General features: G+C 41.8%; 3 protein-coding genes across 3 annotated transcripts; 2 read left to right on the plus strand and 1 right to left on the minus strand.

Annotated features, from left to right (window-relative positions):
• Nucleotides 1–27,474: 27,474 nt before the first annotated feature.
• Nucleotides 27,475–76,405, plus strand: LOC133578401 (aldehyde oxidase 1-like). The gene is made up of 35 exons (XM_061932800.1): nt 27,475–27,590; nt 35,952–36,009; nt 36,134–36,230; nt 40,700–40,808; nt 45,049–45,175; nt 45,295–45,356; nt 45,429–45,491; nt 57,990–58,070; nt 58,917–59,061; nt 59,156–59,248; nt 59,323–59,474; nt 61,292–61,385; nt 61,452–61,561; nt 61,658–61,842; nt 61,990–62,152; nt 65,047–65,124; nt 65,197–65,366; nt 65,435–65,561; nt 65,641–65,763; nt 65,839–65,935; nt 68,256–68,380; nt 68,454–68,587; nt 68,665–68,752; nt 68,817–68,903; nt 69,910–70,101; nt 70,172–70,399; nt 70,464–70,559; nt 70,624–70,752; nt 70,835–70,909; nt 70,984–71,036; nt 73,118–73,232; nt 73,311–73,376; nt 73,475–73,663; nt 73,742–73,909; nt 75,328–76,405. The coding sequence occupies exons 1-35, from the start codon at nt 27,537–27,539 to the stop codon at nt 75,379–75,381; spliced, it is 3,987 nt and encodes a 1,328-aa protein (XP_061788784.1). The 5' UTR covers nt 27,475–27,536; the 3' UTR covers nt 75,382–76,405.
• Nucleotides 76,406–79,196: 2,791 nt separating this feature from the next.
• On the plus strand, nt 79,197–95,143 carry bzw1a (basic leucine zipper and W2 domains 1a). The gene is made up of 12 exons (XM_061932419.1): nt 79,197–79,322; nt 81,249–81,321; nt 81,398–81,574; nt 81,657–81,751; nt 81,821–81,886; nt 82,244–82,379; nt 82,448–82,557; nt 82,623–82,793; nt 90,261–90,407; nt 90,482–90,620; nt 90,710–90,832; nt 94,524–95,143. The coding sequence occupies exons 2-12, from the start codon at nt 81,258–81,260 to the stop codon at nt 94,553–94,555; spliced, it is 1,260 nt and encodes a 419-aa protein (XP_061788403.1). The 5' UTR covers nt 79,197–79,322; nt 81,249–81,257; the 3' UTR covers nt 94,556–95,143.
• A 14,443-nt stretch (nt 95,144–109,586) lies between these two features.
• LOC133578109 (transcription factor 15) lies at nt 109,587–110,069 on the minus strand. Its single transcript, XM_061932286.1, has one exon. It carries the CDS (start codon nt 110,067–110,069, stop codon nt 109,587–109,589), a length of 483 nt encoding a protein of 160 aa, XP_061788270.1.
• Nucleotides 110,070–138,335: the final 28,266 nt, after the last annotated feature.

Consider the following 138,335-nt stretch of genomic DNA (forward strand, 5'->3'; position numbering starts at 1 on the left):
AATCAATGTTCAAGTAAATTTATTTATTTTTTTATTGTAAATAATAATAAATATTTTAGCTTCTGTTTTTTCGACGAAGAATATTTGTGAAATATTTCTTCAAACTTACTATGATTAAAATTAAAAAAAATTATTCTGGCAAATCTAGAAAATCTGTAGAATCACATTTAAATCTTATTTCAAAGTATTTTGAATTTCTTTTAAAATTTTTGTTCTGGAAAATCTAGAAGAAATACTGATTTGTCTTTGTTAGAAATATAGCTTGGTCCAATTTGTTAAATATTCTAACAAAGTGCAGATTGGATTTTAACCAATTTAAAACATGTCATCAAAATTCTAAAATGTATCTTGATCTTAATCAGGAAAAATTACTAATGATGTTCCATAAATTATTTTTTTAATTTTTTCAAAAAGATTCAAATAAGCTAGTTTTTCTCTTCTTTTTGTCGGTTGAATTTTGAATTTTAAAGAGTCGAAATTGAAGATAAACTATGTTTCAAAATTTTATTTTAAATTTTTTTCGTGTTTTCTCCTCTTTTAAACCGTTCAATTAAGTGTTTTTTTCATCATTTATTCTCTACAAAAAACCTTCCGTAAAAGGAAAAAAAAATGTACGACGGAATGACAGACAGAAATACCCATTTTTTTATATATATATACATTTATTTATTTAGCTATTCTTGTTTAAATCACGCTTACGTGTAACTTACAAATGACAATATATTTATTTATTTAAGTGTGTATCAAACTGGTAGCCCTTCGCATTAATCAGTACCCAAGAAGTAGTTTTTGGTTTCAAAAAGGTTGGTGACCCCTGTACTAGAGCATAAAATCAGTGTCAGTTGAGTCGGTCCATAGGTTGCCTGTAGGGATTTTTAATGTCCAGCAGATGTCAGTATTTAGTGACACAGTATCGACACAGTATCAATACAGTTTTGCAATGTGTCGAAATGCTTCATGACGCCTCATCAACCCATCACTACTAGAAACCATTTAGTGTTGAATCAACCTATCCCCAGGTGCATGTCTTTGGAGGTGGGAGGAAGCCGGAGTACCCGGAGGGAACCCACGCAGTCACGGGAGAACATGCAAACTCCACACAGAAAGATCCAGAGCCCGGGATTGAACCCAGGACTACGCAGGACCTTCGTATTGTGAGGCAGACGCACTAACCCCTCTTCCACCGTGCTGCCAGGTATTAGACCAATACTGATATTAATCTGATACAATATCAACACGAATCATAATACATACGGGTAGTCATAGGCGCCGATCTACATTTCCGCCAGTGGGTGCTCGGACGGGCGGTAAATCTGACGCTACTTTTCTGAGCATGCGCGGTTTTTGCTTGGTGGTGAGAAAGAATTTGCCATCAATCCCACGTGGGTGCTCGGCATTGTCCGTGGGTGCTTCGGGGCGCCTGATGTGTAAGAAAAGGCTTGTGGAAGTGAAATTCCTATGAACAACAACACTAACCTCATGACAGACATGTGCTGTCTTTGAATTGGAGTGGTACTTTTGTTTTTGGCTATGTGGTGGCATTTCTGACCTTTTGTGTCTGTCGAAGTCTGGAGAGAGATCGAGGTCGAAAAGCATTAAGAATGTCTGCTCGTTTCTTTTTTTTCCTATCCTGAACCATTGAAGGAACATATGTGGGTTATAGTTGAACGAGTGGTCGGCCTGACCATTCTACAAAATGCTTTGGTTGTTTGTTATGGCTAAAGGATTCAAGGAGGTTGCAGAATAAACAGGTCCAAAACAATGGAGCCTTGAGACTTGAGGAAAACATATAAATGGCCAAGTAGACCATACTTGCCAACCTTGAGACCTCCGATTTCGGGAGGTGGGGGGTGGGGGGCGTGGTCGGGTGGCGTGGTTGGGGGCGTGGTTAAGATATATATATATAAGAAATACTTGACTTTCAGTGAATTCTAGCTATATATATATATATATTTTATTACATATATTTTTTTATTACATATATATATATATATATATATATATATATATATATATATATATATATATATATACATATATATATATATATATATATATATATATATATATATATATATATATATATATATATATATATATATATATATATATATATAAATAAATAAAAGACATACTTGAATTTCAGTGTTCATTTATTTACACATATACACACACATAACACTCATCTACTCATTGTTGAGTTAAGGGTTGAATTGTCCATCCTTGTTCTATTCTCTGTCACTATTTCAGAACACACACATTATACAAATATACATTATAAAATCAATAAGAAAACGGGAGCTCTAATTTGGGAGTCTGAATTAGGATCAGAAGTTCCTATATAAACATTGCGCACTCACTTCGCCTTTTTGTATTGATTACTGCAGCTGTGCACTGGATTCATTCACAAATACAAACTACAACTCACAAACACTTTAGAGTTAGGCTCCACCATCAGAATGTGTACTTAAACTTATACAAATCACATGGATATTATTCAGTGAGTTGATTCACCAAAACTAACCTGTTATACAGGAGGAAAAAGCACACAGGACGTTTCAATTGTTCACAGACTGGTCGCGCTCATCAGAATGACAAGACACTTCCGGTCTGCAGGTGATAGCATTCAATTGGGAAGAAACGCCCAACTGCCCCCTACTGACCAATGTGAATACTGATAAATGTGGAACGACAGCTCCAAAAACGAATTCAAACCACAAAATAAAATAAATAAATCAACACAAAAATGTGACACATTATGGGTGGGTCACATATGCATGTACAGTAGATGGCAGTAGTATTGTCCTGTTTAAAAGTGTCACAACATTGCTGTTTACGGCGTGGCCTCCAGCTCCGCCTGAATTACGGGAGATTTTCGGGAGAAAATTTGTCCCGGGAGGTTTTCGGGAGAGGCGTTGAATTTCGGGAGTCTCCCGGAAAATCCGGGAGGGTTGGCAAGTATGAAGTAGACCAAGCGTATGTATGATTCGCAGGATTCTCGATTCATCCAACGTCTCCGGAGGACGTTGTCTGTTTGCATGACAATTCAATCCAACCTTGTACCATTTGATTATGGGTAAATAAAACTTTTGTACTAAATTCATTTTTGTTGCTGTTTAAGATTCGGACCTTCCACCACAGCTACACATAGTGTTCACAGTTATTCGTTAAATCAGGCTCATGACGCAGTAAATTGAATGACGCGGACACTTTTGTCAGCAAATGCTTTCTAAGACACTTCTGCTTTGGAAACTTTGTATGTTTAAGTAATCCATCCATCCATCCATTTTCTACCGCTTGTCCCTATCTCAGCTGCATTCGGGTGGAAGGCGGGGTACACCCTGGACAAGTCGCCACCTCATCGCAGGGCCAACACAGATAGACAGACAACATTCACACTCACATTCACACAAGTTCTGAAAACATAGTTTAATGAACTGTGTTTCACATAATAAGATGAATAAGATTATTTTTAAGAATGGATGGATCAGGATTATTTTTCTTTATTTATGTTTTACAGGAGGAGTTGAGACGGCACAGACACAAGGGAGCGGTATAGCTCTATGATTTATTTTGATTGATTGATTGAAACTTTTATTAGTAGATTGCACAGTACAGTTCATATTCCGTACACTTGACCACTAAATGGTAACACCCCAATACGTTTTTCAACTTGTTTAAGTCGGGGTCCACGTTAATCAATTCATGGTACAAATATATACTATCATCATAATACACTCATCACACAAGTTAATCATCTGAGTTTATACATTGAATTAGTTACATTATTTACAATTTGGGGGGTGGGATGTGGAGGGGGTTGGGTTGCTATCAGCATACTTCAGTCATCAACAATTATATCATCTGAGAAATGGACATTGTAACAGTGTAGGTCTCACTTGGTAGGATATGTACGGCGGGCGGTGAACATAGTGAGCTCAGAAAGCATGAGAACAAATATATACATTTGATTATTTACAATCCGGGGAGGTGGGATGTGGAAGGGGGAGGGGGTTAGGCTAGGGTTGTAGTTGCCTGGAGGTGTTCTTTTAGTGCAGTTTTGAAGGAGGATTGAGATGCCCTTTCTTTTACACCTGTTGGGAGTGCATTCCATATTGATGTGGCATAGAAGGAGAATGAGTTAAGACCTTTGTTAGATCGGAATCTGGGTTTGACGTGGTTTGTGGAGCTCCCCCTGGGGTTGTGGTTACGGCGGTCGATTACGTTCTGGAAGTAGTTTGACACATACTTGCCAACCCTCCCGGGACAAATTTTCTCCCGAAAATCTCCCGAAATTCAGGCGGACTCAGGTCCATGAGGACCTGAGTCCGCTAACCCACAACATAAACAGCATACCTGCCCAATAACGTTATAACTGTAGAATGATGGAGGGCGAGTTCTTGGTTTCTTATGTGGGTTTATTGTTAGGCAGTTTCATTAACGTCCTCCCAGCACGGCAACAACACACAACAACAGCAGTCACGTTTTTGTATACCGTGAAGCAGTTCGTCTGCCGTAAACAGCAATGTTGTGACACTCTTAAACAGGACAATACTGCCATCTAGTGCATTTGATGAAAGCACTTTTGTGCGTGCCACAGAGAATGCATCATCAGAGGTGTTCAGCATGGTTCGAAAAATAGTGACAGAGAATAGAACAAGGATGGACAATTCAACCCTTAACTCAACAATGAGGAGATGAGTGTTATGTGTGTATATGTGTAAATAAATGAACACTGAAATTCAAGTATTTATTTTATTTATATATATATATATATATATATATATATATATATATATATATATATATATATATATATATATATATATATATATATATATATATATATATATATATATATATATATATATTTATATATACAAATATATATATATATATATATATATATATATATATATATAATAAAATATATATATATATATAATAAAATACATATATATATACATATATATATATATATATATATATATATATATATATATATATATATATATATATATATATATATATAGCTAGAATTCACTGAACGACAAGTATTTCTTATATATATAATCTATGAAATACTTGACTTGGTGAATTCTAGCTGTAAATATACTCCTCCCCTTTTAGCCACGCCCCCAACCACGCCCCCGTCCCACCCCCCTCCCGAAATCGGAGGTCTCAAGGTTGGCAAGTATGGTTTGACATGTACTTCGGTATCAGGGAGGTGTAGCGAATTTTATAGACAAGGCTCAGTGGGTAGGAGTGAGGTGTGATTCGGGGTGGAGGTCTAGAAGTAACCTGACTAGCTTGTTCTGGGATGTTTGGACTCTTGATTTGAGGGTTTTGGAGGTGCCAGGGTACCAGGAGGTGCATGCGTAATCGAAAAAGGGTTGAATCTTCAAGGTGCTTTTGTTGACCAGAGAGGAGATTCTGTAGAGAAATCTTGTTCGTTGGTTGACCTTTTTGATTACCTTGGTTGCCATTTTATCACAGGAAAGATTAGCCTCTAGAATGGAACCTAGGTAGGTGACCTCATCTTTCCTGGTGATAATGTCACCCACTTTATTAGTGAAGTCACTGACTTTCTTAAGGTTGATTTGGGACCCAAATAGGATGGATTCCGTTTGACCTAAGTGTATGGATAGCTTATTGTCAGCGAGCCAGGTGCAAATTCTACAGAGTTCAGCACTGAGGATTTTTTCCACCTGTGATTCGTCCTTGCCGGATACCAGCAGGGCCGAGTCATCCGCAAACAGGAACAATTCACAGTCACATGCTGATGACATGTCGTTTACGTATATCAGGAACAGTAAAGGCCCTAATATACTGCCTTGGGGGACTCCACAGCTTACTGAGAGGGGGGGGCAGGGTGCCGTTCACCTCTACCACCTGTTTCCTCCCCTCCAGTTATATATATATATATGGACAATATATATAATAATCAAACAATAATGATATAAACTAAAGAAATGGAGTGTGACTAGATCCAAGGTTTAGGGGGTTAGGGTTAGGGTTAGAGTGTATATACACTATGTACATGACTATGCACATGTTGACTCCAAAAGTGCGCAAAACAGAATGAGAAAATATATATACACTCTAACCACATATAAACCTGTTTGATGCTTCTGTCATGTCTGTGTGATCATGTTTTGTTTTAGTAATGTTCGGTTTTGTTTTTGGACTTTTTGTGCACTTTTGTTTTGTTTTGTCACCATAGTTACCCATTAGTTTCACCTGTCATGTCACGCACCTGTTTTGAGTCACGCACCTGTTGTTAATCATGTCTGTGTTATTTAAGCTTTTCATTTTCTGTTGTTCGTCCTGGTGTCATATCCTTTCTAACCCTGCTATCCTCTCGTTTCAAGCCCTGTTCACGGTCCCATGCCACAGTAAGTGTTTTGTTATTTCGTGTTCAGTTTCTGCCTTTGTGCAAGTTTTGTTTTCATTCGCCAAGTTTTTTTACCTACGCCATTGTGCGCGCTTTTCGTTTATTCCTTTTTTTGATAGTAATAAATAAATCATGTACCCACCTTCAAGCCATGTCCGATCCAAATTCTCTTGCATCTTGGGAAAACAAAAACTCCATAGTCCAAGTCTTGACAGCTTCGAAGAGTTGCTGAGGATCAATTTTGGTTCAGATCAGGTAGAGGTTGAGCTGAGGGTTAGGGTTAGGGTAACCCTATCCCTAACCCTAACCCTAACCCCTAACCCTGTTCTGTGAAGGACACGGTCCCTCTTCTTATTAGCAGGTGCATCCCTCTCTGTAAGGGGAGGCTGCCTTCTCACGATGAGAGTTAACACCTTTTGTCTTACTTTTAGACCTCTCCTGGCGATGCTATGGTTGCATTTTAAGGGCTGGTCTCCCAAAGCTTTAGTAAAACTTGGCTAACTACTTTTCTGTCTCGGTGGTCTCATTTACTCAATATATATGTCATCCAAATCCAAAAGATTGGACACTGTGTTTTATTCTCTGAGAGGAAGACTGGTCGCGCAACAGTTTCCAGCTTGGACTGTTTGGTTTCACTTGAATCGGTACCAGGCAGTATCAAAGGAATTCGGTCAGTACCTACTAAAGCACTAGATTTGGTACCTATCCCTACAGTGAACTCTGGCTGTACTCTGAAATCCTTCCCCTAAAGGTTGGTCGCCCGCCCATTACATCTTTCATAACTAACACAGGTTCACCACAGATAAGCCCAATGGCTTTCATATACAAATAAAAGTACATCCACAAATGGTTTATGAGAAAGCGAGTTAAAAAGTATTAAATCATTTTTTCACACCATAAGTAAATGTATTATTTTGTTATCACAATGAGCAACCTGTATTCACATTGATTAGAGAAGTTTAGAAAATAATCCAGTTCCTGCCTGCATAAACCTCACCCCATGTGACTGGAATTGGATTATGCAAGGGGTGTAAATCGCCACTCTGATCATTCTACAAAGTTTTGGATGTGTTTTAGGAAGAAATATGACGTTGTTCTTCAAAACCTCCCCAGAATAAAGAAGACAACATTGTCTTTAGGCTCGGCATACTTAAAGTGAGTTCATGGTTCAATTTGAGTAAAGGCGTGTAAAAGTTCCCCAGGACATAACAGCAAGTGATAGAATTAACTAGGAAAGAAAGTCAACTTTATTTAACAAAAGACAGCATTTGTTTTGATGGGTGCTCCTTTTTGAACGCCGGTTGAGTCTTGAGCTGAAATTCTGCAGTGGCTTCTGTGAATAACTGGAGGGATCATTTGGAGGATAAAACCTGCTGTAATAGAATCACATCCAAAAAGAGGCTGAAAAAAATTTGGAGCTGCTTATGTTAAACCAAAAAAATCTGTTGCATATTATTCATGCATAATATGCATGTTAGGCTGATTGAAGAGTACAAATTCTCCGTAGGTGTGATGCAAGTGTGAAAGGTTGTTTGTCGAGAAGCCCTTTTCCACCACAGGAACTTTCCCATTTACCCTGGTAAATTAAATACCCCCTGTGTTTCCACCAAAAACTACCCGTGTAAAAAAGGACAGGATAGGATACACTTTATTTATCCCACAATGGGTAAATTATGTGTTTCCAAAAGTTTGGACACACCTTCTCATTTCAATGCGTTTTCTTTCATTTCATGACTACATTGTATGTTGTCACTGAAGGCATAAAAACTATGACACCTGTGAAGTGAAAACCATTTCAGGTGACTACCTCTTGAAGCTCATGGAGAGAATGCCAAGAGTGTACAAAACAGTAATCAGAGCAAAAGGTGACTATTTTGAAGAAACTAGAATATAAAACATGTTTTCAGTTATTTCACCTTTTTTGTGAAGTACATAACTCCACATGTGTTCATTCATAGTTTTGATGCCTTCAGTGGCAATCTGCAATGTAAATAGGCATGAAAATAAAGAAAACCCATTGAATGAGAAGGTGTGTCCAAACTTTTGGCCTGTACTGTATGTGTGTATATATATCTATCATATGTGTATATACGTATGTGTATATATAGGTATATATATATATATATATATATATATATATATATATATATATATATATATATATATATATATATATATACATATATATATATATATATACATATATATATATATATATATATATATATATATATATATATATATATATATATATATATATATATATATATATATATATATATATATATATTTTTTTTTTATTTTTTTTTTTTTTTTATTATATATATATATATATATTTATACACATACGTATATACACATATGATAGATATATACACACATACAGTACAGGCCAAAAGTTTGGACACACCTTCTCATTCATATATATATATATATATATATATATATATAAGTGTGTATATATTTCAAGAAAGCGGTTATTCATCCTCTGCTCAAAAGACCTAACCTTGATCCTGACCTCATGGTAAACTACCGACCGGTGTCCCACCTTCCCTTTATTTCGAAAATCCTCGAAAAAATTGTCGCACAGCAGCTAAATGAACACTTAGTGTCTAACAATCTCTGTGAACCTTTTCAATCCGGTTTCAGGGCAAATCACTCTACGGAGACAGCCCTCGCAAAAATGACTAATGATCTACTGCTAACGATGGATTCTGATGCGTCATCTATGTTGCTGCTTCTTGATCTTAGCGCTGCTTTCGATACCGTCGATCATAATATTTTATTAGAGCGTATCAAAACACGTATTGGTATGTCAGACTTAGCCTTGTCGTGGTTTAACTCTTATCTTACTGACAGGATGCAATGCGTCTCCCATAATAATGTGACCTCTGACTATGTTAAGGTAACGTGCAGAGTTCCTCAGGGTTCGGTTCTTGGCCCTGCACTCTTTAGTATTTACATGCTGCCGCTAGGCGACATCATACGCAAATACGGTGTTAGCTTTCATTGTTATGCTGATGACACCCAACTCTACATGCCCCTAAAGCTGACCAACACGCCGGATTGTAGTCAGCTGGAGGCGTGTCTTAATGAAATTAAACATTGGATGTCCGCTAACTTCTTGCAACTCAACGCCAAGAAAACGGAAATGCTGATTATCGGTCCTGCTAAACACCGACATTTATTTAATAATACCACCTTAACATTTGACAACCAAACAATTACACAAGGCGAATCAGTAAAGAATCTGGGTATTATCTTCGACCCAACTCTCTCGTTTGAATCACACATTAAGAGTGTTACTAAAACGGCCTTCTTTCATCTCCGTAATATCGCTAAAATTCGTTCTATTTTATCCACTAGCGACGCTGAGATCATTATTCATGCGTTCGTTACATCTCGTCTCGACTACTGTAACGTATTATTTTCGGGGCTCCCTATGTCTAGCATTAAAAAATTACAGTTGGTACAAAATGCGGCTGCTAGACTTTTGACAAGAACAAGAAAGTTTGATCATATTACGCCTATACTGTATATACCTTTATATACATATATACCTATATATATACCTATACTGGCTCACCTGCACTGGCTTCCTGTGCACTTAAGAAGTGACTTTAAGGTTTTACTACTTACGTATAAAATACTACACGGTCTAGCTCCGTCCTATCTTGTCGATTGCATTGTACCATATGTCCCGGCAAGAAATCTGTGTTCAAAGAACTCCGGCTTATTAGTGATTCCCAGAGCCAAAAAAAAGTCTGCGGGCTATAGAGCGTTTTCTATTCGGGCTCCAGTACTATGGAATGCCCTCCCGGTAACAATTAGAGATGCTACCTCAGTAGAAGCATTTAAGTCCCATCTTAAAACTCATTTGTATACTCTAGCCTTTAAATAGCCCCCCTGTTAGACCAGTTGATCTGCCGTTTCTTTTCTTTTCTCCTCTGCTCCCCTTTTCCTTGAGGGGGGGGGGGGGCACAGGTCCGGTGGCCATGGATGAAGTGCTGGCTGTCCAGAGTCTCTGCACTGCAAATGGGACTCCACAACTTCGCTTTGAGCATAATTGTGAAATGGAGGAGCCAGTAAACGAGTGGAACGAAGTTACATCACATCAAATGTTCACTATTCATTTTTTTACATGCTGTCAAAGTAGTCAGTAATGACCTGTCTTTTGTGTAGTTTTTGGCATCAACACAAGTGAACTGAATGCTAAAGCTAACAGGCTAAATCTGAGTTATTCTCATGTATATGGTTTGTATATCGTTATTTACAGCTTAAATGGATCATGAGGAATCGCCTGACCCTCATAAATTCAGCATGACTTGTATCCCATTGCCATGTATTACTTTAGAATAAAACATTTTTTTTTTAAATGAATTAATTAAAAAATCAATATGATCTAACATCTAACTGATCAATTCCCCAAAGTCTTCTATTTGTATTTGTGGTGCTGCAAGAAGAGAAAAGAGAGCCTCTGCACCTTGAGATGTTGCCCCAGTACCACTGCCAGCTATTGTTGCTCAGTGCAGGCATCACATGCTGCCATTGCTGTGGTGATGATGTTCTTGGGCGGGATCTCTGCCCGAAGAGATGTAATGATGACAATAGCGTTATTATATTATTCAATAAAATATTGTTCTTCATATGAAATGCATTTCTTGACCTAATGCTAATAGTGTCTGGTCGTTTCTTAACTGTGTAGGCCTTTTTTCCAGTGCCACCCACACTGGTTTAAATGTAACTTAGATAATAGGTTTCACTATGTACAAACCCCGTTTCCATATGAGTTGGGAAATTGTGTTAGATGTAAATATAAACGGAATACAATGATTTGCAAATCATTTCCAACCCATATTCAGCTGAATATGCTACAAAGACAACATATTTGATGTTCAAACTGATAAACATTTTTTTTTTTTTTGCAAATAATCATTAACTTTAGAATTTGATGCCAGCAACATGTGACAAAGAAGTTTGGAAAGGTGGCAAAAAATACTGATAAAGTTGAGGAATGCTCATCAAACACTTATTTGCAGAGGTGGGTAGTAACGCGTTACATTTACTCCGTTACATCTACTTGAGTAACTTTTGGGATAAATTGTACTTCTAAGAGTAGTGTTAATGCAACATACTTTTACTTTTACTTAAGTATATTTATAGAGAAGGAACGCTACTTTTACTCCGCTACTTTTATCTACATTCAGCTCGCTACTCGCTACTAATTTTTATCGATCTGTTAATGCAGGCTTTGTTTGTTTCGGTCTGTCAGACAGACCTTCAAAGTGCCTGCCTTACTGGTGACGTTTCACTCCGTTCCACCAATCAGATGCAGTCACTGGTGACGTTGGACCAATCAAACAGAGCCAGGCGGTCACATGACCTGACTTAAACAAGTTGAAAAACGTATTGGGGTGTTACCATTTAGTGGTCAATTGTACGGAATATGTACTGTACTGTGCAATCTACTAATAAAAGTTTCAATCAATCAATCAAAAGTGTGAAGGAAAAAAGATACTTTTTTATTTCAACCGTACATCCCGTCAAAAGCCTAAAGACTGAACGCACATGAGGACGTTCCTGTCTTCACAATAAAAGTGCCGCTCCATCGCGCCTGCGCTTTCAAAACAAGAGTCTCCGAAAGCCAGCGCAAACAAGCTAGCAAGCTACAGAGTTTGCCGCCAATATATTTCTTGTAAAGTGTATAAAAACAAATATGGAAGCTGGACAAATAAGATGCCAAAAACCCACCACTTTCATGTGGTATTAGACAGAAAGGAGGAACTTTTCTTCTCCTCCATTTGAAAACGTGGACGTTATCAGCACTACTGTCTGATTACAATCAATGCAAGTCATCAGAATCAGGTAATACACCAACTTATATTCTAGACTTCATGAAAGAAAGGAATCTATATGTTAAACATGCATGTATATTCATTAAAACACCTTTAACATGTAAACAAAAACAGCAAAATAAATACATATAAATTATATACTGTATATATCAATGTATGTACATATATATGTGTGTGTATATATATATATATATATATATATATATATATATATATATATATATATATATATATATATATATATGTATGATATGATATGAGTGTGTATGTTACTCATCAGTTACTCAGTACTTGAGTAGTTTTTTCACAACATACTTTTTACTTTTACTCAAGTAAATATTTGGGTGACTACTCCTTACTTTTACTTGAGTAATAAATCTCTAAAGTAACAGTACTCTTACTTGAGTACAATTTCTGGCTACTCTACCCACCTTTGCTTATTTGGAACATCCCACAGGTGTGCAGGCTAATTGGGAACAGGTGGGTGCCATGATTGGGTATAAAAACAGCTTCCCAAAAAATGCTCAGTCTTTCACAAGAAAGGATGGGGCGAGGTACACCCCTTTGTCCACAACTGCGTGAGAAAATAGTCAAACAGTTTAAGAACAACGTTTCTCAAAGTGCAATTGCAAGAAATTTAGGGATTTCAACATCTACGGTCCATAATATCATCAAAAGGTTCAGAGAATCTGGAGAAATCACTCCACGTAAGCGGCATGGCCGGAAACCAACATTGAATGACCGTGACCTTCGATCCCTCAGACGGCACTGTATCAAAAACCAACATCAATCTCTAAAGGATATCACCACATGGGCTCAGGAACACTTCAGAAAACCACTGTCACTAAATACAGTTTGTCGCTACATCTGTAAGTGCAAGTTAAAGCTCTACTATGCAAAGCCAAAGCCATTTATCAACAACATCCAGAAACGCCGCCGGCTTCTCTGGGCCCGAGATCATCTAAGATGGACTGATGCAAAGTGGAAAAGTGTTCTGTGGTCTGACGAGTTCACATTTCAAATTGTTTTTGGAAACTGTGTCCTCCTGAACAAAGAGGAAAAGAACCATCCGGATTGTTATAGGCGCAAAGTGGAAAAGCCAGCATCTGTGATGGTATGGGGGTGTATTAGTGCCCAAGACATGGGTAACTTACACATCTGTGAAGGCACCATTAATGCTGAAAGGTACATACAGGTTTTGGAGCAACATGCGTTGCCATCCAAGCAACGTTATCATGGACGCCCCTGCTTATTTCAGCAAGACAATGCCAAGCCACGTGTTACATCAACGTGGCTTCATAGTAAAAGAGTGCGGGTACTAGACTGGCCTGCCTGTAGTCCAGACCTGTCTCCCATTGAAAATGTGTGGCGCATTATGAAGCCTAAAATAGCACAACGGAGACCCCCGGACTGTTGAACAACTTAAGCTGTACATCAAGCAAGAATGGGAAAGAATTCCACCTGAGAAGCTTAAAAAATGTGTCCCCTCAGTTCCAAAACGTTTACTGAGTGTTGTTAAAAGGAAAGGCCATGTAACACAGTGGTGAACATGCCCTTTCCCAACTACTTTGGCACGTGTTGCAGCCATGAAATTCTAAGTTAATTATTATTTGCAAAAAAAAAATAAAGTTTATGAGTTTGAACATCAAATATGTTGTCTTTGTAGTGCATTCAATTGAATATGGGTTGAAAATGATTTACAAATTATTGTATTCCGTTTATATTTACATCTTACACAATTTCCCAACTCATATGGAAACAGGGTTTGTACATACGTCATCAGCCTGGTTCGTCTAAGCTACCCTGAAATGTGGTGGAAACACAATTCTACAATAATCTTTAGTTCCGAACTTTTGGTGGAAACGGGCCTTATGGGCCTTGTGATTGGCTGGTGACCATTCCAAGGTACCTCGCCTCTTGTCTGAGATCAACTCGGATAGGCTTCATCCTACCCGTGACACCTAATGAGGACACGCGGTATAGATAATGGATGGATGTTATAGTATGGTTTATTTGTTTCAGATATGCTTAATAAGTTACATGAAAGAACATTGTCAGAAAAATTGTATGTAAATGATCAAAGAACGTTCCGTTCTCTGAGTTCCCAATGAACAGACAAGAGGCTGTCTTTGTTGCACCAAGCAAAGGCTTGTAGAATTCCATTGTGTACGATGGGAGGAGACGGAAGGGGGTTATCTATAGTCATCGAAGACCTGCTCAAGCTGAATCCAGGACTAGCCCAAACCCGAGGCATCTTTTTCCTTTGTGTTAATGTGACCGAAAACAATGACTGTTTACATACTCCCTTCAAAACCGCAATAAAAGTTCACCTCCAGGCAGCTACAACCCTAAACTAACACCCTCCCCGGATTGTTAATAATCAATTGTAAACAATCAAATGCAGATACTTTTTCTTATGCCTTCTGATCTCACTCTCTCTCTCTCTCTCTCTCTCTCTCTCTCTCTCTCTCTCTCTCTCTGCCCACTACTTGCTGTCCATATCCTACTAAGTCAGACCTACACTGTTCCAATATCCATTTCTCTGTTCTCAATTGTTGATGACTGATGATAACAACCAAACCTACCGGACTTAGTGTCATGTCTGTGTAATCATGTTTTGTTTTAAGTCATGTTTTGTTTAGTTTCTGGCTTTTCACTCCCTTGTCTTGTTTGCATGATTACCCATTAGTTTCACCTGTTCCACGTTTGGACTCATTGTGCACTCTTGTTTGTCACCATAGCAACCATTAGTTTTCACCTGTCACGTCACGCACCTCTTTCACGTTTTGAGTCACGCACCTGTTTTCGTTAATCATGTCTGTGTTATTTAAGCTTTTCATTTTCTGTTGTTCGTCCTGACGACATCACCACATTTATGCTCTGTCCATTCTTTCCATGTCAGCCAAGTCAAGCCTGCCAAAGAAAGCCCCATGGTCCCAGCCACCAAACCCCCCCCCCACCGCCGCTGGTAGCTGTAGACGGAGGACTTCTGTACCGGGTCAAGAAACTTTTAGCGGTACGCAAAAGAGGTCGAGGTAGACAGTTCTTGGTGGATTGGGAGGGGTACGGTCCAGAAGAGAGACAGTGGATTCCCCAACAGAACATTGATGACCCCTCCCTGATCCGGGACTTCTATAGACTCCACCCTGAGGTCCCTGGGCCGTCAGGAGTCGGCCCTAGAAGGGGGGATTCTGTCACACCTGGGTGAAGTCTTGTCTGGGTTTCGTCTGTTGTCATGTTGTCTTGCCATTTCCTGTTTTATTTTGAAAGATTAACTCTCCCTCTCGTTTCAGGTCACTTGCCCTTCCTCCTGTTTCACTGGTCTGACGACCTACTGTCATGACTTGGTCTTGGGTGTTTGCTTTTCCGGGATGCAACGGAAAGTTGGCTCGGGCGAGACGGGAATGAAGGTACATGATTTATTAATATATCAAAAAGGGGGTGAAAAGCCAGAAACTAAACAAAACATGACTTAAAACAAAACATGATTACACAGACATGACACTTAGGGCTGAATGTGTTCCGCCAATGCTCTGGTTGATGATGCCTGGTTCCATAGAACATGGCTCATGGCCTGCGGTAGAGTCCGTGTGAGTGTTGGCAGATATGAGACCTCCAGTGTGCTCTGTGCCAGAAAATGATGTGGCCAATGGTGAAATGCTGTCTTTCCTGCCACTTTCCCCATTTCCACCGCGCCAACTCGCTCCAGAGAAAGCGCCCCCTGATTCCATTTTACGTGCCAGAAGAGTCAATGAACCAGGTGTCCACCTCTGTGTGGTTCCGGACCTTCTGCCATCAATCCTCTTGAAGCATCGTCGACGGGGTTTTGTGTTGTGGAGCTGTATCGCCACTGTGACACATCTGTGTGGTCCCTTATTGTTGTCACCCTGTTTGCAACAAATGTCTTGAACCTCTTATCTTTGTTCTTTATGTACTGGTTCGTAAGCAGTTCCTCCAACCTGTTAACGATTGTGCGGTTAACAGTAACTGTGGGGCTCCCATTATGCTGGTCGTTGCCTTGTAATGGCCCATTAATTACCCACCACAGTAGGGTTCTGACAGCATACAGTCCGTCTCTGTGGCTGTTAATCACATCACATGGTTCCATTAACTTGGAGGCGTTGGTACCAATTAACAGGTCCACGTTGGCAGTTTTTCGAGGGATTTTGATACCTTGGAGGTAAGGCCACTTATCGAGCTCTGCTTCACTGATCAGATTGTTAGTACTCACAGTAGAGATGCGCGGATAGGCAATTATTTCATCCGCAACCGCATCACAAAAGTCGTCAACCATCCGCCATCCACCCGAACTAACATTTAATCAAAACCGCACCCGCCCGCCACCCGCCACCCGCACGTTGTTATATATCTAATATAGACGATGCAAGGCATTAGTGAGGTTATAAAGCTTTTGCCTGTTAAAGAAAGGAGACCGATCCAATGCAACAGAGACATTCAATGCGTGCCACGCTGTCACGGCCCAGACGCACACCAGTGCGCAATCATCTGGGAGCCGCGCTGAGCGCACCTCCAAGCGCGCTCGCGCCACTCAAACTGCTAGAGGCAGCTGCGTTCTATCTTGTTTTAACATCCTGTGGCACTCTTCTGGGATCACGGCGGACGAAACTGCTCATGCTCAGGGTGTTTGTGGAGGTTTGGGGTTTTGCACAAATGTGATGCACCATGTTAGATGTCCCGGTTTTGTGACTGTCGTAGACATAAACAGCGTCGCAGCTCTTGCAAATCACGTAGCCAGCATTACTATCATCCTGATTTACAACCTCATAAAAACGAGTCCACGCTGAACTTTTCTGGCCTTTTTTTCCCCTGGTCTTTAGTATTCCCTTTTTTAGTTTGTCGCGTACCACGTTTGCTGCCGGCGTTGCCATCTCTTTTTTTCTTCTTCTTCTGTTGTGGCATATGCTGCAGGTGCCTGCTCGTTTTTCGTATGTGGGTAACAACATTTAACTATGTATATATATTTCCGAATTGGTTTAACTGCCACCCGCCTGAATCTATTTAAAATCTAATTTTTTTTTATTTCAACCGCCCGACCCGACCCGCGGATAAAATCTAATTTTTTTTTATTTCAACTGCCCGACCCGCGGATAATCCGCGGACTCCGCGGTTGTGTCCGCAAACCGCGCATCTCTAACTCACAGGCATCTGTGAACACATCAGGAAGCTCAAAAAACTTACTGCCAGTAAGCTCAGAGATTTCCAGGCCATTTACAACACTGCTAGGGACTGCCTTACTGCGCTCCATGGTGCGCAAGTGGACTCTTGTTATTCTGCCTTCTGTGTTCAGCCTGTTCACTAGCTGTTCAGAACAGAAGGTCCCTGTGCTTCCTGGATCTAGGAAAGCGTATGTTGGAATAATTGTTTGTAAGTTATCACAAAAGAAATGTTGTATTATGAATGCTGTATTTCGAGGCCTAACAAGAGGAAGAAGGCTTGTGAAACGCCACTGTGAATTCAACACGGACAGATGGCAGGATCTGCTCAACTCCCAGAGGAACTCTCTTTGAAGTGTTAAACGAACTCTCTTTGAAGTATTTCACAAACTCTCTTCCAACTATTTGATAACTGAAGTCAACGCTATTTACGACCCGCTGCCCTCTTGAAGTCCCTGTGGTCAGGAGACGGGAGGGGTTATCCATTGTCCTCCAACACCTGCCCCAGCTGGATCCAGGAAGAGCCCAAGCCCGAGAAATCCTCTTCTTGGACTTCAAAGCGACCGAAAACAATGACTGTTTTACATACCTCCCCATTCCTGCTGAGACATGTGTTGGTGCGTGAACATTGGATATTGTAATAAAGAGGAGACGAAAACCTTCTTCGTCAGAGCGTGCTAAGACACTGTAAGAGGTTACAGGTTGACGCATGTCTCTCCTCAATTGAGTCCAAATTGAATTCTGTCTCTGTTTGATTCCTTGCCTTTTGTCCTGTTTAATAGATGTCCTGTGTTTGAACGTGACAGCGTATGTCTGGACTATCTTGCTGCCCTTTGAGCACTTCACTTGAACGGGCAGGATAGGTAAAATTCCATAGTTGCCAGCCCCTGTATGGCCACAAGTTGATGCTATCGTGCAACTTTCTGCTTTTATCTTTGGCAGTTGGCTATTTCCTTCACTTTCCAGATCCCTCCTGTCAATATGTAGAACATCCGGATGTGTCTTGTTGCAGTAAGAGCAAGTGATGCGCCTGTCACAACTCTTGCTCAGGTGCCTTGCACACAGGCAACCAAAACACAGGTCTTTTTCTTTTAAAAAGTCAAGCTTTTCCCTGTGTGCCTTCTTTCCCAGTAGAGATGCGCGGATAGGCAATTATTTCATCCGCAACCGCATCAGAAAGTCGTCAACCATCCGCAATCCACCCGATCTAACATTTGATCAGAACCGCATCCGCCCGCACCCGCCCGTTGTTATATATCTAATATAGACGATGCAAGGCATTAGTGAGGTTATAAAGCTTTTGCCTGTTAAAGAAAGGAGACTGATCCAATGCAGCACAGACATTCGCGTGCCATGCTGTCACGACCCAGACGCACACCAGTGCGCAATCATATGGGAGCCGCGCTGAGCGCACCTCCAAGCGCGTCTCGCTGCCGGCGACGGCCGGGTATATGGGCCCGACGCTCCAGCGCCATCCATTTTCAGGGCTAGTTGATTCGGCAGGTGGGTTGTTACACACTCCTTAGCGGGTTCCAACTTCCATGGCCACCGTCCTAGCTGCTGTCTATATCAACCAGGGTGAGCCCCACCCCTTTCGTGAGCGCACTGCGCGCGGAGTGACCCCTGTTACGCGCCCCCGGCAACAGGGGTGGCGGGCAGGTAAGCTGGGCAGGTAAGCTGCGCGGGCGGAGCGTGCGGAGTGACCCCTGTTACGAGCCCCCGGCCACGGGGGTGGCGGGCAGGTAAGCTGCTTACCTGCTGCGCGTGACGCCGGCCGCGGCGAAGGCGGACGAGGCGGGGTGTCGGTGCGGTGGGCGCGGTGGTGACCCTGGACGTGCGTCGAGCCCTTCTCGCGGATCGCCTCAGCTACGGCTCCCGGTGGGGCCCTATCGGGGGAAGGGGCCTCGGTCCCGGACCCCGGCGAGGCGTCCCTTCTCCGCTCCGTAAAAGTGTCCATCTCTTTTTTTTTTTTTCTTCTGTTGTGGCATATGCTGCAGGTGCCTGCTCGTTTTTCGTATGTGGGTAACAACATTTAACTATGTATATATATTTCCGAATTGGTTTAACTGCCACCCGCCTGAATTTTTTTTATTTCAACCACCCGACCCGACCCGACCCGCGGATAAAATCTAATTTTCTTTAATTTCATCCGCCCGATCCGCGGATAATCCGCGGACTCCGCGGTTGTGCCCGCAAATCGCGCATCTCTATTTCCCAGTATCGGACAGTGCTCCAATGCATGTCCACTTTTACAATAAATACAGGAAATACAGTTTGTTTTGGAGGAGGAGATGCCTCTGTTCACAAACGTATTCAGGTGTGGATCCGGTTTAGGTTCAGTGGCAACTGCCACTTGAGTTGTCACTGTGATTTGCTTTGAGGTATAGGCTTGAGTTTGGTTCTTCTCTTTTTTAAGTAATAGTGCGGGCGATAAGTGCTGCCTTATCAGTCTCTGCTGTTATGCGAGCAGAAGAAGTGGAAGACATTTTACTTTTGTTTGAGGCTGTGGATTCATTGAGCTTTGATAAGACATTAGATGGGACATTTGAAATGCTGTTGTGGCGTTGTACACTTTCATTTTCAATTCCATCAACAACAGAACCCTCATTTAACCCGTCATGAACTTGACAGACAGAAAGAGTATATGGCTCTATCACTAACATTTCTTCACACCATACTGTTTAGCAGTGACGTGCAGTCACTAGAGGCAGGTGAGGCGGGGCCTCACCTGCCATCATGGAAAGAAAAAAATTTAAAAAGAAAAAAAAATAATTAAATTGTTATATGTATCCAGTGATTATACTATAAAGTTATTTTCCATTTAACTTCACCAGTTTTAGATTATTTTTATTCAAAATCGCTGAATTTTCACATTTGCCGTTCAAATACTGAGAAGAGACGGTGCGGTGAACAGCAGCCAGTCGAGGCACGTCACTCAGTGCCTCAACATGGACGGACTCGGCTAACTGCTGGTCTGCTGTGCAGTGAGACCGTATTGCTATATGAACTATATTATACATTTCCATAGTTTAGTTAGCTGAGGTATATAATGTACAGTGTATTTTGTCAACAACTGTATGTGTGTAAAGTCTTTCTTGTGCTGAGCGATCATAAAACTGCTGCGAAGACGCACTGGCTGAGGCTCGCGTAACCCCGCCTCCTGGTGCTGGTTAAGGCACCTTCGCCGCAGACTGCACCTCCCGACGGGAGCGCCACACCAACCAAAGCCCACACCCAAACCCTCCACGTGCAAGACCGAATCCACCCAAAAAAAGTCACTTAACAAGAAGCCAAAAAGTGCAAAAACAACATTGCTCGCGCCGGAGGAGCCGTGAACGACTGCAAGGACACACCATTAGGTACACCTGCAGACTGCAGCACGGATTTCATATTTCATTCATTCACAACTCCTCCAACACGAACACCACTGTTCCCGCACTTATAAGTAAAGGTAAGACCATAATAACGTTTTTTTTATTAAATGTGCTTTTTTGTGTGCTACAGTTTGTATGTGTAAAGTTAAAGTTAAGTTAAAGCAGGGGCGTCACTAGCTTTTAAGGACAGGGGGGGCTTTGCCCCCAGGAGATGCACAGGATGCGAGCGAATGTTACGCACGAGCACAAAACTTCACAAACGGCTAACAAAGACTTAGAAATTATTCAATGTTATTATTATTTTTTTAAAATGCACGGGACGAAATGAAATGCTCCCCGGGACGATGGCTTTTAACCATATATTTTCTTTTTCTTTTTATGTCTTTATTCATTTTACATTTTATATTCAATGTCTTGGTTTTTCCTCCCTCTGAAAATCCTATTAAATGTTTAACAAGCCATCCTATAATAATAAAACAGCTATTACTGTAACAATACAACAAAACAAATATATTTAATGATGTTTTTTTCATTATTTTAACAATAGGCTTATGTATATTACTTGATATAGATTCTACAAGAAACACAAAACTTAAAAAATAAATGATTTACAATTGCACACACAAGTTTTTGTGCAGCTTCACTCATTGTAAAGGAAGATAATGTGCTTCGTACACCTGCAGGACCGCAAACAAGGTCGCAGAGAAAATGCGGGCTGGAATTTGAGTGATGTGGGCATTTTCTATATGAACAAGTGGAATGGATTGGATACCGACGCACGAAAGGGGCTCTCTACCTGGGGGCGGCATGGCGTAGTGGGTAGAGCAACCGTGCCAGAAACCTGAGGGTTGCAGGTTCGCTCCCCGCCTCTTACCATCCAAAAATTGCTGCCGTTGTGTCCTTGGGCGGGACACTTCACCCTTTGCCCCCGGTGCCACTCACACCGGTGAATTGAATGATAGGTGGTGGTCGGAGGGGCCGTTGGCGCAAATTGCAGCCACGCTTCCGTCAGTCTACCCCAGGGCAGCTGTGGCTATGAAAGTAGCTTACCACCACCAGGTGTGAATGTTTGATGGGTTCTACATGTAAAGCGACTTTGGGTACTTAGAAAAGCGCTATATAAATCCCAGTTATTATTATTATTATTATTACCTTACGCTACGAAGTGAGGGGAAACTGAGTGAATAATAACAGGTTATATGATTATTTATTTAAACTCATATTTGGGCCACTTTATAATGAATATGTCGGCATTTATTTGTAAAAGAAAAACAAAAAAACACCAAATTATTTAGGGGGGCTTAAGAATATTTTAGGGGGGCTTGAGCCCCCCTAAAATAGGCCTAACAACGCCAATGAGTTAAAGTACCAATGATTGTCACACACACTAGGTGTGGTGAAATTTGTCCTCTGCATTTGACCCATCCCCTTGATCACCCCCTGGGATGTGAGGGGAGCAGTGGGCAGCAGCGGCGCCGCGCCCGGGAATAATTGTTGGTGATTTAACCCCCAATTCCAACCCTTGATGCTGAGTGCCAAGCAGGGAAGAATGCTGGTATGAGCTTTTAAACATAACCCGTTAACTGCTGCCAATCAAATGGTGAATAAGATACTCTTTAGGGTTCATATGTTTGTAAATCTGACTGTGATGAAGTCAGTGCCTCACCAGTCATGAACCTCACCGCACGTCACTGCTGTTTAGAGAATCGAGTAGGGTAAGTTTCCTACTTCGAGCAACCTATGATGTCCTTCCCACCCCCAAAAACCTCAACCAATGGCTGGGTGAAGATCCATCACGCCCCCTGTGCTCAACACCAGCTACTCTCAGACACATCCTCACTGGGTGTAAAGTGAGCCTCTCCCAAGGACGATACACCTGGAGACACAACAAAGTACTCAAATGCTTGGCAGCAACCCTGGAAAGCAGGAGAACAACCAACAACTCCTTGTCACCCAGGACACCCAACCTGAATATGCCAGTTGCCTTTGTTAGAGAGGGGGAACAAAGGCAACGAAAGACACAACATCAAGGCTCAGGTTGGGACAGCTGGAGGTAGCCTGGGACTGCCAGATGCTGGTGGACGTGTATAAGGAACTCATCGTTCCACCAGAGATAGCAATTACTAACTTGCGGCCTGACCTAGTCCTGTGGTCCAACTCCCAGCACATCGTGTACGTTGTTGAACTCACAGTCCCTTGGGAGGATGCGGTGGAGGAAGCTTTTGAGCGGAAAAAGCTCTGGTATGCAGAGCTCGCTGCAGAGGCTGAACGACGAGGCTGAAGAACACAAGTCTGCCCTGTAGAAGTTGGATGTCGGGGCTTTGTGGCAACATCAACAATAAGGCTGATGAGGGACCTGGGAGTTGGCGGTCAAGCTCTACGTCAGGCCATAAAGGAAACATCGCGGGTGGCAGAGCGGAGCAGCCAGTGGCTCTGGCTAAAGAGGAAAGACCCCAACTTGTCTCCAAAATAAATCATTACTCATGTTGAGGCTGGGCAGATGCTGAGGGGGATACTTCTGGGACGCCAGAATGCACCGCTGAACCTACTTGAGGCGTCGTGGGCCCAGTCGGCGAAACGTCCATGAGAGTAGGAGCCCACTTGAAAACCCTAATGATGTGTCTGTCCAGCCTGCAGCAACATAGATAATAAGTCAGTGTCTTTAAGTCTTCAACACGGGAGGTAAGAGGTGGCACTCTGGATTTTAACATCTTGTCCTGTGTATTTGGAAACAGAAATTGACACTTACATTATCTTGTTTGCTTACATTTTGTCATTTCAATTTTGTTTACTTCCTGTGCAAATAAAAAAATACCAATAAGAAAATACAAGTTTCCAATTTGTGCAGTGTTAAAAAAAATGAAGACATTTTTTTTAAAGTAATACATTTATAAGTCACAAAATAAGTAATACATATTTATTAAGATTATTAAAGTAAATTGTTGATAATTAAAACAAACTAAATAACTTGCAATAAATGTATGAATTAAAATAAAGCAAAAATATTGCCAATAAACAAACACACCCACATATCCTTTATATATATATATATATATATATATATATATATATATGTATGTGTGGGAAAAAAATTACAAGACTATTTCATCTCTACAGGCCTGTTTCATGAGGGGGGGTACCCTCAATCATCAGGAGATTTTAATGGGAGCATTCGCATACCATGGTTTATATAGGGCACAGAGTGGGTGGGTACAGGCTGGCGTAGGGGCGTGGTGTAACTGTCGAAAGAAACCTGATTGCCCTCTCAACGGGGGGTGCTTACAAACATCAGTTGTCTACCAATCTAAGGTAATACGCAAGGACATTAACACATCCGACACATATGTAGGATTAACCGAGGGAGAATTCAAAACCAGATGGAACAATCACAAGGCTTCTTTCAGGAACAAAAACCTGCGAAATACCACAGAACTCAGCAAACACATTTGGGACCTCAAAGACAATAATGTTGAATATTCAATAACATGGCAAATTCTTGCATCCAGCACACCTTACAATAGTGGTAATAAAAGATGCAACCTATGCTTGAAAGAGAAACTGTTTATTATTTACCGTCCAGACCTGTCATCCCTCAACAAGCGCAGCGAAATTGTAACAACATGCCGCCATAGACGGAAACACCTCCTAGGTAACACATGAGCCAATCACCACGCCCCTACGCCAGCCTGTACCCACCCACTCTGTGCCCTATATAAACCATGGTATGCGAATGCTCCCATTAAAATCTCCTGATGATTGAGGGTACCCCCCCTCATAAAACAGGCCTGTAGAGATGAAATAGTCTTGTGATTTTTTTCCCACACATACATATATTGCGCTCTACTACGGTATCGAGCACTATTTTTTTGGATAACCTTATTAAGACATATATATATATATGGAATAAGCGGTAGAAAATGGATGGATGGATATATATATATATATATATATATATATATATATATATATATATATATATATATATATATATATATATATATATATGTGTGTGTGTGTATATATTTGTCATACACACACACACACACACACACACACACACACACACACACACACACACACACACACACACACACACACACACACACACACACTTTTATACTGTATTTATTTTGAGTATTGATTGTGCACATGTGTATACATGCAATCATACATAAAGAATATATACATACATAGAAGAGAAGACATACTACAAAAACAATACTCATTTTTGTATCTTTGGAAGAATGTAAACAAAACCCACAGGCCTGTCTGACCCACTCTCCACCACAAACCAGGGCACCAGGACAAAATAAAGATAAAGTAATATTTTTCAGTGAATCACTGAATTTGTAAGTAACTTTTGTACATACATTTAGCAAAAAGTATGTATTAGTATCATTTTGTTATTAGAGTGTCCGCCCTGAGATCGGTAGGTTGTGAGTTCAAACCCCGGCCGAGTCATACCAAAGACTATAAAAAAGGGAGCCATTACCTCCCTGCTTGGCACTAAGCATCAAGGGTTGGAATTGGGGGTTAAATCACCAAAATTATTCCCGGGCGCGGCCACCGCTGCTGCTCACTGCTCCCCTCACCTCCCAGGGGGTGATCAAGGGTGATGGGTCAAATGCAGAGAATGTGTGTGTGACAATCATTGGTACTTTAACTTTAATTATTATTGGTATTATTGAATTTACTGCTTAATAATGTTACATTTAAAACAATCTATGGTATTATTTTAGTGTTGTGATAGACATATTTTGATGATTAAAGCTATTGTTAATGTTCATAAGATAATTGCTTTGTTTGCAACCCTCCGCGACCCCGAGGGGGACAAGCGGTAGGAAATGGATGGATGCATGCATGCAGAATAGTTTTCCAAACAGTGCTTAAAATGATAACCAACTGTACTTCATACTTGCCAACCTTGAGACCTCCGAATTTGGGAGATGGGGGGGTTTGGTGGTAGCGGGGGTGTATATTATATTAGTGCTGGAAGGGATTCTGGGTATTTGTTCTGTTGTGTTTATGTTGTGGTTACGGTGCGGATGTTCTCCCGAAATGTGTTTGTCGTTCCTGTTTGGTGTGGGTTCACAGTGTGGCGCATATTTGTAACAGTGTTAAAGTTGTTTATACGGCCACCCTCAGTGTGACCTGTATGTCTGTTGATCAAGTATGAATTGCATTCACTTGTGTGTGTGTGTAAGCCGCATATACATACTTGCCAACCTTGAGACCTCCGATTTCGGGAGGTGGGGGGCGTGGTTGGGGCGGGGGTGTGGTTGGGGGCGGGGCTAAGAGGGGAGGACTATATTTACAGCTAGAATTCACCAAGTCAAGTATTTCATATATATATATATATATATATATATATATATATATATATGTATATATATATATATATATATATATATATATATATATATATAAAAGAAATATTTGAATTTCAGTGTTCATTTATTTACACATATACACACACATAACACTCATCCACTCATTGTTGAGTTAAGGGTTGAATTGTCCATCCTTGTTCTATTCTCTGTCACTATTTTTCCAACCATGCTGAACACCCTTTCGCAGGTACCCAGAAAGGTTTCGAGTACCACCAAAAAAACTGAATCTCTGAAGACAGTATAAAAATCTGTGTTAAAGATGTACAAATACTGTTTGTATAATAAGCATGTTATTTTTTTTACAAATGAGGGTTAAGAGTTCAGTACTAAAAAAAAAAGAAAAGAATGTGGCTTAAGTACAGTTTTTTTAATTGAGCTGCTGCATTTTTTGGTTGGGTTGTTTATTTCTTTTGAGTAACTTCTATACATTTCTAAAAGGGGAGGAATGTAATAGTGATCTATGTTTGTCTGTTGCCATCTTCTGGTGAATGTTGGCTATAGCGTACTGGGGTTACTTTTTGGTTGGCCAACGATTTACGTGGTGTTGCGCACCTGACGTCACTCAGGTCCGCATGGAGCTGGAGGGGGCGTGGCTTCCAGCTCCGCCTGAATTTCGGGAGATTTTCGGGAGAAAATTTGTCCCGGGAGGTTTTCGGGAGAGGCGCTGAATTTCGGGAGTTTCCCGGAAAATCCGGGAGGGTTGGCAAGTATGCGCATATATTATGTGACAGAGCCCGCACACTGTTTGTATGGAGGTAAAGCGTACGTGACGACAGGTTGTGGAGGATGCTAAAGGCAGTGCCTTTAAGGCACGCCCCCAAAATTGTTGTCCGGGTGGAAATCGGGAGAAATTCGGGATAATGGTTGCCCACTGAAATTCGGGAGTCTCCCGGGAAAATCGGGAGGGTTGGCAAGTATGCTTAAATATGAAATTAAATCGCATTTTTTACCATGAATTGATTTACGTGGACCCCGACTTAAACAAGTTGAAAAACTTATTCGGGTGTTACCATTTAGTGGCCAATTGTACGGAATATGTACTGTACTGTGCAATCTACTAATAAAAGTTTCAATCAATCAATCAAAACACATAATGCTTAACAGTGATTATCAATGTCAAAGTTGAGCGATGACAATTGATCTGATCCACTAATATTTGTACATGAACTGGTTGTTCACGCCACCTTCTATAACATGTCAGAGTATTTAAGGTGTGGTAAATAAGCTGTCACAGCTCAGCTGCTTTAAAGCGCTCCGCACTCCACTTCCGGTTGTTTTATTTTGAAAGTGTCCTCGCCTGGAAGCTCAGCATTTTCGAAGCTGCACTGGTGAAAACTATTGGCGTGAAAATGTCCGAAGCCGCAGAAAGAGACACTTTATGTTTTTTTGTCAACGGGAAAAAGGTAAGTGTGTTCATTGTGTGTTTTTAATGTTGCTGCTTTTGTAAGAAAAGCGTTCACCTGCCACGTCTTAAGACGTGCCATCCAATAAGAGCCGATGCAGAAGTCACTACAAACACTTGGCTGTAGGGTGCAGTTGTGTAACAACACAACTTATGTTACATATCTCATGACTGTCCGTCAACAGTGAGTATCTTATTATTTGTAAGTATCTTATTATTTGTAAAGGCAGGATGTTTGCAAGTCAATTAGTGTGACAGTTATGTAACACAGTTGTTACCACCATTTATCGACATGTGAATCGGCGCCAAAGAAAGAGTCACAAAAAGTAAAGATAAATACACATATAATATGATATGATATGTACCTTCCTGTTGGAAGGTACATAATTCTTTTAATGTGACCCACTTGAAAAGCATTTAATATTTTCTTACAAAATGTATTAGTTTGTTCCATTTTGATGGAAAAAAAAAATACATGGAGATCTATTAAACTGTAATATCTAATAATGCAACAAATAAGTTAAAGTTACCAATGATAGTCACTAGGGGTGTAACGGTACACAACAATTTCGGTTCGCTACGTACCTCGGTTTAGAGGTCACGGTTCGGTTCATTTTTGGTACAGTAAGAAAACAACAAAATGTAAATTTTTGGGTTATTTATTTACCAAATTTGCAAAATTCCCACCAAAAATATTTTTCATAGTGAAAAATTTGATGTGAAGTAATGGGAACCTTGGATTAGGGATGTCCCGATCCGATATTTGGATCGGATCGGCTGCCGATATTTGCCAAAAAATTGCGTATCGGCAGAGCATGGGAAAATGCCGATCCAGGTCCAGTTTAAAAAAAAACTCCGGTCCGTGTTTTCCAACGCACCGATTTAAATAATACATTCCACTTTTCTGCTGCTCCGTAATTTAAGTTCCGCATTTTCCAGCACACCTTCAACACATCCACAGGTCTGTGAATTCTCACGCAGTTGCTTTTAGCTGCTGGCATTACACGACAGGCTCTTCTCACTCTATCCTGTGTCTCCCTCTCACAGACAGCAAGCGCACCTTCTTACACATGTCACGTACTGTCACGACATACGTCACATACTGTCACGTCATACGTCACATACGTATACGTCCTCCCCGAGCAGAGAGGTAGCAGCATGGCTAACGTTAGCTGTGATGCTAGCTCAGCCGTGCGAGCAACGCTCCCTCTAAGGTGCTCGCCTGTGCAATTGCGCACTGTTTAAGCGTCCTCTGCGCATAGCAAATCCATGCCACGCACAAAATCAAATAAAAAAATAAGCGCATAACAATTTCCGACACACGGACACGACAGAGAAAACAGTTTTCGTCATCATTGTTCAAATATTGTGACGTCTGTCGAGACGCTTATCTCCATTCGGTGCCACACGTCCACATTATCAAAATGCCGAGGCAAAAATGTCCAGATCAACACCGTATGAAAAAATTAGTGATTTTTTTAGTTGTGATTTCCTTCTCTGCATGAAAGTTTAAAAGTAGCATATATTAATGCAGTATGAAGAAGAATGTTTTAATGTAGACATGCAAGCCTTGAAAGAAAATTTTGAAAATCAAGACTACATTTCTGTCATGTCTGTGTGATCATGTTTTTGTTTTGGTCATGTTCGTTTTGGTTTTTGGACTTTTTGTGCACTTTTGTTTTGTCACCATAGCAACCATTAGTTTTCACCTGTCACGTCATGCACCTGTTTCACGTTTTGAGTCACGCACCTGCTTTCACTAATCATGTCCATAGTATTTAAGTTCATTCTTTTCAGTTTGTCGTGCTGACGACCTACTGTCATGACTTGGTCTTGGGTGTTTGCTTTTCCGGGATGCAACGGAAAGTTGGCACGGGCGAGACGGGAATGAAGGTACATGATTTATTTAATTTATCAAAAAAAAGTGTAAACGAAAAGCGCGCACAGTGGCGGAGAATAAACTATGAAACCAAAAGACTATAGCAAAAAAGTACAAACGAAAAGCACGCACAATGGCGGAGAACAAACTATGAAACCAAAAAGACTATAAACATGGAACAAAAACTTACTTGGCTTGGACAAAAATAGTTGCATGAAGAATGGACATGGAAAGAATGGACAGAGCATAAATGTGGAGGTCGTCAGAACGACAAACTGAAAAGAATGAACTTAAATACTATGGACATGATTAGTGAAAGCAGGTGCGTGACTCAAAACGTGAAACAGGTGCATGACGTGACAGGTGAAAACTAATGGTTGCTATGGTGACAAAACAAAAGTGCACAAAAAGTCCAAAGCCCAAAACGAACATGACCAAAACAAAAACATGATCACACAGACATGACAATTTCCTGCAAATGGATGCATTTCTACCCTATATTTTAACTTTAGATTTATTCTCATATCAAACTCTTTTGGCTGTCTTTTTGACACTTACATCCGGCGCCCCCCTACACACCCTGGATTATAAATAATGTAAATAATTCAATATGATTATCTTGTGTGATGACTGTATTATGATGATAGTATATATCTGATGGTATATATCTGTATCATGAATCAATTTAAGCGGACCCCGACTTAAACAAGTTGAAAAACTTATTGGGGTGTTACCATTTAGTGGTCAATTGTACGGAATATGTACTTCACTGTGCAACCTACTAATAAAAGTCTCAATCAATCAATCAAAACACATAGAATCATCATACTGCTGTGATTATATGCATCAAGTGTTCATTCAAGGCTAAGGCAAAATATCGAGATATATATCGTGTATCGCAATATGGCCTTGAAATATCGCAATATTAAAAAAAGGCCATATCGCCCAGCCCTAGTTCAATGATGCCATTTCTGTTTGTCATGTATAATTTTGTCAATTTTGTCTTTATCCTTGAATAAACAGGTCAGTTTCTTGTTACCAACCATTGTGTATTATTCAAACTCCCCTAATTCAGCTGGCTAGTTGTTATCAAGAGTACTAAAACCCTTTTCAACATGATTCTGACAACTAAGTAGGCTAAATAACTTTAAACTTTAATACATGCTCGGGTAGGCCAGTATCGGTCAGTATCGGTATCGGTCGGTATCGGATCGGAAATGCAAAAACAATATCGGTATCGGATCGGAAGTGCAAAAACTTGGATCGGGACATCCCTACCTTGGATAGGTCAATAATTCATAATAACGTTGATTTTGATTCAATATTATGTTTTGAGCAATGTCAATTTGAAAGAAAAAAAAACAGCTTTGTTTTATTAGTCAACATTGCAACTTTTTCTAAATTACATTCAACCTTTAAGTTTTTTTATTTCACTTTTGTTATGTTTTTGTTTATTTTAATAGTATTTTTAGAATGTGCCGTGGGGCTTTAAAACATTAGCTGTCGGCCGCAAATGGACTCCGGGGCACACTTTTGATACCCCTAGGATAGATAATAAAAAATTAAATCTGATAAATCTATGGATAAAAAGCAGAGCCTGGCGACGCATGCGCATTTATCATAACTCTCTCTCTCTCTCTGTCTCTGCCCCTCCCTCACCAATGCTGTTGCGCGCACAATTTGTTTTGTTTTTAACCCCTTCTTAACCCTAAACGTACATTGAAAATACACGCAACCCTAACTCAAAATGCCAGACATTTGAGGCATTTAAGAAACTCCGCCCTGACAGCTCCACAAAAGAGGACATGTCCGGTGTGTTGCTAGCATGCGTGTGTTGTGCCTTACACAACGTGCGTTACGCTACTTAATATGTGGAAACTCGTTCGGTACACCTCCGAACTGAACCGGAACCCCCGTACCAAAACGGTTCAATACAAATACACGTACCGTTACACCCCTAATAGTCACACACACGCTAGGTGTGGTGAAATTACTCTATGCATTTGACCCATCCCCTTGTTTCAACCCCTGGGAGGTGAGGGGAGCAGTGAGCAGCAGCGGTGGCCGCGCTCGGGAATCATTTTTGGTGATTTAACCCCCAATTCCAACCCTTGATGCTGAGTGAAAAGAAGGGAGGTAATGGGTCCCATTTTTATAGTCTTTGGTATGGTTTGAACTCACAACCTACTCTAACCACAATATACTATCATATCAATAAAGATATCAGACACCTGAAATGTTTACACATTTTATAGAGATAATTGAAATACATCGAAAAAAACCAACAAAATGGATGAATGAATATTTGACATCACTTTTACCTTTGTTAAAGACGGGTTGGCGAAGACGGTGATGAGTGGAGAGGGAGTGGGGGAGGATGGAGCATAACGGTCAACCTCTCTGTTTTTCTTGTAATTCACAATCCTTACGCGAGACAAGAACACATTTGTCTTTTTTTTAATGCATTCTAACTCGTAAATAGGTCAGCTGACAATGGAGCCAACGGCAACCATGACGTAATTGCGTCTATTGCGTTTATTTTGACCATAAAACCCAATAAATAAACACACAAAAGCCGCCAACAATACTACGCGTATATCTTGTGACCTGAATATTACCCAAGTATTAGTGATGTTATTATACGTTAAGGACCTACATTTAGCGGCGCATTGATCACAGTGAGGCAACTTCCTTATGCTGCTGTATTGACAACCTCAGCTGGTGAGCTGCTCTCTCGCCACAGAGCTCGTGAAAGTTCATTCTAGATTTTTAAATAATGTCAGCATAAAGTGAGAAGTCGGTCAACTTTGACAGCCAACTTAGACCCAGATATGACGAGAAAAGCACGGAAAAGACGCTGGTTTTTAGAATAATATAAATCATAATATATCAACATTCTAACAGACGGCATCTCAGTGACAGCAGACATTGTACAGTAAGTGATGTTTATTATGCTTGTTTGCTCTCATGAAGTCTGCATAAGTTGTAGCCAGTGTTGTAGTTAAAGGAAAAAGTGAACATCGTGATGCGTTTGTGAAATTAATACGCAAAATACATAAATACTACATGTTATTATGAATGTGCCTGTTACTACATTACATATATAATTATAGGGTGTATATAAAACGTGGATGGAAGTGCTTGGATGTTTTTTTTAAGCGCTTTATACGCAGAATAGAGTGACTTTTGCTAGCATTTATTTTCGACCATGTCTGGAAAGAAAATTGCGCTGCACTGCAAAAAGTCAGTGTTCAAAAACAAGAAAAAAAAATACAAAAATGAGGGGTATTTTATTTGAACTAAGCAAAATTATCTGCCAATAGAACAAGAACATTTGGCTTGTCAAGACTTTCCAAAACAAGTCAAACTGGCTAACTTCAATGAACCCAAAAATACCTTAAAATAAGTATATTCTCACTAATAACAAGTGCACTTTTCTTGGTAGAAAAAAAAAAAAGAGACATTTTTGCTCAATATGTTGAAACATTTTCTTAAATGAAGTAAATGCTAGTGCCATTATCTTGACATAATGATATGACATTTCTTGAAACCAGCAAACTTATACTAAAAACTAATTTATTGTTCTTAATGGAAAGGCAACAAGGCAAGCGCTTGTTACTCTCGGGGTCTCTTAGCCGCTCAGGCAAATCATGTTGTCTAAAAATGCATTTTTCCATGGATAACATGACATCATCGCGCCAAGTGCGTGCTCTTTCAGTCAATTAGTGCGCATATATACAGCCCGGCCCCCGGCCAAAATGTTTTTAATTTTAATTTTGAAAAATTTATCTGAATGTGCATGAACTATTTCTGTTGAAAATTGTTTGAAATGTCACATGTTAAATGTTTAAATATTAACCGTCAGTTTACTGTACTGTGCCAACTGCACTACTATATGAGTACGTATTTTCTATTGTTTCATTGAAAATAAAACAGCAAAGTCCATTTGGCTGTCATCTGTTTTAATTATGAGACACAATTGTGTCAAAATCATGATTTTTTTTTTCATGCTTGAAATAAGAAATGATTACTTTAAAAAAGTAGTTTTATACTTGTGAGTGTTGATGACACAGCTTTGCAACACTTGATATTCTAGTTTCAAGCATGTTTTACTCAATATAGGTCATCAAATCTCAGCAACAAGCTGTAATATCTTACTGAGATCATTTAGGACCAAAACCCTTAAAACAAGTAAAACAATCTAACATAAAATCTGCTTGGTGAGAAGAATTATCTTATCAGACAGAAAATAAGCAAATATCACCCTTATTTGAGATATTTCATCTTACTTAGATTTCAGTTTTTGCAGTGTGGCGACTTCAAGATAAATGTTTAAACAGTGTACATTTTCAAAAGATAAAATATGATACTTTTGGAGAGGGTGGGGTTTCATTTGCATTCCGAGAATCCTCCAGAATGAAACATTTTGCAGAGAGACACAAATAACGGGTTATAAAAGTGACTGTGAAGAAACATTAATGCAAATTACACCATCAAGCATATTCAACACATATTATCTAGACGAGGTGTTCTCAAACTTTCTTCTCCAAGTGCCACCACAGACAACACCATTATGAACAACATAAAAGGGGAACATTATCACCAGACCTATGTAAGCGTCAATATATACCTTGATGTTGCAGACAAAAAGACCATATATTTTTTTAACCGATTTCCGAACTCTAAATGGGTGAATTTTGGCGAATTAAATGCCTTTCTAATATTCGCTCTCGGAGCGATGACGTCATGTTGTGACGTCACATCGGGAAGCAATCCGCCATTTTCTCAAACACCGAGTCAAATCAGCTCTGTTATTTTCCGTTTTTTCGACTGTTTTCCGTACCATGCCTCGTCGGTGTGTTGTCGGAGGGTGTAACAACACGAACAGGGACGGATTCAAGTTGCACCAGTGGCCCAAAGATGCGAAAGTGGCAAGAAATTGGACGTTTGTTCCGCACACTTTACCGACGAAAGCTATGCTACGACAGAGATGGCAAGAATGTGTGGATATCCTGCGGCACTCAAAGCAGATGCATTTCCAACGATAAAGTCAAAGAAATCTGCCGCCAGACCCCCATTGAATCTGCCGGAGTGTGTGAGCAATTCAGGGACAAAGGACCTCGGTAGCACGGCAAGCAATGGCGGCAGTTTGTTCCCGCAGACGAGCGAGTTAAACCCCCTATCGACCCTAGCTTCCCTGGCCTGCTGACATCAACTCCAAAACTGGACAGATCAGCTTTCAGGAAAAGAGCGCGGATGAGGGTATGTCTACAGAATATATTAATTGATGAAAATTGGGCTGTCTGCACTCTCAAAGTGCATGTTGTTACCAAATGTATTTCATATGCTGTAAACCTAGTTCATAGTTGTTAGTTTCCTTTAATGCCAAACAAACACATACCAATCGTTGGTTAGAAGGCGATCGCCAAATTCGTCCTCGCTTTCTCCCGTGTCGCTGGCTGTCGTGTCGTTTTCGTCGGTTTCGCTTGCATACGGTTCAAACCGATATGGCTCAATAGCTTCAGTTTCTTCTTCAATTTCATTTTCGCTACCTGCCTCCACACTACAACCATCCGTTTCAATACATTCGTTATCTGTTGAATCGCTTAAGCCGCTGAAATCCGAGTCTGAATCCGAGCTAATGTCGCTATAGCTTGCTGTTCTTTCCGCCATGTTTGTTTGTGTTGGCATCACTGTGTGACGTCACAGGAAAATGGACGGGTGTATATAACGATGGTTAAAATCAGGCACTTTGAAGCTTTTTTTAGGGATATTGCGTGATGGGTAAAATTTTGAAAAAAACTTCGACAAATATAATAAGCCACTGGGAACTGATTTTTAATGGTTTTAACCATTCTGAAATTGTGATAATGTTCCCCTTTAAAATACAGTAGCGTAGTAGGCCTACATATTCATTAAAAACAAGGCAGGTTTTATTTCACAAGTAGATTTTATATTTTGGCCACTGTAGCGTTTGAATATTTAATGAAATGATTCGTTGGCGTACCACTAAATGGAACCTACGTACCACTACAGTTTGAGAATCACTGATCTAGACCACAGAAAGGGTGTTAAATGCAAATTACAATCATCATAGCTTTTCAATAAAAAGACAAAAAGCGAGACAAAGTCACTAATGCGTGGGATTCTTTATTTGAGCACTAGATTTCGTGGAAAGATACATGAGAAAACGGACCAGTTTGTTAGGTGTAATGTGTGGCCTGAGACATCCATCCCGTCCATCCATTTTCTACCGCTTGTCCCGGGTGCTGGAGCCTATCTCAGCTGCATTCGGGCGGGAAGGCAAGTCGCCACCTCATCACAGGGCCAACACACATAGACAGACAACATTCACACTCACAGTTTATGAAAACCAGGGAAATAGGTTGTCGTAAAACCAAATTAGGGCGAAGATAACCTCGGGTTAACATTGTTTTGAGCTGATATTAATGCATGCTGGAGTTAATGTTACTTTACCAACAGGTGACTGAAGAGCACGTGGATCCTGAGACCACGCTCTTGTCCTTCCTGAGACAAAAGCGTATCCTTTCACTTCACAGCCGCAAACAGGATCATCTGATCAAATTGTTTATCTACAGTTGTATCAAAGTTCATGTGAGCGACTCACTTTTTGAAGCACGTTTTTCTCCTGACCGTGACACCAGTGAGGTTAACTGGAACCAAATATGGCTGCGGAGGGGGAGGCTGCGGTGCGTGCACCGTGATGGTGTCACGCTATCGAACTTCAAACAAAACCATTGTGTATCCTTCAAGATGACAACTGCAGTCTTTGTCCTTTCCAGTTAATATAAGGACATTCATTCATTTACTTTTGCAGGGAATATTTAGTTTGCTGCATCAATAGTTGTTCAGTTAAGCATTAACCAAATTACATTTACATTAGATGTCCGATAATATCAAACTGCCAAAATTATCGGCCGATATATGCTTTAAAATGTAATATCGGAATTTATCGGTATCTGTTTCAAAAAGTCAAATATATGACTTTTTATAATGCCGCTGCGTACACGGACGCAGGGAGCAGTACAGAGCGCCAATAAACCTTAAAGGCACTGCCTTTGCGTGCCTGCTCAATCACATAATATTTACGGCTTTTCACACACACAAGCGAATCCAATCCATACTTGTTCAACAGCCATACAGGTCACACTGAGTGTGGCCGTATAAACAACTTTAACACTGTTACAAATATGCGCCACACTGTGAACCCACACCAAACAAGAATGACAAACACATTTTGGGAGAACATCCGCACCGTAACACAACATAAACACAACAGAACAAATACCCAGAATCCCTTGCAGCCCTAACTCTTCCGGGCTACAATAAACACCCCCGCTACCACCAACCCCCCCCCATCTCCCGAATTCGGAGGTCTCAAGGTTGGCAAGTATGCCTCAGCTACTTGAAGTGACTGTAGACCATTATTTTACGAGCAAATTGTTAACTCTCTGGTGATTTACAGTAACAATGATTCTGCTTGCTTTTTAGAATAATTATGTGTAAGTTATCACACAACTCTTATGCTTAAAGGCCGTTGCTATAGTTATCATCAATTGTGCTGAAGTCGTACTTTTCTATCTGTGCAAAGGGACAACTTGCAATCCAAAGACAGAACAAATACCCAGAACCCCTTGCAGCACTAACCCTTCCGGGACGCTGCAATATCGGATATCGGCAAAAAATCCTCTCTAATTAAATATACATAACGACTTTAGAAAACAGAGCAAAGGTAATATTTGACAAACTAACTACTCCTATAGTACTGTTTTCAGCAAGTGTTTTACAAGTGTTTGCTGTAGAAAAGTGCAACTGATAACATTGTAGCTAAGCCAGAAAAACAAGTTTGGCAAAAAAAAAGAAGAAGCAGTCTTTAAAGTTAAAGTTAAAGTGCCAATGATTGTCACACACACACTAGGTGTGGCAAAATTATTCTCTGCATTTGACCCATCACCCTTGATCACCCCCTGGGAGGTGAGGGGAGCAGTGAGCAGCAGCGGTGGCCGCGCCCGGGAATCATTTTGGTGATTTAACCCCCAATTCCAACCCTTGATGCTGAGTGCCAAGCAGGGAGGTAAAGGCTCCCATTTTTATAGTCTTTGGTATGACTCGGCCGGGGTTTGAACTCACAACCTACCGATCTCAGGGCGGACACTCTAACCACTAGGCCACTGAGTAGGTTATAGGCCACCACTGCCACAAATAGATTTGTAAGATTTGCAAGTTTTCCCTCGCCCGGACGCGGGTAACCGGGGCCCCCCCACTGGAGCCAGGCCTGGAGGTGGGGCTCGATGGCGAGCGCCTGGTGGCCGGGCCTGTCCCCATGGCATAGCCCTAAGAGGCAACGTGTGTCCCCTCCAATGGGCTCACCACCCATAGGAGGGAGCATAGAAGTCGGGTGCTCTGTGAGCTGGGCGGCAGGGCCCTTGGTGGTCCGATCCTCGGGTACCGAAGCTAGCTCTTGGGACGTGGAACGTCAGCTCGCTGTAGGGGAAGGAAATTGAGCTGGTACGCGAGGTAGAGAAGTGCCGGTTGGATCTCGTCGGCCTCACTTCGACGCACAGCAAGGGCTCTGGAACCAGTCCGCTTGATAGGGGCTGGACTCTCTTTCACTCTGGCGTTGCCACCAGTGAGAAGTGACGGGCGGGGGTGGCGATACCTGTTGCCCCGTGGCTCAGAGCCTGCACGTTGAAGTTCAAAACGGTAGACGAAAGGGTAGCGTCCCTCCGCCTCCGGGTGGGGGGGACGGATCCTGTCTGTTGTTTGCAAAACAGCAGTTCAGAGTACCCGCCCTTTTTGGAGTACCTAGCAGGAGTACTGGAGAGTGCTCCCTCTGGGGATTCCTTGGTTCTACTGGGGGACTTTAATGCTCACATTGGCAACGACGGTGAGACCTGGAGAGGCGTGATTATTAATAATAATAATAATAGATTTTATTGGTAAAAGCACTTTACATTGAACAAACAATCTCATTTAAAAAACAACAACGCTAGAATCACAAATAGCTGCCCCCAACGAGTAAAATAAATAGTAAAATAAAATAAAAACTAGAACAGCCTAATAGCTAGAACGAGCACACATATATCTATCAGAATGCTTTCTTTTTTTGAAGGGTTTTTAAGCCTTTTTTAAAAGCATCCACAGTCTGTGGTGCCCTCAGGTGGTCAGGGAGAGGGTTCCACAGACTGGGAGCGGCGGAGCAGAAAGCCCGGTCTCCCATAGTTCGGAGCTTTGTCCTCGGAGGTTGGAGGAGGTTAGCCTGTCCGGAGCGGAGGTGTCGTGTGGAGGATTTGGGGGTGAGCAGTTTTTTGAGGTAGACAGGGGCATTTCCATGGAGGCACTGGTGAGTTAGTAGGGAGACTTTGTATTCAATCCTGAGTGCAACAGGAAGCCAGTGAAGGCATTTGAGAACCGGTGTGATGTGGTCGTATTTCCGCACTTTCATCAGGATCCTAGCAGCACTATTTTGTATGTACTGCAGCTTCTGGATGTTCTTGCTGGGGATCCCGACAAGAAATGACTTGCAGTAGTCGAGCCTGGAGGAGACAAAGACGTGGACGAGCCTCTCGGCATCAAAGAGAGAGAGTGAGGGGCGGAGTTTTGCAATGTTCCTGAGGTGGTAGAAAGAGGTCTTTGCACAGTTGTTTTATGTGAGCCTCAAAGGTCAGGTGAGGGAGAAACGGCCGGCCTTATCTGAACCAGAGTGGTGTTTTGTTATTGGACTTTTGTGCTCGTCACAGATAGTCCATAACAAACACCATGTTCTAACATAAGGGTGTCCATATGTACACTTGACCCCAGGACACCCTAAGACTGCAGTTCCATGATCAACTTTGTGGTTATGTCATTGGATTTGCGGTCTCATGTTTTGGACACACGGGTGAAGAGAGGGGCGGAGCTTCATACCGATCACCACCTTGGAGGTGGTTCTCCAAGTACCACCATAATGACCAACATTAAAATACAGTAGCCTAATAGGCCTACGTATTCATTAGAAACAAGGCAGAGGTTTCATTTAACAAGTGTATTTAATATTTTTAGCCACTGCAACATTACACACAGTTTGAACAGTAACATTGTGTTTGGAATATAGGAAATACTTAGTATCAATCAATCAATGTTTATTTATGTAGCTTTAAATCACAAGTGTCTCAAAGGGCTGCACAAGCCACGACGACATCCTCGGTTCAGAGCCCACAAAAGGGCAAGAAAAAACTCACAACCCAGTGGGATGTCAAGGTGAATGACTATGAGAAACCTTGGAGAGGACCGCAGATGCCCCCCCCCCCCCCCCCCCTCCCCCCTCTAGGGGAGACAGGATGCAATGGACGTCGAGTGGGTCTAGCATAATATTTTGAAAGTCCAGTCCATAGTGGATCTAACATAATAGTGAGAGTCCAGTCCATAGTGGGGCCAGCAGGAGACCATCCCGAGCGGAGACGGGTCAGCAGCGCAGAGATGTCCCCAACCGATGCACAGGCGAGCGGTCCACCCCGGGTCCCGACTCTGGACAGCCATCACTTCATCCATGGCCACCGGACCTGTGCCCCCCCCCCCCCCTCTCCCTCCACAAGGAAGAGGGGGGAAGAGCAGAAAAGAAAAGAAACGGCAGATCAACTGGTCTAAAAAGGGGGTCTATTTAAAGGCTAGAGTATACAAATGAGTTTTAAGATGGGACTTAAATGCTTCTACTGAGGTAGCATCTATAACTGTTACCGGGAGGGCATTCCATAGTACTGGAGCCCCAATAGAAAACGCTCTATAGCCCGCAGACTTTTTTTGGACTCTGGGAATCACTAATAAGCCGAAGTTCTTTGAACGCAGATTTCTTGCCGGGATATATGGTAGTGAATCAAATCTTTGGCATACCACTAGATAGAGCCCACGTACCACCACAGTTGGAGAATCACTGTTGTAGCTAATGTATATTTTGAATAGTCAATGAAAGGAAATTATGATAATAGACTGTTTTTTAAAGTTTTTCATTTGCAATATTTAGAAAAGTAAAGTTAGATTAAAGTAATGGAAAGCAAATACTTTTTTCTTACTCTGAAAAAATGTTTTCTTTTCAGTGTTATACTCTGTGAAGTTCTGATGCAGGCCGTTCCCGGGCCAACAGAAAACAAGCTGTGGGTGGCAAATGGCCGCCACATTAATGGAAGCTTGTAGAAATGATTGTTGTCTTCAATGCACCTTCACCAACATTTCAGTCATTACTCGGCCAACGCCTGCCTGATGCCACTCTGCCAGCTTCACGGAGCCGCCATTACCACCGTTGAGGGTGTTGGGAGTACCAAGACCAGGATCCACCCTGTCCAGGTAAGACCATATTACTATTGTGTGCTGATGTTGTGATTTGAATTGACTCACTATAACAAAGGTTCATCACTCATTCATTACTTAACATGCAGTCTTTACGTTTGCCAACCACAAGGCTCTCATTAGGCACCTTTAGACTGCAACTTCACTTTGCTGGCTTTTGCCTGTTTGTTGTTTGCAATTAGCACACTACTTAAGTGGTGCCTTTTGTGCTGACTGGTTGCCGGAACATTGTTTTTTCCATTTCTTGGCTGTTGCACCTCCAAAACCCTCAAATCTAGACTCCAAACATCCCAGAACAAGCTAGTCAGATTACTTCTAGACCTCCACCCCAGATCACACCTCACTCCTACCCACTTCTCCAAAGTGGGCTGGCTCAGGGTGGAGGACAGAATAAAACAACTTGCACTGAGCCTAGTCTATAAAGTCCGCTACACCTCCCTGATACCGAAGTACATGTCAAACTACTTCTTTAACGTAAATGACCGCCATAACCACAACACCAGGGGGAGCTCCACTAACCACGTTAAACCCAGATTCCAATCTAACAAAGGTCTTAACTCATTCTCTTTCTATGCCACATCAATATGGAATGCACTCCCAACAGGTGTAAAAGAAAGTGCATCTCTATCCTCCTTTAAAACCGCACTAAAAGAACACCTCCAGGCAACTTCAACCCTAAACTAACACCCTCCCTTCCTCATCATACCTCCTCGGATTGTAAGTAATCAAATGTAAACAATCAAATGTAGTCACTTTTTCTTATAATTTCTGATCTCTCCCTCTGTGTCCAATACTTGCTGTACATATGTACCAAGTCAGACCGACACTGTTCCAATGTCAATTTCTCTGATGATGCAATTGTTGATGACTGAAGTGTTGATACCAACCATACTTAACACCCCCGCCCCCTCCATATCCCACACCCCGGATTGTAAATAATGTAAATAATTCAATTTATTTACTGTGATGATTATCTTGTGTTATGAAAACAGTATGTATCTATATCATGAATCAATTTAAGTGGACCCCGACGTAAACAAGTTGAAAAACTTATTCGGGTGTTACCATTTAGTGGTCAATTGTACGGAATATGTACTTCACTGTGCAATCAACTAATAAAAGTTTCAATCAATCAATCAATGCATGTGTTTTCTCCTCTGTGTACCCTGGAATATTTCCACCAACCTCCATTGCGTTTTGGTGAGCATAGTCTCAGCAGCACCCTTGTATCTTTGGACATTAGTGACTCACCTCCTTTATGACACGAACAGTGTTGGGTTAGTTACTGAAAACCAGTGACTAGTTACAGTTACTAGTTACTTTATTTCAAAAGTAACTCAGTTACTAACTCAGTTACTTACACAAAAAGTAATGCGTTACTGTGAAAAGTAACTATTTAGTTACTTATATATATATATATTTTTTTATTATTTTTTTTTTTTTTAAGGCCCCTTTTCATGCCCTTTTAGCCTTCATTTCAGTACTGTTATTGCAGTGGAGAATAATACAATCTGTTGATCAACTTGACATGCATTTGCATCACTGACCTCTGCTAAGCAATGTGGTCTACATACAACACACAAAGACAAAGATATGTTTCAATGAGCCAATTTGTTTCAGGCCAGAACAAATTGACAAAACTATTTTAAATAGCTGCAACATAACATACATAAGTAACAAACAGCATAATAACAACATAGCTGTAAACCAAGGAAGGCACACACTACATACACAAAGCCTAACCAGGCGTTTTTTTTTTGGAAATAAAATCATGTCTGAAGCCCAGAACACTCTACACATTTCCCCAGTTGTAGTTTAGAGATAAGGAAATAATGGCCTGGCCCACTAGCATCCCTCTTTATGTTTGTTAATTTTATAGTCTATACATTTAGAGTGATGCGATAATCAAACACTCTAGAAGTCTAGAATGAAAGAGTATATAAGAGAATTGACAGAGTGTGTGTACCTTCAGTGCGCAGTGCCTCGTTAAAAATCCAGCCGCTGTTGCTTAGGAGGTGAAGTGTGTCTCTCTTTACTAGCTTAGTCGAAGCATGTTGCTTTTGTAGCTGTTTCAGCAGATTTGAATTGCTAGGATATGATCTTTGATCCAAGACAACTTACATTTAACTAAAATGTTCTTTTCTTTGTGGTCGACAAAAGAAAAATAGTGAGTATATCTCCATGTTAAGAAACTCGGCTTCGGCTCTGCCATGTCTTGTTAGTAAATACAGACACGCCCCCTTCCACACACACACACACACACACACACACACACACACACACACACACACACACACACACACACACACAGAGCAGCGCGCCTCTTCTCCGTCGCCTTTTCTGCAGCGCTCCAATAAAACACACTCAGATCCTCTCAGTTTCTAGCCAATACTACATTAAAAATAACGTAAAATAACGCAGTAACGCATCATGTAGTAACGATAACTGAGTTACTGAATATAAAAAATAACGCGTTAGATTACTATTTACCGCCGAAAGTAGCGCCGTTACAGTAACGCGTTACTTTGTAACGCGTTAGTCCCAACACTGGACACGAATAAGATTTTCTCCTTTTTTAATAAGGTTCAAGATCAGGATTCTTCCTTTTTGTACTCTGTAAACACTTTTGAGTTTGAACAGTTTCTTAAAGGCCTACTGAAATGCGATTTTCTTATTTAAATGGGGATAGCAGGTCCATTCTATGTGTCATACTTGATCATTTCGCGATATTGCCATATTTTTGCTCAAAGGATTTAGTAGAGAACATCGACGATATAGTTCGCAACTTTTGGTCACTGATAAAAAATCCTTGCCTCTACCGGAAGTAGCAGACGAGTAGGTTGTGGAGCTCCTCGCATCCGCACATTGTTTACAATCATGGCCACCAGCAGCGAGAGCGATTCGGACCGAGAAAGCGACGATTTCCCCATTAATTTGAGCGAGGATGAAAGATTTGTGGTTGAGGAAAGTGAGAGTGACGGACTAGAGGGCAGTGGGAGCGATTCAGATAGGGAAGATGCTGTGAGAGACGGGTGGGACCTGATATTCAGCTGGGAATGACTAAAACAGTAAATAAACACAAGACATTAGCCACAACACAACCAGGCTTATATTTAATATGCCACAAATGAATCCCGCATAACAAACATCTCCCTCCTCCCGTCCATATAACCCGCCAATACAACTCAAACACCTGCACAAAACACTCAATCCCACAGCCCAAAGTACCGTTCACCTCCCCAAAGTTCATACAGCACATATATTTCCCCAAAGTCCCCAAAGTTACGTATGTGAGACTTTTAGAGACTTTTATTAGTAGGTTGCACAGTGAAGTACATATTCCGTACAATTGACCACTAAATGGTAACACCCGAATAAGTTTTTCAACTTGTTTAAGTCGGGGTCCACTTAAATTGATTCATGATACAGATATATACTATCATCATAATACAGTCATCACACAAGATAATCATCAGGGTGTATACATTGAATTATTTACGTGACATGCACATAGTGGCACGCACGTACGGGCAAGCGATCAAATGTTTGGAAGCGTACTCACGGTACCGTGTCTGCGTATCCAACTCAAAGTCCTCCTGGTAAGAGTCTCTGTTGTCCCAGTTCTCCACAGGCCAATGGTAAAGATTGACTGTCATCTTTCGGGAATGTAAACAATGAAACACCGGCCGCGTTTGTGTTGCTAAAGTCGGCCGCAATACACCGCTTCCCACCTACAGCTTTCTTCTTTGCTGTCTCCATCGTTCATTGAACAAATCGCAAAAGATTCACCAACACAGATGTCCAGAATACTGTGGAATTTTGCGATGAAACAGACGACGCCATCATGCTGTCTCAAAATGTCCTCGACAATCCGCGACGTCATGCGCAGACGTCATCATACCGAGACGTTTTCAGCAGGATATGTCGCGCAAAATTTAAAATTGCACTTTAGTAAACTAACCCGGCCGTATATGGTTGTTAAGATTTCATCATTGATGTATAAACTATCAGACTGCGTGGTCGGTAGTAGTGGGTTTCAGTAGGCCTTTAAAGTGGATAATTTTAACTTGATTTCTCTGCTTAAGCCATTCCAAAATTTAGCCGTTAGCAAATAAAATTCCATAGATTAGCCGCACCTTTGTATAAACCTCAGGATTCAAAGCTTGGGGGAAAAAATAGCGGCTTACAGTCCGGAAAATACAGTAATTTTCAATAGCAGTGCGTGATGTGTTTCCAGGAGCGGATAGCGAAGGCGCATGGCTCCCAGTGCGGCTTCTGCACGCCAGGCATGGTGATGTCTATGTACACCCTTCTGCGGAACACTCCTCAGCCCAGCCTAGATGACATCACCGAGGCCATGGCTGGTACCGCTTGAATATCATGCATTTTTGTTTCAACCCTTCAGAAGCTTCGCTGCACGAATTAGGCATTGATCAAATTATATTTCAACGTACTTGACTTGACCTTGGCTTTCCTGATTCAGGGAATCTGTGCCGCTGCACTGGATATCGGCCCATTGTTGACGGCTGCAGGACCTTCTGTCAAGTGCAGTGATTTCTTCTGCAGTTTTTAGCTATGTTTTAAGTACTTCAACTAAAGTATGTTCAATCCATGCAGGAAGTCAACTGCTGCCAAGTCAACAGTGGGAAAAACTGCTGCAGCGAGGAAGAAAAATATGATGTAAGTTGAGATTTTATCCCGGGGAGTAAGGGGAGACATTTTTTTTTTATGTGCAGTACACAGATCACAGTTTTGTTTTGAATTGTATTTATTACTGTACATGTGTAACTAAGATCTTAACAAAGGTCAAACATGATATCTCTTCCTTAACGTGGATTGAATAATAACAATTTTTTTTCTCTCCAGTGTTATGGTAATACAAAACCCGAAATAAAAACAGACTACAATGATTTGCAAATCTTTTTCAACCTATATTCCATTGAATAGACTGCAAAGACAAGGTGTTTAACGTTCCAACTGGTAAACTTTGTTATTTTTTGCAAATATTTGCTCATTTGGAATTTGATGCCTGCAACACGTTTCAAAAAAAGCTGGCACAAGTGGCAAAAAAGACTGAGAAAGTTGAGGAATGCTCATCAAACACTTATTTGGAACATCCCACAGGTGAACAGGCTAATTGGGAACAGGTGGGTGCCATGATTGGGTATAAAAGCAGCTTCCATGTAATGCTCAGTCATTCACAAGCAAGGATGGGGCGAGGGTCACCACTTTGTCAACAAATGCGTGAGTAAATTGTTGAAAAGTTTAAGAACAACATTTTACCCCGGACTGTTGAACAACTTAAGCTGTACATCAAGCAAGAATGGGAAAGAATTCCACGTGAAAAGCTTAAAAAATGTGTCTCGTCAGTTCCCAAACGTTTACTGAGTGTTGTTAAAAGGAAAGGCCGTGGAACACAGTGGTAAAAATGCCCCTGTGCTAACTTTTTTGCAATGTTTTGCTGCCATTAAATTCTAAGTTAATGGTTATTTGCCAAAAAAAAAAAAATACGTTTCTCAGTTCGAACATTAAGTATCTTGTCTTTGCAGTCTATTCAATTGAATATAAGTTGAAAAGGATTTGAAAATCATTGTATTCTGTTTTTATTTACCATTTACACAAGGTCCCAACTTCACTGGTTTTGGGTTTTGTAAATAGACAGTTTGAATATAATTGGAAAAGCTTAGTATAGCAGCTCAAGTTTGCATGTTGCTTATTACAAACACCTTTAGGCCCTCAGAATGTGTACTTACTTAAAGTGCAATTACATGTCACAACATCTTGACAATTAATCTTCCTGCTGAAAAACAGAGTGAATTGACTTGAGATAGTGCCCTCTGCTGGATTTAGAGCTGCAGCACTCTCCCTGCAGGTAGAGCAATCAAACTACAAACCCTGTTTCCATATGAGTTGGGAAATTGTGTTAGATGTAAATATAAACGTAATACAATGATTTGCAAATCATTTTCAACCCATATTCAGTTGAATGCACTACAAAGACAAGATATTTGATGTTCAAACTCATAAACTTAATTTTTTTTTTTTGCAAATAATAATTAACTTAGAATTTAATGACTGCAACTCGTGCCAAAGTAGTTGGGAAAGGGCATGTTCACCACTGTGTTACATCACCTTTTCCTTTAACAACACTCAATAAACGATTGGGAACTGAGGAAACTAATTGTTGAAGCTTTGAAAGTGGAATTCTTTCCCATTCTTGTTTTATGTAGAGCTTCAGTCGTTCAACAGTCCGGGGTCTCCGCTGTTGTATTTTACGCTTCATAATGCGCCACACATTTTCGATGGGAGACAGGTCTGGACTGCAGGCGGGCCAGGAAAGTACCCATACTCTTTTTTTACGAAGCCACGCTGTTGTAACACGTGCTGAATGTGGCTTGGCATTGTCTTGCTGAAATAAGAGGGGACGTCCATGAAAAAGACAGCGCTTAGATGGCAGCATATGTTGTTCCAAAACCCTTATGTACCTTTCAGCATTAATGGCGCCTTCACAGATGTGTAAGTTACCCATGCCTTGGGCACTAATGCACCCCCATACCATCACAGATGCTGGCTTTTGAACTTTGCGTCGATAACAGTCTGGATGGTTTGCTTCCCCTTTGGTCCGGATGACACGATGTCGAATATTTCCAAAAACAATTTGAAATGTGGACTCGTCAGACCACAGAACATTTTCCACTTTGCATGAGTCCATCTTAGATGATCTCGGGCCCAGAGAAGCCGGCAGCGTTTCTGGATGTTGTTGATAAATGGCTTTCGTTTTGCATAGTAGAGCTTTAACTTGCACTTACAGATGTAGCGACAAACTGTATTTAGTGACAGTGGTTTTCTGAAGTGTTCCTGAGCCCATGTGGTGATATCCTTTAGAGATTGATGTCGGTTTTTGATATAGTGCCGTCTGAGGGATCGAAGGACACGGTCGTTCAATGTTGGTTTCCGGCCATGCCGCTTACGTGGAGTGATTTCTCCAGATTCTCTGAACCTTTTGTTGATATTATGGACCGTAGATGTTGAAATCCCTAAATTTCTTGCAATTGCACTTTGAGAAACGTTGTTCTTAAACTTTTTGACTATTAATAATAATAATAATAACACCTGGGATTTATATAGCGCTTTTCTAAATACCCAAAGTCGCTTTACATGTGTGTGTGGGGGGGGGGGACACGATAACAACAACTTTATTAGAAAAAAATAAATAAATAAGAGACACCTAGGGCAGGGTCAGTTTGGAAAGGCTAATGTGAAGAGGTGAGTTTTTAGGGTGGCTTTGAAGGTAGGGAGGGAGGGGCATCTCTGATGTGCCTGGGGAGAGCGTTCCAGAGAGAGGGGGCAGCCACGGAGAAGGCCCTGTCGCCCCAGGTTCGGCGCCTGGTCTTGGGGACCTCAAGGAGGCCGGCATCACTAGACCTGAGGGAACGGGACGGGACGTGTGGCTGGAGGAGGTCAGAGAGGTAGGGTGGTGCCAGGTTATGGAGTGCCTTGTAGGTGGTGAGGAGTATTTTAAAGGTGATTCTGTATTTGACAGGCAGCCAGTGGAGGTCATGAAGGACAGGTGTGATGTGCTCTCTGGAGCGGGTTCCGGTGAGCAGGCGGGCAGCAGAGTTCTGGACGTATTGCAGTTTGTTGAGGGTTTTGGAGGTGATGCCGTAGAGGATGCTGTTGCAGTAGTCTAGCCGGGATGAGATGAAGGCGTGGATGAGGGTTTCGGCAGCAGAGGATGTGAGGGAGGGCCGGAGACGGGCAATGTTTCTGAGGTGGAAGAATGCAGTTTTGGTGATGTGGTTTATGTGGGGGAGGAGTGAAAGGGTAGGGTCGAAAATTACACCTAGATTGCGGATGTGGGTGGAGGTAGAGACAAGGGAGCCGTCGATGTTTAATGAAAAGTCCTGAGTGGAGCGAGTGAGGGAGTCGGGTCCAATGATAATTATTTCAGATTTGTTGCAGTTGAGTTTTAGAAAGTTTTTTTGCATCCAGGTTTTTATGTCTGTGAGGCAGGTGGTGAGGGTGGAGTGGGTGGCTGTGGTGATGGTCGTGGTGGAAATGTATAGTTGTGTGTCGTCGGCATAGCAGTGAAATTGAAGGCCGTGGTGTCGGAGGATCTGACCGAGGGGTAGGAGGTAGATGGTGAAGAGTAGGGGGCCAAGTACTGAGCCCTGGGGGACGCCGTGGGTGACTGGGGCAGTGGAGGAGGTGCAGTTGTTGGTTGAGATGAATTGCTGACGGTCAGAGAGGTAGGATTTCATCCAGGAGAGGGCAGTGCCGGATAAACCAAGGGAGGAGTGGAGGCGTGTTAGGAGGATTTTCTCACGCATTTGTTGACAAAGTGGTGACCCTCACCCCATCCTTGTTTGTGAATGACTGACCATTTCATGGAATCTACTTTTATACCCAATCATGGCACCCACCTGTTCCCAATTTGCCTGTTCACCTGTGGGATGTTCCAAATAAGTGTTTGATGAGCATTCCTCAACTTTATCAGTATTTATTGCCACCTTTCCCAACTTCTTTGTCACGTGTTGCTGGCATCAAATTCTAAAGTTAATGATTATTTGCAAAAAAAAAAATGTTTATCAGTTTGAACATCAAATATGTTGTCTTTGTAGCATATTCAACTGAATATGGGTTGAAAATGATTTGCAAATCATTGTATTCCGTTTATATTTACATCTAACACAATTTCCCAACTCATATGGAAACGGGGTTTGTACATTAAATTTAAGTAACCATTAAAAAAAGGAAACAACAACAAAAAAAATGCTGGGGAGTGAATGTCAAACCACAAATAAGCAGGGGTCTACTGTAAACTAAACTCACTATCTAAATACTAGTACACCACTTGACATTTGTACACAACAAATGCCATTATAACTCCATTATGCTGATAAGTATGCAACTGGTAGTGTTTTTAAGCTTTTTTCGGAGTGTGTGTTTCCTACTACATGATTAGAATAACAATCATATTAGTGCAAGAGTAGTTTGCAATAATAAACAACTGTACTTCTGAATAATTTGGTTATATTGATTTGGTGAAAACTAACAACATCAGCAATGTAACAACATGAACAATACCACCCTAGGTTGTGACTAGGGAATGTAACAATGTAAAAATCTCATGGTACAATATTATCATGGTATTTAGACCACAGTACGATGTTATTGTAGTGTATGTCCAAAAAAAGCCCTAAATATGCCATAGTGTGTAAATTGTAGCTTCAGGAATATTTAGGATAAACACACTTACTGTAATTGAACACAAACATGATGCTCAAATGTTCTAAACATATGTGTTACTACAAACAAGTATTTTTAAGAGCAAAGAATTGTGCGGGAACATCCACTGTGTCTCTCAACTTTTACTTTCAGAGACGCAGTGTCCTTTACAGTGGACATTTTTCTATCAGTTTTGAAAATGCAGTTCCTCAGAAACGTGTCATGCCATTATTGAGAAGATTCTGAAACCGTAATACCGTGGTATTTACAAATCGTTGCATCCCGAGTAGGGTTGTACGGAATGTCATGATCCGTGGTACGGAATGTCATGATCCGTGGTCCGGATCATGTTTTTGTTATGTTCTGTTAGTTTTAGACTCCATAGTTCCTGTTTTTGTGCACCCTTGTTTGTTTTAGTTACCATGGCGACTTATTAGTTTCACCTGCCTCTGGTGTTCAGAACACGCACTTGTTTCCAATCAAGAGACATGATTTAAGCCCACCTTTGCCAGTCAGTCGTCCTGGCGTCATTATTGGTTTCATGCCACAGTTTCATGTTGTGCTATGCCATAGTTGTGTTAGTTGTTTCATGCCACAGTAAGTCTTGTTTGTTCTATGTCCATAGTTCATGCTAAGTGTTAGCGTCTATGTTTCCTGTGTTAAGTTTTTTTTGTTCTTTAGCCTCTCGTGCGAACGGCACGCTTTCCTTTTGTTTTATTTCCTGTCTTTTGTGATGTGTAGGATTAATTAATTAATACATATGTTCCTATCTTCAAGTCCTGTCCGGAATAGTCCGTTTGCATCCTGGGAGAACAAACCTCGCAGTAAGCTGCGAAAACCTCGTCGTGACACGGAATACCGGTACTAATAAAGTACCGCAGTACTCAGGAATTAAAAACGTTACTATACTGCTTCTGAAAAACACCAGTACTTTTTTTTTTTTCGAACACGACGGCACTCTGCCGTCATATTGTGACATTTTCTGGTAAAAACGAGCAGAGGCGTATGCATACCTGCCAACTACTCTGGTTTTCCCGTAATTAGTACGGTTTTCATCAACCTATTCCGGGTTACGGTTGCAGTGATAAAAAATACGGTTTTTCATTAATTAAAAAAAAAATATTTTTTTTAAGTTTTATTCACGAAATTGCGTAACAACAATGACAATCGACACTGCTTCTCGTAACTTCCTATGGAGCCATTCCGAATGCCATGCGCGAGGCTATTTATAGCACCGCTGCCAAGCACGAGGCACCAGTTGCCATTGTTTCCAAACGAGCGAACGATCATGGAATCAGCCGGAGAAAAATCGCAAACGAGTCTTAAACCGAAAAGAAAACTGCAGTCATTCCGGGAAGAATATTCAAAAGCCTATCCGGGAATAATTATCCGTTCCAAAAAGGGTGAAAACTACGCGAATTGCACCTTGTGCAGACAAGATTTTTCGATCGGACACGGAGGAATTAGCGATCTAAAAGACCACGTTGGGACAAAAAAAACACAAGTCTAATGCCGTTGCTAGCGATACAAGTGGAAAACTTTCAACGTTTTTCGGATTTTAGCCACAAAAAGGTAATGACACCAATGTTATCTATTGGAATTGTTTAGTACTGTTATACTGTTAAAAGTGTTTATACTATTTATGCTTTCAAGTCCAAGTTGAAGAAATCTTGTTAAATGTTGACAGCATAACTACCAAAATACAGAAGTATGTCCTTAATATTTTTGCAGTGCTATTTCTGTTGAAAGGTTCAAATGATTACATTAGAGATGTGATGTGCCACTTTTCAAGTGTCTGATGGCTTAAATTAATTTTCATTAATTTTTCATATTTTTAATTCTTTTGAAAGGCTTACAAAAAAACTACATTTGAATTGTAATTCCATGCTATTGACAGGACTATTAATTTTAATGAAGTTAGCTTACCATGTTTACAGTATGATAATTGTGATAGAAATGTGAATTTTAGGCACAGAATATTTTTTACAATTAAAAAGGCAGTAGATTATACAAGCTTGGACAGAAAGTTAATAATGACACCAATTTTTTTTTTAATGGAATTGTTTAGTACTGTTTTACCATTTGTTTACTGTAAAAAGTGTTTATACTGTTTATACTTTCAATTAACAAATTGAAGTCTTGTGAAAGGTTGACAGGATAACTGGCATTAACTGTCAAAATAATTTCAAACTATTGAAGTTAGCTTACAGAATAAACATGTCAATCAACCCATATGATTTTTGCTGTAATATTTTTGTTTTGAAAAGTCACTGTGACTGATAGAAAAGTGATGGTTTTAGCAACATTTTAACCTGTCTGAATGCTAATAATCATTTTGCGTCGGGGGGCAGAACCCCCCACCAGGACTTTGTCCTGGACCTACCGGGGCCTGCGGCCCCTGGACCCTGGCTACTAGGTTTTTCTGATTTCAAAAGTTGGCAGGTATGCGTATGTTAGGCAACGCACACAGAAACAGTGTGGAGCTAGAAAAGGAAGAATAGACACATTTTGGCTTAAAAACTAACGATAAGGTTGAAGCTATAAACACTGAAGCGCCATTCTGCAAGAGGTGCTAAGGTCTTGCTCTTGTTAGTCAGTAGTGTTTTAGCTACTTCTAAATCACAAATCCTCGCCTCTGTTGCGACAAATAAGGTACGTTTCTTACAAGTATCATCCCTGCAGGACGAAGAATAGCTATACATGCTTCACCACACACTAAAGGAGGATCCAATTAGCTAACCGCTGACAGCAAGCTAGCGCTACTGAATGTAAACAAATACCAAGAGTGGGTCTACAACAGGGGTGCTCATTACGTCGATCGCGAGCTACCGGTCGATCTCGGAGGGTGTGTCAGTCGATCACCAGCCAGGCATTAAAAAAATAGTCCTAAAAATGAGCGATCATAAATCTTCACTATGACGTCACTTTCGTCACTTGATTGACATTCACGGCACCCGAGGGTCTTCTGAGATGACGCTGGCTGCTGCCAGCTCATTAAAATTACCGACTGGAAGGCGAGAAACACTTTATTTCAACAGACTCTGGCGCCGTACCTGTCGTCAAAACTCCAAAGACCGACTGCACAGTTGCGCTAACAAAACAAGAGTCTCAGAAAGCTGGCGTGCACAAGCTAGCAAGCTACGGAGTTTGCCGACAATGTATTTCTTGTAAAGTGTATACAAAGGAGTACGGAAGCTGGACAAACAAGATGCCAAAAACCAACCACTTTCATGTGGTATTGGACAGAAAGGAGGACTTTTTTCTCCTCCATTCGAAAATGCGGACGTTTTTAGCACCACTGTCTGATTCCAATCAATGCAAGTCATCAGAATCAGGTAATACACCAACTTATATTCTTGTCTTCATGAAAGAAAGGAATCTATATGTTAAACATGCCTGTATTATCTTTAAACACCTTAACTTGTTAACAATATTAACTATATGTGTTAAACATGCTTGCATTATCTTTAAACACCTTTAACTTATTAACAATATTAACTATATTGCTTTTGTATTATCATTAAACACCTTTAACTTGTTAACAATATTAACTATATGTGTTAAACATGCTTGTATTATCTTTAAACACCTTTAACTTATTAATAATATTAACTATATGTATTAAACATGCTTGTATAATCATTAAACACCTTTAACTTGTTAACAATATTAACTATATGTCAGGACTTGGACTATGGCTTGGTTTGTTCTCCCGAGGTGCAAGTGAATTGGACTGGTCATGGCGTGAAGGTAAATACATTTTTAATAACACTCAAAAGAACAAAAGGCGCGCTCAAGGCGGATGTACAAACTTGACTAACGAAAACAAAAGACTTGCACGGGGGCAAAAAACTATGAACAACATAAAACACTAACTATGGCAATAATAAACAAAACTTACTTGGCATGGACAAGTGCGCAGAGGTGGACAGAGTGTGACAGGTGTATAATACGGGGATGTCGTCAGGCCGAACAACAGAAAATGAATTAACTTAAATACTATGGACATGATTAACGAAAACAGGTGCGTGACTCAAAACGTGAAACAGGTGCGTGACGTGACAGGTGAAAACTAATGGTTGCTATGGTGACCAGACAAGGGAGTGAAAAGACAGAAACTAAACAAAACATGACTTAAAACAAAACATGATAATACAGACATGACAGAGCCCCTCCCTTAAGGACAGATACTAGATGTCCAAGAAAAAACTTAACAAAAAGTCATGGGAGGGCGGGAGGGGGACATGGCGGTGGGTCGCCAGACCACGTGTCCCCGTATCCACCGGGGCAGAGTTAGGTGGCGGCGAGTGGAACGCCGCTGCAGCAGGCGAGGCGGGCGCCCAGGGAATGGCCACATTCGTGGCCGACTGGGAGGTGGGCGCACTTGGCGTGGCGGGCGACCAGGTAGCGGCCATATCCGTGGCCGACGAGGAGGCAGGCGCGTCGTCAACTTGGCAGGCGTGGCAGCTCGGCGTGGCAAGTCAGGTGGCGAAGCTCGGCGTGACGCGTCCAGCGGCGAAGCTCGGCGTGGGTCTTGGTCTTGGTGTGGGTGTGGGTCTTGGCATGGCGGGTCTTGGTCTTGGTGTGGGTCTTGGTCTTGGTCTTGGTGTGGGTCTTGGTCTTGGCATGGCGAGTCTTGGTCTTGGCATGGCGTGTCTTGGTCTTGGCATGGCGTGTCTTGGTCTTGGCATGGCGTGTCTTGGTCTTGGCATGGCGTGTCTTGGTCTTGGCATGGCGTGTCTTGGTCTTGGCATGGCGGGTCTTGGTCTTGGCATGGCGGGTCTTGGTCTTGGCATGGCGGGTCTTGGTCTTGGCATGGCGGGTCTTGGTCTTGGCATGGCGGGTCTTGGTCTTGGCATGGCGGGTCTTGGTCTTGGTCTTGGCATGGCGGGTCTTGGTCTTGGTCTTGGCATGGCGGGTCTTGGTCTTGGCATGGCGGGTCTTGGTCTTGGCATGGCGGGTCTTGGTCTTGGTCTTGGCATGGCGGGTCTTGGTCTTGGTCTTGGCATGGCGGGTCTTGGTCTTGGTCTTGGCGTCGTGGAGCTGCGACTGGCGGCACTTGGCGTCGTGGAGCTGCGACTGGCGGCACTTGGCGTCGTGGAGCTGCGACTGGCGGCACTTGGCGTCGTGGAGCTGCGACTGGCGGCACTTGGCGTCGTGGAGCTGCGACTGGCGGCACTTGGCGTCGTGGAGCTGCGACTGGCGGCACTTGGCGTCGTGGAGCTGCGACTGGCGGCACTTGGCGTCGTGGAGCTGCGACTGGCGGCACTTGGCGTCGTGGAGCTGCGACTGGCGGCACTTGGCGTCGTGGAGCTGGTACCGGAGCTTGGCGTCGTGGAGCTGGTAGCGGAGCTTGGCATGGTGGAGCTGGTGCTAGCCTCGGTGCAGGTGGAGGTGGCCTAGCTGGGGGTTGCGGCTTGGCAGGTCGGAAGACTGGTGAGGGCGGTCGTGCTGGAGGCTGTGGCTTGACAGGTCGGAAGACTGGTGGTGGCGGCCGTGCTGGAGGCTGTGGTTTGGCATGGTGATGCCGAGCCACCCCACCAACACAGCTCCCGACCCCAGCCCCCCCCTCAAGGGGCGGATACCAGACGCGCTCCCTGCGGTCTGGAACTCTCTCTAGGGGTGGGCGGAGGGAGGTCTGGAGGAGGGCTGAAATTTCCCCTTTAAGTTGTCCACAATGTTTTGTTTTTTTATCCCCCACCTGGGGTTGTGTGGGCGGAAAAAAAGAAAAAAATTGTGACGGGGGCGGGACTTGAGTCTTGGGGGGCGGGGCATGAGTCTTGGGGGGCGGGGCATGAAATTTGGGACGTGGCTTGGACTGATTAGACCTAATCTCTAAAAACATGTTTTGATAATGTTTTATCAAAGTCATGCCATTAGTGTCTTTTGTTGGAGGCGGGTGTTCAAAAGAAAAAGAGTTAAAAAAAAAATCCTGGGCTGTGATGTCATCCTGGGGAATATCAGACTGTTGCTTGCTTCCGCCCGGAGGGGGCGGGGCTTGTGAGAGCGGCGTGTCCCGCTGGCTCGCGGAAGTCCTTCCTGGCGTCCCTCGCCTTTGGCGGCGCTTCCGTGGCTGGGATGACGCGCCAACGTCCCCGGGCCAAACGGAGCTGATCGGCACCAGTTTGCCGGTCGGACCCCACATGAGATCCTTGCGCTCCTTGGGGGAATAGCGGAGCGTCTCAGCTTCCATGGCGCGCAGGACCTCCCACGTTCCTTCGTCCAATCTTGCGGGAGAACTTTTCAGCTGACGACATCTGTCAGGACTTGGACTATGGCTTGGTTTGTTCTCCCGAGGTGCAAGTGAATTGGACTGGTCATGGCGTGAAGGTAAATACATTTTTAATAACACTCAAAAGAACAAAAGGCGCGCTCAAGGCGGATGTACAAACTTGACTAACGAAAACAAAAGACTTGCACGGGGGCAAAAAACTATGAACAACATAAAACACTAACTATGGCAATAATAAACAAAACTTACTTGGCATGGACAAGTGCGCAGAGGTGGACAGAGTGTGACAGGTGTATAATACGGGGATGTCGTCAGGCCGAACAACAGAAAATGAATTAACTTAAATACTATGGACATGATTAACGAAAACAGGTGCGTGACTCAAAACGTGAAACAGGTGCGTGACGTGACAGGTGAAAACTAATGGTTGCTATGGTGACCAGACAAGGGAGTGAAAAGACAGAAACTAAACAAAACATGACTTAAAACAAAACATGATAATACAGACATGACACTATATGTATTATCTTTAAACACCTTTAACTTGTTAACAATATTAACTATATGTATTAAACATACTTGTATTATCATTAAACACCTTTAATTTATTAACAATATTAACTATATGTATTAAACATTCTTGCATTATCTTTAAACACCTTTAATTTATTAACAATATTAACTATATGTGTTAAACATGCTTCCATTATCATTAAACACCTTTAACTTATTAACAAAAACATATATTTCATAAATAAGTAAATATAAATTATATATATGAATGAGGTAGATCCCCACGACTTGATCAATTGAAAAGTAGCTCGCCTGCAGAAAAAGTGTGAGCACCCCTGGTCTACAACTACACACACAGACATTGACTATAATGATGCCAAGTACAAGAGTCATACATAGTCGAAACTACAATGATAACATCAATATTTTTTTATTATTTCAAAATCTTTTGTCTTTTTTATTGTTGACAAACCCATGAAATACGTCCTTTGCCACGGGAAAACTTTAATTATGACCAATGTATGACCCTCTAACGACTTAGTATTGGATTGATACCAAAATTTGTAGTATCACCCAAATTGTATGTTAAGCATCAAACAACAGAAGAATAAGTGATTATAACATTTAAACAGAAGTGTAGCTAGAACATGATAAAACAGAAAATAAGCAGATATTAACAGTAAATGAACAAGTAATCAATTTTCTACCGCTTGTCCCTCTTAATTTTGACAAAATAATAGAATGATAAATGACACAATATGTCCCTGCATACGTCAGCAGCCAATTAGGAGCCTTTATTTGCTTACTTACCACTAAAAGAGAAGTTGTCAAGTATATTTACTATCTTAATTAATGCCAAAATTAGTTTTTGATTGCAATAAGAAACATTTGTTAACTGTATCATATTTTTTTTTAACCTGTGAAGCACTTTGGTCCAATTTAAAAAATTGTTGTAAACGTGCTATATAAATAAAGTTGCCTTGCCTTGCCTTGCCATAAGAATTATGTTCAAATAAAACCAATAATGAAATGTTTTTGTTGTCCCCTTTATTTTGAAAAGTATCAAAGTTTTGGTATACACCGGTACCACAATATTGGTATTGGGACAACCCTGATCCCCAGTACTGACTGTATCATCGCTTAGTGACCACACATTTCTCGTTTATATTTGTATATGAATGCCTTACATTGTCTCTGCTTCCCAGGAAACTCCATTGCTGTTTGACAAGTTGGACTTTCTGCCACTGGACGCGACACAAGACCTGATCTTTCCCCCGGAACTGATTGTAAACCCACAAAGTGTTCCATTTGTTGTGTACAGAGCTAGACCACTCACTTTGCTCCCTCAGACAGTCTAACCCAGGGGTCACCAACGTGGTGCCAGGTAGCCCGTAAGGACCAGATGAGTAGCCCGCTGGCCTGTTCTAAAAATAGCTCAAATAGCAGCACTTACCAGTGAGCTGCCTCTATTTTTTAAAATGTATTTATTTACTACTAGCAAGCTGGTCTCGCTTTGCTCAACATTTTTAATTCTAAGAGAGACAAAACTCAAATAGAATTTGAAAATCCAAGAAAATATTTTAAAGACTTGGTCTTCACTAACTGACAAAGAAACAGATAATAGATTTGGTGTCCAGTTCAAAGTGTGACATGATTTATTTAAACATTTGAGAGTTGACTTTTGTATTTTACATGAGTTATTATTTGTACAAACATGGTGCAAAGTAATTAATGATTTGTTAAAAAATGTTAGTGGCTAGCTAGTTAAAATGGGATATTGTGATTTCACAAGACTGTCTTAGAAGTGATCATTTGCAAATGTTCAATTTGAAAAATGTGCACTTAAAGAAAATATAAAAATAAAGTGTTGCATATTGATATTTATCTGTTTCTATATATATTTATTGTGAGAAATCATTAAAATGATCAGTGTTTCCACAAAGATAAATATCATGAATTATTAATAATAACATAGAGTTAAGGTAAATTGAGCAAATTGGCTATTTCTGGCAATTTATTTACGTGTGTATCAAACTGGTAGCCTTTCGCATTAATCAGTACCCAAGAAGTAGCTCTTGGTTTCAAAAAGGTTGGTGACCCCTGGTCTAACCCGTCTGTGTTCTTACCCCCAGCTGATGGCGGAAACTGACAGGCCACAGACACTCACATTTTGTGGGGAGAGGATGACCTGGAAGTCCCCTGTTCTGCTAGAGGAGCTGGTCCAGCTCAAGACCAGCAACCCAAAGGCTCCGTTGATCATGGGGAATACTAATTTAGGTCCAAATCAATATGTCATTTGAGGATTAATTCTGATAAGAAAAAAACCAGGATGCAGGGTGCAATTTGCTGATCCTTGTGCTTGGTGTCAAAGGTCCGGATATGAAATTCAAGGGCGTTACGCATCCATTGGTGATATCTTCCATTCGAGTAGTGGAGCTCTTTGAGGTGACTGAGACGCCACATGGTGGGTAAAATCTATCAGGCTGTGCTTTGATAATCTGATTATGGTCAATGTCACTAGTTATTGGTTCTCTGTAGGTGTTTGGGTGGGAGCGGGCTACACCCTCTCTGAGACCCGGGCTATTTTGAATAAGTTTTGCTGCCAGTTTCCAGAGGAGAAGACAGAGCTGTTCAGAGCGCTCATCAAGCAGCTAGGGAATTTGGGAAGCCAACAGATTCGCAATGTTGCTGTGAGTAGACTACCCAAAGGCATTGTTTTTGTTTTCAACCTTTATTATGATTTGATAGTGCACTAATTATTATACTATTGTGTATTCCAAACATTTTTGTTGGAATTATCTACCTGTCACATTGACTTGGATCAGATCAGATAAATGATAAATGGGTTATACTTGTATAGCGCTTTTCTACCTTCAAGGTACTCAAAGCGCTTTGACACTATTTCCACATTCACCCATTCACACACACATTCACACACTGTTGCCATGCAAGGCCCTAACCACGACCCATCAGGAGCAAGGACGAAGTGTCTTGCTCAAGGACACAACGGATGTGACGAGGTTGGTAGAAGGTGGGGATTGAACCAGGAACCCTCAGGTTGCTGGCACGGCCACTCTCACAGCCGCGCCACACCGTCCCCTGATCTGATCAGATCAGATAGGTCTTTATTGTCATTGCACAAGTACAACAAAACTTTGTTTTCAGCACAAACCCGTTCAAGATTAGTCAAACAAACAGTGTACAGGGTTACAGAAAAGGAACGCTGATGGGTCACCACAAGGTGCCCCGTAAAAGATGAGAAAAATGTAAAACGCTGGGGAAAAAGATGAGTAAAAAAATACAATCTAGACTGGGCTGCTAAGGGGGCCTAGTCTGGAGTGGGAAGAAATCTCCATGCAATGCACACATAAACACGTTACATTTAATCACGACAAACTCACAACAGAGGGGCGGGGAGTTGGGGCCCTGGAAGGTGACCGCTGCTATGAAGCGCTGCCATCCGACCATCATCCCGAGAGGAAACAAGTGGTGGTGAAGGCGTGGGGTGGGGGAGGGGGGTGTGCGTGTGTGCCCAATTGTCTTGGGTGTGATGATGTAATGTTTTTATAGACTGAGGCCGATCTGCAAAAGTTCCACTCCAGGTGTCGTTGAGGAGGGAGGGAGGTCAAAAGCGTCCATCATTGAGGTGTTCTCGGGGGTGTTTTTCAGAACAGCCTGGTCCTGTTTTCACAGTGTCAAGGCCATTCGAGGGAGTCAAATCGTAGATTAGGATGTTTGTTTTCTGCGAGCAGACAAAACAATTACTTGTCTTTTCTATTCGTCCATGCTGGGTGCTCTCAAATTCAATAAAATTTTCCTTTTTAGCAAGCTTCTCCATGATGTGATCCATCTTGCGATTCAGTTCAGAAATCACCACAGTCTGTGTTCCCACAGCCCTGCCCAAACCATCCATTGCGAAGAACAGCCTTTGGGCTCCTTGAGTGGCTGCCATCGTCTTACGAATTTGACGATACACCAGAGCAATGCCCAGCCTAATCAGCAGGTGCCCCGCGATCACGGTTCCAAATAGGTAGATGTCTTCCACGTCCTCGATGGAAAGAACTGAGAGGCACATGATTCTCCATTTATCCTAGGAATCTCTCACGTAACCCGCAGCAATGGTTCCATCAGGGCAGCCAGGCTCCCCCGAACCTCTTTTCCTCGTCGAAAAGATTTTGTCAATTGCGTCGAGAGTCCAGCTGATCATTTCCATGTCTGATGTTTAGATTTGAGGACAGCGCAAAGAAAGAGGCTTCAAAAAAGTTCAGACAAGACAAAAACAAAGAGAGCAAGCTGGGAGAAAAAATGTGACCGCCCTCAACAGAGGCAAGACAGAAAAAAAAAAAAAAAAAGATTTCAAAGCAAGTTATCCATCAGTTTGTTCATAAAAAAATATAATAAATCAAACGCGTAGGTTATTGTATAATATTATCATGAAGTGATTATACATTTATATTTCTGTGTCATGAAGGCTGTGAATTGTGTGTCACATGTTTTCATTTTTCAGACTCTTGGAGGAAACATTATGAGTGCATATCCAAACTCTGACCTAAACCCAGTTTTTGCTGCCGGTAACTGCAGCGTGAGCGTCATCAACAGTGGTAAGATACTGACAAACAGGAACTTTCACCACTTCTGCAAATCACACGTTTATTCTGCATCACCAGAAGGAAAACGGGAGGTTCCACTCAATCAGGACTTCTTTGTGAGCCTTGGGAAAACCATCTTGAAGCCAGAGGAGATTGTTGTCTCTGTGCGAATCCCTTTTTCCAGAAAGGTGAAAATGTTGCTTTTGGAAATACAAAAACAATACACACATAAAGATATTAAAATCAGTATAAATATATGGTGCCATGTCATGTTTGTACTGCAGGGAGAGTTTGTTCGAGCATTCCGTCAGGCTCCAAGAAAGGAGAGCGCATTTGCTACTGTGACCACTGGGATGCGAGTGATGTTCTCTAAAGGGTCCAGAATAGTAGAAGATATCAGTATCTACTATGGAGGTGTAGGCGCAACCACAGCCAGCGCCGCCAAAACCTGTGCTGCTATCATTGCACGGTCAGCCATGTTTTATGTAGTATTCTTATTATTGTTTCTGTTAGTTTTGGCAATCCATCTTCATGACAATCCATGTAGAATGAATCCAAAGCAGGGATTAGTGATTGTTGATGTTTCACCATTAATTTATAACAACATCTTATCCAGACCGTGGAATGATGAAACCCTCAGCCAGGCTTACGACGTCCTCATCAAAGAATTTGACCTCCCACCTTCGATTCCAGGAGGAAAAGCAGAGTTCCGTCGCTCTCTGACTCTCAGTTTCCTTTTCAAATTCAATCTAGAGATCCTTCAGACCCTCAGAAAGATGGTAAGCACCTGCTGCATGGTCCAGCCTACATCGTTTATAATGGAAACGTTGGTCAAGTATTCTCAGTGTATTGAATGGATAGCAACTGCATCAGAGGCTAAATTTACGCCCTGGGCAAACCATCCCTTGTTTACTGACTGCATCCGAAGTAAGCAGGCTACAGCATCACCTTAGTTACATAAATCACATCACGAAAAACATTTGTAACTGTCAAAAAGCTGAGTACTCAAAGGGGAACTGCACTTTCTTTGGAATTTTGCCTATCGTTCACAATCATTATGACAGAAATAACGATGGATGTTTTTGTTTTTTCCATCCATCTATCCATCTTCTTCCGCTTATCCGAGGTCGGGTTGTTGTGGGTTTTTTTTTACATTTTAAATATTAAATAAATGCGATCAAAAGTTTGCTTACAATGGAACCTATGGCAGCCGGTGCAGCGCAATTCGGTCTACAAAGGACAGGATAAGATAGGTCTTTATTGTCATTGCACAAGTACAACAAAACTTTGTTTTCAGCAGAAACCCGTTCAAGATTAGACAAACAAACAGTGTACAGGGTTACAGAACAGGAACGCTGATAGGTCGCCACAAGGCGCCCCGTAAAATATGGGAAAAATGTAAACGCTGGGGAAGGATGAGTAAAAAAATACAATCTACACTGGGCTCCTAAGGGGACCCAGTCTGGAGTGGGAAAAAACCTCCATAACAAAGCACATATACATATTACAACGTACATCTCGAGATATCTAGCAACAGAGGGAAGGGAGTGCGGGGTCATGGTGGCAGGCCGCAGCTCTCAGGCGCTGACCATTCTTCCATCACCCCTATGGGATTTGCGTCAATGGCGTTGGATTGGGGTTGGGGTATGTGTGTGTGGCGTATATTTTTGTGGATGCACGTGTGTGTGTAAGCCTGCAGTGTATCTCTGTTCCGCGGCCTTGATGTCGTGCAGCCAATAAGTCCAAAGTCAACAACAGGTGTGTGTCCATGAGAGACAAGAAGGGAGTTTGTTGTGTCTTCGCCGCACTGACCTTCGGGAGAGTCTCCAAGCCAGGGAATCAATCCAAGTTAGAATGTTTTGTATGCAAGTGAAAATAAAATGTGCCTTTCACTCCTGCGGGGAAGACAGTCCGATGTGATTCAAAAACACAAGAGTGTCCACAGTTCTTCCCGCATCCTCCAATCATTAGTGGCAGCTTTGGGGTACTTTGTCGACAAACCAGAGCAACGCTTACTCCAATCAGCAGATGTCCTGTTGTCATAATTCCGAATAGGTAGATATCTTCACGTCCTCGACTGAAAAGAGTTGCCAGGCACGCGGCACTCCTTCTTCTCCAAGAGTCCGTCGCGTGTCCAGCAACAACCGCTCCGTCACGACAAGCAGGTTCCCCCAAACCCAAGATTTTGTCAATTTTGTTGAGGCCAGTTAAATAGTTACAATGTTTAGATTTGGAAAGCAGTGCAAAAAGAGGCAACAAAAAAAGTTAAGACAAGACAAGACAAAGAAGCAAGCAGGAGAGATAAGGGAGAGGAAAGGGGAGCGTCCGCCCTCGATGAGTGCCAGTGAGAAAGAGCGATCAAAAGTTGGCTTACAATGGAGCCTATGGCAGCCGGTGCCATGCAATTCCGCCTATAAAGCCCTTGAAAAAACATTCATACACCTCTATTGAGGTTTTACATGATGTACATATGATACTGTAGTAACGGCACATTTATAATAACATTTAATATTGACGTATTTTGATAATTTTAAGCATTGCGTTTGCTTTTTATTTTACTTCATCACTGATTATTACTCAATGCAGACTTCAATCAATCATATACTTAATGATGAGTGCCAACAAAAAATAAAACATCACTTACTGTGCAAGGTCTGTTGTCATTAAGATGCTGACTGCTGGGATGTACATACAGTATATTCCCATTTAGATGAAGAATGACCATAATCCTCACAAAGAAACAGGGTGGGAGACCTTGGTGGGACAAAGCGTCTTTTCGTGTCGTAACTTGTTAGAATACGTCCTCAAACTTCTTCTGTCCAGGTGAGATGCATGATTCATGATCTCCAATTAACTTTCCGGGGGCAAGGAAGTGAGAAAGCAGCAGACCACTCGATGATATAAACATAGCGACACACGGTAGTGATCACGGCGCGGCTATAAAAAGTCTGTCTGTGTTAGCGCTTATAATAACAATATCACTAATACTTGGTTAATATTCAAGTCACGAATTACAAATTGAGTATTGTTGGCAGTTTTTGAATGGTTGTTTATTGGATTGTATGGACGCAATAGAGGACCTCCCATTGTCTTCACTGTTAGTTTGCTTGCAAGTTAGAATGCATTAAAAAATCCGCCATCATGTCTTTTATAATGATTGTGAACAATAGGCAAAATTTCAAAAAAAGTGCAGTTCCCCTCTAAAGGATTGCCTTGAGGAACACCTCAGTTATGTAAATCACAACTTTTGAACACAGTGTTCTATGTTTGCTAGCAAGCTTCAAATGTCAGTGCAAGTCTCTGTGCATACAATGGTCCAAGTTCTTTCATACATAAGGAGCACTCTAGTGTTTTTAGGAATTTGTAGCAAAAATGTTTGTCTCCCAAATTTTGAACTGAACTTGGGAGCCTGTATGGTCTCATTCCCGGGCTGCATTTGGGAATAGCCCTGCTTTAAATCATTTGGATCCTGCACTATGAACTCAAACTAGAGCTGTCTAACTAAAGTCTGTGAGTATGGACTGATGAAGTTTGCTAGCTGAGGAGAAACGTCTTCTAAGAATATCTGAACAGTCCACTTGTGGTCATTTCTCAGAATGAATGCCTTGAGAATACAATGCCCTTTGGATGAATGAGAACTTTCACTGGCACGGTAAATTATTGTCTTTTGAAGAACGTGATTGAAGAAGAAGTCACGGAGAAGATTGAACCACTGCCCAGAGAGATCCAGCGGAGCCAACAGGAGTTCCATGTCAGTATAGGTCACCATTTTCTCCTTCAAACGCACACATTTGTCAAATAAACCTGGCTGCCTCTTCTTCAGAATGTCTCTGAGGGCCAGAGCGAACATGACCCGGTGGGCAGACCCGTCATGCATCGATCCGCCATCAGCCAGGCCACTGGAGAGGCAGTTTACTGCGATGATCTCCCGACAATTGATGGCGAACATTTCCTGGCTCTGGTCACCAGCTCAAAAGCACATGCCAAGATCATGTGAGGAAAAATGATTCTGGACACATTCAACATGTTCTGCATGACTCATGTTTTTATTTTTTTAACAGAAGCGTGGATGTGAGCAATGCCCTACTACTTCCTGGTGTCATTGACGTCATCACGGCCAAAGATATTCCTGGGAAGAAAACCCGCATCCTTTGTGGTTATGATGAAGAAGTGCTTGCTAGGACACAGGTCAGTCATTTGTTAATCTTGGATGTAATTGTCAGCAGGGTCAGCAGAAGATGTGCATGCGCTAGTTCCGTGTGTCCAGGTGTCATGCATCGGTCAAATAGTGTGTGCTGTCTTGGCGGACTCCAGAGTTCATGCCAAAAGAGGTGCATCAGCAGTGAATATCAGCTATGAAGACTTGCCAGACCCGATTTTTACTATCGAGGTGAAGAAAAAACACCAATCGGGTTGTACATCGTTGTCGGGTTCGGGATAAGTGGTCTTACTCTCACTGTAACAGGACGCCATTAAGCAGTCATCCTTCTATGAGCCACGGAGGAAGATTGAGAGAGGAAATGTGACAGAGGCCTTCAAGGGTGTCGATCTGGTTCATGAAGGTAAATAGCCTTTCAACTCTGTGGAGTTAAACGGCTCCATTCCACCCCTAACAGTAATCTAATGCTGTTGTGTTGTTTGTAGAGATGTCCGATAATGGCTTTTTTGCCGATATCCGATATGCCGATATTGTCCAACTCTTAATTACCGATTCCGATATCAACCGATACCGATATATACAGTCGTGGAATTAACACATTGTTATGCCTAATTTTGTTGTGATGCCCCGCTGGATGCATTAAACAATGTAACAAGGTTTTCCAAAATAAATCAACTCAAGTTATGGAAAAAAATGGCAACATGGCACTGCCATATTTATTATTGAAGTCACAAAGTGCTTTTTTTTTTTAACATGCCTCAAAACAGCAGCTTGGAATTTGGGACATGCTGAGGTTGAGGTGGGCAGGGTTGGGGGTGGGGGGGGGGGGGGGGTAGCGGGAGGTGTATATTGTAGCGTCCCGGAAAAGTTAGTGCTGCAAGGGGTTCTGGGTATTTGTTCTGTTGCTTTAAATGCCCCCGAATCACAGAAGTACTGCCATTAAAAGCAAGGTCTGATTTGATGTTTAGGGAGAAATGTTACCATACTTTTCGTGTTTTCCCCACGTTTCCGTCCAGAAAAACACGAGTAACAACGTCAACAACAACATTGTTTGATTGAATTGATTGATTGAAACTTTTATTATTAGATTGCACAGTACAGTACATATTCCGTACAATTGACCACTAAATGGTAACACCCCAATAAGTTTTTCAACTTGTTTAAGTCGGGGTCCACGTTAATCAATTCATGGTAACAAACAACAAACTGTATTGTCCATTGCACACTTAATTTGGGTTGAAAGTTGCTTTATTATCCTCATTGGTGTGGGAAGTCTTTTCAGTGGCCTCACTGAGAAATTTTAGGAGTGAAATTTGTTCCTTCATTTTTCATTCTGCAGGCGCCCAATTTTGTGATGTCAGAGTATTTTTTTTAAACAAGAGTGTCCTCAGCCTTCCTGGTAAGGTCTATTCAGGTGTACTGGAGAGGAGGCTACGCCGGATAGTCGAACCTCGGATTCAAGAGGAACAGTGTGGTTTTCGTCCTGGTCGTGGAACTGTGGATCAGCTTTATACTCTCGGCAGGGTCCTTGAGGGTGCATGGGAGTTTGCCCAACCAGTCTACATGTGCTTTGTGGACTTGGAGAAGGCATTCGACCGTGTACCCCGGGAAGTCCTGTGGGGAGTGCTTAGAGAGTATGGGGTAACGGACTGTCTTATTGTGGCGGTTCGCTCCCTGTATGATCAGTGTCAGAGCTTGGTCCGCATTGCCGGCAGTAAGTCGGACACGTTTCCAGTGAGGGTTGGACTCCGCCAAGGCTGCCCTTTGTCACCCATTCTGTTCATAACTTTTATGGACAGAATTTCTAGGCGCAGTCAAGGCGTTGAGGGTATCTGGTTTGGTGGCTGCAGGATTAGGTCTCTGCTATTTGCAGATGATGTGGTCCTGATGGCTTCATCTGGCCAAGATCTTCAGCTCTCACTGGATCGGTTCACAGCCGAGTGTGAAGCGACTGGGATGAGAATCAGCACCTCCAAGTCCGAGTCCATGGTTCTCGCCCGGAAAAGGGTGGAGTGCCATCTCCGGGTTGGGGAGGAGATCTTGCCCCAAGTGGAGGAGTTCAAGTACCTCAGAGTCTTGTTCACGAGTGAGGGAAGAGTGGATCGTGAGATCGACAGGCGGATCGGTGCGGTGTCTTCAGTAATGCGGACGCTGTATCGATCCGTTGTGGTGAAGAAGGAGCAGAGCCGGAAGGCAGGGCTCTCGATTTACCGGTCGATCTACGTTCCCATCCTCACCTATGGTCATGACCGAAAGGACAAGATCACGGGTACAATTGGCCGAAATGAGTTTCCTCCGCCGGGTGGCGGGGCTCTCTCTTAGAGATAGGGTGAGAACCTCTGTCATCCGGGAGGAGCTCAAAGTAAAGCCGCTGCTCCTCCACATGGAGAGGAGCCAGATGAGGTGGTTCGGGCATCTGGTCAGGATGCCACCTGAACGCCTCCCAAGGGAGGTGTTTCGGGCACGTTGGGAAGACTTATCGAGATCCCCCGGGAGGAGCTGGACGAAGTGGCTGGGGGAGAGGGAAGTCTGGGCTTCCCTGCTTAGACTGCTGCCCCCGCGACCCGACCTCGGATAAGCGGAAGAAGATGGATGGATGGATGGAGTGTCCATTTTTTAAAATTGCCTCAGAAAGATTTCTACGCCCAGCTTGGGCTAGTCCGATACTGATCTGAGGACCACATGCTCTATTCTCTTTGAAAACCTTTGGATATTTTCTCCAGGAGAGATTCGTATAGGCGGCCAGGAACATTTCTACATGGAGACCCAGAGCATGTTGGTCGTACCAGTGGGAGAGGAAAGGGAGTTGAACGTTTATGCGTCTTCTCAGTGGCCAACAGCACTTCAGGTACTTCAAGGCCATCTGTTATGTATTTCCTCCCTTGTGACATCAGGTGTGCTGCCATATGTTCTGCCTCTAGATAGCTGTTGCTGAAACGTTGGCCGTCCCGTCCAACCGAGTGATCTGTCACGTCAAAAGATTGGGCGGGGCATTTGGAGGGAAGGTCGTAAAAACCAACATACTTGCTTGTATCACGTCTCTGGCTGCGTGGAAGTAAGTGTTCCCAAAAACCTAACTGATTTTCTTCATCACTTCAAAAGACAGTCTGATTTGTTGTTGCTTTGTTTCAGGAACAACTGTCCAGTCCGCTGTGTTTTGGAACGAGGTGAGGACATGCTGATCACTGGCGGACGTCATCCTGTGCTGGGCAAATACAAAGTATTGGACACATTTGTACAAATCAGCAGACTCTTCAGTTAACAACAACCGTGTTTGTTTTTAGGTTGGCTTCCAGAAAGATGGAAGGATCCTGGCGGCAGATTTCCAGATCTACACCAATGCTGGCAATGCAGTCGATGAATCAGTCTTTGTGCGTGACATAGGTTCACTCTTTCTTAGTCTTATTTTTCCACCAAGCAGTTCAGTTCTCATAGCAATCAATTGATCGCAACAGATTGTCAGGTTCTGGTTGTTTTAGTCTAGAGCTGTCCTAACTAGTCTTTTGAGCATGAACTGATGAAGCCTGCTTGGATGATGAGGCTCTTTTTAAGTTTGTCCAGTTTAGGGTAGGAAATTGATTCTCAATATTATCAATGGCAGATTCTCTGAAACTTTTGATGATGTTACAGACCGTAGATGGTGAAATCCCTAAATTCCTTGCAATAGCTCGTTGAGAAATGTTGTTCTTAAACTGTTCGACAATTTGCTCACACATTTGTTGACAAAGTGGTGACCCTCGCCCCATCCTTGTTTGTGAATGACTGAGCATTTCATGGAAGCTGCTTTTATATCAAATCATGGCACCCACCCGTTACCAATTAGCCTGTTCACCTGTGGGATGTTCCAAATAAGTGTTTGATGAGCATTCCTCAACGTTCTCAGTCTTTTTTGCCACTTGTACCAGCTTTTTTGAAACATGTTGCAGGCATCAAATTCCAAATGATAATATTTGCAAAAAAATAACAAAGTGTAGCAGTTTGAACGTTAAATATCTTGTCTTTGCAGTCCATTCAATTGAATATAGGTTGAAAAGGATTTGCAAATCATTGTATTGTATTTTTATATATTTTTATTTTATTTTTTTAAATATTTTTATTTTTTATTTTTTATTTTTTTTATTTTTTATTTATTTATTTATTTATTTATTTTTTATTTATTTTTATTTTTTTTATTTACCATTTACACAACGTGCCAACATTTTGGGTTTTGTAGTTGATCTGAATGTCTCAGCCTATATCAGGGTTTGATTTGGCAGGCAACCCTGATATGCACATCAAGTGGTGACCTATACTGAACTTTGTGGAAACATGTTTTAGTTAACCATATGACTGCTTCTTCTTCAAATACCCAAGACCCAAGTGATATTGATCTTGCAGGTAGTAGAGAAGATACTGCTTCACCTGGACAACTCCTACAACATTCCAAATCTGTGTGGCCGAGCTGCCGCCTGCAGAACCAACCTGCCCTCCAACACATCCTTCAGAGGCTTCGGGGTGCCTCAAGGTGCTTGTATTGTGGAGAACATGATACATGATGTGGGAATGGCGCTACAGTTTCCTGTGGATAAGGTCAAATCTAAAGCACAATCCAATTATTTACATTTTATATGAAATGTCTGAATAACGAATGATTGATCAGATTCAAGAGATCAATATGTACAGAGGACCATCACTCACCCACTACAAGATGGAGTTCAGCCCAGAGAACTTACTGCGCTGCTGGGACAAATGTAAAGTCAAGTCTGACTATAATGGCCGCTGCGATGCTGTAGACAAGTTTAACCAGCAGAACCGCTGGAAGAAGAGAGGAATAGCCATTACCCCGATTAAATATGGCATCGGCTTTGCAGAAGGCTTCATGAATCAAGTAGGTTGTTTGTGTAGCTCCTTTCTGGCTTACAAAATGAGGTGAAATAAGTTTGTTTGTCTAGGGCGCCGCTCTGGTGAACATCTATGTAGATGGCTCGGTTCTGGTGACTCATGCTGGGACAGAGATGGGTCAAGGAGTCCACACAAAAATGCAACAGGTGCGCATGTGATGGCTGACACCCGTCTGATATTTCAGAGCATCAAAATCTCGTATGCGGACAGGTGGCCAGTCGTGAGCTTCACATCCCCCCCTCAAAAGTCTACATCAGTGAAACCAACACCAGCACTGTTCCTAACACCTTCCCCTCCGCCGCCTCCTATGGCACAGACGCCAACGGCATTGCCGTAAAGGTATACGTCTTTTTTCCTGCTATTTGTTCCCCTGTCATTTGAAGTACAAGTACACTGCTAAATATTACTGTCATGTTTTTAGAATGCTTGCCAGACTCTCTATCAGCGACTGGAGCCAGTCCGGCTGAAGAACCCCAAAGGAACATGGGAGAATTGGGTACGAAGGGATGATACATTTAATTGCAGCTATGTCACACACAAAAGTTATTTATTACATTACTTTATTTGCAGGTCTCTGAAGCCATTATGGAGAAGATCAGTTTATCTGCCACTGGATACCACAGGTGAGACTTAAACATTGTGTCAGATGTCATACCTTAGACCAGTGCTTCCCAAGTACAAATATATTTACCCCAGTAATATCATCAAAACTTACCTGACTGGATGAAGTCCTTGGGCTAAGCTAATCATCATGCTGCAAGATTTAGCATGTTGCATTCAATGTTTATTCATACTTGCCAACCTTGAGACCTGGGGGGGGGGTTATATTTATAGCTAGAATTCACTGAAAGTCAAGTATTTATTTTTTATATATATATATATATATATATATATATACATATATATATATATATATATATATATATATATATATATATGTATATATGTGTATATATATATATATATATATATATATATATATATATATATATGTATGTATATATATATATATATATATATATATATATATATAAAATAAATACTTGACTTTCAGTGAATTCTAGCTATATATATTTTTTATTATATACATATATATATATATATATATATATATATATATATATTGTCATGTCTGTGTAATCATGTTTTGTTTTAAGTCATGTTTTCTTTAGTTTCTGTCTTTTCACTCCCTTGTCTTGTTTCCATGATTACCCCATTAGTTTCACCTGTTCCACGTTTGGACTCATTGTGCACTCTTGTTTGTCACCATAGCAACCATTAGTTTTCACCTGTCACGTCACGCACCTGTTTTCGTTAATCATGTCTGTGTTATTTAAGCTTTTCATTTTCTGTTGTTCGTCCTGACGACATCCCCGCATTTATGCCCCCTGTCACACTCTGTCCACGTCTGCGCACAACCACGCCACAGTCCAAGTCTTGACAGATGTCGTCAGGATGAACAACAGAAAATGAAAAGCTTAAATAACACAGACATGATTAACGAAAACAGGTGCGTGACTCAAAACGTGAAACAGGTGCGTGACGTGACAGGTGAAAACTAATGGTTGCTATGGTGACAAACAAGAGTGCACAATGAGTCCAAACGTGGAACAGGTGAAACTAATGGGGTAATCATGGAAACAAGACAAGGGAGTGAAAAGACAGAAACTAAAGAAAACATGACTTAAAACAAAACATGATTACACAGACATGACATATATATGTATGTGTGGGAAAAAATCACAAGACTACTTCATCTCTACAGGCCTGTTTCATGAGGGGTTCCCTCAATCATCAGGAGATTTCCTGATGATTGAGGGAACCCCTCATGAAACAGGCCTGTAGAGATGAAGTAGTCTTGTGATTTTTTCCCTCACATACATATATTGCGCTCTACTACGGTATCGAATATATATATATATATATATATATATATATATATATATATATATATATATATATATATAAAAATAAAATAAATACGTGAATTTCAGTGTTCATTTATTTACACATATACACACATAACACTCCCCACTACTCATTGTTGTATTTGAAAGTGCAATTCTTTGCAGCCAGTAGCACAGCCTTTGAAGGAGCATAGGTATGGGCAGTGTAATATTCTGGGTTGGAGTCAATAACCAGGCGAGGTGACGAAATTATGTCTCTTTACTTCATACTTCAGAACCGACTCCCACACTTGCCGTCAGGGTGCGCAATACAACGTGAACTGTTGGCCAACCAAAAAGTAACCACAGAACACTAGTGTTCTGTGGTTACTTTTTGGTTGGCCAAGCGGACGTGACGAAAGGCTATCCTCACTCAGGTCCGCACGGACCTGGAGGGGGTGTGCCTTAAGTCCAGCTGGAAATCGGGAGAATGGTTGTCCCGGGAGATTTTCGGGAGAGGCACTAAAATTCGGGAGTCTCCCGGAAAATTCGGGAGGGTTGGCAAGTATGTGTTTATTCCCATTAATTTCCCATTAGTTCCCGTTAATTCCCATATATTCCCATGGAAAGTTTCCAACTTTGAATATTCCCGGAATTTTGCAATCCTAATGATCAATGCAATATTTTTTTTGCGATTAATCACATGAGTTAACTTGTTATTTTTGACAGTTCTGGTATAATTATATTCCCATTTCATACAAGAATTATGATAACACTAAGAGTGCTTATGAACATACTGCTTGCTGCATTCCCCTTAGGGGTGCAGACTCTCACATGGACTGGGACAAGATGGAGGGCCGCCCCTACCCTTATTTCACATTCGGGGTCTGCTGTAGTGAGGTGGAGCTAGACTGCCTCACCGGTGACTACATGGTACGTTAAAGCTTGGCACATCTCCGGTCAGTTGCTGTGTGGCAGACATTTTTAGGTGTTGCTTTGTGGATCTTGTAGACGGTGAGGACAGACATTGTAGTGGACATTGGCCAGAGTTTGAACCCGTCAGTGGACGTCGGCCAGGTGAGTCTGACAGAGACCGGAATGAATTATTGTTAACAGAGAGAAATTAAAAAGTAATAATAATATAATTTTTTTTGGTCATCAATTGCCTGGAGCAGATTGAAGGTGCCTTCACGCAGGGTTTGGGTCTGTACACGCTGGAGGAGTTGAAGTTTTCTCCTTCTGGGCTTCTGTACACCCGAGGTCCATCACAGTATAAAATACCCGCTGTTTGCGACATGCCCCTCAGCTTCAATGTCTATCTCCTCTCGGACTCCTACAATCCCCATGCCGTCTACTCTTCCAAGGTCAGAAGTCGTGGTGGGCGAGTAACTGTTTTTTTAGGTCAACTCTGCGGTGTCATTACTCTTTTGTTTTCTCTTTAGGGTATCGGGGAACCCGCCCTCTTCTTGGGCAGCTCAGTGTTCTTCGCCATCAAACATGCTATTGCAGCGGCACGCAAAGAGGTCGGCCTAACGGGCGTTTTTTCTCTCAGCAGCCCTGCCACTGCAGAGAGAATTTGCCTCGCCTGTGCAGCCCCCTTCACCCAAAAGGTGTGAAGCCATCTTTTATGGCGTCACATTAGTGCCAAAAATCCGAGCGCATAAAAACTGTTATCGCGCGACACCCTTTTGCGCGCGCGTGGTGCCTTTTTGCGCGCGCGTGGTGCCTTTTTGCGCGCGCGGTGCCTTTCTGCGCGCGCGCGACACCTTTCTGCACGCTCTCTGTGTACTCCTGGCATCTCTCCTCGCGCTGTCATGTTTCTTTTTGGCACTTTGGGGGCGGGTATGCTTAGACGGCCCCTCCTTTCTGATTGGCTGTGAGCATTTTGCATATGACCAATCATTCTCCAGCGTAGCAACGTTGTAGCCATCTTACCTCGGACATCTAGCCTCAATCATACATTGATGTCAATGGTACATGTACTAATTAAATTACCATAACTTGCTCGATTTTCGACCAATTTACAAACGGTTTGCCTTGTTACAAATCTTATTACATGTAGATATGACATAGGATGCTGTACCTGTTGAAATTACCTCTTTTGCTTTAAAAAAAAATGACTTAATTGTGCAACATAGTTGTGTAGGGTCAGTGTTAGTCAGTTCTCTGATTATTTTAAACTGTTTCAGAATACATTATTAAAAGCTATTTTTAACATTTTAAAAACAAAATTCAAAGATTATTTCATTAATTTTATGGCTGAATCAAAAGAAATTCCATAAATTAGAAAACAAATGTTCAAGAAGAAGTGAAAATATAAAATAATGTTATGGTTGGATGTTATTGCTGGTGGAGCAGTTCTGGCTGAAAGATGTGATTATGGTGTTTGTTGTCTTATTTATTTGGGTCACATTTTGTATTACCCTGTATTGTGTTTATGTGGTATGAAATAACCTTCATCAGCGCGCGACATTTTTTTATCCACTTCTTCCTCCGTAAATCTTGATACATATTGACGATGACCCGCCCTGCTATACTTCTGATTGGCTCTGAGCATTTTTCAGCATTTTTCGCCTGACCAATCAGAAAGAAGGGGCCGTCTAAGCGTACCCGCCCCCAAAGTGCCAAAAAGAAACATGACAGCGCGAGGAGAGATGCCAGGAGTACACAGAGAGCGCGCAGAAAAGCGTCGCGCGGGCGCAGAAAGGCACCGCGCGCGCACAGAAAGGCGCGCGACACCCTTTTGCGCGCGCGTGGTGCCTTTTTGCGCGCGCGCACGAAGTGGAGAATCAGTGCGCGATAACAGTTTTTATGCGCTCTGATTTTTGGCACTAATGTGACGCCATAATCTTTTTACTCTATTGATAGCATCGTCTTTTGTTGAAATGCTACAAATGAAGGCAGTAAAATGTTATTAAAACTAGTTTGAATCAAAATAAAGCTTACAAAAAGAACATGAATAAGTAAATATTGAACAGTCATCCCAATGAAATCTTATTGAACTTGGTTTTTTGGTTTTTATTTGCAGATTCAAGCGAGCAAAACAGGATCCGTCCAACAACCCTGGGCCCTAAACATTTAAAACCCTCAGCTCATACTTGCCAACCCTCCCGATTTTTCCGGGAGACTCACGAATTTCAGTGCCCCTCCCGAAAATCTCCCAGGGCAACCCTTCTCCCGAATTTCTCCCCGACAACAATATTGAGGGCGTGCCGTGATGGCACTGCCTTTAGCGTCCGCTTTTTCTCCATACAAACAGCGTGCCGGCCCAGTCAAATGTTGTATGCGGCTTCTACAGACACACGTAAGTGACTGCAAGAGATACTTTATCAACAGCCATACAGGTCACACTGAGGGAGGCCGTATAAACAACTTTAACATTGTTACAAATATGCGCCACACTGTGAACCCATACCAAACAAGAATGACAAACACATTTCGGGAGAACATCCACACCGTAACACAACATAAACACAACAGAACAAATACCCAGAATCCCTTGCAGCCCTAACTCTTCCGGGCTACAATATACACCCCCGCTACCACCAACCCCCCCCCATCTCCCGAATTCGGAGGTCTCAAGGTTGGCAAGTATGCCTCAGCTACTTGAAGTGACTGTAGACCATTATTTTACGAGCAAATTTTTAACTCTCTGGTGATTTACAGTAACAATGATTCTGCTTGCTTTTTAGAATAATTATGTGTAAGTTATCACACAACTCTTATGCTTAAAGGCCGTTGCTATAGTTATCATCAATTGTGCTGAAGTCGTACTTTTCTATCTGTGCAAAGGGACAACTTGCAATCCAAAGATTGCGAGTCGTCTCGTATCAGTGTTTGTGTCCAGAACACCGAGTACCGTGACGCAGACAAAGCAGAGACAGGGCGATATCACGAGTGTCAGCACATTTGCATTTCTGAGTAATCATATATTGTGTCCAACTGGGGCTGCTGAAATTACCCCCCCTTCCTTCAGAAGCAGCCTCAGTGATGTAACCAGGGACCTCCCAAATAAATAAAGGAGCATGTGGGACTGGACCTTAGAGCGTGGTGGGAGATTGTAACTTGAGTGTGCAGCCCCAAACGTCTCTCCTCATTGAGCCAAATTGAACTTTGTCTCTGCATGATTCCTTGCTTCTTGTCTGTTTAATAGATGTCATCAGTGTTTGAACCTGACATTATTTTACGAGCAAATTGTTAACTCTCTGGTGATTTACAGTAACATTGATTCTGCTTGCTTTTTAGAAATGTGACCCCTTGAAACCCTACTCTTAATACAGAATCAGTACTGAATGGGTTAACGTTCATCTTTTCATAAAAATTACAAAACATGTGTTGCGGTTTCATGTGGGGAGCAGCAGTGAGGCTTTAGAAGTTAATATGACACTAAAGGGTGTCCCGATGCAACTCTTTTATTTCTGATACCACACCGATATTGGGGCCTTTAGGTATTAGACCGATACTGATATTAATCTGATACAATATCAACACAAATCGTAATACATACCGGTAGTTTTATTATTTTGTTGTGTGGAATGTTAGAGAAAAGGCTTGTTCAAGTGAAATTACTAAGAACAATACTAACCTTATGACGGACTCGTGCTGTCTTTGAATTGGACACCGTTGATAAAATCCACAAACACGTGTGCAAGAGCTATAGTGATGCATGCTTGGTTATGGTTTAAAGTCATATCCAACAATTGTGACTTTTTACTGTCAACTGAGTTTAGTTTTTTAATGATTTCTGCTGGTGGTGTGCCTCTTTGAGTTTTTTTCAACGCAAAAAATGTGCCTTGGCTCAAAAAAGGTTGAAAAACACTGGTCTAGAGCTCGGCAGAGTAACCGTGTAATACTCTTCCATATCAGTAGGTGGCAGCCGGTAGCTAATTGCTTTGTAGATGTCGGAAACAGCGGGAGGCAGTGTGCAGGTAAAAATATGTCTAATGCTTAAACCAAAAATAAACAAAAGGTGAGTGCTCTTAAGAAACGGCATTGAAGCTTAGGGAAGGCTATGCAGAACGAAACTAAAACTGAACTGGCTATAAAGTCAACAAAAACAGAATGCTGGACGACAGCAAAGACTTACTGTGTACATCCGAACATGACATGACAATCAACAATGTCCCCACAAAGAAGGATTAAAAACAACTGAAATATTCTTGATTGCTAAAACAAAGTAGATGCGGGAAATATCGCTCAAAGGAAGACATGAAACTGCTACAGGAAAATACCAAAAAAAGAGGAAAAAGACACCAAAATAGGAGCGCAAGATAAGAACTAAAACACTACACGGGAAAACATCAAAAAACACAAAATAAGTCAGGGTGTGATGTGACAGGTGGTGACAGTACACCTACTTTGAGACAAGAGCTATATTGATGCATGCTTGGTTATGCTTTAAAGTCATATCCAACAATTGCGACAACGACTTTTTACTGTTAACTGAATTCAGTTTTTTAATGATTTCTGCTGGTGGTGTGCCTCCGGATTTTTTTCAACGCAAAAAAATGTGCCTTGGCTCATAAAAGGTTGAAAAACACTGGTCTACAGCTCGGCAGAGTAACCGTGTAATACTCTTCCATATCAGTAGGTGGCAGTTGGTAGCTAATTGCTTTGTAGATGTCGGAAACAGCGGGAGGCAGCGTGCAGGTAAAATTGTGTCTAATGCTTAAACCAAAATTAAACAAAAGGTGAGTGCCCCTAAGAAACGACATTGAAGCTTAGGGAAGGCTGTGCAGAACGAAACTAAAACTGATCTGGCTACGTCAACAAAAACAGAATGCTGGACGACAGCAAAGACTTACTGTGTACATCCGAACATGACATGACAATCAACAATGTCCCCACAAAGAAGGATTAAAAACAACAGAAATATTCTTGATTGCTAAAGCAAAGTAGATGCGGGAAATGTCGTTCAAAGGAAAACATGAAACTGCTACAGGAAAATACCAAAAAAAAGAGAAAAAGCCACCAAAATAGGAGCGCAAGACAAGAAATAAAATACAGGAAAACAACAAAAAAAAACTCCAAATAAGTCAGGGTGTGATGTGACAGGTGGTGACAGTACACCTACTTTGAGACAAGAGCTATAGTGATGTGTGTCAAGACTTGGTCCGGGGTGTGTGCTTTTCCAGGATGCAACGGAAAGTTGGCACGGGCGAGACGGGAATTAAGGTACATGATTTATTTATTAACTATAAATACAAAAAAAAGGATCAAACAAAAGGCGCGCACAGTGGCGGAGAATAAACTATGAACAATTAAACAAAACTTGCAAATTATGGCTTGAATAAAGAAAACTTACTTGGCATGGACAAAAAAGGAGCAGCGTGAACATGGACATGAAACAATGGACAGAGCATAAATGTGGTGTGAGGTCGTCAGGACGAACAACAGAAAATGAATGAACTTAAATACTATGGACATGATTAGTGAAAGCAGGTGCGTGACTCAAAAAGTGAAATAGGTGCGTGACGTGACAGGTGAAAACTAATGGTTGCTATGGTGACCAGACAAGGGAGTGAAAAGACAGAAACTAAACAAAACATGACTTAAAACAAAACATGATAATACAGACATGACAATGTGTGGTTGGTTATGCTTTAAGTCATATCCAACAATTGCGACAACAACTTTTTACTGTCAACTGAGTTTCGTTTTTTAATCATTTCTGCTGGTGGTGTGCCTCTGGATTTTTATCAACGGCGAACGCAAAAAAATGTGCTCAAAAAAGGTTGAAAAACACTGGAGTAGGGTTTCACCTTCGCTCCACACTCCATTTCAGTAGGTGGCGAACACGCACACCAGATGGTCGCTTGCCAACCGCCATTAAACAAAAGAAGAAGAAGGAAGAACGTATTGTTCTTTCGTCAAACGGAAGTTATACCCTTATAAGGAGCGCGCGCAGAGGGCGGAGCCTGCGCAAGTACTGACGGGAAGGTCTTTTTGTTTGGGCCGCACACACTCGCGACACTGCGTTCGATTCCTCTGGTCCATAACCGTTTTTTATCTGCATTCATATCGGTGAGTATTCGCCTCTCTGATGACCTTGTCTATGTCCTACCACATCACCCCATTAAAGACGATTCAAACATGTGGCCGGGTGGCGTCAAAAGATCGTTAATACTGTTTGCCGTCATGGGCGACGTTCGAGGGGCTGGCGAGCTAAATTAGCCCAACTTCTGGACGTCCCCGGTGGGCTGTTGTTAGATGACACGTCGCCGGTGTTTTCCACCGAAAAATCCCCCTCTTCCCCCGCCGCGTTACACTCATTAACGAGTCTTTCTATATCGAATATTAAGCAGTTTGTTGGAGGGCCCGGCTAACCCGTGCTAGCCCAGCGCATGGTGAGGGCCTCGGGGAGCTAATGCTAGCAGGCGTTTAGTCGGCTAAAGCCTGAAATCTGTGACGTGCAATAATCTAAACACCAGGTGAGGAATATATACTTTAGAAGGTTTTATTCTGTATTCTTTTTTTTTTTTACAAACCCCGTTTCCATATGAGTTGGGCAATTGTGTTAGATGTAAATATAAACGGAATACAATGATTTGCAAATCATTTTCAACCCATATTCAGTTGAATATGCTACAAAGACAACCTACTTATAAACTGATAAACGTTTTTTTTTTGCAAATCATTTACTTTAGAATTTGATGCCAGCAACTCGTGACAAAGAAGTTGGGAAAGGTGGCAAAAAATACTGATAACGTTGAGGAATGCTCATCAAACACTTACCGTATTTTCCGCACCATAAGCCGCCCCGTGTTATAAGCCGCGCCTTCAATGAACGGCATATTTCAAAACTTTGTCCACCTATAAGCCGCCCCGTGTTATAAGCCGCATCTAACTGCGCTAAAGGGAATGTCAAAAAAACAGTCAGATAGGTCAGTCAAACTTTAATAATATATTAAAAACCAGCGTTCTAACAACTCTGTTCACTCCCAAAATGTACGGTTAATGTGCAAATGTGCAATCACAAACATAGTAAAATTCAAAATAGTGCAGAGCAATAACATCAATAACTTAATGTTGCTCGAACGTTAATGTCACAACACACAAAATAAACATAACGCTCACTTTCTGAAGTTATTCTTCATTCATAAATCCCTCGAATTCTTCTCCTTCGGTGTCCGAATTAAAAAGTTGGGCGAAAACGGGATCCAAAATGGCCGGCTCCGTCTCGTCGAAGTCATCGGAGTCAGTGTCGCTGTTGTTGTCCAGCAGTTCTGTGAATCCTGCCTTCCGGAAAGCTCGGACCACAGTTGAGACCGATATATCCGCCCAGGCATTTACAATCCACTGGCAGATGTTGGCGTATGTCGTCCGGCGCTGTCTCCCTGTCTTAGTGGCGCAGGTCATCTTGTTGCTTCCTCTACCTACGCACCATTTATGTTCAATTCTCTTGCTGCTGCTCTATTTCCGTGTTCTACTGCGTGACTTATTGCCTTGAGTTTGAATTCTGCGTTGTACGCCTGTCTCTTAATAGGAGCCATTTTGTGGTCTTTACAGATGTAAACACACAAATGAAATGAAACGTAATATCCGCGCGCTTCTTCTTCTACGGGGGCGGGTGCTTACCTTGGCGGTTGCTTACCGTAGAAGAAGAAGCGCTTCCTCTTCTACGGGGAAAAAAGATGGCGGCTGTTTACCGTAGTTGCGAGACCTAAACTTTATGAAAATGAATCTTAATATTAATCCATATATAAAGCGCACCGGGTTATAAGCCGCACTGTCAGCTTTTGAGTAAATTTGTGGTTTTTAGGTGCGGCTAATAGTGCGGAAAATACGGTATGTACAATCGGAGTGTAATCAACAACACACTTGTAGCCGCTTGAATTGCCTTGTCTTTGTTAACTATTGTTTATTGAGGTTAGTTTGTTCCCAGTTAAGCTGGTTTGTTTCTAGGTCATGTGTACTCATCCTTCTTTAAACCATTAAATCTGCTTCTAGGTGTCTTTTATGAATAATCAGAAGCAGCAAAAGCCAACGCTAACAGGCCAGCGTTTCAAAACTAGAAAAAGAGGTTGGTGCTGGATTTACTTTGGATGATGGTATTTTTGTCGCTCTAATGTCCTAACAAATGCACACGTTTGCAACAGATGAAAAGGAGAGATTTGACCCTACTCAGTTTCAAGAAAGTATCGTACAAGGCTTGAATCAAACTGGCACTGACTTGGAGGCAGTTGCGAAGTTCCTTGATGCCTCTGGCGCCAAGCTTGACTACCGCCGCTATGCAGAGACACTCTTTGACATCCTGGTGGCCGGTGGAATGTTGGGTAAATTGTGTTTTCTTTCTTTCGTGAAACTATTTAACTAATCATTGTGTCTTAATTTCTAATACTTGCTTTTTCGATGCAGCCCCAGGTGGGACTCTTTCAGATGACATGACCCGCACAGAGTTTTGCCTCTTTACGGCACAAGAAGACCTGGAGACAATGCAAGCTTATGCTCAGGTAGACTGGAAGTGCATTAACTCCTGTCCATCGTCCCTTACTGGAAATGATCTCTGAATGTCTCGTCAGGTTTTTAACAAGCTGATCAGGCGTTACAAGTACCTGGAGAAGGGATTTGAAGAGGAGATCAAGAAGGTGAGCGCCCTTTGGACTGGGTGACTGACATCTACATTTCAACATAACCGGAACTAGCATTTGCTTGCACATATACTTGTGACTTTTGCCAGACATAACAATAATGGGCGATAATTAAGGTATTACGTTTTGTTCCATTCATGCATTTTTTAAGTGTCTTTTAGATGAGTAAACAGAACTTTGATTAAATCTGTTAAAATGTGAGGGACAAACTCGTTTTCAATTTTCGCTTCCTGTAGGTTCAGTGACTGTGACGAATGTGTTCTCTATTTTGCGTTGAGTGAGGTGCCACAACCAAGGAAATGAGTTGTTTTTTTACAATCAGTACGACTGTCATTTTTATTCTTTTATGTATAGTTGCTGCTGTTCCTAAAAGGGTTCACTGAGTCTGAGCGCAACAAGCTGGCCATGCTTACCGGTATTCTGTTAGCCAACGGGAACATATCGGCCTCCATCCTCAGCAGCCTCTTCAATGAGAATCTTGTCAAAGAGGGTGAGGGTGAATGAGCTGTTTTTGATCAGACTGTTTGAAATCACACTTAAAACATATCTCTCGCCCAGGAGTGTCTTCAGCTTTTGCTGTCAAGCTGTTCAAGTCTTGGATCAATGAGAAAGACATCAACTCAGTAGCTGGAAGTCTCCGCAAAGTGGGCATGGACAACCGGCTGATGGTATGAAAAACGTTAGTGAGGCATAGTTTTCTTTCTGCTTTTGCTGACGCTGCTGTACTTGGCAGGAACTCTTTCCTGCCAACAAGCGGAGCTGCGAGCATTTTTCTAAGTACTTCACTGACGCTGGGCTGAAGGAGCTGTCCGACTTTGCTCGCAACCAGCAGTCCATTGGCGCCCGCAAAGAGCTGCAGAAGGAGCTCCAAGAGCAGATGTCCCGCGGAGACCCGCTCAAGGAGGTGAGGCAATGGATATTGGAGAAAAAAAGCTGTCTCAATTGGCACACTTTCATACTTGTCCTTAGCATTTTTAGTGTGTTGACAGAGAATTACGTCAAAATGTAGTGTAGGAGTGTTTTACTATTTACCGTATTTTTCCGACTATAAGTCGCACCGGCCGAAAATGCATAATAAAGAAGGAAAAAAACATAAGTCGCATACTGGAGCATTTTTGGGGGAAATTTATTTGCTAAAACCCAACACCAAGAATAGACATTTGAAAGGCAATTTAAAATAAATAAAGAATAGTGAATAAGTGTATGTTATATGAGGCATAAATAACCAACTGAGAAGGTGCCTGGTATGTTAACATAACATATTATGGTAAGAGTCATTCAAATAACTATAACATAGAACATGCTATATGTTTACCAAACAGTCTGTCACTCCTAATCGCTAAATCCCATGAAATCTTATACGTCTAGTCTCTTACGTGAATGAGCTAAATAATATTATTTGATATTTTACGCTAATGTGTTAATTTCACACAAGTCGCTCCTGAGTATAAGTCGCACCCCCGGCCAAACTATGGAAAAAAACTGCCACTTATAGTCCGAAAAATACGGTACTACTATTCTGACGCTTCGATTCAGAGGAGTCTGATTCGACTATCACCCTCAGTCGAATCACAGAAGCCGACCGAACCAACGTCCCTAACTAAAATATGCAATAATTGCCATGTTTGTTTCTTCCAGTAATGTTCCTTTTTTGAAATGGAAAGTCACAAATCGGATCGTTTTTTTTTTTTTTTTGTGATTCTCATTAGCTGTGATGGGTAAATATTGCCTCAGTTTGTTAATGGAAGACTCACTACCCGTATAGACAGTACACCAAACTAATTGTTTCGTAGTGGTTTCACCATCTACTGCAGGGGTGCTCATTACGTCGATCGCGAGCTACCAGTCGATCTCGGAGGGTGTGTCAGTCGATCACCAGCCAGGCATTAAAAAAATAGTCCTAAAAATGAGCGATCATAAATCTTCACTATGACGTCACTTTCGTCACTTGATTGACATTCACGGCACCCGAGGGTCTTCTGAGATGACACTGGCTGCTGCCAGCTCATTAAAATTACCGACTGGAAGGCGAGAAACACTTTATTTCAACAGACTCTGGCGCCGTACCTGTCGTCAAAACTCCAAAGACCGACTGCACAGTTGCGCTAACAAAATAGGAGTCTCAGAAAGCTGGCGTGCACAAGCTAGCAAGCTACGGAGTTTGCCGACAATGTATTTCTTGTAAAGTGTATACAGAGGAGTACGGAAGCTGGACAAATAAGATGCCAAAAAGCAACCACTTTCATGTGGTATTGGACAGAAAGGAGGACTTTTTTTCTCCTCCATTCGAAAATGCGGACCTTATCAGCACCACTGTCTGATTCCTATCAATGCAAGTCATCAGAATCAGGTAATACACCAACTTATATTCTTGTCTTCATGAAAGAAAGGAATCTATATGTTAAACATGCTTGTATTATCATTAAACACTTTTTACTTGTTAACAATATTAACTATATGTGTTAAACATGCTTGTATTATCTTTAAACACCTTTAACTTATTAACTATATGTATTAAACATTCTTGTATTATCATTAAACACCTTTAATTTTTTAACAATATTAACTATGTGTTAAACATGCTTGTATTATCATTAAACACCTTTAACTTGTTAACAATTATAACTATATGTATTAAACATGCTTGTATTATCATTAAACACCTTTTAATTTTTTAACAATATTAACTATATGAGTTAAACATGCTTTCATTATCTTTAAACACCTTTTACTTGTTAACAATATTAACTATATGTATTAAACATACTTGTATTATCATTAAACACCTTTAATTTATTAACTATATGTGTTAAACATGCTTGCATTATCATTAAACACCTTTTAACTTGTTAACAAAAACATATATTTCATAAATAAGTAAATATAAATTATATATATGAATGAGGTAGATCCCCACGACTTGATCAATTGAAAAGTAGCTCGCCTGCAGAAAAGTGTGAGCATCCCTGATCTACTGGATAAGTTCATTACATTTGACCTGCAAATAAAATTCATAAAATTTGGTATTGGGTATGTTTTTAACCAGTAACTGCAGAAAGGAATATAAAGGGCGAAACTCTGGTCAATGAGCCCTATTGTAAACAGAAAAGATGAACATTTAATGGTTTTGGGTGCCTTATCAAAATGATGCCACACTTCGGAATTTTTTACTTTTTTGTCACTTATGAGCCGAAAGTGCTTCCTGATACAGTTTGGCGCTTCAGTCAATTGACACAGCAGCTGTATCAGTCACTACGTTTCCATGCACTAAAGTAGTCTTGATTTCTTAAATATTTTGTATTTTTACACCTATGTGTGAAGTCCCAGTGTCCATACAGACTCTATTATGCAACTCTTGGTCATACCTCTACCGTACACTGGGGGGCGCTTATTTCCTTTTAGCCCAGATTATTGCTTTTCTGGTTGATCTATGAGGTCACACCAGGCATCTGTGGCTCATTACAAATCAACAGTTTAGCTCTGCTGTAATGTTGGCACATATTAGAAAAATTACGTCTCTAATGGCTATGCTGATGTTAAATAGCAGACAGCATGAATAAATGATCGTATATTGCGCTACAAACATGACGCTACTACCAAGAAGGTCTCAGACCGAATACAGGTCCGAAGCAAAGAAAGACCAGCAGTAGAGGGTTTTTTGGATTAATTTTTGGACGGAGAATCATGGAAACAAAACTTCCGAATGTCTCACCGTTCATTCATAATGCTCCTGTGGATTGATAGTTTCAAATCCAAAGGAAAAGATTGTTCTTGCCCTGGCCGATACTGTTCCAGATGAAGGTTGCTATTGTTCTGGACTATCTTGCCAGTTTGTGCAACACGGTTATTGTTCATCAGTTTGGAGTGCACAAATGCAGCGTGAAGAGGTTTGTAAGTTGTATAATTTGCCTTTATTATACTTGCTTCATTCTCTTTTCTCTCGTTTGTATTTGGTTCGGGAGTCCAAATCAAGTCCCCATTTTACATTTTCTTAGCTACCTTCTTAAATCTGTGTCTTCCCCAACCCCCCCCTCATTGATTCACTTCAAAATGTTCTGTTTTTAATTTGAGAATCAAATAACCAGTCTCGGGCAGCACGGTGGAAGAGGGGTTAGTGCGTCTGCCTCACAATACGAAGGTCCTGAGTAGTCTTGGGTTCAATCCCGGGCTCGGGATCTTTCTGTGTGGAGTTTGCATGTCTTCCTTGTGACTGCGTGGGTTCCCTCCGGGTACTCCGGCTTCCTCCCACTTCCAAAGACATGCACCTGGGGATAGGTTGATTGGCAACACTAAATTGGCCCTAGTGTGTGAATGTGAATGTTGTCTATCTGTGTTGGCCCTGCGATGAGGTGGCGACTTGTCCAGGGTGTACCCCGCCTTCCGCCCGATTGTAGCTGAGATAGGCTCCAGCGCCCCCCCGCGACCCCAAAGGGAATAAGCGGTCGAAAATGGATGGATGGAAATAACCAGTCTCCTCTTCATTACAAATGTTATGTTTTTATTAAACGGTATATCCTTCCGGGTTATATTCCGCGCTTTGAGACTGGCGCATGCATGATCCCCTCCGGTGGCAGGCACCCACTCGAGAGATCTGGATTTCAATCGCATAATTCAGGCGTGTAGGTCCGACTTTGTAAAAACCGAACGCGGTCAGATTATGGTGTTTCCACAGGTTGTAGGATGTTTATTTAGAGCCAAACTATTTGATAAATCGGACAAACGTATCAGAAGTTCCAGTATTGTTTGACTCATCACTGTTGTCAACTATTGGCAAAATACAACAAATCAGATTTGACGATGAAAGTCCTTCGTCGAAGAAGCCCTAATGCAGTGGATTGTTTGTATCTGGATGTTGTACTCGCATGTTCCAAGTGATGTGTGCAGAAATTGATCCTAACTGCCCTCAATCATGGCCATTTTGACTACATAGCAGAAGGGGAGGGACTTACCCTATTTTTCGGAGTATAAGCCGCACCGGCCGAAAATGCATAATAAAGAAGGAAAAAAACATAAGTTGCACTGGAGTATAAGTCGCATTTTTGGGGGAAATGTATTTGATAAAAGCTAACACCAAGAATAGACATTTGAAAGGCAATTTAAAATAAATAAAGAATAGTGAACAGGCTGAATAAGTGTATGTTATATGAGGCATAAATAACCAACTGGTATGTTAATGTAACATATTATGGTAGGAGTCATTCAAATAACTAACTTATAGAACATGCTATACGTTTACCAAACAATCTGTCACTCCTAATCGCTAAATCCCATGAAATCTTATACGTCTAGTCTCTTACGTGAATGAGATAAATAATACTATTTGATATTTTACGCTAATGTGTTAATAATTTCACACATAAGTCGCTCCTGAGTATAAGTCGCACCCCCGGCCAAACTATGGAAAAAAAACTGCGACTTACAGTCCGAAAAATACGGTATATTGTAAGTGGTTGCAATTCACAATTAAAAAGGGGAGAAGGAGCGGATCCGGCAAGTGTATGACAGTAATCGATACATGACAGTAGAAGTGGGAGAAATAATCGATTTTTAGATGCATCACAATTCGGACATGGACTATTATAACATCGATTAGTACACATCAATAATCGATGTATTTATTGTAAATTAAGTCATGCAGACAGTTCTAAAATTTGGCTGACTGCAGCAAGACACCTCACTAAGAGATTCCACCAGCTCCTTTTATTTTAGGGCGCTTATCTTCCAGTTTTGCACATTTCCATCAGTTTAGTAAATGCGATGGGAATTTAAAATGTTTATTACAAATGCACTGTATTTAAAAGTCGCAAGTGCTAAACGCTTATTTAGTGAAACGAAATGTATAAATGCCTCAATATACATCCATTAAAGAAGCATCGATTTATTTTTAATCGAATCGTGAGGCGCTCAAAGATTTCCACCTCTACATGTCAGTACTACACTGTTAAAATGTGTTCCTTCAGGGACTAAATATGCGTGTGTGCAGTAAAAATAAAAGTTAAAGTACCAATGATTGTCACACACTCACACACGAGGTGTGGCGAAATTATTCTCTGCATTTGACCCATCACTCTTGATCACCCCCTGGGAGGTGAGGGGAGCAGTGGACAGCAGTGGTGGCTGCGCTCCGGGAATCATCTTTGGTGATAGGACGGCGTGGCGAAGTTGGTAGAGTGGCCGTGCCAGCAATCGGAGGGTTGCTGGTTACTGGGGTTCAATCCCCACCTTCTACCATTCTAGTCACGTCCGTTGTGTCCTTGAGCAAGACACTTCACCCCTTGCTCCTGATGGCTGCTGGTTAGCGCCTTGCATGGCAGCTCCCGCCATCAGTGTGTGAATGTGGAAATAGTGTCAAAGCGCTTTGAGTACCTTGAAGGTAGAAAAGCGCTATACAAGTATAACCCATTTATCATTTATTTATTATTTAACCCCCAATTCCATATTCTTGGTGATGAGTGCCAAGCAGGGAGGTAATAGCTCCCATTTTTATAGTCTTTGGTTTGAACTCATAACCTACCGATCTCAGGGCGGACACTCTAACCCAGACCTGGACAAATTAAGGCCCGGGGGCCACATGCGGCCCGTTGAGCTTTTCAGTCTGGCCCGCCGGACATTCCCAAATAATTGTTTTAGATGTTTAAGATGTAAAGTGTAGCTGCCATTATGAGTGCAGTCATGTTTTCTAATGACCGTAAGTCTTCAACTATACTACCGTATTTTCCGCACCATAAGCCGCCCTGGGTTATAAGCCGCGCCTTCAATGAACGGCATATTTCAAAACTTTGTCCACCTATAAGCCACCCCGTGTTATAAGCCGCATCTAACTGCGCTAAAGGGAATGTCAAAAAAACAGTCAGATAGGTCAGTCAAACTTTAATAATATATTAAAAACCAGCGTTCTAACAACTCTGTTCACTCCCAAAATGTACGGTAATGTGCAAATGTGCAATCACAAACATAGTAAAATTCAAAATAGTGCAGAGCAATAACATCAATAACTTAATGTTGCTCGAACGTTAATGTCACAACACACAAAATAAACATAACGCTCACTTTCTGAAGTTATTCTTCATTCATAAATCCCTCGAATTCTTCTCCTTCGGTGTTCGAATTAAAAAGTTGGGCGAATACGGGATCCAAAATGGCCGGCTCCGTCTCGTCGAAGTCATTGCCTTCCGGAAAGCTCGGACCACAGTTGTGACCGAAATATCCGCCCAGGCATTTACGATCCACTGGCAGATGTTGGCGTATGTCGTCCGGCGCTGTCTCCCTGTCTTAGTGAAGGTGTGTTCGCCTTCGGTCATCCATTGTTCCCACGCCGTTCGCAGTCGTGCTTTAAATGCCCTGTTGACACCAATATCGAGCGGTTGGAGTTCTTTGGTTAATCCACCCGGAATGACGGCGAGTGTTGTATTTGTGTGCTTCACTTGTTTTTTGACACCATCTGTGATGTGGGCGCGCATGGAGTCGTATATCAACATGGAACACACAAAGGAAATGAAACGTAATATCCGCGCGCTTCTTCTTCTATGGGGGCGGGTGGTTGCTTACAGTAGAAGAAGAAGCGCTTCCTCTTCTATGGGGGCGGGTGCTTTCCTTGGCGGTTGCTTACCGTAGAAGAAGAAGCGCTTCCTCTTCTACGGGGAAAAAAGATGGCGGCTGTTTACCGTAGTTGCGAGACCTAAACTTTATGAAAATGAATCTTAATATTAATCCATATATAAAGGGCACCGGGTTATAAGCCGCACTGTCAGCTTTTGAGAAAATTTGTGGTTTTTAGGTGCGGCTAATAGTGCGGAAAATACGGTAAGTCTTTCAATGCTTGGAATCTGCATCATATACTAGTTACTATGGTCACATAATTAGTTACTATGGTCATCTAATTAGTTACTATGGTCATCTAATTACTTACTATGGTCACTCTGAGATATATCAGATTGTAGGTGGGTTTTTTTTCTCTGTTTGTTGCATTTTGGTTGCGTTTCGGTTGATTGTAAAACATGTTGTCAATATTCAGTGTTTTATCATTCATAGTTAATATTGTAAATCCCACATTCTTTATTTTCATGCACATTCTGGGTGTTTCATTCAGTAAAAAAAAAATTCAAATTCCATTCCTTTTTTTAAGGCAGTCTGTCATAATGTTTTTAGCTTTCAATCATTATTGTGAGGTTTTGTATTAGTGTTCCTAAAAATAGATATACCGGCCCCCAGACACACTTTTTATCTAAATCTGGCCCCCTGAGTAAAATAATTGCCCAGGCCTGCTCTAACCACTAGGCCACTGAGTAGGTTACTGAGTATACTTAATGAAGTCTCCAATTCCTGGTTCTGCTGTGGAATCAAGTTAATCAACGATCTCCTGCAACCACAGATCATTGCCTTCACCAAGGAGGAGATGAAAAAGGCCAACCTCTCTGAGCAGGGCATGATTGGCATCATCTGGACCTGCGTGATGAGCTCTGTGGAGTGGAACAAGAAGGAAGAGCTAGTGACCGAACAAGCCATCAAACACTTGAAGGTTTGCTATGCCCGCTGGCCTCTTTTTGACCATGTGTCCGTTCATCTGCAGTGATGTGATGTTCTCTTTGGCAGCAATACAGCCCGCTGCTGAAAGCCTTCACCTCCCAGGGTCTGTCTGAGCTCAGCCTGTTGCTGAAGATCCAGGAGTACTGCTATGACAACATCCACTTCATGAAGGCCTTTCAGAAGATCGTGGTGCTCCTCTATAAAGGTCTGCAGCGTACACGCAGCCTCTGCGTTGCGCTTGGCGTCGCATCTTCAACGCTACCTACAACTCTCTGTCTTACTTTTCCACCTCAGCGGATGTGCTGAGCGAAGAGGCCATACTGAAGTGGTATTCGGAAGCCCACCTTGCCAAGGGGAAGAGTGTCTTCCTTGAGCAGATGAAAAAGTTTGTTGAGTGGCTGAAGAATGCAGAGGAAGGTAAGAAAGCAAATGACTACTGAGATCATGAAATTGAAAGATCTTAAATGCAGCAAGAAGGGGTGTAACGGTACGTGTATTTGTATTGAACCGTTTCGGTACGGGGTTCGGTTCGGAGGTGTACCGAACGAGTTTCTACACGATTATGTTAAGTAGCCGCCTCCACTTCCTTCTGCCTCTGTCTCTGTCAGTCCTCTACACAGCACCCAGCATTGTCCCACCCACACAACCATCTGATTGGTTACAAACAGAGCGGTAGCAGCCAATCAGCAGTGTGTATTCAGAGCGCATGTAGTCAGTGCTTAGCGTTTAGCAGGTAAGCATCAGGCTGCGGACTTCCCAAATTATAATAAACACCTCCCAGTCAACTACTAGTAACATCACTATGAGCTCGTTTACGTTCTAGAAACCTAAACGGCAGCTCAGTTCGCTCGCAGTCCTGGCTTGAGGTGAAGTCTAATTCACTTTTAGCGTCACGTTAGCTCATTTTGCGGTGTGTTTGTGTGTGTGTGTTACGGACAGCAAAGCCCTGTCTGTCATTTCACTTTACCTTTTTCTGTGTTGATTGAGCTGTGTTGAAGCCGCAAAAAAGGACATTATGTTAAATGAAGAGTTTCTGTCTCTGATAGTTGATATAATAATGTAACTGCATCATTAAAGGGGAACATTATCACAATTTCAGAAGGGTTAAAACCATTAAAAATCAGTTCCCAGTGGCTTATTTTATTTTTCGAAGTTTTTTTCAAAATTTTACCCATCACGCGATATCCCTAAAAAAAAAAAATAAAAAAAAAAAAGCTTCAAAGTGCCTGATTTTAACCATCGTTATATACACCCGTCCATTTTCCTGTGACGTCACATGGTGATGCCAATACAAACAAACATGGCGGATAGAACAGCAAGGTATAGCGACATTAGCTCGGATTCAGACTCGGATTTCAGCGGCTTAAGCGTTTCGACAGATTACGCATGTATTAAAACGGATGGTTGTAGTGTGGAGGCAGGTAGCGAAAACGAAATTGAAGAAGAAACTGAAGCTATTGAGCCATATCGGTTTGAACCGTATGCAAGCGAAAACGACACGACAGCCAGCGACACGGGAGAAAGCGAGGACGAATTCGGCGATCGCCTTCTAACCAACGATTGGTATGTTTGTTTGGCATTAAAGGAAACTAACAACTAACAACCTATAACACCTGTAACAAAATAATGGGGAGACTTCACTCAGGTTAACCATACCTAAATAGACACAAAATACTGCATTACACAAGGCTATCCGAATGTACTCGAATGATTGAAAAAAATAAATGTTTTTAAGCTAAATTATTGGTAAACACAGTTTATGTATAATAATTTACATAAAACCGCGAGTAATGAATAAAGTTTTCATCAATTAATATATTCTGTAGACATACCCTCATCCGCTCTCTTTTCCTGAAAGCTGATCTGTCCAGTTTTGGAGTTGATGTCAGCAGGCCAGGGAAGCTAGGGTCGATATTCTTCTCTTGATCATCTTCGGTGGCATAAGGGACGGTGTGAGCCAAGACATCCAGGGGGTTTAGCTCGCTCGTCTGCGGGAACAAACTGCCGCCATTGCTTGCCGTGCTCCCGAGGTCCTTTGTCCCTGAATTGCTCACACACTCCGGCAGATTCAATGGGGGTCTGGCGGCAGATTTCTTTGACTTTATCGTTGGAAATGCATCTGCTTTGAGTGTCGCAGGATATCCACACATTCTTGCCATCTCTGTCGTAGCATAGCTTTCGTCGGTAAAGTGTGCGGAACAAACGACTGACCATTTCGTCGGCTTTCCCCACAGCCTCGTATTTTGAACAAATTTCGTCCAATTTCTTGCCACTTTCGCATCTTTGGGCCACTGGTGCAACTTGAATCCGTCCCTGTTCGTGTTGTTACACCCTCCAACAACACACCGACGAAAGTGAGAAAATGGCGGATTGCTTCCCGATGTGACGTCACGTGACGTCATCGCTCCGAGAGCGAATAATAGAAAGGCGTTTAATTCGCCAAAATTCACCCATTTAGAGTTCGGAAATCGGTTAAAAAAATATATGGTCTTTTTTCTGCAACATCAAGGTATATATTGACGCTTACATAGGTCTGGTGATAATATTCCCCTTTAAGCCTACATGAACTCTATGGTGTTCAGGGATGAATAGTCTCTCCTATTGCTATTGTACCATTTTTTCAGCTATAGTTACATGAATCATTAGTACCATATTTTCCGCACCATAAGGCGCCCTGGGTTATAAGCCGCGCCTTCAATGAACGGCATATTTCAAAACTTTGTCCACCTATAAGCCGCCCCGTGTTGTAAGCCGCATCTAACTGCGCTAAAGGAATGTCAAAAAAACAGTCAGGTCAGTCAAACTTTAATAATATATTAAAAACCAGCGTTCTAACAACTCTGTTTACTCCCAAAATGTACGCAAATGTGCAATCACAAACATACGTATATCAACATGGACAGAGCTGCGTGAAAAAAGCCACCCGGCCTCTTCGCGTAAACTTAAACTTACCTTAACCACTCGCTCATCTTTTCTTCATCCATCCCTTCGAGTTAGCTTTTATGATGACGCCGGCTGGAAAGGTCTCTTTTGGCAAGGTCTTCCTTTTGAATATCACCATGGGTGGAAGTTTCTGGCCATTAGCATGGCAAGCTAGAACCACAGTGAAGGATGACTTCTCATTCCCTGTGGTGCGAATATTCACCGTACGTGCTCCCGTTGTATCCACAGTGCGGTTCACAGGAATATCAGTTGCTGTGAAATAGTAATCCGTGTGCGGATGGAGAGATTGCGTCTTTTCATGAACCGGATCCCAGTCGCTTAGTAGGAGCCATTTTGTGGTCTTTACAGATGTAAACACACAAAGGAAATGAAACGTACGGTGATATCCGCGCGCTTTTTCTTCTTCTACGCGGGCGGGTGGTTGCTTACAGTAGAAGAAGCGCTTCCTGTTCTATGGGGGCGGGTGCTTACCTTGGCGGTTGCTTGCGTAGAAGAAGAAGCGCTTCCTGTTCTACCGGGAAAAAAGATGGCGGCTGTTTACCGAAGTTGCGAGACCGAAACTTTATGAAAATGAATCTTAATATTTATCCATATATAAAGCGCACCGGGTTATAAGGCGCACTGTCAGCTTTTGAGAAAATTTGTGGTTTTTAGGTGCGCCTTATAGTGCGGAAAATACGGTAATGCAGCAGCCTAGTTTTGAATGGCAGGGTCCCTGCTATCACATGTTGATAAAAATATAACATTTACATAATAAAAATCAACTACAGGCTTCCCAAATGCTGTAATAAATTAAGCATGATGAGTTGGCTTGAAACTGTTTAATGTTGCACTTTTTATATGTAGAAGAAAAGTTTTGTCATTTTATTTAATCTGAGCAACAACTTGAGGCAGTTTAATGTTGATTAACGTGGGCAGAATTATTTTCGTGTTCCCAATGTTAAAAGGATAAAGCCATTGTTTACAAATTTGGTAAATAAATAACCAAAAAATTTATATTTTGTTGTTTTCTTACTGTACCGAAAATGAATCGAACCGTGACCTCTAAACCGAGGTACGTACTGAACCGAAATTTTTGTGTACCGTTACACCCCTAGCAGCAAGCTGTTCATAGCTTCAAATGTGAATCTTTAAGGCACTCAAATGTTGAACTTTTCCCCTGCAGAGTCTGAATCTGACGAAGAGGAAGCAGACTAAAAAGTGATTGCCAGAAGAGAGCTTCTCCCTCCTGCCCACACCCCAATTTTTTTTTTTTTACAAATCATTGGAAACAGAAGCAGTAGAGTGTTGCCCTTCTGATTTCTCTACCTCTTGATAGTTCCCCCACCCACACGACCGGCACATGTCATTTGACTTTTTTTTAAGGGTTTAGTCTTTTGTAACCAGCTGTCATCTTCAGTTCTTGCTCTTGGAGTGCCCTCTAATTTGGACAGCAAACATTCCGTGTGATCTTGTGGCCTCTGCTCGCTCCTTTCTGCACAAAGGAGTTCACAACAGTCCCCGAGGCCAACACACTTCTTCAATTTTTTGCCAAAGTTCTTTTTTTTTTTTTAACTATTTTCTCACACCCTTCACTCCGTTAAGTTCAACTTTGCCCAGCTCATTTAAACTCTGCTTACCTTTTTTGACTTTTGGGAGAATCGGTTTTGCGTGTCGTGGTTTAGTCCATTAAGACATGCCCTCATTAAGACATGCCTCGCCAGTGAACAGATTATTGGTTTCTACTTTCTTTAATCTGATGTAAACCAATTGACTTTTTTATGGAATAAAGATTATTAAAATGTTTCCACTTGTATTTTATCACAATTGACAAAATACCACACCATTTTAGATACAACGGTACAAATATTTTACAGTTATGGCACACATTTTAACCTCTTAAGGTCCAAGCTGTTTGTTGACATGCTTTTTTTTCTTTCTCTTTGCTATTTGGGCTTATTGGATCCTAAGTACAATTAAAAACTAAAAATAATCTGTTATGATGTACTTAGTCCATAAGTACACAAACGTGTACGTCATGTGTAGTGACATGCAAATTTTTATTTTTACACTTTTTTTTTCAAATTCCATTGTATGTTATACTCTTCTGACACCACCAGATGGCAGTATACCGTATTTTTCGGATTATAAATCACTCCGGAGTATAAATCGCAGCGGCCGAAAATGCATAATAAAGAAGGAATAAAACATAAGTCGCACTGGAGTATAAGTCGCATTTTTTGGGGAAATTTATTTGATAAAATCCAACACCAAGAATAGACATTTGAAAGGCAATTTAAAATAAATAAAGAATAGTGAACAACAGGCTGAATAAGTGTACGTTATATGAGGCATAAATAACCAACTGAGAAGGTGCCTGGTATGTTAACGTAACATTATGGTAAGAGTCATTCAAATAACTATAACATCAGTGTTTCCCACAGGGCAGGCATCTATTTGTGGTGGTGTGGTTGGGCGGCGGCGGCGATGACCAAGAAGAGCGCGGAGTTGGAATATAATTACAACACTTTATGTACATATTTATATACAGATTTGAACAATTAGTTATTCACTGAAATATATTTATTAATTGTGGTTCTTACAAAAAAAATATCTTATAAAATATAAAAGCTAAAATGTCTCTTAAAGCTCTGCCCCTTTAATTAGTGCATACTAAATAATTTAACTTTAGCCTACTACTACAACCATATTATTTACCAGCAACATAAAGTGAAACAGAGGCAGAGGTGTATGTTTTGTTGTGGTGTGGAATATAAATTAGGACCCTTTTCATGAGAAAAGTGCATTTCTGATCTGACCCTGCTTTATTTTTCAGTGTTTGCTGAGTCTCACCTGTTCCCTCCACCCTAATTTTTCTACTTGCCCGACTTCTCAAATTTACTTGTCCTGCCTAGGTTTTATTCTGGTTGTGTAGTGCTCATGGCTTATATCTTACTAAAATCCTTCCCGTTGACTATTTACACAGTATTTATTATTATTATTATCAGTATTTATTATTATTATCTATAATTACATTTAAATGGCATTGCATACATGTAAAATTAAATGCTATTTCACATTATTTGACCAGTAGCAGTTACACCCATCTGAACAGGTCAGCCACCTGTTTAAAGCCCGATCACAGTTGAAATCTTGAAATGAAGGGCCTTTAATGGCCAAAACATTAACCTGGACAACATTTTAACAGCTGGTTGGCTCAGATGTTATTCTTTTCATTGCATTCACATGCTGCAGTGGACATTTTAGCTTGAGTATTAATGTAGTATCTGAAGCACCGTCTCCACGTGTGTTTATTGACAACAGGGTTATAACCTGGACACGTTAGCTCGTCGGTAAGAAAACAGGTGATTGTTATTACGTGCGTCTGCCCCAGACTCCGAGTCAAACAGCGGCAGTGTTAATGAAGCAGCGTCAGGCTCGGTGAAATCGCGGATCAACGTTAAATATATGACGAGCCGCGAGCGATGCAGCTATAACCTATCTACCTATAAGCTATATTACCCTCGTATTTTGATCCCGTCCGTCCGTCTTCGTCTTCTTCGTCTTCGTCTTCTTCTTCTGGCCCACCAGGTGAATTAAGTGCTATTGGCGGAGTTACAATGCATAGTAGGCTACCGCCACCTACTACAAGGTACATTCACAGACAGTCCCATTGCTTTTATGAGCGGTCGAGCGAGTCAAAAGCCGAAAAATCCATTTGTGGCGGACGTAATTCTTTCGTGGCGGGCCGCCACAAATAAATGAATGTGTGGGAAACACTGCATATAGAACATGCTATACGTTTACCAAACAATCTGTCACTCCTAATCGCTAAATCCCATGAAATCTTATACGTCTAGTCTCTTATGTGAATGAGCTAAATAATATTTGATATTTTACGCTAATGTGTTAATTTCACACATAAGTCGCTCCTGAGTATAAGTCACACCGGCCAAACTATGAAAAAAACTGCGACTTATAGTCCGAAAAATACGGTAATTAGAATTAAAAACTAAAAATAATATTTTAATATGATGTACTTAGTCCATAAGTACACAAACGTGTACTTCATGTGTAGTGACATGCACATTTGTATTTTTACACTTTTTTTCCCAAATAACATTGTATGTTATACTCTTCTGACACCACCAGATGGCAGTATAAGTGTCCACATAAGAGGCCATAAGACCCCAATTCAGTAGTGTACACAATTTTGGAAATAAGCTAAAAAGTGCTGTCCACACATGTGGCCACTAAGGCCTTTAGAGTTAAAGCAATTTCCTTGAATAATGACGCAAATTCATGGTACAAAAATATTTATTTTAGGACATTTGTTGTGTGCAAAAGTAAAAGAACCGTACAATGCAGTCATGTTACACATTTGATGTGGAGGTATACACGTTTTGAGGTAGTGCAACATTTCCTGCGAGGCTTACATCTGTATTCCTTACAAACACAAAATCCTCACTTGTATGTGCATTTGAAAGCAACTGTGCAAAAAAAAAAAAAATATTGGATCAAAGTCATGTGATGCATCAGCGGCCACTTGGGAGCTCCTTTTATGAGGGGGCTGGGAAGTGTAATTAGTGGGACCAAAATAGTGCAACCTTACACACGGGCTCAGATTGCATCTCAACCAAAACAGGTTGGTTCAGGAGCACACCAATGTAAACAGAAAGTGCTTCGCAGTGCTATTTCTCTGTTACTTCTACGCTAAGAATAAATATTCAAATATGTACAAATGTAAACAAACATGTGCGACGATGACTCCATGTGGGTCTGAAGCTTTCACTTAAGTCTTCCGCTTTCCGCCGTCTCTGAGCTGTGAGGGGGAAAAAAAGAAGGCTTTTTTTTAGTTGGGTGAGAATATATACAACCTAAAAGCCCACAACATTTTTGACAGATTCGAACATGCAATTGCCCAAATTCCTTACAAATGACGCCTACAAAGCTAAGAAGCATTTTCTAGCAGTGTTTTTCAACCTTTTTTGAGGCAAGGCACGTTTTTTTCATTAAAAAAATTACGGAGGCACACCGCCAGCAGAAAACGTTAAAAAAATGAAACTCCACCAGGTCGTCATGCCTTATTTTGAGTTTGTTGGTGTTTTTCCTGTGTGTAGTGCTTTAGTTCCTGTCTTGCGATGTTATTTTGTTGGTGTTTTCCTGTAGCAGTTTCATGTCTTCCTTTGAGCGATACGTGTTAGCAATCAAGACTATTTAAGTTGTTGCTATCCTTCTTTGTGTGGACATTTGATTGTCACGTCATGTACGGATGTAGTTTGTGGACGCCGTAAGTTTTTGCTGTCGTCCAGCATTCTGTTTCTGTTTACTTTGTAGCCAGTTCAGTTTTACTTTTGTTTTGCGTAGCCATCCCTAAGCTTCATTGTCTTTTCCTTTTGTTTATTTTTGGTTTAAGCGTTACATACCTTTTTTACCTTCACTCTGCCTCCCTTTGTGCTCTGCATATTGGGATCACGACTAACCATCCTCGTCTCACCCGACACATTCCGACTTTTACAAACCTGCTGCCACCTACTGACATGGAGTATTACGTGGTTACCCTGCCGAGTTCTACACAGCAAAGACACTAAGTAACGGAACATTATTTGCAGATTCTAATTATTTATTTGCAAAAAAATTATTTTTTGGACTTTTTAGGTGAGGTTGCATAATTTCCCACGGCACACCAGACAATATCTCACGGCACACTAGTTGAAAAACACTGTTCTAGCAAAGACTCATTTTCTTTCATCCGCTTATGCTGATTCACTTCTGCAAATCAATTTCCTTATGAGACGGACAAAAAACAAGTGGTGTGGCACCTCAGATTTTTCTCTTCAACAAATAATTCCCCCAAGTTTTGGTGTATTTTTTTCGGTTCTAGTACAGCCAAACAATGCACCTTCTGTAACAAACTAGCCGCACGTTATTCCCATTTGATTGTAGACTCTTACTGACACCTTGTGGTGATCGGAAAATACTACACCTCATTTAAAAAATATATAATTCACTTCATTAGTTTGGGTACTTCCAGGTTGACGATGTCAGTTCAGTTCATGAGACAATTGAGAAGTAGACAAGTTGTGTTAGCTCTTACAAGCCTTGGAAAATATAAGTCTGTAAGTAAACTGTTTAACTTGTTTATGTAACTCAATATTAAGGTGGAAAGTGGCTACATTTGATAGTAAGATGTTTATTGAAAAACGATTTTAGTGCACTGTTTTTAATGGATGTTTTGAGGACTTAAAATGGCGGCCAGTCGTATATTTCCACCATCGAAATAGTTTCAAAACTCAGCAGTATTTGTTTGATGATAGTACTGTATATTTGTGTAAAGCTATTTTTTACATATTGTGTATTACATTTCAGTATGTTATTTGAATCACATCGCTTATACCGGGGGGATCGGCAACCCGCGGCTCTTTAGCACCGCCCTAGTGGCTCTCAGGAGCTTTTTCAAAAATGTATACGAAAAATGGAAAAAGATGAGGGGAAAAATTTTTATTTTTTGTTTTAGTATGGTTTCTGTAGGAGGACAAACATGACACAAACCTCCCTAATTGTTATAAAGCACACTGTTTATATCATACTTGCCAACCCTCCCGAATTTTCCGGGCGACTCCCGAAATTCAGCGCCTCTCCCGAAAACCTCCCGGGACAAATATTCTCCCGAAAATCTCCCGATTTTCAGCCGGAGCTGGAGGCCACGCCCCCTCCAGCTCCATGCGGACCTGAGTGAGGACAGCCTTTTTTCACGACGGGGAGGACAACAAGGTGACAAGAACTAAATCATCCAGACTAGAGACAAATTGTAATATTATGTTTATCTTACCTAAAAATAAATATATTTATTAATTTAAAAAAAACAACAAAAAAAAAACATTTTTACTATATTTTGCTAAATACATCAAAATTAATTGTATTTTTTTTGTATTTTTTCTGACTGATATATATATATATATATATATATATATATATATATATATATATATATGTATGAAATACTTGACTTGGTGAATTCTAACTGTCAATGTACTCCCCCCATCTTAACCAGGCCCCCAACCACGCCCCAACCCACCCCGACCACGCCCCCCATCCAACACCCCCCACCTCCCGAAATCGGACCTCTCAAGGTTGGCAAGTATGGTTTATATTAAACATTAGGCCGATAAATGCTTTAAAATGTAATATCGGAAATCATCGGTATCGTTTTTTTTTATTATCGGTATCGTTTTTTATTTTAATTTTAATTTTTTTTTTTATTAAATCAACATAAAAAACACAAGATACACTTACAATTAGTGCACCAACCCAAAAAACCTCCCTCCCCTCATTCACACAAAAGGGTTGTTTCTTTCTGTTATTAATATTCTGGTTCCTACATTATATATCAATATATATCAATACAGTCTGCAAGGGATACAGTCCGTAAGCACACATGATTGTGCGTGCTGCTGCTCCACTAATAGTACTAACCTTTAACACTTAATTTTACTCATTTTCATTCATTACTAGTTTCGATGTAACTGTTTTTATATTGTTTTACTTTCTTTTTTATTCAAGAAAATGTTTTTTAATTTATTTATCTTATTTTTTTTATTTTTTTTTTAAAAGGACCTTATCTTCACCATACCTGGTTGTCCAAATTAGGCATAATAATGTGTTAATCCCACGACTGTATACAGTATATAGCGGTATCGGTTGATATCGCTATCGGTTGATTTCGGTATCGGTAAGTAAGAGTTGGACAATATCAGATATCGGCAAAAAGCCATTATCGGACATCCCTATTAAACATGCTTCATTGAGTATTTGGCGAGCGCCGTTTTGTCCTACTAATTTTGGCGGTCCTTGAACTCACCAAGTTTGTTTACATGTACGACTTTTTAGGACGTGTTTTATGCCACTCCTTTTTCTGTCTCATTTTGTCCACCAAACTTTTAACTCTGTGCGTGAATGCACAAAGGTGAGTTTTGTTGATGTTATTGACTTGTGTGTAGTGCTAATCAGACATATTTGGTCACTGCAAGCTAATCGATGCTAACATGCTATTTAGGCTAGCTATATGAACATATTGCATCATTATGCCTCATTTGTAGCTATATTTGAGGTCATTTAGTTTCTTTTAAGTCCTCCTAATTCAATTTTTATCTCATGACACACTATCTGTATGTAATATGGCTTTTTTTTTTAGTTTTTTGCGGCTCTAGACAGATTTGTTTTTGTATTTGTGGTCCAATATGGCTCTTTCAACATTTAGGGTTGCGGCTTATACATTTGTCATTGTGTGTACCGTATTTTTCAGACTATAAGTCGCAGTTTTTTTCATAGTTTGGCCGGGGGTGCGACTTATCCTCAGGAGCGACTTATGTGTGAAATTATTAACACATTAGCGTACAATATCAAATAATATTATTTATCTCATTCACGTAAGAGACTAGACGTATAAGATTTCATGGGATTTAGCGATTAGGAGTGACAGATTGTTTGGTAAACGTATAGCATGTTCTATATGTTATAGTTATTTGAATGACTCTTACCATAATATGTTACGTTAACATACCAGGTGTCAAGACTTGGTCCTGGGTGTTTGCTTTTCCGGAAGGCAACGGAAAGTTGGCTCGGGCGAGACGGGAATGTAAGTACATATTTTAATTTTTTTACACTAACAAAGGACAAAAAAAAAAAAAGAGGACAAACGAAAAGCGCGCACAGTGGCGGAGAACAAACTATGAAACCAAACGACTATAGTAGTGATGGGTCCGGCAACACCGATGCATCGGCGCATGCGTCGAGCTCATAGAGCGAAACCCTGTGTCGGTGCGCGTACCGCTTTTAGAAAGTCACGTGACCGATCATGAGCTGTTTTGGTCACGTGACCGATACGCGAACTGTGTCGCACTGACGCCTCCTCTGTGCCCTGTGAGCGTGTCTTTTCTACAGCCGGAGAAATAATAACTAAGAAAAGAAAGCGTCTAAAATTGAATACGTTGGAAAAACGGTTTGTTTTTTTAAAATAAAAATGTGTAAAAAAAATAAACAATTTCCAGGTCCACAAATATCCTCATTCACAACACGTTCTCTTAGATTTCCATGTTATGATACATGTTCACATTATCTAAAAAAGACAAAAAATATATTTTTATTTAAATGAAGTTATGAAATAATCCTAAATGAAATACAATGACTTGGTTTATATTATTGTATATACTAGGTCAGTGGTTCTCAACCTTTTTTCAGCAATGTACCCCCTGTGATTATTTTTTTAATTCAAGTACCCCCTAATCAGAGCAAAGCATTTTTGGTTGAAAAAAAAAAAAGATAGTGCTGTATTTTACTTCTTTATGTCATCAGTTTCTGATTTATTGAATTGTATAACAGTGCAAAATATTGCTCATTTGTAGTGGTCTTTCTTGAACTATTTGGAAAAAAAGATATAAAAATAACTAAAAACTTGTTGAAAAATAAACAAGTGATTCAATTATAAATAAAGATTTCTACACATAGAAGTAATCATCAACTTAAAGTGCCCTCTTTGGGGATTGTAATAGAGATCCATCTGGATTCATGAACTTAATTCTAAACATTTCTTCACAAAAAAAAAAAAAATCTTTAATATCAATATTTATGGAACATGTCCACAAAACATCTAGCTGTCAACACTGAATATAGCATTGTTGCATTTCTTTTCACAGTTCTTTTTGACAGACATTTTAGTGACAAACCTAAGCTTGTGCTTCACTGAATTTATGAACTTACATTCATATTTTGTTGAAGTATTATTCAATAAATATATTTATAAACGATTTTTGAATTGTTGCTATTTTTAGAATATTTTTTCAAAATCTCACGTACCCCTTGGCATACCTTCAAGTACCCCCAGGGGTCCCCATTTGAGAACCACTGTACTAGGTCATAAAATCAGTGTCAGTTGAGTCGGTCCATAGGTTGCCTGTAGGGATTTTTAATGTCCAGCAGATGTCAGTATTTAGTGACACAGTATCGACACAGTATCAATACAGTTTTGCAATGTGTCGAAACGCTTCATGACGCCTCATCAACCCATCACTAGACTATAGCATTAATAAACAAAAACTTACTTGGCTTGGACTAAAGTAGCAGCATGAAAGATGGACATGAAAACAAGTGTCAGGAATGTGAAGAGCATAAATGTGGGATGTCGCCAGAAAGACAAACTGAAAACAATGAACTTAAATACTACAGACATGATTAACGAAAACAGGTGCGTGACGTGACAGGTGAAAACTAATGGGTTGCTATGGTGACAAACAAGAGTGCACAACGAGTCCAAACGTGGAACAGGTGAAACTAATGGGTAACCATGGAAACAAGACAAGGGAGTGAAAAGCCAGAAACTAAAGAGTCCAATAACTAAACTAAACAAAACATGACTAAAACAAAACATGATTACACAGACATGACACCAGGCACGTTCTCAGTTGGTTATTTATGCCTCATATAACGTACACTTATTCAGCCTGTTGTTCACTATTCTTTATTTATTTTAAAATGCCTTTCAAATGTCTATTCTTGGTGTTGGCTTTTATCAAATACATTTCCCCCCAAAAAATGCGACTTATACTCCAGTGCGACTTATATATGTTTTTTTCCTTCTTTATTATGCATTTTCAGCCGGTGCGACTTATACTCTGAAAAATACGGTAGTGAGGGCAGAACACTGCATGTACTGTACAATTCCTCAGAATAGCTGCTCCTTTTAGACGGAATGACTGCAGAATAAGCCACCGTCGAGCCAAAGAAAGTTGCGAGTGCCAGCACCTTCATAAAGAAATTCATCTTCCTCCCCTCCCTCTGTCGCCGTTCATCGCTCCTTTTTGCCAACAAGTGTCTTCAATAAAAGGTAAGATGTTAAATGTTGCAAATTTGCCTTCTCATCTGCATTGTTTTCTGCATGTAATAATTATTTTCCAGAAAGTGTGTTAATATTTAACAAAAAGAGAGGTGCCAGTGTATGTCTTTCATTGGAAGGTTTGTACCTAATCAAGTATGCAAAAAGAAAAAGGTTTCAATGGCGTGGTTGTGTGCTTTAACTTAGCAGCTGCGATTATTACATCTGGTTTGAGGCCATTTTTGGGGGTATTTTTGCATAAACTAAACCCAATAGAAGTATTTTTGTTTCTACAGCCACACAATATGCTTCTGAAATCAGACAACTTTAAAGCTTAGACCAGACCTGGGCATTCATCCGGCCCTTTGTGCGTCCCTGTCCGGCCCCCGTGAGGCCAATCATAAATTAAAAAATACATTTAAAAAAATTATCTATGTCGAGTGTGCAATACAACGGTGCTGCTTTTGTTTTGAACCAGTAAGCCATTAACTAAGAGTCTTCCCTCAATAACCTCAGAATTATTGCTCATTAGTAACCCTAACCCTAATATGTTCCAATATGTTTTTGGCAATATGTTATATTGCCAAAAGTATTTGGCCACCCTTCCAAATGATGAGAACCAGGTGTCCTAATCACTTGGCCCGATGTATAAAATCAAGCACTGAGGCATGGAGACTGTTTCTACAATCATTTGTGACAGAATGGGCCGCTCTCAGTGATTTCCAGCGTGGAACTGTCATAGGATGCCACCTGTGCAACAAATCCAGTCGTGAAGTTTCCTCGCTCCTAAATATTCCAAAGTCAACTTTATTATAAGAAAAGTGAAGAGTTTGGGAACAACAGCAACTCAGCCACCAAGTGGTAGGCCATGTAAACTGACAGAGAGGGGTCAGCGGATGCTGAAGCGCATAGTGCAAAGACTTTGTGCACAGTCAGTTGCTACAGAGCTCCAAACTTCATGTGACCTTCCAATTAGCCCAAAATCTATGTAGTTGCAGCAATAAATATCATCTTTAGTAAATAATCTATTTACAAACCCGTTTCCATATGAGTTGGGAAATTGTGTTCGATGTAAATATAAACAGAATACAATGATTTGCAAATCATTTTCAACCCATATTCAATTGAATGCACTACAAAGACAACATATTTGATGTTCAAACTCATAAACTTTATTTTTTTTTTGCAAATAATAATTAACTTAGAATTTCATGGCTGCAACACGTGCCAAAGTAGTTGGGAAAGGGCATGTTCACCACTGTGTTACATGGCCTTTCCTTTTAACAACACTCAGTAAACGTTTGGGAACTGAGGAGACAAATTTTTGAAGCTTCTCAGGTGGAATTATTTCCCATTCTTGCTTGATGTACAGCTTAAGTTGTTCAACAGTCCGGGGGTCTCCGTTGTGGTATTTTAGGCTTCATAATGCGCCACACATTTTCAATGGGAGACAGGTCTGTACTACAGGGAGGCCAGTCTAGTACCCGCACTCTTTTACTATGAAGCCACGTTGATGTAACACGTGGCTTGGCATTGTCTTGCTGAAATAAGCAGGGGCGTCCATGGTAACGTTGCTTGGATGGCAACATATGTTGCTCCAAAACCTGTATGTACCTTTCAGCATTAATGGCGCCTTCACAGATGTGTAAGTTACCCATGTCTTGGGCACTAATACACCCCCATACCATCACAGATGCTGGCTTTTCCACTTTGCGCCTATAACAATCCGGATGGTTCTTTTCCTCTTTGGTCCGGAGGACACGACGTCCACAGTTTCCAAAAACAATTTGAAATGTGGACTCGTCAGACCACAGAACACTTTTCCACTTTGTATCAGTCCATCTTAGATGAGCTCAGGCCCAGCGAAGCCGACAGCATTTCTGGGTGTTGTTGATAAACGGTTTTCGCCTTGCATAGGAGAGTTTTAACTTGAACTTACAGAAGTAGCAACCAACTGTAATTACTGACAGTGGGTTTCTGAAGTGTTCCTGAGCCCATGTGGTGATATCCTTTGCACACTGATGTCGCTTGTTGATGCAGTACAGCCTGAGGGATCGAAGGTCACGGGCTGCTTACGTGCAGTGATTTCTCCAGATTCTCTGAACCCTTTGATGATATTACGGACCGTAGATGGTGAAATCCCTAAATTCCTTGCAATAGCTGGTTGAGAAAGGTTTTTCTTAAACTGTTCAACAATTTGCTCACGCATTTGTTGACAAAGTGGTGACCCTCGCCCCATCCTTGTTTGTGAATGACTGAGCATTTCATGGAATCTACTTTTATACCCAATCATGGCACCCACCTGTTCCCAATTAGCCTGCACACCTGTGGGATGTTCCAAATAAGTGTTTGATGAGCATTCTTCAACTTTATCAGTATTTATTGCCACCTTTCCCAACTTCTTTGTCACGTGTTGCTGGCATCAAATTCTAAGTTAATGATTATTTGCCAAAAAATAAATAAAAAAATGTTTATCAGTTTGAACATCAAATATGTTGTCTTTGTAGCATATTCAACTGAATATGGGTTGAAAATGATTTGCAAATCATTGTATTCCGTTTATATTTACATCTAACACAATTTCCTAACTCATATGGAAACGGGGTTTGTAGTTTCAGCAATAAATATCATCTTTAATAAATAATCTATTTAGTTGCAGCAATAAATATCATCTTTAATAAATAATCCATTTAGTTGCAGCAATAAATATCATCTTTAATAAATAATCTATTTAGTTGCAGCAATAAATATAATCTTTAATAAATAATCTATTTAGTTGCAGCAATAAACATCATCTTTAATAAATAATCTATTTAGTTGTAGCAATAAATATCTTTAATAAATAATCTATTTAGTTGCAGCAATAAATATCATCTTTAATGAATAATCTATTTAGTTGCAGCAATAAATATCATCCTTAATAAATAATCTATTTAGTTGCAGCAATAAATATCTTTAATAAATTATCTATTTAGTTGCAGCAATAAATATCATCTGTAATAAATAATCTTTTTAGTTTTAGCAGTAAATATCATCTTTAATAAATAATCTATTTAGTTGCAGCGATTAATATCTTTAATAAATAATCTATTTAGGTGCAGCAATAATTATAATCAATAAATAATCTATTTAGTTGCAGCAATAAATATCGTCTTTAATAAATAATTTATTTAGTTGCAGCAATAAATATAATAATCTTTAATAAATAATCTATTTAGTTGCAGCAATAAATATCATCTTTAATAAATAATCTAGTTGCAGCAATAAATATAATATTTAATAAATAATCTATTTAGTTGCAGCAATAAATACAATCTTTAATAATCTATTTAGTTGCAGCAATAAATATAATAATATTTAATAAATAATCTATTTAGTTGCAGCAATAAATATAATAATATTTAATAAATAATCTATTTAGTTGCAGAAATAAATATCGTCTTTAATAAATAATCTATTTAGTTGCAGCAATAAATATAATAATATTTAATAAATAATCTATTTAGTTACAGCAATAAATATAATCTTTAATAAATAATCTATTTAGTTGCAGCAATAAATATCATCTTTAATAAATAATCTAGTTGCAGCAATAGATATAATATTTAATAAATAATCTATTTAGTTGCAGCAATAAATATCATCTTTAATAATCTATTTAGTTGCAGCAATAAATATCATCTTTAATAAATAATCTATTTAGTTACAGCAATAAATATAATCTTTAATAAATAATCTATTTAGTTGCAGCAATAGATATCATCTTTAATAAATAATCTAGTTGCAGCAATAAATATAATATTTAATAAATAATCTATTTAGTTGCAGCAATAAATACAATCTTTAATAATCTATTTAGTTGCAGCAATAAATATAATAATATTTAATAAATAATCTATTTAGTTGCAGCAATAAATATAATAATATTTAATAATAATCTATTTAGTTGCAGCAATAAATATCGTCTTTAATAAATAATCTATTTAGTTGCAGCAATAAATATGATAATATTTAATAAATAATCTATTTAGTTACAGCAATAAATATAGTCTGATAGATAATCTATTTAGTTGCAGCAATAAATATCATCTTTAATAAATAATCTGGTTGCAGCAATAAATATAATATTTAATAAATAATCTATTTAGTTGCAGCAATAAATACAATCTTTAATAATCTATTTAGTTGCAGCAATAAATATAATAATATTTAATAAATAATCTATTTAGTTGCAGCAATAAATATAATAATATTTAATAAATAATCTATTTAGTTGCAGCAATAAATATCGTCTTTAATAAATAATCTATTTAGTTGCAGCAATAAATATAATAATATTTAATAAATAATCTATTTAGTTACAGCAATAAATATAATCTTTAATAAATAATCTATTTAGTTGCAGCAATAAATATAATCTTTAATAAATAATCTATTTAGTTGCAGCAATAAATATCATCTTTAATAAATAATCTAGTTGCAGCAATAGATATAATATTTAATAAATCATCTATTTAGTTGCAGCAATAAATATCATCTTTAATAAATAATCTATTTAGTTGCAGCAATAAATATAGTAATATTTAATAAATAATCTATTTAGTTGCAGAAATAAATATAATAATATTTAATAAATAATCTATTTAGTTGCAGCAATAAATATAATAATATTTAATAAATAATCTATTTAGTTGCAGCAATAAATATAATAATATTTAATAAATAATCTATTTAGTTGCAGCAATAAATATAATAATATTTAATAAATAATCTATTTAGTTACAGCAATAAATATAATCTTTAATAAATAATCTATTTAGTTGCAGCAATAAATATCATCTTTAATAAATAATCTAGTTGCAGCAATAAATATAATATTTAATAAATCATCTATTTAGTTGCAGCAATAAATATCATTTTTAATAAATAATCTATTTAGTTGCAGCAATAAATATAATAATATTTAATAAATAATCTATTTAGTTGCAGCAATAAATATAATAATATTTAATAAATAATATATTTAGTTGCAGCAATAAATATCATCTTTAATAAATAATCTATTTAGTTGCAGAAATAAATATAATCATATTTAATAAATAATCTATTTAGTTGCAGCAATAAATATAATAATATTTAATAAATAATCTATTTAGTTGCAGCAATAAATATCATCTTTAAGCATGGCCTGATCCACATTGGATTGATTTTAGCCTGTTTATTAATAAATAAAATGTAAATATATCCAAGTTCGCTATATTTCGCTACAGGCGGACCTGGTCTAAAAGGTATTATTTATTATTTTTGTGTTCAACTGAACAGATCCAGATTGACAGTTTGAGGCCGAGGAAGCGCCGCTGGCGTGATGACGACGAGAGGTCAAAGGTCACTCACTTGTTTCCTCTGGTTGCTCAGGCAGAAGGTGCAGATGGGCCGCGGCGGCTGCGCGGAGCTGTGCACGATGGCGTGATGGCGAAGGCACGGCTGCCTGTCACGGCTCCCCTCCTCCTCCTCCTCCTCCTCCGCCTCCAGCAGCAAGACGTTGGCCAGGTGGGAGATGTAGCTGCAGGCCAGACGCAGCGTCTCCACCTTGGAGAGCTTCCTGTCGGCGGGCTCGGTGGGGATGAGAGTGCGCAGCGTCGTGAAGGCCGTGTTCACGCCCTGCGTCCTGTCCCGCTCCCGCGCGTTGGCTGCTTGCCGCTGCTTGTTGCCGCCCGCCAGGCGCGCCTCTCTGCCGCGTCTGCGCCTTTTCCTCCGCCTGGCCGCCGCCGGCTCCTCCTCTCCGCCGGTGGACTTCCCGTCCCACTCGTCGTGCTCGGAGGTGAGGCTGCTGTCAGTGCGGTCGCTGCCCGGGGACTTCATCCTCCTGGCTGCCTGACGTCCGAGTGGCGGGTGCGGGGAGACGCGGCGCGCGGCGTGTACATCATTTTATCCTAAGAGGTGAAAATAGCACCGGAGTGGCCAAACAGCTGCTGCTGATCCGGTGACCAAGGGGGTCCGCTCCGGATCAGCATAGAATTTCTACTGCGTGACGGCTGCTTTCGGGGTCGCCAGCCCACCGCGGAGAAGACAAGACAGGTGGACGGCGCAGGAAGGGGAGAGGGGGGGGGGGCGGGGGGGCACCTGTCGTGCTGGAAGATGCAGGTTTAAGGTCGATTCCATGTACGGACACGGCCTTAATATAGCTCAATGCTCACTGTGGAAGTTGCCTTCCCGTGGCACCTCCAGACCATCAAGCATTGCCATGCGAGCCCGTTTCATGGTTATAATACCGTTTTTATTTTCTTCTATTGTCCTCAGGTTGCTTTCCAGCAATTGTCTTGATGTCTCTGACAGGCACGCTCTCGCTCTCCACCAGCTCCAACCCCCATACTTGCCAACCTTGAGACCTCCATATTCGGGTGATAAGGGGGCGGGGGATTTGGTGGTAGCAGGGGTGTATATTGTTGCGTCCCGGAAGAGTTAGTGCTGCAAGGGGTTCTGGGTATTTGTTCTGTTGTGTTACGGTGCGGATGTTCTCCCGAAATGTGTTTGTCATTCTTGTTTGGTGTGGGTTCACAGTGTGGCGCATAATTGTAACAGTGTTAAAGTTGTTTATACGGCCACTCTCAGTGTGACCTGTATGGCTGTTGATCATTCACTAATGTGTGTGTAAAAGCTGCAAATGGTAAATGGTAAATGGGTTGTACTTGTATAGCGCTTTTCTACCTTTTTTTTTTTTTAAGGAACTCAAAGCGCTTTGACACTATTTCCACATTCACCCATTCACACACACAAACACACACTGATGGCGGGAGCTTCCATGCACGGCGCTAACCAGGCCCATCAGGAGCAAGGGTGAAGTGGCCTAAAGATGCGAAAGTGGCAAGAAATTGGACGTTTGTTCCGCACACTTTACCGACGAAAGCTATGCTACGACAGAGATGGCAAGAATGTGTGGATATCCTGCGACACTCAAAGCAGATGCATTTCCAACGATAAAGTCAAAGAAATCTGCTGCCAGACCCCCATTGAATCTGCCGGAGTGTGTGAGCAATTCAGGGACAAAGGACCTCGGTAGCACGGCAAGCAATGGCGGCAGTTTGTTCCCGCAGACGAGCGAGCTAAACCCCCTGGATGTCTTGGCTCACACCGTCCCTTATGCCACCGAAGATGATCAAGAGAAGAATATCGACCCTAGCTTCCCTGGCCTGCTGACATCAACTCCAAAACTGGACAGATCAGCTTTCAGGAAAAGAGCGCGGATGAGGGTATGTCTACAGAATATATTAATTGATGAAAACTGGGCTGTCTGCACTCTCAAATAATATGTGACTGGTCCGCATGTGACTGGTTTGTATGGAGGAAAAGCGGACGTGACAACAGATTGTAGAGGACACTAAAGGCGGTGCCTTTAAGGTACGCCCCCAATGTTGTTGTCCGGGTGGAAATCGGGAGAAATTCGGGAAAATGGTTGCCCCGGGAGATTTTCGGGAGGGGCACTGGAATTCAGGAGTCTCCCGGGAAAATCTGGGCTTGCCAACCCCGTCTCTCCTCCCGGTTGCTGCTTGTACAGAGTGACAGGTGATTAGACAACAAGGCCCAGGTGGGCCATCTACGCACGCTCCCCTAGAGGGGGGGGGGGGGTGTTACATGGCGTAGTGGGTAGAGCGACCGTGCCAGAAACCTGTGCGTTGCAGGTTCGCTCCCCGCCTCTTACCATCCAAAAATCGCTGCCGTTGTGTCCTTGGGCGGGACACTTCACCCTTTGCCCCCGGTGCCACTCACACCGGTGAATTGAATGATGATTGACAGGTGGTGGTCGGAGGGGCCGTTGGCGCAAATTGCAGCCACGCTTCCGTCAGTCTACCCCAGGGCAGCTGTGGCTATGAAAGTAGCTTACCACCACCAGGTGTGAATGATTGATGGGTTCTACATGTAAAGCGACTTTGGGTACTTAGAAAAGCGCTATATAAATCTCAGTTATTATTATTATTATTATTACCCACATATGCAGTCTTCTCCAAGATTTCCCATTGTTATTCTCATCGACGGCCCACTGGGTTGTGAGTTTTTCCTTGCCCTTATGTGGTCTCTGAACCGCGGATGTCGTTGTGGCTTGTGCAGCCGTTTGAGACACTTGTCATTTAGGGCTATATAAATAATAAACATCGATTGATTGATTGACCTGTCGCTGACTTTGAGTCCGGTCCTGGCACACCCCGCCTCGCTGCAGGCCACGCCCCCCCTCCACACTCACTTATTGCTTGAACGGATAAATGGCCTAGTGCAGTGTTTTTCAACCTTTTTTGAGCCAAGGCACATTTTTTGCGTTGAAAAAAATCCGTAGGCACACCACCAGCAGAAATCCTTAAAAAAACGAAACTCAGTCGACAGTAAAAAGTCGTCGTCGCAATTGTTGGATATGACTTTAAAGCATAACCAAGTACCGGTATGCATCAATATAGCTCTTCTCTCAAAGTAGGTGTACTGTCAGAGTGTCACATCACACCCTGACTTATTTGGGCTTTTTTTGCTGTTTTCCTGTGTGTAGTGTTTTACTTCTTGCGCTCCTATTTTAATGGCTGTTTCTCTTTTTTTGGTATTTTCCTGTAGCAGTTTCATGTCTTCCTTTAAGCGATATTTCCCCGGATCTACTTTGTTTTAGCAATCAAGAAGATTTCAGTTGTTTTTATCCTTCTTTGTGGGGACATTGTTTATTGTCATGTCATGTTCGGATGTACATTGTGGACGCCGGCTTTGCTCCGCATTAAGTCTTTGCTGTCGTCCAGAATTCTGTTTTTGTTTACTTTGTAGTTAGTTCAGTTTTAGTTTCGTTCTGCATAGCCTTCCCTAAGCTTCAATGCCTTTTCTTAGGGGCACTCACCTTTTGGTTATTTTTGGTTTAAGCATTAGACACAATTTTACCTTCACTCTGCCTCCCGCTGTTTCCGACATCTACAAAGCAATTAGCACCGGCTGCCACCTACTGATATGGAAGAGTATTACACGGTTACTTTGCCGAGCTCTAGACAGCACCGACACTCAACAACGGCACATAATTTGCAGACTATAATTACCGGTTTGCAAAAAATATTTTTAACCCAAAGAGGTGAAATTAGATAATCTCCCACGGCACACCGGACTGTATCTATGCCGCGGCACAGTGGTTGAAAAACACTGGCCTAGTGGTTAGAGTATCCGCCCTGAGATGGGTAGGTCATATATGTATATATGTACATGTGTATATACATATGTATGTATATATATGGGACCCCTGATTCATAGTCTTTATAATCCATCCACACAGCTTCCGTAAACACCTATAAACACTCCCTATGCTCTCAAAACACTTCATACGCTCTATAACGATGTAGTTTCAACATAAAAAAGACACTCAAATCTCAATGGTAAATGGGTTATAATTGTATATTCTACCTTTTTAAGGAACTCAAAGCGCTTTGACACGCCGTCCCAGTCTCGATGGTACACTACTTTAAAATCCACGATGCAATAATGACTAAATAACAAAACAAAAGCAACAACTACCAGTTGTTTCTGTGAATACTCATCCTGTGTTTTCATCTTTGTTTGCTTTCTGTTGACATCCACGCCAGAGGAGAACTGTCTTCCTCTGAGTGAACAGTGCAGGTGGACCGCCTGTCCACGTCCACTGTGACGGACATCCACACCCCTCCCCTTTGCCACCTTGCCTCCTGCCATGTTTGGATTGGATATAAATATCCATGAAGAAGTGTCGAGTCGAGCCACATCTCTGCAGAATAGGGGAGCCAATTAGCGAATCGGTGCAGGGAGGGTTATCAAGGTAAGAAACGTGTGCGTACTCACAAATGTTAGCCACAAATCAGCAGGCTGAGCAAACATATCTCCTGCGAACTTGAACTCTGCTAATTAGGGAGACATCCTGCATTTTGCAGTGAAATAAATGCAAACATTTCACATGCACACAAGTGCATTAAAGCAGTGCACTGCAAAAACTGAAATCTAAGTAAGGTAAGGTGATATTTGCTTATTTTCTGTCTGATAAGATCATTCTTCTCACTAAGCAGATTTTATGTTAGAGTGTTTTACTTGTTTTAAGTGTTTTGTAGGATAAGATATTACAGTTCGTTGCTGAGATTTGATGACCTATATTGAGTAAAATATGCTTGAAACTAGAATATCAACTGTTGCAAAGCTGTGTCATCAACAGTGTTGGGACTAACGCGTTACAAAGTAACGCGTTACTGTAACGCGTTACTGTAACGCCGTTAGTTTCGGCAGTAACTAGTAATCTAACGCGTTATTTTTTATATTCAGTAACTCAGTTACCGTTACTACATGATGCGTTACTGCGTTATTTTACGTTATTTTTTATGTAGTATCGGCTAGAAACAGAAGATCTGAGTGTGTTTTATTGCAGCGCTGCGGTGGAAAAGAAAAGGCGTGCTTTGTGTGGGTGGGGGCGGGAGGGGACTCCCATACCGTAGTTGAGGGGCGCAGGGGAGACGTTCCTCCAGGGCCTATGTACTTCGGGGCTAACAACCTTCACTTTACCCGGAAGTGGGTCTTTACAGCTGAGGGTGAATGACAAGGCCGGCGGTTTGTTGCAACTTTGTGACTTTATTGGACGCAGCCATCCACCAAGCTAGAGCACCTGCACGCACTCGCTGTCGCCACTCGCTCACCTCTCTCGCCCACTCACTCACTAACGTCACTCACCTCACATGCTGTCATATCTTAAAGGGCCACACACACACACACACATACGCTACTCTCATAACAACTAACAAGACATCATGGCGAAGCCAGAAGTCAGGTTTTTTAACATGGAGACATTCTCAATACTTTTCTTTTGTCGAGCACAAAGAAAATAACATTTTAGTTAAATGTAAGTTGTGTCTTGGATCAAAGATCCTATCTAACTTAAAGTTAAAGTTAAAGTGCCATTATGTTGCAGCTATTTAAAATAGTTTTGTCAATTTGTTCTGGCCTGAAATAAAATGGCCCTTTGAAACATATCTTTGTCTTTGTGTATTGTATGTAGACCACATTGCTTTCTGAGTTCAGTGATGCAAATGCATGTCAAGTTGATCAACACATTGTATTATTCTCCAGTGCAATAACAGTACTGAAATGAAGGCTAAAAGGGTATTAATGGGAGCCTTAAAAAAAGGGGAAAAAATAAGTAACTAAATAGTTACTTTTCACAGTAACGCATTACTTTTTGGTGTAAGTAACTGAGTTAGTAACTGAGTTACTTTTGAAATAAAGGAACTAGTAACTGTAACTAGTTACTGGTTTTCAGTAACTAACCCAACACTGGTCATCAACACTCACAAGTATAAAACTACTTTTTAAAGTCATAATTTCTTATTTCAAGCATGAAAAAAAATATCATGACTTTGACACAATTGTGTCTCATAATTAAAACAGATGACAGCCAAATGGACTTTGCTGTTTTATTTATAATGAAACAATAAAAAATACGTACTCATATAGTAGTACAGTTGGCACAGTACAGTAAACTGACAGTTAATATTTAAACATTTAACATTTCTAACAATTTTGAACAGAAATAGTTCATGCACATTCAGATGAATTCTTCAAAATTACAATACATTTTTTTTGGCTGTATATATGCGCACTAATTGACTGAAAGAGCACGCACTTGGTGTGATGATGTCATGTTATCCATGGAAAAATGCATTTTTAGACAATAAGATTTGCCTGAGTGGCTAGGAGACCCCGAGAGTAACAAGCGCTTGCCTTGTTGCCTTTCCATTAAGAACAATAAACTAGTTTTTAGCATTGGCGTTGTTAGGCTCAAGCCCCCCTAAAATATTCTTAAGCCCCCCTAAATAATTTGGTGTTATATATATATATATATATATATATATATATATATATATATATAAAAATATATATATATATATATATATATATATATATATAAATATATATATATATATATATATATATATATATATATATATATATATATATATATATATATATATATATATATATATATACATATATATAATATATATATATTAGTTGCAGCATATATATATATATATTAGAGATGCGCGGTTTGCGGACACAACCGCGGAGTCCGCGGATTATCCGCTGGTCGGGCGGTTGAAATAAAAAAAAATTCGATTTTAAATAGATTCAGGCGGGTGGCAGTTAAACCAATTCGGAAATATATATACATAGTTAAATGTTGTTACCCACATACGAAAAACGAGCAGGCACCTGCAGCATATGCCACAACAGAAGAAAAAAAAAAGAGATGGACACTTTTACGGAGCGGAGAAGGGACGCCTCGCCGGGGTCCGGGACCGAGGCCCCTTCCCCCGAGAGGGCCCCACCGGGAACCATAGCTGAGGTGATCCGCGAGAAGGGCCCGACGCACGTCCAGGGTCACCACCGCGCCCACCGCACCGACACCCCGCCTCGTCCGCCTTCGCCGCGGCCGGCGTCACGCGCAGCAGGTAAGCAGCTTACCTGCACGCCACCCCCGTGGCCGGGGGATCGTAACAGGGGTCACTCCGCCCGCGCAGCTTACCTGCCCGCCACCCCCGTTGCCGGGGGCGCGTAACAGGGGTCACTCCGTGCGCAGTGCGCTCACGAAAGGGGTGGGGCTCACCCTGGTGAGCCGAGTGGGCCACTTTTGGTAAGCAGAACTGGCGCTGCGGGATGAACCGAACGCCGGGTTAAGGCGCCCGATGCTGACGCTCATCAGACCCCAGAAAAGGTGTTGGTTGATATAGACAGCAGGACGGTGGCCATGGAAGTCGGAACCCGCTAAGGAGTGTGTAACAACCCGCCTGCCGAATCAACTAGCCCTGAAAATGGATGGCGCTGGAGCGTCGGGCCCATACCCGGCCGTCGCCGGCTTTGAGAGCCGCGAGGGCTAAGCCTCGGGCGCGAGCCCGGGTGGAGCCGCCGCGGGTGCGAGGGACATCGCACCTCCACACGCTTGGAGGTGCGCTCAGCGCGGCTCCCAGATGATTGCGCACTGGTGTGCGTCTGGGCCGTGACAGCGTGGCACGCATTGAATGTCTCTGCTGCATTGGATCAGTCTCCTTTTTTTAACAGGCAAAAGCTTTATAACCTCACTAATGCCTTGCATCGTCTATATTAGATATATAACAACGGGCGGGTGCGGTCTTGATTAAATGTTAGTTCGGGTGGATGCGGATGGTTGACGACTTTTGTGATGCGGTTGCGGATGAAATAATTGCCTATCCGCGCATCTCTAATATATATATATATATATATATATATATATACTTATTTTTTTTAAAATTTTTATTTTTATTTTTTTTAACAAATACATGCCGACAAATTCATTATAAAGTGGCCCGAATATGAGTTTAAATAAATAATCATATAAACTGTCATTATTCACTCAGTTTCCCCTCACTTCATAGTGCTCCCCACTGCTCCCCTCACCTCCCAGGGGGTGAACAAGGGGATGGGTCAAATGCAGAGGACAAATTTCACCACACCTAGTGTGTGTGTGTGTGTGTGTGTGACAATCATTGGTAGTTTAAGGTAGAGAGCCCCTTCAGTGCGTCGGTATCCAATCCATTCCACTTGTTCATATAGAAAATGCCCACATCACTCAAAATCCAGTCTGCATTTTCTCTGCGACCTTGCTTGCGGTCCTTGGACTTGTTCATGTAGAAAATGCCCACATCACTCTTGTAGAATCTATATAAAGTAATATACATTAGCCTAATGTTAAAATAATGATTAAAACATCATTAAATATATTTGTTTTATTGTATTGTTACATTAATAGCTGTTGTATTATTATAGGATGGCTTGTTAAACATTTCATAGGATTTTCAGAGGGAGGAACCAAGACATTTGATATAAAATGTAAAATGAATAAATACATAAAAAGAAAAAGAAAAAAAATGGTTAAAAGCCATCGTCCCGGGGAGCATTTCATTTCATCCCGTGCATTTTTTAAATAACAATGAATCATTTCTAAGTCTTTGTTAGCCGTTTGTGAAGTTTTGTGCTCGTGCGCTACGTTCGCTCTCCTGGTGGCTAAGCCCCCGTGTCCTTAAAAGCTAGTGACGCCCCTGGTTTTTAGTATAAGTTTGCTGGTTTCAAGAAATGTAATGCCAAGCGCATATCATTATGTCAAGATAATGGCACTAGCATTTACTTCATTTAAGAATATTTTTCAACATATTGAGCAAAAAGGTCAAAAAAAGATTTCTACCAAGAAAATTGCACTTGTTATTAGTGAGAATATACTTATTTTAAGTTATTTTTGGGTTCATTGAGGTCAGCTAATTTTACTTGTTTTTGAAAGTCTTGACAAGCCAAATGTTCTTGTTCTATTGGCAGATAATTTTGCTTAGTTCAAATAAAATACCCCTCATTTTTCTTCTTTTTGAACACTGACTTTTTGCAGTGTGCAAAGTCAGTCTTGTATGTGCAGACCTCCACTCAGGTGGTGTCAATATTTGCATCATAGGACAACCTTGAACAATAATAGCTGCGTCCGCCTGCTGTGGCGCCCGCACAAGTCACCCACCTTTGTCAATACGTCACAACGCTAAGTAGCTCAGTGTTAGCGTTGCATATTTGAAGATATATTTTTTAAAAGATTTAAGGCAGGGGTGTCAAACGTAAGGCCCGCAGGTCGGATCAGGCCCGCTAACAGGTTTTATCCGGCCCGCCGGATGAGTTTGCTAAGTATAAAAATGAGCCGAAATTTTTGAATGAATGTCAGGTTCAAACACTGATGACATCTATTAATCAGACAAGAAGCAAGGAATCATGCAGAGACAGAGTTCAATTTAGCTCATGAGGAGAACGCATGGAGCTGCACACTTAGTCACAGTCTCGCCCTATGCTCTAAGGTACAGCTCCCGCGTCCCTCATTTATTCAGGAGTTCCACAGTCAACATCACTGAAGCTGCCGCTAAAAGGAGTTGTCACATATATCATGCAAAGCAGGTCCAGTACGCACAATACGTGACGGAATGTGCTGGGGCCTTGCGATTGCCTTGTTTGTGCTTCATCCGCAAGCTGTCATCTTATCTTCATTCAATCCAATCCAATCCACTTTATTTGTATAGCACATTTGAACAACAAAATGTTTCCAAAGTGCTGCACAACAATATTAAAAACAATATTCAAATATTATCCTTAGCTCCACCAATGACTGAAAAAAACAAACAAACAAAATACATAAAACCAATATAAAAACAATATAAAATAAATATGATTAAAAACAATTTTAAAGGGTAAAACCAATTAAAACAGTAAATAGAAATCAACATTTTAAAAACACAGAGGACAACAGAGGACCACACAACTCACGTAGTGTTAAAAGCCAGAGAATAAAAGTGGGTCTTAAAGGGGAACATTATCACCAGACCTATGTAAGCGTCAATATATACCTTGAAGTTGCAGAAAAAAGACCATATATTTTTTTAACCGATTTCCGAACTCTAAATGGGTGAATTTTGGCGAATTAAACGCCTTTCTAATATTCGCTCTCGGAGCGATGACGTCACAACGTGGCGTCACATCGGGAAGAAATCCGCCATTTTCTCAAACACCGAGTCAAATCAGCTCTGTTATTTTCCGTTTTTTTGACTGTTTCCCGTACCTTGGAGACATCATGCCTCGTCGGTGTGTTGTCGGAGGGTGTAACAACACGAACAGGGACGGATTCAAGTTGCACCAGTGGCCCAAAGATGCGAAAGTGGCAAAAAATTGGACGTTTGTTCCGCACACTTTACCGACGAAAGCTATGCTACGACAGAGATGGCAAGAATGTGTGGATATCCTGCGACACTCAAAGCAGATGCATTTCCAACGATAAAGTCAAAGAAATCTGCCGCCAGACCCCCATTGAATCTGCCGGAGTGTGTGAGCAATTCAGGGACAAAGGACCTCGGTAGCACGGCAAGCTATGGCGGCAGTTTGTTCCCGCAGACGAGCGAGCTAAACCCCCTGTCGACCCTAGCTTCCCTGGCCTGCTGACATCAACTCCAAAACTGGACAGGTCAGCTTTCAGGAAAAGAGCGCGGATGAGGGTATGTCTACAGAATATATTAATTGATGAAAACTGGGCTGTCTGCACTCTCAAAGTGCATGTTGTTGCCAAATGTATTTCATATGCTGTAAACCTAGTTCATAGTTGTTAGTTTCCTTTAATGCCAAACAAACACATACCAATCGTTGGTTAGAAGGCGATCGCCAAATTCGTCCTCGCTTTCTCCCGTGTCGCTGGCTGTCGTGTCGTTTTCGTCGTTTTCGCTTGCATACGGTTCAGTTTCTTCTTCAATTTCGTTTTCGCTACGTGCCTCCACACTTCAACCATCCGTTTCAATACATGCGTAATCTGTTGAATCCCTTAAGCCGCTGAAATCCGAGTCCGAATCCAAGCTAATGTCGCTATAGCTTGCTGTTCTTTCCGCCATGTTTGTTTGTATTGGCATCACTATGTGACGTCACAGGAAAATGGACGGGTGTTTATAACAATGGTTAAAATCAGGCACTTTGAAGCTTTTTTAGGGATATTGCGTGATGGGTAAAATTTTGAAAAAAACTTTGAAAAATATAATAAGCCACTGGGAACTGATTTTTAATGGTTTTAACCCTTCTGAAATTGTGATAATGTTCCCCTTTAAGATGAGACTTAAAACACTTCACTGTGGGAGCAGTTCGTACATGGAGGGGCAGAGTGTTCCAGAGCTTAGGGCCGACCACAGAGAAGGCCCTGTCTCCCCTGGTTTAAGTCTGGTCTTGGGCACTACGAGCTGGAGCTGGCTCTTGAACCTCAGAGCGCGCGCAGGATTGTACATTTGGATGAGGTCCGAGATATATACTGAGGTGCCAGTCCATGTAAAGCTTTGAAAACAAACAGCAAGGTTTTAAAATGAATTCTAAGATGAACAGGGAGCCAGTGCAAACTCTCAAGAATTGGGGTTATATGCTGCCGTTCAGGTCGTTGAAGTCCTTGGCTGTTAGCGGGCTAAAACAAAGATAACATCTGCGGCTGAGGCAAGAAGTTTTGTCCTTACATAGATTAGAAAAGTCTAACTTGAGCACAATAGCTAATAACTATAGCAACGGACTTTAAGCGTACTAAAGTTGTGTGATAACATATATACATGATTATTCTAACAATGAAAGAAACTGCTGTTCTAAATATGTCCACTAGATGTCGCAATAGCAACTATTTGTATCTATGTAGATTATTGTCAGGTTCAAACACTGATAACATCTATTAAACAGACAAGAAGCAAGGAATCATGCAGATGTCACAATTTACTTAGATGTGAAACAGAGGAACCCAAGGATGCAGATGGATTTGTGAGTAAATAGTTCTTTACTTAAACAAAGAAGCGATCACAACAATGATCCAAAAATATAATATAACAAAAAGCGACGGTGCGAAAAAGGAGAACACAAAAAGAGCACCGTGACAAAAAGAACAAAAGCTAATATACAAACTAAACAAGCTTTGGGTCGAAGTTGCAAGACGTGCAAACTATCAACGAACATACCAAGCTGGATGGCACTGGAAATAGCCAAGATGGAATGTAGCAAAAATACAAGGAGCATAGGCGTCTTCATACGAACAGAGTCACGAAATGGAATAGCCGAGTGCCATCCAGCTGGCCAGGTGCTGCTTAAGTAGTGCTGGTGAGATTAGACACAGCTGTGCACGTCTTGCAGCTCCGCCCACAGGAAGACACAGGAACTCTGAGGAAGACAAAAAGTAAGAGCCAAGTCTGCTGCACCAAGGGAAAACTGAGCATACAAACCACCAGGTGGCAGCAGGCGGTGACAGTATCCCCCCCCTAATCAACGGACGCCACCTGGCGGACCTCCTGGTTTACCGGGAAATCTATGATAAAAATCAGAAATAAGGGATTTATCAATTATAAGGGAACGTGAAATCCAGGAGCGATCCTCTGGGGGGTAACCCTCCCAGTCGATCAGAAACTGCACACCCCTGCCTCGTCTCCTAGCGTCCAGAATGGTGTTGACAGTGAAGGCTGGATGACCCTCCACCTGCTGAGGAGCAGGGGGAGACACGGATGGAGGACAAAGGTCGCTCGACTCGACGGGCTTTAGGCGGGAAACATGGTAAACAGGATATGATTTGAAGGACTTGGGTACCTTGAGTCGAGCTGTGACGGGAGTTATCATCCGCTCCACCTCATATGGTCCGATGAATTTAGGTGCCAGTTTCTTCGACTCTCCTGGTAATGTAATGTCTTTTGATGATAGCCAAACCCTCTGGCCAGGTTTGTAGTCGGGAGATGGTCTGCGATGGCGATTAGCCATGGTCTGGTTCCGTTTGGCTGTCCGCGACAAGGCAGCGCGTGTATCACGCCACACATGGTGCACACGGCGCAGGAAGGCAGTCACGGAGGGAACAGTGGACTCGATCTCTTGAGAGGAGAAGATAGGAGGTTGGAAGCCATGCACCACATGGAAAGGGGACAAGCCGGTAGATGAACAGATTAGGGTGTTACGGGCATACTCCACCCATGGGAGATAGGTAGACCACAATGATGGATGCTGGTGACACACGCATCTCAGGGCCGCCCCTAGGTCCTGATTGGCTCTTTCCGATTGTCCATTCGATTGTGGGTGGTACCCTGATGACAAACTGACAGTGGCTCCTAACAAGTTGCAGAAAGCTTTCCATGTAGCGGATGAAAATTGAGGACCTCTGTCTGACACCACATCGATGGGGATCCCATGAAGTCGAACCACATGGTTTACTAGAAGCTTGGCGGTCTCCAGGGAGGAGGGAAGTCTACGGAGGGGGATAAAATGCGTGAATTTAGAAAATCTGTCAACTATGGTGAGGATGACAGAAAACCCCCTGGAAATGGGTAGACCTGTGACAAAGTCCAGAGCAATGTGCGACCATGGGCGAGAGGGGATGGGAAGGGGCTGCAGCAACCCCGCAGGAGCTTGATGGGAAGCTTTGCTTCTGGCGCAGACGGGGCATGCAGCCACAAACTTCTTAGTATCAGTGTGAACGGTAGGCCACCAGAACCGCTGAGTAAGCAGGAACTCAGTGCGTCTGGCACCTGGGTGGCAAGCAATCTTGGAAGTGTGAGCCCACGACAAGACCTCTGGACGGAGGGTTCTCGGTACAAAAAGGCGACCAGGAGGACATCCAGCAGGGGATGGGGAGTCCTTGATAGCCTCCGACACCCGTCTCTCCACCTCCCACTGTACTGCGCCCAGAATCCGGGACTGAGGAAGGATAGTCTCTGGGGGAGTGTCTTCTGTAGGAGGAGAGAACATCCTCGACAAGGCATCAGGTTTACCATTGAGTGAGCCCGGGCGAAAAGTCATACAAAAGTCAAACCTTGTAAGGAACAGGGACCACCGAGCCTGGCGGGGATTGAGGCGTTGGGCAGAGCGGAGGTAGGCTAGGTTACGATGATCGGTATAAATGATAAAGGGGTGTTTGGCACCCTCAAGCCAGTGCCTCCATTCTTGAAGGGCGAGGACCACTGCAAGAAGCTCTCGGTTCCCGATGTCATAGTTCTTCTCTGCAGGCGAAAGGCGTTTGGAGAAGAAGGCGCAGGGGTGCAGCTTCTGATCAGAACTGGAGTGCTGGGACAAAACAGCCCCTACCCCAGTGTCAGATGCGTCCACCTCAACAAAAAATGGGAGATCATGATTAGCGTGAACTAGCACAGGAGCTGAGGTAAAGAGGCATTTAAGGCGTCGAAAAGCCTGGTCAGCCTCCGAAGACCACACGAAAAGAACCTTGGAGGACGTTAATTTATTTAAAGGTTGGGCTACTTTGCTGAAATCTCTAATAAAACGTCGGTAAAAATTAGCAAACCCCAGAAACCTTTGCAGCAGCTTCCTGGAGGACGGCGTAGGCCAGTCTACAACCGCTTGGATCTTAGCTGGGTCTGGCTTAACCTGCCCCCTCTCCACAATCAACCCCAAAAACGACACTGTGGGAGAATGAAAGGTGCACTTTTGGGGTTTGACAAATAATCGGTTCTCCAAAAGTCTCTGCAAAACCAAACGGACATGCTGATGATGTAAATCAATGGAGCGTGAAAAAATAAGTATATCATCCAAGTAGACTACCACGAAACGGCCTATCATATCACGGAGCACATCATTAATTAAACACTGGAACACCCCGGGAGCATTAGTGAGGCCGAACGGCATGACGCAATACTCAAAGTGGCCAAGAGGGGTGTTAAAAGCAGTCTTCCATTCATCACCTTCACGAATTCGCACGAGGTGATACGCATTGCGTAGATCCAATTTAGTAAATACTACTGCCCCATGCAAAGGAGCAAACGAAGAATCCAATAGTGGAAGAGGGTATTTATTTTTAATTGTAATTTTGTTCAGAGCTCGGTAGTCAATACAGGGTCGTAACCCACCATCCTTCTTTTTGACAAAGAAAAACCCCGCCGCCACAGGAGCGGAAGAGGGACGAATGTGTCCGGCGGTGAGAGAAGAGGAAATGTATTCCTCCATAGCCTGCTGTTCGGGACGCGAAATATTATACAGCCGCGAAGAAGGTAGTGGCGACCCTGGAAGAAGGTCAATGGCACAGTCATACGGGCGGTGGGGGGGTAGCGTCGTAGCCCGATCTTTACAAAAAACCTCACTAAAGGAATGATATTCCTCAGGAATCAGCGCGAGATCAGGGGGCTGAAGAGTAGGAAGAGTGACAAGGTTAGCCGGAGACGAAGCGGAGCGCAAACAGTGGCTATGACAAAAAATACTCCAATTGGTAATTTTACAAGTGGTCCAATCAATGCTTGGACTGTGACGTCGCAACCATGGAAGTCCAAGAACTAAGGGCGCCGAACGAGAAGGCATTATAAACAATTTAACCTCCTCACGGTGATTACCAGAAATAAGGAGGGATGTGGCATGTGTCTGATGAGTAATATTAGCCAGGTGACGCCCGTCAAGTGAGCTAACATTCTTAATACGATCAATCCCCACAGTAGGAATCTTTAGAGATTCCACAAGACCACTGTCAATAATGTTTTCATCAGCCCCTGAGTCAATAAGTGCCTTAATAGGACAAGAACCCCCCCCCCATGACAGAGTACCTTCAACTTGAAGTCTTCCCACGAGTGAGGAAGCAGACGTCACCACAGGAGCAGGCGGCAAAGTTGGTAATCCTCCCTGCGGAAGGTCTCGTGTGGACGCGGAACGGCCCCCAGTAGGCCGCGCAGGACAGCGAACAACGACGTGGTCCGCAGCTCCGCAGTACAGGCACAGCCGCAATCTCAGCCGACGACTCCTCTCTGCAGACGACAGGCGACTTCCACCCAGCTGCATAGGAATGGACCCCTCTAGCCCCTCCTCCGGGGCATTGCAGTCAGAAGGCGGAAACGACGAAACCTGAGGCTTGGATGTTGATCGTGTGGACCAGGTAGATGACTGCCATCTGGTGGACGGAGGATCCACCCCCTTCTGGGCGTGTCGCTCTCGTAGGCGGTTGTCCAATCGGATGGCGAGTGAGATGAGCTCCTCGAGGGTCTGGGTCTCGTCGCGGGCAGCCAGCTCGTCTTGGATCTGGGAGTTAAGGCTAGCCAGGAATATTCCCCGCAAAGCTCTCTCCCCCCAGCCACTCTCCGCCCCCAGGATTCGGAAGGAGATTGAGTGGTCCGCGACAGAGGAGGACCCCTGGCGTGTAGCGAGAAGGCGGCTGCCTGCCTCTCGTTCCCTCACGGGGTGGTCAAAGACGCTGCGCAACTCAGCGGAAAATAGGGGTAAGTTGGAACGAAGTCCGGGTTTACTCTCACACACCTCCATAGCCCAGCTAGCTGCTCTTCCAGCCAGTAAACTTAGTATATATGCCACACGGGCGGAGTCTGTTGTGTATGTGTGAGGCTGCTGTGCAAAAACTAAAGAGCATTGATATAAAAAAAGTTTACATTGTCCAAAGTCTCCCTCATACCTGGGCGGATGTGGTATGCTGGGCTCCCGGGTAGGAAAACCCGATGTCGAGGGCATGGGGTAAGAAGAAGCTGCAGGTTGAGCAGCCTCCGAGTCTGGGAGCGGGTGGGGGACAAACAGGCGTGTATGCATCTCCTGCACAAGTGTGGTCAGGTTTAACAAAGCTTGTTCGTGATCACTTATTCGCTGGCCATGAGCCCTGAGGGCCAGCTGAATCTGATTCTCATCTGCGGGTTCCATAATTGACTCGGCTATTCTGTCACAATTTACTTAGATGTGAAACAGAGGAACCCAAGGATGCAGATGGATTTGTGAGTAAATAGTTCTTTACTTAAACAAAGAAGCGATCACAACAATGATCCAAAAATATAATATAACAAAAAGCGACGGTGCGAAAAAGGAGAACACAAAAAGAGCACCGTGACAAAAAGAACAAAAGCTAATATACAAACTAAACAAGCTTTGGGTCGAAGTTGCAAGACGTGCAAACTATCAACGAACATACCAAGCTGGATGGCACTGGAAATAGCCAAGATGGAATGTAGCAAAAATACAAGGAGCATAGGCGTCTTCATACGAACAGAGTCACGAAATGGAATAGCCGAGTGCCATCCAGCTGGCCAGGTGCTGCTTAAGTAGTGCTGGTGAGATTAGACACAGCTGTGCACGTCTTGCAGCTCCGCCCACAGGAAGACACAGGAACTCTGAGGAAGACAAAAAGTAAGAGCCAAGTCTGCTGCACCAAGGGAAAACTGAGCATACAAACCACCAGGTGGCAGCAGGCGGTGACAGCAGAGACAGAGTTAAATTTTGCTCAATTGAGGAGAGACGTTTTTTTGGGGCTGTACTTTAGTTACAGGTCCAAACTACGCTCTAAAGTCCAGCCCACATGTTTCCTCTATTTATTTGGGAGGTCCCTGTTTACATCACTGAAGCTTCCGCTGAAGGAAGGGGGGTAATCGCAACAGCTCCAGTTGAGACACAATGTATGACTATTAATGAAATGCAAATGTGCTGACACTCGTGATATCGCCCTGTCTCTGCTTTGTCTGCGTCACGGTACTCGATGTTCGGCCTTGGCAGTCAGCAGGCCGATTCTGGAAACAAGCACTGACTCGAGACTGGCTTTGCACAAATAGAAAAAGTAAAACTTCAGCACAATTGACAATAACTATAGCAACAGCCCTTAAGCATAGGAGTTGTGTGATAATATATGCACAATTATTCTAACAATTATGCACATATGTAAAAAAATATATATACCACATGATGTTAGTACATCAGTCGAGGAAAATGATCAAACTAACATTAACATTCTGTAATTTGATGTTTATATTATTTTTGTGTCTTGATAGATTGAAAATTAACACCAATGAGTTGACTGGTGAACATTATCACATCATTTATTCAGAAAGTATAAATAACAACAAATAAAGGTAGAATACTATAAACCGCAACATGTAAGTGTAAAAATAAAACATTATAATTTGTGCATTTTCAGAATGTGCTCGTTCTATTTTCAAACAAAGAAAACAATCTGAAGTTGTCTTTATTTATTTTTAAGTTATCAGGCCGCGATTTTTGGTTTAAGGGGTCCCACAAAATGTCCCATATTAAGCATTATATTTTCAAATGAGGAAAAAATTAATGTCTCTGAAGTCGAATATGCTTAAAGTAGCAGTAGAGTGGAAAAACAAGTTGACTTTATATGCTTAATTGTGTTTCATTGTATCCATTAAACCAGGGGTGCTCACACTTTTTCTGCAGGCGAGCTACTTTTCAATTGATCAAGTCGTGGGGATCTACCTCATTCATATATATAATTTATATTTACTTATTTATGAAATATATGTTTTTGTTAACAGGTTAAAGGTGTTTAATGATAATGCAAGCATGTTTAACACATAGTTAATATTGTTAATACATTAAAGGTGTTTAATGATAATACAAGTATGTTTAATACATATAGTTAATATTGTTAACAAGTTAAAGGTGTTTAAAGATAATGCAAGCATGTTTAACACATATAGTTAATATTGTTAACAAGTTAAAGGTGGTTAAAGATAATACAAGCATGTTTAACACATATAGTTAATATTGTTAACAACTTAAAGGTGGTTAAAGATAATACAAGCATGTTTAACACATAGTTAATATTGTTAACAACTTAAAGGTGGTTAAAGATAATACAAGCATGTTTAACACATATAGATTCCTTTCTTTCATGAAGACAAGAATATAAGTTGGTGTATTACCTGATTGTGATGACTTGCATTGATTGGAATCAGACAGTGGTGATGATAACGTCCGCATTTTCGAATTGAGGAGAAAAAAAGTCCTCCTTTCTGTCCAATACCACATGAAAGTGGTTGGTTTTTGGCATCTTATTTGTCCAGCTTCCGTACTCCTTTGTATACACTTTACAAGAAATACATTGTCGGCAAACTCCGTAGCTTGCTAGCTTGTGCACGCCAGCTTTCTGAGACTCTTATTTTGGTAGCGCAGGCAGGATGAAGCAGCGCTTTTATTGTGCAACTGTGCGGTCGGTCTTTGGAGTTTTGACGACAGGTACGGCGCCAGAGTCTGTTGAAATAAAGTGTTTCTCGCCTTCCAGTCGGTAATTTTAATGAGCTGGCAGCAGCCAGCGTCATCTCAGAAGACCCTCGGGTGCCGTGAATGTCAATCAAGTGACGAAAGTGACGTCATAGTGAAGATTTATGATCGCTCATTTTTAGGACTATTTTTTTAATGCCTGGCTGGTGATCGACTGACACACCCTCCGAGATCGACCGGTAGATCGCGATCGACGTAATGAGCACCCCTGCATTAAACCATCCATCCATTTTCTACCGCTTGTCCCTTTCGGGGTCGCGGGGGGCGCTGGAGCCTATCTCAGCTGCATTCGGGCGGAAGGCGGGGTACACCCTGGACAAGTCGCCACCTCATCACTCATAAGTCAGAACTATACACGACTTTGTATTAGAAATGGCAACAGTGGAGGATTTTATCATGCATGTGCATGTACGAGCCAGTCTGCCCCACAACAAGAGTATAGAGAAGAATAAGGAACTTATTGACTACAACTTTGGACTACAATTGAATGAAAACGGCAGACTCCTAGGATATTGAGATGAATCCTCTTTCATAGTCATCTTCAGAAATGATCAGTGTCAGAGCTTGGTTCGCATTGCCGGCAGTAAGTCGGACACGTTTCCGGTGAGGGTTGGACTCCGCCAAGGCTGCCCTTTGTCACCGATTCTGTTCATAACTTTTATGGACAGAATTTCTAGGCGCAGTCAGGGCGTTGAGGGGATCCGGTTTGGTGGCTGCAGGATTAGGTCTCTGCTTTTTGCAGATGATGTGGTCCTGATGGCTTCATCTGGCCAGGATCTTCAGCTCTCACTGGATCGGTTCGCAGCTGAGTGTGAAGCGACTGGGATGAGAATCAGCACCTCCAAGTCCGAGTCCATGGTTCTCGCCCGGAAAAGGGTGGAGTGCCATCTCCGGGTTGGGGAGGAGATCTTGCCCCAAGTGGAGGAGTTCAAGTACCTCGGAGTCTTGTTCACGAGTGAGGGAAGAGTGGATCGTGAGATCGACAGGCGGATCGGTGCGGCGTCTTCAGTAATGCGGACGCTGTATCGATCCGTTGTGGTGAAAAAGGAGCTGAGCCGGAAGGCAAAGCTCTCAATTTACCGGTCGATCAACGTTCCCATCCTCATGGTCATGAGCTTTGGGTTATGACCGAAAGGACAAGATCACGGGTACAAGCGGCCGAAATGAGTTTCCTCCGCCGGGTGGCGGGGCTCTCCCTTAGAGATAGGGTGAGAAGCTCTGTCATCCGGGGGGAGCTCAAAGTAAAGCCGCTGCTCCTCCACATCGAGAGGAGCCAGATGAGGTGGTTCGGGCATCTGGTCAGGATGCCACCCGAGCGCCTCCCTAGGGAGGTGTTTAGGGCACGTCCGACCGGTAGGAGGCCACGAGGAAGACCCAGGACACGTTGGGAAGACTATGTCTCCCGGCTGGCCTGGGAACGCCTCGGGATCCCCCGGGAGGAGCTGGACGAAGTGGCTGGGGAGAGGGAAGTCTGGGCTTCCCTGCTTAGGCTGCTGCCCTCGCGACCCGACCTCGGATAAGCGGAAGAAGATGGATGGATGGATGGATGGTTGTAGTTGTGTATTACAGTGTTGTTCCTTGGACACACATGCATGTTCCAGCTCAGCTATCATCATTCATTAGACGTCAAAGTAGAAGTGGTGCAAAACTAATGCGGCCTAATTAATCCTTTAATCCTCGTTTCTTCACTGCCCCTGTAAGCCCGACCTGCTGGCCTTGAACTTCAGCAGCAAATACGAATGCTTAACTTCTGCCCTCTTCAGACAGCTCACTGTGGGCCTCCAAATCATGAATCACTTCGATGAAGCTAAAAAGGTGAGTGGAATGAGTCAGTGTTTGTATTTCAACCTCTGGTGACGGCCATGTTTGAAGGACCCGTAGCCCCTCGATGACCGGAATTTCACTATCTCTTTATGTATGCAAACCCCGTTTCCATATGAGTTGGGAAATTGTGTTATAGGTAAATATAAACGGAATACAATGATTTGCAAATCATTTTCAACCCATCCATCCATCCATCCATCCATCCATCTTCCTCCGCTCATCCGAGGTCGGGTCGCGGGGGCAGCAGCTTAAGCAGGGAAGCCCAGACTTCCCTCTCCCCAGCCATTTCGTCCAGCTCCTCCCGGGGGATCCCGAGGCGTTCCCAGGCCAGCCGGGAGAGATAGTCTTCCCAGCGTGTCCTGGGTCTTCCCCGGGGCCTCCTACCGGTCGGACGTGCCCGAAACACCTTCCTAGGGAGGCGTTCGGGTGGCATCCTGACCAGATGCCCGAACCACCTCATCTGGCTCCTCTCCATGTGGAGGAGCAGCGGCTTTACTTTGAGCTCCCCCCGAATGACAGAGCTTCTCACCCTATCTCTAAGGGAGAGCCCCGCCACCCGGCGGAGGAAACTCATTTCGGCCGCTTGTACCCGTGATCTTGTCCTTTCGGTCATGACCCAAAGCTCATGACCATAGGTGAGGATGGGAACGTAGATCGACCGGTAAATCGAGAGCTTTACCTTCCGGCTCAGCTCCTTCTTCACCACAACGGATCGATACAGCGTCCGCATTACTGAAGACGCCGCACCGATCCGCCTGTCGATCTCACGATCCACTCTTCCACCACTCGTGAACAAGACTCCGAGGTACTTGAACTCCTCCACTTGGGGCAAGATCTCCTCCCCAACCCGGAGATGGCACTCCACCCTTTTCCGGGAGAGAACCATGGACTCCCATGGATTCCCATCCCAGTCGCTTCACACTCGGCTGCGAACCGATCCAGTGAGAGCTGAAGATCTTGGCCGGAGGAAGCCATCAGGACCACATCATCTGCAAATAGCAGAGACCTAATCCTGCAGCCACCAAACCAGATCCCCTCAACGCCCTGACTGCGCCTAGAAATTATGTCCATAAAGGTTATGAACAGAATCGGTGACAAAGGGCAGCCTTGGCGGAGTCCAACCCTCACTGGAAACACTGGAAACGTGTCCGACTTACTGCCGGCAATGCGGACCAAGCTCTGACACTGATCATACAGGGAGCGAACTGCCACAATAAGACAGTCCGTTACCCCGTAACGGACTGTCCCCACAGGACTTCCCGGGGTACACGGTCGAATGCCTTCTCCAACCCATATTCAGTTGAATATGCTACAAAAACAACATATTTGATGTTCAAACTCATAAACTTTTTTTTTGTTGCAAATAATCATTAACTTTAGAATTTGATGCCAGCAACACGTGACAAAGAAGTTGGGAAAGGTGGCAATAAATACTGATCAAGTTGAGGAATGCTCATCAAACACTTATTTGGAACATCCCACAGGTGTGCAGGCTAATTGGGAACAGGTGGGTGCCATGATTGGGTATAAAAACAGCTTCCCAAAAAAATGCTCAGTCTTCCACAAGAAAGGATGGGGTGAGATACACCCCTTTGTCCACAACTGCGTGAGCAAATAATCAAACAGTTTAAGAACAACGTTTCTCAAAGTGCAATTGCAAGAAATTTAGGGATTTCAACATCTACGGTCCATAATATCATCAAAAGGTTCAGAGAATCTGGATAAATCACTCCACGTAAGCGGCATGGCCGGAAACCGACATTGAATGACCGTGACCTTCGATCCCTCAGACGGCACTGTATCAAAAACTGACATCAATCTCTAAAGGATATCACCACATGGGCTCAGGAACACTTCAGAAAACCACTGTCACTAAATACAGTTACTCGCTACATCTGTAAGTGCAAGTTAAAACTCTACTATGCAAAGCGAAAGCCATTTATCAACAACACCCAGAAACGCTGCCGGCTTCTCTGGGCCCGAGATCATCTAAGATGGACTCATGCAAAGTGGAAAAGTGTTCTGTGGTCTGACGAGTCCACATTTCAAATTGTTTTTGGAAATATTCGACATCGTGTCATCCGGACCAAAGGGGAAGCGAACCATCCAGACTGTTATCGACGCAAAGTTCAAAAGCCATCATGTGTGATGGTATGGGGGTGCATTAGTGCCCAAGGCATGGGTAACTTACACATCTGTGAAGGCACCATTAATGCTGAAAGGAACATACAGGTTTTGGAACAACATATGCTGCCATCTAAGCGCCATATTTTTCATGGACGCCCCTGCTTATTTCAGCAAGACAATGCCAAGCCACATTCAGCACGTGTTACAACAGTGTGGCTTCGTAAAAAAAGAGTGCGGGTACTTTCCTGGCACCGCCTGCAGTCCAGACCTGTCTCCCATTGAAAATGTGTGGCGCATTATGAAGCGTAAAATACGACAGCGGAGACCCCGGACTGTTGAACGACTGAAGCTCTACATAAAACAAGAATGGGAAAGAATTCCACTTTCAAAGCTTCAACAATTAGTTTGCTCAGTTCCCAATCGTTTATTGAGTGTTGTTAAAAGAAAAGGTGATGTAACACAGTGGTGAACATGCCCTTTCCCAACTACTTTGGCACGTGTTGCAGCCATGAAATTCTAAGTTAATTATTATTTGCAAAAAAAAAACATCAAATATCTTGTCTTTGTAGTGCATTCAATTGAATATTGTAACGTCGGGGTCGCATAGTGATGCGGGTGTTGTTCTCCCAAGGATGCAGACGGCTTCGGACACAGCTTGCAGGTGTACCAGTGGAGGAGTCTGAGGGAGTGGCGCGTCTTGGCAGCAAAGTGAAGACCTCTTTGGCGGCTTCCGTCTTCGCTGACGCGTCCCGTACTGCGGGGGGGGGGGGTGGCGATGTCCTCGGGCCAAACGGAGTGGATTGGGACCAGCTTTCCGTTAGGACCAGGTCCTGGCGCTCCGAGGGGGAATAGTGAAGAGTCTCCGCCTCCATCGCTCGCAACACCTCCCACGTACCTTCGTCGAACTCCTCGAATGTCGTTGCGGGAGAATTGTCTTCTGCTGGCTTTCTACTGTAACGTCGGGGTCGCATAGTGATGCGGGTGTTGTTCTCCCAAGGATGCAGACGGCTTCGGACACAGCTTGCAGGTGTACCAGTGGAGGAGTCTGAGGGAGTGGCGCGTCTTGGCAGCAAAGTGAAGACCTCTTTGGCGGCTTCCGTCTTCGCTGACGCGTCCCGTACTGCGGGGGTGAACTGCCGTCATGGCAACAGAAACAAACGAAACTCAAGGTGCTGAAAACACATGTGACTCAAACATAAACAAACTATGATCCGGGCAGCGGATCATAACAAATACGGGTTGAAAAGGATTTGCAAATCATTGTATTCCGTTTATATTTACATCTAACACAATTTCCCAACTCATATGGAAACGGGGTTTGTATTTTGCTTCTGAAAATGAATCTGACAGTCATGTCTATCAATATTCATATATTTTGTCTCTTGGCTCTAGGCAAAGGCGGTCACACTCTCTCCCTTCTCTGTGTCAGCCATTTTTGCCACTTTGTCTCATCCTGTCTTGTAACCTCGTTTTACACTGCTCTCTAAAATCTAAACAATGGAATTCATCAACTTTCCTCTCAACAAAACTGATAGGATTTTGGGGTTGGGAGAAACCTGCCTGTCCTGTTGGAACGGGTGTTGCTGGACACCACTATGGACTGGACTCTCACAATATTATGCTAGATCCACTCGACGTCCATTGCACCGGTCGCCCTAGGGAGGGCGGGGGGACCCCCAACTGTGGTCTTCTCCAAGGTTTCTCATTGTCCCATTGGGTTGAGTTTTTCCTTGCCCTGATGTGGGATCTGAACCGAGGATGTTGTTGTGGCTTGTGCAGCCCTTTGAGACACTTGTGATTTAGGGCTATATAAATAAACATTGATTGATTGATTGGGAGAAAAGAAGTGCCTGGCAACCCTTCTGTCAAGACTTGGTCCGGGGTGTGTACTTTTCCAGGATGCAACGGAAAGTTGGCTCGTGCGAGACGGGAATGAAGGTACATGATTTATTATTATCAAAAAAAGGAATAAATGAAAGCGCGCACAGTGGCGGAGAATAAACTATAAAACCAAAAGACTATAGCAAAAAGTACAAACAAAAAACACGCACAATGGCGGAGAACAAACTATGAAACCAAAAAGACTATAAATATGGAACAAAAACTTACTTGGCTTGAGGAATTGACATGAAAAGAAGTATCAGGCATGAACAGAGCATAAATGTGTTGAGGTCGTCAGGACGAACAACAGAAAATGAATGAACTTAAATACTATGGACATGATTAGTGAAAGCAGGTGCGTGACTCAAAACGTGAAACAGGTGCGTGACGTGACAGGTGAAAAATAATGGTTGCTATGGTGACCAGACAAGGGAGTGAAAAGACAGAAACTAAACAAAACATGACTTAAAACAAAACATGATAATACAGACATGACACCTTCCAGTCAAGGGCGTTGAAGATTCCTATTCGGAATCATGATAGCAGGACATCTGCTGATTGGAGTAAGCGTTGCTCTGATGTACCAACAAATTGAAAGATGCTAACAGCCGTTCAAGGTACCCCAAACCTGCCAAAAATGATTGGAGGATTCGGGCAAAACTCTGGACACTTTGACTTTTATGATAACATCGGATGCCGTCTGCCCTGCAGGATGAATTTAAGGACCAGAAATAGACAATTAGAGTTAAAAGTTAACATTTGTTTTTGCTTGATCAAACACAACTATTCTAATCTTGATTTTTTTTTTCCCGGGCTGCGATGTGGCAAGGTTGTTGCTTCAAGATTCCCCTTGATGACAATGCAGCAAAGAAGAAACAAACCTTTTCCTTGTGACAACACCCGGAGAGATGAACTCTATTCCTGCAGAGCAACTCCAGGCCTACAGACTTTAACACATGGACACCACCGCATAAACCCCCTAAGGGTGATAGACAGCTGGAGCAACCCTAAAAGAGCAGCAGCTTCGCCCCCGGTGCCCCCCCCCCTGGCCCCTCCTTTTGCAATTCTCGTGGTTTCTTTGTCGTAACATGTTTGTGTGTGCTATCGAGTATTTTTTTCTTGGCACCAGTCTGAGATTGACTTTTTCTTTTTACTCACCCCTCCGTTCTGTCTCCCTGTACAATATATACAGTAGAGGCCAAAAGTTTGGACACACCTTCTCCTCATTCAATTTCTATTTACATTGTAGATTGTCACATCAAGACTATGAATGAACACATGTGGAGTTATGTACTTAACAAAAAAAAAGGTGAAATAACTGAAAGCATGTTTTGTATTCCAGTTTCTTCAAAATAGCCACCCTTTGCTCTGATTACTGCTTTGCACACTCTTGGCATTCTCCCCATGAGCTTCAACCATTTCAGGTGACTACCTCTTGAAGCTCATCGAGAGAATGCCAAGGGTGTGCAAAAAGGTAATCAGAGCAAAGGGTGGCTATTTTGAAGAAACTAGAATATAAAACATGTTTTCAGTTATTTCACCTTTTTTTTTTGTGAAGTACATAACTCCACATGTGTTCATTCATAGTTTTGATGTGACAATCTACAATGTAAGTAGTCATGAAAATAAAGAAAACACATTGAATGAGGAGGTGTGTCCAAACTTTTGGCCTGTACTGTGTGTCTGCTCTTGAACGGGATTGTGCTAAAAATTAAATAATGTTGTACTTGTCAAGAAAGTGCTTCTTCTTCGTTTCCCTTAATGCCAATTCGATTTTGAGTAATTGGTAGATAACAAAATGTAAAATAATTATGTATAAGTTATCACACAACTCTTATGCTTAAAGGCCGTTGCTATAGTTATTATCAATTGTGCTGAAGTTGTACTTGTCTATCTGTGCAAAGGCACACAGCTTGTAATCTTCCATTGCGAGTTGTCTCGCAGCAGCAATTTGTTTCCAGACCCTGCCTGCTGACAGCCAAGGACGGACATCGAGTACCTCGACGCAGACAAAACAGAGACAGGGCGAAATCACGAGTGTCAGCACATTTCCATTCTGAATAATCACGTATTGTGTCTACTGGGGCTGCTCCCTTCAGAAGCAGCCTCAGTGATGTTAACTAGGGACCTCCCGAATAAATAGAGGAGCATGTGGGACTGTACCTTAGAGCGCAGGGTGAAACTGTAACTGAGTGCACAGCCCAATACGTTACGCCTCATGAGCAAAATTGAACTCTGTCTCTGCCTGATTCCTTCTTCTTGTCTTGTGTAATAGATAGTTCGGTGTTTGAACCTGACACAAAGTACTTGGAACACCCCCTTTCCATCGCCAGACTCAATATGCCGCACTCTCCTGGTGTGATGTCATCTACAGAGCTGGAGTCCAATTACCCACATGGACAGTGTTGAAAAAGACATGCAAAACTATTATTTTAAACACTTAATTGTCATCAATATAGCTTATCTTTATTTGTTCTTTTCATTTTTGAGCGCCAGGTCTGCTCTTCTTTCTCTGTTTTTCTGCAAGTTCTGACTCGGTCTTTCTCCCCGCGAGGGTGCGCTTTATTTTTGGGCTTGCATTTGGCTTTGTCACGGCCAGGGCGCATTGGAATGCGCCCTCATCCTTGCGCTCTGCTTGTCGCACCTCGGGACACGCCCACGGCCGCGCACATCCAGGTCTCCGCCCTGCAGCAGCCGCCAGCTGCAATCATTCACCGGCAATCAGCGCACCTTCCTGTGATGATCAAGCTGCCTTCATAAGCCTGCACAAGCTGCCATGCGGCGCCGGAATATAACCTTCCGTTGGCGTACAGTAAGCCACGTCCTGCTCTATGCAAACCTTCCTTCGCTCTCTGTGTTTTCCTCCGACGTGTTTATATGGTCTCACGTTTTCCCTTGTCGTCCTTCCTGCAGTCTGCCTTTGTTCCACGTGTCGAACTGTGCGTCTCGACATACCTCGTTTCTCCCCCTGCCTCTTGGATCTCGACCTCCCGCTTGGACACGGATCTCTCTCTTCCCCTGGACTTCCTCGTCTCTCGTTCAACACTTGGTAACACACACTTCAGCCTTGCACCCATACTTGCCAACCCTCCCGGATTTTCCGGGAGACTCCCGAAATTCAGCGCCTCTCCCGAATTTTCTCCCGAAATTCAGGCAGACTCAGGTTACCATAATATAAACAGCGTACCTGCCCAATCACGTTATAACTGTAGAATGATGGAGGGCGAGTTCTTGGTTTCTTATGAGGGTTTATTGTCAGGCAGTTTCATTAACGTCCTCCCAGCGCGGCAACAACGCACAACAACAGCAGTCACGTTTTCGTCTACCGTAAAGCTATTTGTCTGCCGTAAACAGCAATGTTGTGACACTCTTAAACAGGACAATACTGCCATCTAGTGCATTTGATGAAAGCACTTTTGTGCGTGCCACACATCAATGCATCATCAGAGAGGGTGTTCAGCATGGTTAGAAAAATAGTGACAGAGAATAGAACAAGGATGGACAATTCAACCCTTAACTCAACAATGAGTAGATGAGTGTTGTGTGTGTGTGTGTATGTGTAACTAAATGAACACTGAAATTCAAGTATTTATTTTTTATATATATATATATATATATATATGTATATATATATATATATATATATATATATATATATATATATATATATATATATATATATATATATATATATATAATAAAATAAATATATATTTATAGCTAGAATTATACCTA

Source organism: Nerophis lumbriciformis, linkage group LG38, assembly GCF_033978685.3.
Source record: "Nerophis lumbriciformis linkage group LG38, RoL_Nlum_v2.1, whole genome shotgun sequence".
In the NCBI taxonomy this organism is placed as follows: domain Eukaryota; kingdom Metazoa; phylum Chordata; class Actinopteri; order Syngnathiformes; family Syngnathidae; genus Nerophis; species Nerophis lumbriciformis.

Coding starts and splice junctions, on each gene's coding strand:
- LOC133578401 (XM_061932800.1), top strand. CDS start 27,537: ATGTCCGAAGCCGCAGAAAGAGACACTTTATGTTTTTTTGTCAACGGG. Junction 65,125..65,196: donor GGAGCCAACAGGAGTTCCAT/GTCAGTATAGGT, acceptor CCTCTTCTTCAG/AATGTCTCTGAGGGCCAGAG. Junction 73,910..75,327: donor CAGCCCCCTTCACCCAAAAG/GTGTGAAGCCAT, acceptor TTTTATTTGCAG/ATTCAAGCGAGCAAAACAGG.
- LOC133578109 (XM_061932286.1), bottom strand. CDS start 110,069: ATGAAGTCCCCGGGCAGCGACCGCACTGACAGCAGCCTCACCTCCGAG.
- bzw1a (XM_061932419.1), top strand. CDS start 81,258: ATGAATAATCAGAAGCAGCAAAAGCCAACGCTAACAGGCCAGCGTTTC. Junction 82,380..82,447: donor TGAGAATCTTGTCAAAGAGG/GTGAGGGTGAAT, acceptor TCTCTCGCCCAG/GAGTGTCTTCAGCTTTTGCT. Junction 90,833..94,523: donor GCTGAAGAATGCAGAGGAAG/GTAAGAAAGCAA, acceptor TTTCCCCTGCAG/AGTCTGAATCTGACGAAGAG.